This window comes from Ipomoea nil, unplaced genomic scaffold (assembly GCF_001879475.1).
Source record: "Ipomoea nil cultivar Tokyo-kokei standard unplaced genomic scaffold, Asagao_1.1 scaffold1834, whole genome shotgun sequence".
Lineage (NCBI taxonomy): Eukaryota > Viridiplantae > Streptophyta > Magnoliopsida > Solanales > Convolvulaceae > Ipomoea > Ipomoea nil.
Genome location: NW_017618262.1, coordinates 1,052,299 through 1,196,477, shown reverse-complemented (window position 1 = coordinate 1,196,477; position 144,179 = coordinate 1,052,299). Strand labels below are relative to the sequence as shown.

General features: G+C 34.5%; 8 protein-coding genes and 1 long non-coding RNA gene across 17 annotated transcripts; 5 read left to right on the top strand and 4 right to left on the bottom strand.

Annotated features, from left to right (window-relative positions):
* The first annotated feature begins 25,270 nt into the window (after positions 1–25,270).
* Positions 25,271–26,329, top strand: LOC109192824. The gene is made up of 2 exons (XM_019343526.1): positions 25,271–25,414; positions 25,469–26,329. The coding sequence occupies exons 1-2, from the start codon at positions 25,271–25,273 to the stop codon at positions 26,327–26,329; spliced, it is 1,005 nt and encodes a 334-aa protein (XP_019199071.1).
* Positions 26,330–47,707: 21,378 nt separating this feature from the next.
* Positions 47,708–51,585, top strand: LOC109193159 (E3 ubiquitin-protein ligase RHF2A-like). Of its 3 annotated transcripts, none has more exons than XM_019344004.1 (9): positions 47,708–48,047; positions 48,536–48,667; positions 48,751–48,797; positions 49,230–49,292; positions 49,401–49,509; positions 49,612–49,991; positions 50,575–50,682; positions 50,772–51,112; positions 51,288–51,585. In XM_019344004.1, exons 2-8 carry the CDS (start codon positions 48,536–48,538, stop codon positions 51,064–51,066), a joined length of 1,134 nt encoding a protein of 377 aa, XP_019199549.1. In that variant the 5' UTR covers positions 47,708–48,047; the 3' UTR covers positions 51,067–51,112; positions 51,288–51,585. The 3 variants fall into 3 exon arrangements, with proteins under 3 accessions (XP_019199549.1, XP_019199548.1, XP_019199550.1); XM_019344003.1 differs by having other exon boundaries at positions 48,519–48,667; XM_019344005.1 differs by having other exon boundaries at positions 48,519–48,667; positions 51,268–51,585.
* An 84-nt stretch (positions 51,586–51,669) lies between these two features.
* LOC109193161 lies at positions 51,670–51,895 on the top strand. The gene is made up of 2 exons (XR_002056213.1): positions 51,670–51,774; positions 51,806–51,895. It is a non-coding gene; the product is annotated as an uncharacterized LOC109193161 (long non-coding RNA).
* Positions 51,776–53,161, bottom strand: LOC109193160 (DNA-directed RNA polymerase II subunit 4). The gene is made up of 3 exons (XM_019344006.1): positions 53,054–53,161; positions 52,486–52,594; positions 51,776–52,167 (listed from the first exon to the last, which is right to left on the bottom strand). The coding sequence occupies exons 1-3, from the start codon at positions 53,100–53,102 to the stop codon at positions 51,909–51,911; spliced, it is 417 nt and encodes a 138-aa protein (XP_019199551.1). The 5' UTR covers positions 53,103–53,161; the 3' UTR covers positions 51,776–51,908.
* Positions 53,162–85,773: 32,612 nt separating this feature from the next.
* Positions 85,774–92,594, top strand: LOC109193108 (putative axial regulator YABBY 2). 3 transcript variants are annotated; one of them, XM_019343927.1, is made up of 6 exons: positions 85,774–86,248; positions 87,904–88,026; positions 89,131–89,263; positions 90,686–90,734; positions 91,242–91,317; positions 92,384–92,594. In XM_019343927.1, exons 1-6 carry the CDS (start codon positions 86,162–86,164, stop codon positions 92,495–92,497), a joined length of 582 nt encoding a protein of 193 aa, XP_019199472.1. In that variant the 5' UTR covers positions 85,774–86,161; the 3' UTR covers positions 92,498–92,594. The 3 variants fall into 3 exon arrangements, with proteins under 3 accessions (XP_019199472.1, XP_019199473.1, XP_019199474.1); XM_019343928.1 differs by having other exon boundaries at positions 85,775–86,248; positions 89,140–89,263; positions 92,384–92,593; XM_019343929.1 differs by lacking the exon at positions 85,774–86,248 and adding an exon at positions 87,490–87,581.
* A 9,966-nt stretch (positions 92,595–102,560) lies between these two features.
* On the bottom strand, positions 102,561–113,063 carry LOC109193106 (ubiquitin carboxyl-terminal hydrolase 8). 4 transcript variants are annotated; one of them, XM_019343923.1, is made up of 13 exons: positions 112,776–113,063; positions 111,801–112,043; positions 111,086–111,227; positions 108,503–108,562; positions 108,322–108,423; positions 107,557–107,853; positions 107,269–107,409; positions 106,919–107,089; positions 106,399–106,656; positions 106,137–106,282; positions 104,293–104,844; positions 103,447–103,720; positions 102,561–103,157 (listed from the first exon to the last, which is right to left on the bottom strand). In XM_019343923.1, exons 1-13 carry the CDS (start codon positions 112,871–112,873, stop codon positions 103,005–103,007), a joined length of 2,637 nt encoding a protein of 878 aa, XP_019199468.1. In that variant the 5' UTR covers positions 112,874–113,063; the 3' UTR covers positions 102,561–103,004. The 4 variants fall into 4 exon arrangements, with proteins under 4 accessions (XP_019199468.1, XP_019199471.1, XP_019199470.1 ...); XM_019343924.1 differs by lacking the exon at positions 102,561–103,157 and adding an exon at positions 103,890–103,941 and having other exon boundaries at positions 103,617–103,720; XM_019343926.1 differs by lacking the exons at positions 111,086–111,227; positions 111,801–112,043; positions 112,776–113,063 and adding exons at positions 110,372–110,468; positions 110,529–111,079.
* An 8,176-nt stretch (positions 113,064–121,239) lies between these two features.
* LOC109192754 (GATA zinc finger domain-containing protein 10) lies at positions 121,240–125,997 on the bottom strand. Its single transcript, XM_019343455.1, has 3 exons — positions 125,680–125,997; positions 122,752–122,999; positions 121,240–121,766 (listed from the first exon to the last, which is right to left on the bottom strand). The coding sequence occupies exons 1-3, from the start codon at positions 125,867–125,869 to the stop codon at positions 121,407–121,409; spliced, it is 798 nt and encodes a 265-aa protein (XP_019199000.1). The 5' UTR covers positions 125,870–125,997; the 3' UTR covers positions 121,240–121,406.
* A 7,272-nt stretch (positions 125,998–133,269) lies between these two features.
* LOC109193105 (outer envelope protein 61) lies at positions 133,270–138,559 on the bottom strand. Of its 2 annotated transcripts, XM_019343921.1 has the most exons (12): positions 138,452–138,559; positions 138,064–138,197; positions 137,581–137,811; positions 137,278–137,334; positions 137,047–137,175; positions 136,826–136,903; positions 136,651–136,721; positions 136,354–136,403; positions 135,980–136,193; positions 134,989–135,553; positions 134,539–134,682; positions 133,277–133,760 (listed from the first exon to the last, which is right to left on the bottom strand). In XM_019343921.1, the coding sequence occupies exons 2-12, from the start codon at positions 138,157–138,159 to the stop codon at positions 133,614–133,616; spliced, it is 1,782 nt and encodes a 593-aa protein (XP_019199466.1). In that variant the 5' UTR covers positions 138,160–138,197; positions 138,452–138,559; the 3' UTR covers positions 133,277–133,613. The 2 variants fall into 2 exon arrangements, with proteins under 2 accessions (XP_019199467.1, XP_019199466.1); XM_019343922.1 differs by having other exon boundaries at positions 133,270–133,760; positions 138,064–138,559.
* Positions 138,560–141,681: 3,122 nt separating this feature from the next.
* On the top strand, positions 141,682–143,502 carry LOC109192744 (probable carboxylesterase 15). The gene is made up of 2 exons (XM_019343446.1): positions 141,682–142,543; positions 143,074–143,502. Exons 1-2 carry the CDS (start codon positions 141,846–141,848, stop codon positions 143,378–143,380), a joined length of 1,005 nt encoding a protein of 334 aa, XP_019198991.1. The 5' UTR covers positions 141,682–141,845; the 3' UTR covers positions 143,381–143,502.
* The last annotated feature ends 677 nt before the right edge of the window (positions 143,503–144,179 follow it).

Sequence of the window (144,179 nt, the reverse complement as noted above, 5' to 3'; positions counted from 1 at the left end):
GGTTACATTTAACTAAGTGTAAATTCTGTTTTAAGCAGTTTAACTTTTAGTTTTAAGTTTTGTGACAGAAATGACATAATGTGAAATTTGCACTATATTGAATGCGCACAATTAAGCAAGTAATATTCATAGTATAGTAATTAATAAACTAATTATATTAAAAACCTGTAACTACAAGAATAATAGTTTCAATGTTTTATCTTCATATTTTAATCGAAAGACTTGAACTGAAAGACATCATATATTGGAATGGTATACTTTGTATTCACAAAAATTATATATATCTTTGAAAAGTATATCAAATAATACAAGTTAGTAAGGTAAAGTAATCGGTTTAAAATATAAGAATTAAAGTGTCGTTTTGTATTGTGTAAAGATGTCTTAGTAGTGTTTTAATTAGTATTATTTGTGCGTATTATAGTTTATGTTACTTAAAAAATTGTTGTAATTATATACGGAGTACTATGTAAGTTTAAGTTTGATTGAATATATTTATCTTTCTATTAGTTACTATATTTTTATTTATTAATTTAAGTAATTTTAAATTTGACAGCTAAGAAATTTATCAGAAGAATATATTATATATAGCATTGTTAAGTATATTATCACATCCAAGAAAATATCTGGATTTCAAGTTCCTAGAAACTGAGGGGGAATATTGGAATAACTTTGCACGCTTATTATTGGATCTGACAATTCAATTATTATTTCTTCAGAGAAATGTATAGTATATAATGCTTTGAAATATTTAAAAAAAAAATGAATTCAATAAAATACTGTGACCTATATTTTTCCTTGAAATTTGGGCATAAAGGATTTGTTGCCTTGCTATCTTGTTTCAATCCTTAACTGTTGTATCTTCTTTACTGTTTTTTTTTTTTTTTTTTTTTTTTTTTTTACTATCTCTGTTATCTATTTATAATTATTTTGTCAACCTATTAAGTATAAAAAGTCAATTTCTCACAAGAAAAAGTAACTAGGTGCTACTAGACCATAAGGTCTTAACTCCTTTACTATTATTACGTATTGAAAATGTGAGTTAATTTTGATCAATTTAGAAACTAATTAAGATTAGTTATAATTTATCTAATAATTAACTTTGTAGCAACAAATATATTTTGATTAAATTGACAATTATGAGAGTTATGAATTTTAAATTTAATTTTTAAACGTCATGATTGCTAATAATTAATTCTTTAATTTCTATAAATACCTTGTTCTATACATGTAAAAGAACTTTTTGACACTTCAATTCTTTTCTCTTTTTTTTTTTTTTTTCTTCTTATTCTCAAAATTTTATTCCAACACTTCATGCAAAATTTGAAGTATTCTTCTTTATTCTACTTTACCAAGAATATATTTGAGTACTCAAATATTTACGTCCAGGATCGTCCCTGGGCAAGTCTGCCCAGGGCCGGCATTTTGGGGCCCCTTATTTAAAAAAAATAAAATAGTATATATATATATATATATATATATATATATATATATATATATATATATATATATATATATATCAACGATTCCTCATTCCAGCGAATTAGCGATCATCATTAATTCAAACAAAGCTAAGCCGATAAACTTATTAACCTAACTAACCTAAGTCCCTAATCTAGCGACTAGCGTACGAATTACGACGACGGACAGACGAGACTACATATTTACAGAATTACAGAGACTACAGATTTATATGAGAGATCAGAGATTACAGATTTACAGTTTACACCTAGGTATTTGTCTATTTGAACTAATAATTATGATTTACATTACTTAATAATTCTGATTTCAGAATAATATATTCAAGAATTTGTTTCTTGATTAATTATTTATTTCTAGAGTTTCTAAATAAATTTTTATTTTTCTTAGGATTTTATGTCTTCTAGAAACTATATATCTGGGTTTGAGAAGCGTAAAAAGAAAAGAAGAATTGAGCAACTAACTCAATCTCAAAAGAGAGCTGTTGAAAAATTCATTAAAAAAAAAAACTCAATTAGATGAGCAAAAAGATGATGCCAAAGAAAAATTGTTAGATGCAAATCTTCCTATAGAAGATCAATAATTCAAGATGATTGTGAGATTGGAAAAAATCTAAATGATAGTGTGCACAGCGATGATAGGTATCACTGTGAATGAAAATAATAAGAATGTAGATAGTTGTTTAGATGATGTTGGTCACGGTGATAAACTAAATGATTCGCTTTCACATATATGATCTAAGAAATTGAGATGCCCTTGATTCTAAATTAATAGATATTCTTGTGAAAGATTGTCCTAAAAGAAATTTATCAATAAATAAAAGTCTTAAAAGATAAATTCTCTACAAGATTTTGATCAGCATTTTACATAAGATAAATTCTCTATAATATTTTCATAAGCAGTTTACAAAATATTTATATTTTGAATTTTTGCCATAACTTTTTGAACAACTATTATTTATATATAAAAATTACTTGAAAAAAGGGGCCCAAATTAAGATATTGCACAGGACCCCAATTTTGATTGGAATGGCCCTGTTTACATCGTAGTCCATTATATTAGAAAATCGACCCTCAATTCTTCTTGTACCTTCAGAAGGAAGCGAATTGATTTTAAAGAAATTATGTCTTTGATTATACGATAACTAAATTTTTGAGAATAATTTTTTGAAGAAAACTTCTCTTATCTCTAATTGTTTGTTGAAATTAATGGTTCATATTATTTTAATTTAATATTTTTTATTATTTTTTTCTACTTTACCCTCTATTATATCATTTACTTTTTCTAAATACCCCTGCATTCCGTCAGTGTAAACTTTAGTAACGGAATATTCCCTTAACTATATATTATTCTTAACTTACTCATTGATTTTCATAAGGAAGATATTAGGTTCGAACCCTATCTCAATCAAAATTAACATAATTGTTAAACATATACTATTAATATGTTGGAGTGTATTAAAAAATACAATATAACAGTCAATGTGATTGCTCACTCTATGGTCATAGTTTCTTACTCGTATACGGGTCGGGAGGTGTGAGACGCAGGTATCCCTCATTGTATTCGTGATTTGATTTTGCAGTAATATAATAGTTCGCTTTTGATGGTTGTTTTCAAAAAAAATAATATAAAATTTAACATGAACTTTGGTCAATTAATTAGAATCACATATTGGGCATTGATGAAAAGGTACACCAAATTTACAATGGTCCTGATTGGTAAAATAATTAGCCTATAGGACAATTTTGACTTATTTGACCACTATTAGTTGTTTGACTTGGTTTAAACATCAATATAAGTGTTTGGTTAACTAGCTTTTTGTACTCCAAAATGTTAAAATACAAAAAGCTACTTGTTGGTTTTCACAACCTCGATGCTGCTCGGCAGGCCAACACTACCGAATAATGAATAGGAATGTTTATGCGAGATAGTGAAAATAAAGATATGACAATGGAGAGAGAATAATGCGATATTATTTTTCTAGGGTTTGGCCTTTAAAGGTGCCGACCTCTTACACGATGATCTCAGGGGAATATTTATATATACATAGATGTAGGTTTCATACATGGTAAGTAGGGCCGGTGTGCAACCGAGCCTAAAGGGGGATAGGGCTGACGTGCTGTCAACTTAATAGAAGGCAGTTTTTTAAATAACCGCCTTCTATTATATTTTGTTATACTACGGCACATAATAGACGTCGGTTTTCTAAATAACCGCCTTCTATTATATACTATGGCACATAATAGACGACGGTCTTTAAATAATCGCCTTCTATTATATACTACGACACTTAATAGACGACGGTCTTTAAATAACCGCCGTCTATTATATACGGCGTCACTTAATAGACGGTGGTTGTTAAATAATCGCCTTCTAATATATATTAACGTCACTTAATAGACGGCGGTTTTAAATAACCGCCTTCTAATATATATTTACGCCACTTAATAGACGGCGATTTTAAATAACCGCCGTCTAATATATATTTACGTTAATTAATAGACGGCGGTTCTTAAATAACCGCCGTCTAATATATATTTACGTTACCTAATAGACGGCGGTTGTAAATAACCGCCTTCTAATATATATTTACGTCACTTAATAGACGACGGTTTTAAATAACCGCCTTCTAATATATATTTACGCCACTTAATAGATGGCGATTTTAAATAACCGCCGTCTAATATATATTTACGTCAATTAATAGACTGCGGTTCTTAAATAACCGCCGTCTAATATATATTTACGTCACTTAATAGACGGTGGTTGTAAATAACCGACTTCTAATATATATTTACGTCACTTAATAGACGGCGGTTTTAAATAACCGCCTTCTAATATATATTTACGCCACTTAATAGACGGCGGTTCTTAAATAACCGCCGTCTAATATATATTTACGTCACTTAATAGACGGCTGTTGTAAATAACCGCCTTCTAATATATATTTATGTTACTTAATAGACGGCAGTTTTAAATAACCGCCTTCTAATATATATTTACGTCACTTAATAGACGGCGGTTCTTAAATAACCGCCGTCTAATTTATATTTACGTCAGTTAATAAACGGCTGTTGTAAATAACCGCCTTCTAATATATATTTATGTCACTTAATAGACGGCGGTTTTAAATAACCGCCTTCTAATATATATTTACGCCACTTAATAGACGGCGGTTTTAAATAACCGCCTTCTAATATATATTTACGTCAATTAATAGACGGCGGTTCTTAAATAACCGCCGTCTAATTTATATTTACGTCACTTAATAGACGGCGGTTGTAAATAACCGACTTCTAATATATATTTACGTCACTTAATAGACGGCGGTTTTAAATAATCGCCTTCTAATATATATTTACGTCACTTAATAGATGGCGGTTCTTAAATAACCGCCTTCTAATATATATTTACGTCACTTAATAGACGGCGGTCGCCGTGTAAAGGTGTGATACTCCATTTTTTTTGGGCATTGTACGAGGACCGTATGTGCATACGACTAATTTTATTAAATTTTCCTAAATCAATATTATTCATTAAGCTTAATAGTTTCTTAATCCAAGAAAACCTAGTATTTTCTAATTATATACATGTGCACGTATATTATGTTCCTACATAACATAATTAACCATCTCCCTTGTGGTATGATGGTATCCGATATGGCCTTTTAAAAAGGCAGGCTCGGGATCGATTCCCATCCCAAGCGTGGATTGGAATATTGTTGATAAAAATGATCTTGGGCCCTACACTGCACCCTAAGCTCGGGGCCTTGAGCCCTCTTGAACCTTGACCATAACTCGGATTGTGTCGAAACCTACCAAGCGACCCCAGGAGCCATCCAATCCCCTGAACCGCCCTCTTGAACCTTGACCATAACTCGGATTGTGTCGAAACCTACCAAGCGACCCCAGGAGCCATCCAATCCCCTGAACCTTGACCATAACTCGGATTGTGGTGCGCTGAGACGTGTCGGAACCTACCAGGAGCCATCCAATCGTAACGAGAGTCCCTAGAGATTTCAAAAAAGGATTGTGGTGCGACCCTGCCTCTGTGGAGGCGTCTGATGGAGGCGGTTCTCATATTGAACCGCTGTCTATACATAGACGGCGGTTCCTCAAGAAAAGCGCCGTCTATACATATAATTGTTGAGATTAGACGGCGGTTAGCAACCGCCGTGTTTTAGAAGTATACACGGCGGTTCAAATAACCGTCGTAGAAAATTTTTATTTACAAAGGCGCTCACTTACACGGCACTTCAAGAACCGCCGTGTATTTATAAAAATAACCGCCGTGGTAAGTGTCTTTTGTAGTAGTGACTATTAGTTGTTTGACTTGGTTTAAACATCAATATAAGTGTTTGGTTAACTAGCTTTTTGTACTCCAAAATGTTAAAATACAAAAAGCTACTTGTTGGTTTTCACAACCTCGATGGCTGCTCGACAGGCCAACACTACCGAATAATGAAATAGGAATGTTTATGCGAGATAGTGAAAATAAAGATAAAGACAATGGAGAGAGAATAATGCGATATTATTTTTCTAGGGTTTGGCCTTTAAAGGTGCCGACCTCTTACACGATGATCTCAGGGGAATATTTATATATACATAGATGTAGGTTTCATACATGGTAAGTAGGGCCGGTGTGCAACCGAGCCTAAAGGGGGATAGGGCTGACGTAAGGGCTGACGTGCTGTCAACTTACTGCCTTTTTCCGCATGAACTAATTAAGGAAGCTGCCTAATGAGCGAAGATCACTTCCGTAGAATCCGCTGAACGCGTTTCTGGTGTGTGTCCGGTCGGGAATGGTCCTAGCTATAGAGCTTGGTCGTTTAACTGGGTCCCAGAAATGCATACGATCAGGGATTCACCGCCCGCGCGGCCTGGTCGCCCGCTCGAACCCCATGGGTGTCCAGTCGGGGACACGCCGGCCGCGTGACTGGTCGCCCAACCGTAGTGCATCCGAGAGCCTGCCAGGGGACGTGCCGGCTAGAGGGCTGGGCGCTTTAAGAGTGCTTGACAGCCATTGTGAGGCGCCTCGCATCGTGGCTGAGGGTTCCCTAGCGATCCTGCCTGTGTTAAGTAATGAGCCATCTCTTGGTCTGGCTGCCCTGTCCGACCTCTAACCCAGACAGCTGATTTGGGGTATCTATCACTACTCAAAACAACTTTTTCAATTAGCTTTTTGAGAAAAGAAATTATATCAAACAGCTATCAGCTAACAACTAATTTACCAAACACCTTTCTACAATCAGCTAATGTTATCAACTAGTTATACCCTCTAATTAACCTTATCAGCTAACAGCTAACAACTATCAGCTAACGACCATTTACCAAACATGGCCAATATATATTTTCAACACAGATGAGAAATTATGCCTATTATCATTGTCTTTTTGGGGAAGGGGATTTGGTTCTGTTTGTTGAAGGTGCACTACGCCAAGGCACTAAAATTGCAGTGAAGCACATTAGGGAACTAGACCAAATCAAGAATTCATTTCTGGCGAAAGTGGCAACAAGAGGAAGCATAGATCATGTCAATTATTAGAGTTTGGTGTTGCAAAAACTATGCTTAAAGTATTATCCAATGAGGGTGACTGATTCCCTCTAAAATTGTTATTGCACCAGTTAATCCAACATTTCTGTCACATGTCATAATTATACATTCTTAAAATATTTACTTTTATAAAAAATTTAATAATCTTACATTGATATACGCCAAGATACCAAATTATACTTCGATAAATTCTGAAATACTAATTTAAAAATACACATTGAGCATTAAATTATTCACGTTATAAATGTGCACCGCACCGTGCACGTTTACATATGGACGACAGCAAGAAGCCCGGAAAAGAGATCGACGGACAGAGAATGAACTTTATTTTTATTTTTATTCCGATGCAGTGAATTGAACCATTTGGATTGCAGCTAAAAATGGACAAACGTGTTAACGCATCTTTTATAGACACCATTATAATATATAATATAATGGTCATGCATGCATTTTTAATAAGCACAAAGGATGATATGATGTAACAATTCGATGTTTTTGCATGAAACAATACATTAATTAATTGTTAGTATGCATTTATTTATGTCCGATATATAGGATGTGGGGTAACGATGAATGAATTATGGTGTATGCGTCACCATGCAAAGCACAAACAACACTTGTTCATTAAGGAAAAATTCCCACTTTTGGGTGTTTATTATGTTAAGGCAAAATGGCACAGAGAGAGAGAGAGACTGTGGAGAAAAGGTGGGAAAAGAAAGGCTGGGAAAAAGAGAAGATATTCTCTCCCGACATTGATTTGTTATTAAATAGGAGAAGGAGCCTGTACCATCCCACCTACATATATATTCCCTATTATATACTATTTTTTATTTTTATTGCCATATTATCCTTACTCAATTTTATTTTTAACCAACTAATTAACAATATTATTAATTACTTTTTTTGCTAAAAAAATAATATATTATTATAATGTATATATAGAGAGACACGAACAGGTGTGAAGTTGTGCACTAATTACTTAATTAGAAAGTATAGTATGAGCTTTAAAAATGCACCACTTAAAATGTAAACATGCACCCTATAATATTTCAATGTGTAACTCAAAAATTCAAAAAGAAAATTTCAAAAATTATAAGGGGTGTTTGGTTTAAGCTAAGGTATATAAGATAACCATGTTATATTTGTTTGGAAATATAAGATTTTCATGTTTGTTTCAGATTACATATGTAATTTTTCTGAGGAATATAACTTAACTTCCATATAAGATTTTTAGCTATTTGAAGGGGATGTGAGATACTCTTTCTTTTCTGAGGTATTCTCACATCCCCATGTATTTTGACTAATTTTGTCATTTTATCTTATTGATTTTTCTCCTCCATCAAGACATACAATATTTTTTTAAGCTCAATCTTTTAGTTAATTATTTTTAAATCGTTTAATTAGTCTTATATTTTAACATTGGCTTATTTATTAATTTTATTTTAAAATTTATTAGAAAATACATTAAAATATCTTAAGGGTAGTAAAGTAAAATAATCATTATAACACCCAAAAAAAAAAAAAAAACTCTTTAACCAAACATGTTTATATTACATAAATTCAGCTTTAATCAAACAGAGGAATATAATATTTCCAACAATCTAATATTCCCTAAGATAAGCTAACAATCCGTGAATAAACACCCTCTAAAAATATACAACAAAAAATTTTTTAAAGTGCATTTAGAGATTTTGCCCAGCTCCGTATTTATTTTACAAAAATTATTGACATGTGTACATTCTTCGCTAATCGGACGACAATGCAAACTAATGTATATAGATTTTTTTTTTTTTTTTCAATAAAGATGAATACAAATCAAACCATCAAGCAAAGTGTGGTTGTATCAACCAACAAGTCAATACTATCAACTTATAGAATGAGCTTAAACTTAGGGCCGGATTCATAATGGGGGTAGTTGCCCCCTCTCCCCCACCCCATATCCATATATAGTACTATTGTGTGTGTGTGTATGTGTGTGTGTGTGTGTGTATGTGTGTGTGTGTGTGTGTATATATATATATATATATATATATATGTTTAGATATAAATAAAATATACAAATACAAGTAATCAAAAGATGAGTTTAGTAATATGGTAAGTTATGCCTAAAGTGTAGTGTAGGAAAGGTGAAAGGGTCATTACTTTCCCAATTTACAAGGTGAATTATATTATAGTTCATTAGGGCCTAGCTCTGTTGGTCCGCATCCCCAGCAACTCTTGAGCAGGGGACCTTACAACAATTAGGACAATGGTGGATTATGATTCATGAGTAAGTCTAATTTTGAGCGCTTAGAATTAGTTTAATATAAGATGAGAAACTTAATGTATAAAAAAGTAAAATGCATGGAAAACAATATTGTGTTAATGCAAATACAAGATAGTATAGCTAGCTGAGGAAAGCGAAAGGCCGGGAAAATGCATGGGGGAATATATATAATTATATATTATATATATGCGAGGAAGAATTGAAAGGTTTTGTTTGATCCTTCCCTATCTTTTCAGTTCCCTTTATTCAGCACAACTACTAGATAGCAGAGCACAATGCGAGACAGACAAACACGATGCCACGTACTCATGTTATTTGTTTTAATTAGTGCAATGGCTACTTGATGAGGAAGGAAAGGGCTGTGCGGGCTTAATTTTGTAAGAATTTTATTACATGTATTTCCAAATTCTATTCCCTCAATTTTATTCTTTAACGTATCAGGCAATAATATGTTGTTTACATAATGTATATATAGATTTAAAAAGAAAATGTAAGAGTAGAATTTGATAATAGAACTTGAGAGTCCACTTAATAATTTTTTTTGTGTCGTACTTATTTTGTCTTTTGCTCCTCTTGTCGTGGTATGTACGACGTGAGTGGTCCTTCTCTCCTGTGGTTTAATCATACCTGAATCGGTTCTTTGGCACTTGGATGCATGGGTCGCCATCGACCAGGCAGGCCCTAGCGGTGCCTATGCAAGCTCATTTCGCCTTTTGCTATAATGGTAGCCAGCCTAGCGTGGCTTAGTTAGCTTGATTGCACAAATTAAAACATCATTATCCCATCCCAATAACCATGCATATCTTTTTTGTATTTTCCCCAAGCGCAGCTAAGATCCATGACTCCAGGGGTCGCGTTGGATGATGAGGCCGGAGATCACATGGCCTGATGGCCATAGATTTGTCACCCTAAATTCAATTATAGGATGTTTGGCAATTGGCTGTTAGCTGATAACGTATTAACAGCGGATTGATTTAGTTACCTGATAGTTTAATTATATTAGTTGGTTTGACCAGTTAATATTATGCAAATGCTTTTGGTAAATTAATTGTTTACTCGTAGCTGATTACATGTAAAATGACTTAGGTATATTGTGCCTTTTGTTGTTAATAAGAAAAAGGGTCAAATAGGCCATTGAACTTTACCTGAAAATTCAATTAGGCTCTCAAACTTTTTAAAGTTGCAATTAGGTACATAAACATGTCAATTTAGTTCATCAAGACCCAATTACCTATTAGTGACCTGTAATACCAGGTCATTGAAATTTTGACAGTTGTCCAACAATAAAAAATCGACGAGGGAGACAATCACGTCGCCGAAGAAGGCATGACCATCTCCAGCGGCGTGAGATGACCATCTCCAAGAGACGGAGAAGGCGACCAAACAGTCGCCATCTCTAATCGATGGAGAAGGCGCTGGTCAATCGTCTTCTCCAGTCAATTGGAAATGGCGACTGGTTAGTCACCATCGCTGTGACGGATAAGGCGACTAAACTGGTTGCCTTATCCGTCCCTGGGAAATGGTGACCAATTTGGTCGCCATCTCCAATTGCCGGAGATGGTCACGCCTTCTCCGGCGATGCCTTGGTCTCCATCGTTGATTTTATTGCCGGATAACTGTTGAAATTTCAGTGACCTGGTATTATATGTCATTAACAAGAAATTAGGCCTTGATGAACTAAATTGACATGTTTATGTACCTAGCTAATTGCAACTTTAAAAAGATTGAGGGCCTAATTGGGTTTTCAAATAAAGTTCGAGGGTCTATTTGACCATTTTACCTATTAATTATTTATTGTTTTTTGTTTTTTATTAAAACTATCAAATTATAAAGAAATACCCCATAGTGAATAATAATTCAATATTAAAATATAATTGTAAAAAAAATTCAATGCATGCGCATGGTGGCTAATGCATTGGCAACAATTCTCTTGGGCAAGGGTAAGCAGGCATCCCAAATCGCTGTATTTCGTGCTCTCCATATGTGATAAAGAATTGCAGCTGCAAATATAATCTCATTAGTGTCTAGAACATTTAAGATTGCACTAAACCACTCATGAAAAATATTTGTCACAATATTGTGGAGTGGAATGTTAGATAGTGCCCATATGGTATTAGCATAACCACACGATACTAAAGCATGTAATGTATCTTCTTGTACAACTCCACACATGGCACAAGTAGGATCCACATCCACTCTCTTTATAAGCAAATTATTTGTGGTGGGGAGGATGTCATTTATAGCTCTCCATAAAAATGTCTTCTATTTTGGGGGTATTTTCAATCTCCATAAAGTAAGCCATTTATCAAAAGCTCCATCATTACTACTCGTATAATTTCCTACAATACGCTTGTAGCCATCCTTAACTAAGTAGGTTCCCTTAAGATCCCCATGCCACTACCAATCATCATCATATTCCGGAGATACTGGTATTTTTAGAATACGGGGTATGTCACTTGGCTGGAAAATATCTGAGAGAATGTAGTAGTCCCAAGTTCCAGTCCCCGGATCAATCAATCCGCTTACTTTAGCTCGTGCTAACTGGGGTGGCATCTCAGTGTGGATAAAGGGGTCTAAATCATCCTGGAGCCATGGGTGCTCCCAAATCAGCGTTGAATTTCCAGTCCCAATACGCCGCCTTACACCGCCACAGACTAGTTCCTTAGCTGCCATAATGCTACGCCAGCAGAAACTGAGATTATTCCCCAATTCTGCTTCATAAAAGTTATGTTTAGGATAATATCTGGCCTGATAAACACGAGAGACCAGTGAATTAGTATTCGTTAGCATCTGTCATGCCTGCTTTCCTAACATTGCCAGATTAAATGCTCTTAGGTCCTTAAAACCCAATCCCCCATACTTCTTTGGGACACACAACTTGTCCCATGCCTTCCAATGAATTCCCCGGTCAGTTCCTGTTCCCCACCAATATCTATTCATTGTCCGTTCAATAGCCGTGCAGACAGAAATAGGCAATAAAATGACCCCTATCGAAAAGGTAGGCATTGCTTGAGCCACACTTTTCAACAGGATTTCTTTACCAGCTTGTGAAAGTAACTTTTTGCTCTAGGACCCAATCCTCTGCCTTATCTTATCCTCAATATATGCAAATGCTGCTCTCTTATTTCTCCCCACAAATGAGGGTATGCCCAGATATTTCCCAAAATTAGGTTCCTGAGCTACCTGTAATATTTGTGCCACCTCATTCCTGTCTTCTGTAGATGTATTCCTGCTATAGCATATACTGGACTTATGGTAATTGACCACTTGCCCAGAGAAAGCCTCATATGCTGACAAACAATTCTTAACCTGCGTGGCCTCATGCTTGTTAGCCTTAAAAAATAAAAGACTATCATCTGCAAAAAACAAATGAGAGATTGGGGGTGCACCCCTAGCAACCCTGCACCCATGAATCAAGCCACCCCTCTGCGCCTACTGCAACAACATAAACAATCCTTCCGCACAGATAATAAACAGATAAGGCGATAGGGGATCCCCTGTCTTAGGCCACGTGTGGGTGTCAGGTAACCAGTCGGCGCTCCATTAATAAAAAAAACTATAGGATACAGAAGAAACACACAACATAATAAGCTTAATCCATGTTTCATGAAAACTCAGAGTGACAAGCATTCCTTGTAAAAAAAGGCCACTCCATACGGTCATATGCCTTGGCCATATCCAACTTAAGAGTTCCCCAGCCAACTACTCCACACTGCTTCCTATTCAAATAATGCCCCACCTCCGCAGCTATGAAAATATTGTCTGTAATTAGCCTATCAGGCATGAAGGCACTCTATGAGTCCGATATAATATCTCCCATCATTAGCTTCATTCTGTTTGTAATCATTTTTTCCATAATCCTATATACCACATTACTCAAAGCTATAGGCCTAAAATCTGTAACCAGTTCAGGCATACTTTTCTTCGGGATTAATACAATATCCGTATCATTTAAACCAGGGGGAAAAGAGCATGAATTCAAACAATTTAGTATAAAATCTGAAACATCCCCTCCTACCACATCCCAGAAATGCTGATAAAAACCCGGATTCATTCCATCAGGGCCTGAAGCCTTATCAGGAAACATTGCAAATAGGACACTCTTTACTTCATCAATCACAAAAGGCCTCAACAAGATCTCATTCTAAGCCTGGGTGACTCTAGGTGTTATTGTCTGAAATAGCGATTCCCCTGGGGCAGGATTTCCAGAGCAAAAAATCTTATCAAAATAATCAATTATAACACCCGTCATGGCATTTCCTTCCACCCACTCCCCATCATCATTCATAAGACGAGATAGAGTATTTTTCTTTCTACGGTGAGAGGCATACCTGTGATAAAACGTCGTGTTGGCATCGGCATTCTTGAGCCAGTGCTGCTTGGCTCTTTGCTTCCAGTATGCATCTTCCTGGGCCTCCATACCAGTCAGCAACCCTTCTAGGCGTTGGAATTCGGTCAGAGAGACCGGATCCGTACGTCCTCGTAAACGTAGCTGCTCCTTTTTAAGAGTCAGGATGCGGTCACCAAACTTATGAAACCGATCCCCCCCCCCCCCCCCCCCCCAATCTCAAGAGGCGATCGCCACAATGTAGAATACACTCCTGCAGGCCCCTATCTCTCTCATGCTCCCATGACTACTCCACCACCTTCCTACATCCCTCATCATATAACCAAGCCATTTCAAACCGAAAACCCCTTTTCCCCGGCCTGCCACGCTGTTCACGAATTCACAGAAATAAAATAGAATGATCCGACTTTCTTGTCAGTATATTCGTCACGGAGGCCCCCTGCACAATACCACACCAGCTCTGCGAGGCCAGAACCTTATCCAATCTCTCCTCAATCCAGTTAGTTGTTCCCTTACCTTTTTCCCATGTAAACTGTTACCCATTCATCGGTAACTGAGACAAACCACATTGCTCTATAACCTCCCCAAAACCACGTAGGAGATTATGAAGATGTGGATTCCCCCCCCCCCCCCCCCCCCCCCCCCCCCCTTCTCATGCTGATATAGGAGCTCATTAAAATCACCAATCATAACCCATGGTAGGTCAGACCGTGATGCTAGTGTTTTAATCAACTCCCATGCCTCGTACCGCCTATGACGCTCCAGGAACCCGTAGTAGCACATCATACGCCAATTGGGGAAACCAGCCATACTTACCTCCACATCAATATGATTCTTCGAATAACTCAGAAGCCTTGCCGTATTATTCTTCCTCCATAGCAAAGCTAAACCACCACTCAAACCATCATTATCCACATAAAACAGACCATCAAAACCAAGGCTGACACGGACACGCTCAGCATGACTCCTGCCAACCTTAGTTTCCATAAGAAATACAAAGTCAGGCTTCTTACGTGACACCAAGTCACTCACTTCGCGAACTTTTCGTGGATTGCCCAAGCCACGACAGTTCCAACTCAAGGTACTCATGAGGATGGGCGGGCCTGGCAACCAGAACCCGCCATGAACAAGTTTTTTGAAACCTCAGCCATTGCAACATCCCCACCATCAACACCCTCCAACCCATCACCACCATCCCCTTCCCGCCTCCTCTTCGTAGCCGCCAGAATAATCGGCTCGGGCCCCTGCCGGCCAGAAGCTAACCCCGCGGCATTACCGCCGGTCAGCCCTCTTGGCAGTACAGCAGCCACGGTCGCCACCGATTCTATTGGTTTCCCCTCCTTATCCAACAGCCACGGTGCACCCACCTTTCGTGGCCCCCTCCTTTGCCCTGCACGCAGTTCATCCGTATAGGGGTACTGGCTTAACGGCATATTTGCCTCTCGGGCTTTCAAACAAAACTTATGCAGGTGTCCAAGCATTCCACAAAAAAAAACAAAAGTTATGCAGCCTCTCATATTTAAAACTTACCCAGCAAGTCGTCTTATCTCGTTTTAAAAACTTCATTCGCCGCTTTAGCAGTTTCATCACAGGGATCGAAACCCTAATTCGGTAGAACGTTTTCCACGGTGCATATGCAAACCTGTCATCAATCTTTACAAAAGTGCCCAGAAAATTTCCAACCTGCTCCAAAATTACATCCGAGGTATATCCAAGTGGTAGCGCATGCACCTATACCTACATGTCAACAGTATCGAGCGTGATGGTAACCGGTATTGCACCATCCCGAACTTGCTTACAAACTAGGGTATGGTTCTCAAAAGACCACGGTCCACCATCAAGAACATATTGCATGTCGGTCTCATGATAAAACACAAACAAAAATAGTCCTGGCTGAATCTCCGTTACCTGAACCCCCATGACCGGTTGCCATACCGAAGCCATAACCTGGCTCATGAACTCAACTTTGATTATCTTCGTTGTCAAGAACCGCCCGACCAGCCTCCACTTCGCCCGTACCTCCGCCGTAACCTGGGCGTCATCCTGCCCCACCGGTGCGAACACGTCCTCCTCCTCCGCGAGGGCCATGTCCGCCCACCGGTCGGACAACCGTTCCACCACACCTGCTGCCGTTACTGCCTCCATGCACGTCCTGGAATAGAGTCCGACCGTCGTCGTAGGGAAATAGCCGGAGATCGTCAAAGAAACCTCGGCAAACCAAGGAGGGGAAAAATGAAACCCTAGCCTAGTCTAGAGAGAAAAAGAGCAGTAGGTATCACATCTAATAATACTTAGGGTGTGTTTGGTTGGTGGGTTTTGCCCATAGGAATGAGAATGAAAGTGACTGTTGTTGTTTGGTTAATAGGTTTTTAGAACACTACTATGGGTTTCGAATACCTCATCAATTGAAAAATTCATACCCAAATACAATAAGGGTTTCATTCCCTTATTCATTCTTAACCACTACTATTAGTAATCATTCCCATTCCACCCTACTACCAAACATGTTAAATACTTCAACCAAAACCCATTACCATTACCAAGTATTTGATACTCATTCCGATTCCGATTCCTATGTGCGAACAAAACACACCCTTAGTTTTTTCTCTATTTTTAAATATAGGTGTTTGCTTGGTTTAAAAAAGAAAAAGAAAAAAAAAACTTCTCACAAAAGTTTGCAAGGAGCCAATGTTTCCTTAAAAATCTTCTACCAATCATGTTTTTTTGTCTATCATCGATCAATGAAATTTTGACAATCAAGCCATCTGTTGTAATTTGGCCTATCAACAAGCTCAGTTCTCGCGTGATGTTTGCACGGTACTGCTTCGTGATTGTATGTATATGAGTATATGTATAAAGAGAGAAAAAGGAGAAGAAGGAGAACACCAAATGTTGGGCACAACAACCATCTCATTTCATTAGCCTTCACTATCAATTTATAGGAATCCATACAACCTTTCATATCCTTAATCATAAACAATGTAATAAGTGGAAGGCAAATGAAGAGACTCAAGATTAATGGCCATAATGAAATATTTATAACACCATCCAAATTTTTAAATATTTGTTGCTGGTCAGTAATAATGATAAATTTTTTTTCAAATTCTCAAAATAATTAAAAGGTTTGTTGGGAACTTGATTCTAAGGGATCATTTACTTCAATTTTCTGTTTTTCCTTTTTCAAATTTTTAATTTTCATTCACCATTTCTTTAATTTTCTGATTTTATTTTTTAAATTTAATTTTTAAATAAAAAATTCAATACACCAATAAAAACCTCATACTAAATAAATTATTATCGATTACACAACAAAATACGCAATAATAACATGTATGAAAATACAACAGTGAAACTATTTTTTAAATAATAAGCGTCTAATTTTACAAATAAAGATCATACTTTATAGAGGCATAAGAAATCCATATTCGAATTTATAGTTGCATCTAAAAATAGATGTAGTAAGAATTTGGAAGAGTAATTTTAGTAAACAAGTTTTTCATTCTCCATGTTTTATTTTTCCAAAAATCCTCTAATTTTTCATGGTAAACAACGCCTAAGTTTTTAATGAATTTCTGGTAGTTAAAAATTCATAAGTTTTTTTAGCCATGCATAAATATAAATAGCACCCAAAATTTTAATCAACTTACGGTTTTCGTCTTTCGTGGAAAATAAGATATTAAAATCACTATTTAATGTTACCCAAAAACAATCACTATTTAATAATAATTTAATTAGAAACTAAAATTATATAACGACCAATAGTGTAACATAATGAAAAACTCCACTATTAAATAGCGGTTCTACCCAGCACTTTGTGCTCAGATGACACTTTTATGATTTTCTTTGAGGGAATGTCACAAAATCGAACCCCGATAATAGGGTATTGATTCTTTGTATTGCAGTAGTTAGAGACAATATAGAACAAACACTACCTTATAATAGAGTAACATAGTTACTTATAATAGAGTTAAAATTATATATAGGTCCTGTTCAGTAACATAATTAGCTTATCAGTCAATATTTGCTAAAATTTAAAAAACGACTCAAAGTAGTCTTTTCGATCAGTAACTTTTTGAAAAAGTCATTTTGCATGTAATTAGCTATAAGCTAACCGCTAATTCACCCAACATCTTTTTGATAATCAGCTAATGCTATCAACTACTCAAACTCACTAACAACTATTTACCAAACACCCGTAGTTTCACATTTAATTTCGAGCTGGTTAGGATTGATTGATATGAAGGAAAAAAAGTGAAAAAACGTGAACCAGACAAAACATGTTAGTAAGATAACACGGAAAAAGTGCGTGCGACGACGGAATGAATTCTTGTCTAGCCGGCCATGTGAATAATAATATATTAAGATCTCAAACTTTATCCTCAAAGCGTACTGTAGATTTGCTATCCAGGAAAAAAGCAGCAAATTAAAGCTACTACGTAGCTTAATATACCTTAGCTTCAATTCTTGTTTCAATTTTATATCATCCATCAATAATATATAATGGATTCTATCTATCTATCAACTCATACATGATTGTTAGCTTTCCAAAATGAGATGCAGTTTAAATTTAATTTAATTTATTTTGCATTTTATAAAGGCGAATTGAAGGCTACTGGTGTGAATATAATGCTATTTGTGGAACAACATTTGTGTACCAATAGAAATTCAACCAAATATTAAAAAGCATATATTCAAGGCCAGGGCACTGGAATATCATTTTCCTTCATGCGATAGATGCCTTTAATTTCCCCCCATTATATCATACATCATACATACATGAGACTGACCTGGAGTAAAGGATAAGGGTGAATCCAGAGTTATTAAGGTATGTATGTAATTGATGTGAGCTGAGTCATCACTATATATATATGGTCGAAATTTGAGTTCGATTCAAGCACAATTAGCTCTGTTTGGCAGAGCTTATTTAGGAGTTTATAGCTTATATTAAGCTATTAATAAGCTATAAACTCTGTTTGGTAATGTACTAATGTTCCTAAAATAAGATCCTAGCTTAAAATAAAAGCTTATTTTGGAACGCTACCTAGGTAGCGTTTCAAAATAAGTTCCTAGCTTCCTAAATTTTTTTTTTAATCTTTTATCCTTATTATTTTTAAAAAATGGCATAATTTATCATTCCCAATTAAAACCATTTTCTCTTCTCCTTTATCTGCAACTTTCACGCCAATTATTATTATTATTATTATTATTATTATTATTATTATTATTATTATTATTATTATTATTATATTATTATTATTATTATTATTATTATTTATATTATTATTATTATTATTATTATATTATTATTATTATTATTATTTATATTATTATTATTATTATTATTATTATTATTATTATTATTATTATTATATTATTATTATTATTATTATTATATTATTATTATTATTATTATTATTATTATTATTATTATTATTATTATTATTATTATTATTATTATTATTATTATTATTATTATTATTATTATTATTAGATTTACAACAATATTGCTACTTCATTATGAGATGCTAGATCATGATTATGCTAATAGTTTTATTTCAAAATATTCATTTTTTAAAGACAAAATGTTAAATTCTAATATGTAAACTAGGCCTGTGCATCGGACGGGTTCGGTCGGATCGGATTTCTTAACCCCTAATCCGATCGGATTTCGGTTTTGCAATTCTACATCCAAACCGTTTATTTCATACATTATAACCGTTGGTTTTTTTAATGTTCGGATTCGGTCGGATATGTTCGGATTTCGGTTTAATTTCGGTTTGACAAAAATATTTAAAAATTAAAAAATATACTACAAATTACAATTTACAAAAGCAACAAAATATACATCCAGCAAAATGCAAATTACAAGTAACTTAAAGCTAATATAAACCATATAAGCTAAATAGCTAATTAGCTAATTAAGTCACCACAAATAAAAAATACAAACAGAAATTACATAATACAGTTCACAGTTCAGTAGTTCACATTTCACAATTTTGAAATTACAACTTTAAACTTCGAACATTAAGCAAAATTGCAAAAGTAGTAAAGCACCATTCAGTCACTCATGATTCACTAGTCACCACAGTCTTCATTAGTCTATAATTCCTCATCTTCACTGCAGTCTGCAAATAGGCTCAGATTGCTAATTTTTCAAATCAAGATAGGATTGGGGGCAAATTGCTACTTGAGTTTTGGAACAAAATCCAAAACTCATGAGCACATACCAACCCAAAATCCTTTGATTCAGACAAAGGTGGAAGCATCATCATAGCCAAAGGAAAATAACCATTGGGAAAGGGACTAAGGAGAGTGATATACCAGATCAGATTACCATAACACCTTCACTGAATCAAGGCAAAAGGCTAAGGTCTATCGAACTGATAATCTGATAGTAATATACCTGTTTTTTCTCAAAGATTGAAAGGGTCAATGATTCAAGCGCAATACAAATCAATTGATGCCAAGCCATTGTCAGCAATTCAACATTGAATCACAAAAACATATGACCATATATCCAACATTACCAACATATAGGCTTCCACAGTATAAATATTCATGCATTTTAAGCACAAAAATGACAGAATCACAAATCAGAAGATATTTTCATCACTTTTTTGTGATCAACAATTCATATGGTCATATAACCCATATTATCCAATACTTTCAAAAAATGAACACTCAGTGAATTAAGAAATCCGATCCGTCTGAACCCATCCGATGCACAGAACTACATAAGCTTCCACAGTAATGGAGTATATATATTCATGCATTTCAAGCACATAATCACAAAATCAAAAGATATTCTCATCATTTTTTGTGATCAACAAATCATATGGCCACATTTTAAGCAAAGAGATCACAAATTTCAGATTATATTTTCATCATTTTGTGATCAACATTTCATATGACAGTAAAGTCATATATCCATAAATCACAAATATTAGATACATAGTGATGTCAAGATGCATGTATCCATAAATCACAAAGTAGGGCAAAATCTACAAAATTCAGTTCCAAATATCACAATAAAATCAATAAATCAAAACTATAAAATTAGGGTTTGCTTTTCTCACAATATTTCTCGAGAGAACAAGGGCTTCAAGCCTTCAACAGTCACACTCGCTACGAGCTACGGGGCTAGAGCTTCCACTAGTACCACCGGATCAACAGAACCAGGATTGTGAGACTGAGAGACTAACAAACTCACAAAAGAGAGAACGGGTGGGTCGAGTCGTCGAGAGAGAAGACTCAGAAGAGAACTTAGATGCTCACTGGGTCACTCTCTCAGAACTTGGAGAAATCGAAGAAGTAGGCCTGTGTATCGGACGAGATCAGATTGCAAGAGTCTCAAAGAGAGAACAGAGAAGAGACTAGAGAGCAGAGAAGAAAACACAGAGAGAGAATTATTGGAGAAGCAGAGAGTCGCAACTGCGCTCGACCTCCAAAGCTGAAACAATGGGATATGATTAACACACACACACACACACACACACACACACACACACACACACACACACACACACACACACACACACACACACACACACACACACACACACACACACACACACACACACACACACACACACACACACATATATATATATATATATATATATATATATATATATATATATATATATATATATATATATATATATATATATATATATATATATATATATATATATACAAAGGCAAACCCTAATGCCCTATCTTCTTTCGGATATTTCGGACGGATCGGGTGTAAGTATATACACCCCTACCCGAAATAAATAAACCGACAACAAAAACAAATTCGGTCGGTTTCAGACATTCGGATATGGATCGGGTCGGAGCTGCTTTACACGGTTCTCGGGTCGGACGGAAATTTCGGGTGGGTCGGGTCTTGCACAGGCCTAATGTAAACAAACTAATTTAAATTTTATGAAGATGTCCTTTATAGTCTTTTCACATTTATAAGCTTATCAAAAAGCTAATTTTACTAAACACTTTCAATCATAACAACTAGTTTAACAGTTCTTCAGTTTTCAACTCCGAGCTTATAGCTTTTCAGTTTTCAGCTTCTAACTTATAGCTTTTCAGCTAGATTTGCCAAACAGAACCTTAGTCTTAATTTTTAATTAGAGTTTAGGGATCTATTTAACCCTTTTCTCTAATAATAATAATAATAATAATAATAATAATAATAATAATAACTCAATTAGGCATGTGAGCTGCTTGAATTGAGTACAACGATGTTCAAATTTCACTCAATTTGGTACTAGAATTACTAGAGTTTGAACTGCGTTGAATTGACAGCGAGTAACTTAACTCGCTTACGTCCTTAATTGAAATGATTCATTATTTTCTTCTCTAATAAATTTTAAGTCAAGTATAGGAATTTATGCATTTTATTTAATTTCGTTCTATGGCTGTTAATCAATGTCTAAATAAAGTACAACTAGAGATTCTATTCAAATTGAGACGATTCATTATTTTTTTCTCTAATAAAAATTTATGTTTAGTATATAAATTATCAGGAGATTAAAGAAGCTAAATAGTCAAGGCACCGGTCAATGCCACTTGGCACCATCTCATTGTATCTTTTCTGACAGATTAGTTAGATTAGTTGTTGTTTTCCGTTAAGCTTCTTCCCTCGCTTTCTCTTGTACAAAAGGGACTCCCTTGGATCCTTCTTGAATATACAGAAATTCCCTCTTCTTCCCTGATCTGTTTCTTCTTCTCTTTTCTCCTCTGAGTTTTGTCACATGGTATCAGAGCAACACTGTTAGGAATAAATTGTAATAGATTTTGATAAGCCATATTGTAATTCGTAGATCCCCAATTTTATTTTATTAGACTAGTCGAGTCTTAGACCAAGAAAGGGAAAAATAAATTCATTAGTTGAAGAAATGGATGAAGAAGATATCAAGCCAAAAATCAAGAATTTGTCAAGAGAAAATGGCAAACAGAAGAGGAAGATGTATGCGTATGAAATTTGAGAAAATCCCTCAAGAAATCCCGAAGAAGAAAGAACGTGACTAGAAGTTTGCATGAAGCTATCTTGAAGATCAAGCATCTATGGAAAGAAAGGAGTACACCAAGTGGAACAAGAAAATAACTAATAGGCTGTACGGACAAGATGGTAGAAGCTTGAAATATTATGTGCAAGGTCATAGGTTCGAATGTCACATCCCACATATTTTAAAGAAGCCAAGTTAAAATTCCATCTGATCAAGTAAGAGGCGATGGTTTGGCCGAAGGGATACAATTTGCAAGTCTATGGGATGAGATTTCAAGGGATGCAATTTGCAAAGTCAAAGGGAATGAGATTTCCAAATTGACTAAGGGATGAAGTTTACAAGTGAAGGGATGCAATCCCAAGTCTATGGGATGAGATTTCAAGGGATGCAATTTGCAAAGTCAAAGGGAATGAGATTTCCAAATTGACTAAGGGATGAAGTTTACAAGTGAAGGGATGCAGTTTCTCAAATTGGTATCCCAAACAAATTGGAACCCCGAAATTGAAATAGGGATGCAATTTCATCAGAAGAATTGAAGATCAAATTGGTACAGGGAAATCAATTTGAAGGGATGAGATTTACAAGGCTTCAATTCAATTGGAAATATAGATTGCAAGGGATGAGATTGCAATTCCAAATCAAGTAAGGGATGAGATTGCAATTCCAAATCAAGTAAGGGATCTCAATTGACAAATCTAATTCCAAATCAAGTAAGGGATCTCAATTGACAAATCTAATTCCAAATCAAGTAAGGGATGAGAATTCAATTGACAAATCTAGCAAGGGATAGAGATTTCATTTCCCAAATTTCACAAGGGAAGAGATTTCCAAGTCAATTGAAGAGATGAAGTCTGGAAGCAGTATACAGACCCAGATACACGAAAAACAGAGGCGTGATAAAAAATACTAGTCTAACTAGTAAGGGATTATATTGGAGAATATATTTTGAAGATAAAAATCCCAAGAGGCGTGATCTACACCAGATGGAGATTCATGGGACGCTATTTTTGCTGAAACCTCAAGCTCAATTTGAAATATCTGACAAGATCTGCAACGTTATCTTATCTTCTGACAAAAGGCTATACAGCTAAGCAAAATTCGAAAATGAGACCGTTTCTTTCCAACGGATGGATTCTCATTACCAGCTATAAATAGATGAAGATTGAAGCTGAGGAAGGCAGAAGCAAGAAAAGCGAAATACAAAGAAGCAAGAATACAGAGCTAAACAGAGCATACAAAATTCAAAGAAAGCTTTCCATCTCAAGAGCTTAAATTGATATATCTTTTGTGAGATAAACACTCAGAGTGAAACAGAGCTTAGAAAAGAAATATCCAAGAGTGTTAAAATCTTCATCAACTTCAAGAGACTCAGCGCACCATTGAAGATCATCTACAGAGTCTCAAAGTTGGAAGCAAGGCAAAACTTGTTTTGGAGCAAAACAAGGGAAAGGAGGAAAGTAACATGGAGTTGTGAAATCCTGGATTGTCACACGGAGCTGTGAGATCCGAAGCAGTAGTGTCGGAGGACATTGGGCGTGATTGGTGTGGGCTTGGTGATCAAAGCCCCAGATCACGGAAGATACGTTTCTACCGGATCGTAGAAGACGGGGGGAAAGTAGCACGGAGTTGTGAAATCCTGGGAAAGTAACGCGGCGACGTGAAACCCGAAGCAGCAGTGTCGGAGGCACTGGGCGTGATTAGTGTGGGCTTGGTGATCAAAGCACTAGATCACGGAATTCATTGTATCTTGGAACCAAGAAGTGGTGGATATAGTGAATTAGCTCTTGGAGAAAAGAGCAAGTGGAGTAGGAGGATTACATCACCTCGCGAACCACTATAAATTGCCTTGTGTTCTTTACTGCTTTCTTTACTTACTGCTCTTGCTTGCTTCTCACGTCAATAATCTTGACACGATCTACACACACACCGTATCGTTTATTTAATTCCGCTGTGAACCGGACTCTAACAATCTAGTTAAGAGTCTTGGTTTATCTCTGGCTTACCTTTTGTTATATTGTGCGAAAAAGTTTGAAAGTCTATTCACCCCCCCCCCCCCCTCTAGACTTTCACCTTACCTCTTTTGGGACCAACATTGTGCAATGATATCTTGTGTCAATATGTTTTGACCTGTAGTGGAACGTGGAGTTCTTTGCAAGATGAACTGCACTCTGACTATCACAATAGAGCACATACTTGTCTTGAACAAACCCGAGCTCCTGAATAAACTTCTTCATCCATAGCATTTCTTTACTAGCCTCAACAGATGCTATGAACTCAGCTTCAGTGGTAGACAAAGCAACGCACTTTTGCAATCTTGATTGCCATGAAACTGCTCCCCCTGCATAGGTAATCAGATAGCCTGAAGTGGACTTCCTCGTATCAACGTCTCCAGCCATATCTGAATTAGTGTATCCGGTGAGAATAGGTTTCCATGTACCAAAACACAAACTCAGACTTGAAGTACCCCGAAGATATCTTAGAATCAGTGTATCCGGTGAGAATAGGTTTCCCTTTACCAAAACACAAACTCAGACTTGAAGTACCCCGAAGATATCTTAGATATCTTAGAACACACACAGAGGAGCCTCGATTTCGCACATTCGAATTGAAAAGACGACCATGGATGCTTGGCCCCCAATCGGCAGTCGTCCAATTCCGACTAACGGTGTATCAGGGAATCCAGCAAATACTCAGACAAATGGGAATGCAACAGCTCCGGCAGGCACTTCCTCTACTCCGGCGATGAGTTCGGCCAACACAGGGGTAACTTTCGATCCCCAATCCCACTCAAATCCCTATTTTCTGCACATAAATTAGAACCCTGCATTAGAACTAGTTTCATTCCCCATGGATGGTTCAAATTACCATCCATGGGCTAGAGCCATGACTATGGCGCTATCTTGCAAGAACAAGATAAGAGCTATCATGAAGCCTTCCACAGATGATGTAGAGAAATATCTGGCTTGGGAAAGGTGTAACAACATGGTGGTTTCCTGGTTAGTGCGCACATTGTCCCCAACAATTGGGAGAAGTGTCCTTTGGATTGACACTGCCTCTGGGATTTGGGATGATTTAAAGAGGAGATTCAATAAGCAAGATTTATTCAGGATAGCAGAAATCAAGTGTCAAATCTACAGAACTAAACAAGAAGACAATTCCTTAAATGAATACTTCACTAGGCAGAAATTCTTATGGGATGAATTGAGTATTCTCAGACCTCAGATGAACTGCGCTTGTAGTATTAGATGTCAGTGTGGCAAGAAGATTGATGAGATGAATGAGCAATCTGAGAAAGACAAATTGTCCATCTTCTTGATAGGGCTACATGAAAGGTACACAGGAGCAAGAAATCAAATAATGCTCATGAGGCCTTTACCAGATGTGAATGAGGCATACTCCATGATTGCACAGCATGAAAGGCAATTTGAGATGGCTGTTGGCTTTGAGAGTCAATTACATCAGACAGGAGAAAATAACACTGCGGGAAATGTGTTTATGGCCAGAACAGATGGTAACTTTCAACAAGGGTACAAGAAGCCTTATTCAAATGGGAAGAGACCTATATGTACATATTGTGGATACACAGGTCACACACAAGACAAGTGTTACAAAAAACATGGTTATCCTCCTGGTTGGAAACCAAAATCAAGAAGTCAAGGTGCAGTGAATCAGACTTAAGGTCCACCAACAGTGCAACAGTCCAACACTGGTGGTACTTTCACCCAGGATGACTTCAGAAATTTCATGGAGTTTATGCAGATGAAGAAGTCAGCTAGCAATGCCTCAGGAAAAGACTGCTTGATGAGTTCACCTATTGAACAGCCTTTACAAGCCCTAGCAAACACAGTGTCAGCAGACTTTATAAGTGAAGGTACCATTCCTTCCATAAACTCTGTTAGTTGTGGTAAGTTTGGTTGGATTGTGGGCAGTGGTGCTACCCATCACATTGTTTGTGATTTGAAGTTGTTAGGCACTCAAGAAAGGGTTCACAATCTTCATGTGAAATTGCCAAATGGCCAACAGGCAGCCATCACCTATACTGGCTCAGTACATTTGTCTGATGATTTTATCTTGAATAATGCTCTATATGTGCCTGGTTTTCACTACAATCTAATCTCAGTAGGAGCCCTCATCAAGAAATCAAGCTATGTTATGAAATTCTATTCTAATCAGTGTGTTATACAGGCTGCAGCTCATGGCAAGGTGATTGGAAAAGCTAAGCTGCACAATGGACTATATCACCTAGTATCTCCTGATGTAGCTATTATATGCAATTCAGTTTCTGTTAATGACAAATGTAATTTGTGGCATGCTAGACTGGGGCATGCCTCATATTCCAAAATACAGTTCTTGAAAGAATTGGAACCTACTATTCAGATCAATAAAGAGTTGCTTTGTGATTCTTGTCATTTTGCTAAACAAAAAAGATCTCCTTTTCAATCTAGTTTCTCTATTGCAGCTAATTGCTTTGATTTATTACACATGGATATATGGGGACCCTATAAAACAGCAACAATACATGGTCATCACTATTTCCTTACCATATTGGATGATCACAGCAGGGCAGTCTGGATATATCTGATGAAAGTAAAATCTGAAGTCAGGAGCTTGGTTAGAAATTTTTGCAGTCTAGTTGAAAATCAGTTTGGAACAACTATAAAGTGCATAAGGTCAGACAATGGGCTTGAGTTTAATATGATTGACTTTTTTAGTCAGAAGGGCATTGTACATCAGACTTCCTGTATCCATACACCTCAGCAGAACAGCAGGGTTGAGAGAAAGCATGGCCACTTGTTATCAATTGCCAGATCCCTCAGATTTCAAGCCAATCTTCTAGAATTGTTTTGGGGTGAGTGTGTTTTACATGCAGCTTACTTGATTAATAGGCTTCCCTCTACTGCTATTAATAATCAAATTCCAAACCAAGTACTGACTAAAAGGATCCCTCAGTATCATCATTTGAAATTTTTTGGATGTCTAACTTTTGCCACCACAGTAGGTCCTAAATCCAAGTTAGATGCTAGAGCCAGGAAATGTATTTTTCTTGGGTATGGCAGCAACACAAAGGGGTATAAGGTGTATGATATTTCATCAAAGGAATTGTTCATGTCCAGAGATGTTATCATGTATGAACAGGTTTTTCCTTTCCAACAGAACAATAATCAGGAAAAGAGGTCTAATCAAATGATTCTCCCCACAATGACTAGTACTCCTGTTGATGATTCTAATGAGGATTCTGAAATTCCTCAACATCAAGCCATCAGTATCAATGAGCAGGCCTGTGGTTCTTCCCTACATCAGGCCCTTGATCAGCCACCAGATGAAACAAATGCCCAGAATCAAACTAGTGGTCATTCTGACCAAGCTGATTGCAGTTTACCATGTGAAAGCCTTGAGCAGCCACCTGCTATGCCAAAGGGCCATCCCCAACAGGCCATCAGAAGGTCCACAAGACAGAAACACACTCCATCCTACCTACAAAATTATGTTTGCCAAAGTTCAACTGAGATAACTAGTCCTCACTCCTTGAATAAGGTCCTGGACTACAGCAGATTGGGAACAGACTTTCAAACTTTTGTCATGAATATCACTCACCATTCTGAACCTAAATCTTATCAGGAACCAGCTCAGCATGAATGTTGGAAGAAAGCTATGGAAGAGGAGATTAAAGCCTTAGAGCAGAATGGTACCTGGGAACTAGTTGATCTTCCTCCTTTCAAGAAACCTATTGGATGTAGGTGGGTGTACAAGATTAAACACAAAGCTGATGGCACCATTGAAAGGTACAAGGCAAGGCTTGTAGCAAAAGGATACAATCAAGTTCTTGGAGTTGATTATCTTGACACTTTCAGCCCAGTGGCCAAAGTGACCACCATAAGAACACTTATACCAGTTGCAGCAGCCAAAAGTTGGCACTTGCATCAAATGGATGTCAATAATGCATTCCTCCATGGTGATTTGGATGAGGAAGTTTACATGCAATTACCTCCTGGACTTTCAGGAAAAGGGAATGGTGAGGTATGCAAACTAAAAAAATCCCTATATGGATTAAAACAAGCTAGTAGGCAGTGGAACACCAAGCTTAGTCTTGCATTACAAAGCATGGGATTTAGACAGTCTATTCCTGACAATTCTCTGTTTACCAAAGGTGAAGGAGACTCATTTGTGGCTTTATTAGTATATGTGGATGATATACTTGTTGCCAGTGCAGATTTGGGGATAATACAAGACATCAAAAACCAGCTCAATTCTAGTTTCAAAATAAAGGACTTAGGTCCCTTGAAGTATTTTCTAGGCCTGGAAGTTGCCAGGCAGAATAAAGGAATGGCTATTTGTCAAAGGAAATATGCCCTTGAGTTGCTTAAGGATACAGGTTTCACAGACTGCAAACCTGTACATAGCCCTACAGTACCATCACACAAACTCAGCAAATTGGGTGGAAAGCCTATTGAAGACAACACTCAATATAGAAAAATAGTTGGGAAGCTCCTATATTTGACTATCACTAGACCTGACATTTGTTTTGCAACACAACAACTCTCTCAAATCCTTGATTGCCCCACTGATCTCCATATGCAAGCTGCTCACAGGGTACTTAGATACATCAAGGGTGCTCCTGGCCAAGGATTGTTCTTTCCAGCTGAATCTGATTTAAAGATGAAAGCTTTCTCTGACTCAGACTGGGGAGCTTGCATTGACACAAGAAGGTCTGTGACTGGTTACTGCATTTTCATAGGAAATGCCTTAGTCTCATGGAAATCAAAAAAGCAGGTGACTATATCCAAGTCCTCATCAGAAGCTGAATATAGAGCACTGGCAGCTACAACATGTGAAGTCCAGTGGCTATCCTATTTGCTAACCGAGTTGGGAGTTGATCATAATGGTCCTACTGCTGTTTATTGTGACAGTAAATCAGCTATCGCGATTGCAGAGAATCCAGTGTTTCATGAGCGAACTAAACACATTGAGCTCGATTGCCATTTGGTAAGGGAGAAGCTCAGTAAAGGTGTAATAAAATTGTTTCATGTTGGATCTGAACAACAGCTTGCTGACACCTTCACCAAGACACATTGCCCCAGCTCCTTCCACAGTTATATCTCCAAGCTTGGACTGTTCAATTTGTACACTCCAGCTTGCGGGGGGATATCAGGAGATTAAAGAAGCTAAATAGTCAAGGCACCGGTCAATGCCACTTGGCACCATCTCATTGTATCTCTTCTGACAGATTAGTTAGATTAGTTGTTGTTTTCCGTTAAGCTTCTGTTAAGCTTATTCCCTCGCTTTCTCTTGTACAAAAGGGACTCCCTTGGATCCTTCTTGAATATACAGAAATTCCCTCTTCTTCCCTGATCTGTTTCTTCTTCTCTTTTCTCCTCTGAGTTTTGTCACATAAATTGAATTAATTCCAATGGAGATTCTGTTTTATGGCCAGAAACTCAATGGCCAAAGCTGAGTTTGCTATAAACGCGGCTTCTTAATTCTTCTTCTTCTTCTGAGCTTTCGCTATCAAATCCATGGTCGAACTATTACCAGTACCAGCAATAGCAAAAAAGTTGGGTTGTTCTTGAGCTTTACGAGTTAATTTCATTTTTTGTCCTAGATTTACAGGTGGCAGTCTACTTTGAGTCTTTTTTTTTTTTAATTTTTTATCAAAACATTCACTTTTAGTCCTGATATTATTGTGACATGACAATTTTTTGTCCTCTATCAACAAAACAGTTTAAATGTCGTTAAATACAAGGACATTTTGGTCTTCAATTATGAATTCTTTTAAAAAAATAAACATAAAAAATATATTAGTATAGATCAACCTACTTTTTATATAAAAGATCTAAATTTTCTTATATTTAACGACATTTCAACGATTTTGTTGACAGAGGAGTGAGAGGATAAAAAATAGTCATGTTACAATAATACTAGGACCAAATAAGGATGTTCTAAAAAAAAAAAAAAAAAAAAAAAAAAGACTACAAATGGACTATCACCTATAACCAAAAATAGAATTAACTCTTGTAAATAACAACTAAAGATTTTATTATATTAACATGCGTACACTAAGATTCTTTATCTTATATATGTAATTAAAATTCACAAAGATGATACACATTTCGATTGAGACAAAGTAATGTGAACAAGATCAAGATGCCTCAAGTTTAAAGTTTAAACCTTCATCACATACATGATACATATACATTACATGAGTGTAAGCTTATGTCAAGATTAAACGCTCACGATTATCTTAAATGATATAATTAGTAGTGAATGCATAACTTTATTTCTTTATACTTGTGTAAACTTGACTTTTCAGGCCTCCGTCCAAAAATGTATTAAAGTATTTTTTTTTTAGTGGTGTTGTTAGACTTAAATATTTAGTAAATAAATAACCAATCGTTATATAGTGGACCCTGTTCCTAAATGACGTAGTTTTGAATTTTAATTTTTATGGCAACTGTTTGTTGTTCAATCCACTGCACATTACATATTTTTTTATATACTGTAAAACATGTGTATGTGTCTTTTGTTATGTGTTTCTGTGTCTCATGTTATGCAATTATCTAACTTAAGCGTATGGAGTCTTTACCTGAAATAAAGTAAATATAACATGCGTTTTTGTGTCTTATGATATGCATTTTGGTGTCTTGTGTTATGCGTTTTTGTGTCTTATATATGTTATGCAATTCTGTACCTTAAGAATATTAATTCTGTACTTGAACTAAAGTAAATATAAAACATGTGTATGTGTCTTGTGTTACGTATGTTTCTCTCTCATGTTATTTAATTTTATACCTTAATAACATCTTTTTTATTCAGGATCCACAATGTTATGTGGACCCTGGTCCATAATATAAATTGCCATAAATAACTTGTTACTGTATAATTTTTTATATTTCTCAATACCAAGATTACAGTAATATAGAAAATCTTGTAGCAAATAGATGAGAATCTTGTTTGTCAAGTCACGAAGAATTTCTTTATCAATAGGGAAGGTGACCTTTCCTCACTCTCAATTGATGAATAAAAATAGAACACGTTAAATGAGTTTTCTCCGCTCAAAAGACTTGTAATTTTAAAGAGTCACATATATTAATCCATCAATAATCCATTACATAAACTATAATAAATTTGCATTCAAAAAAACTATAATAAATTTTGTACTAAAAAAACTCTAATAAATTTTAATTTATAACTAATAATAAATTTAATATTATAAAAAACTAAATTAAAAACAACCTCAATCAAACAATGTTAACAGAACCTGATATATATAAGTCATGTTTGGTAAATGACCGTTAGATATATGATAGTTGTTAGCTGTTAGATGATTGTGCTAATTAGAAGGTATAACTAGTTGATAACATTAGCTGATTGTAGAAATGTGTTTGGTAAATTAGCTGTTAGCTGATAGTTGTTTGATATAATTTATTTTTTCAAAAAGTTAATTGAAAAAGTTGTTTTGATGAGCTTTTTGAATTTTAACATTTTGGAGTTACAAAAAGCTAATTATCCAAACACTTATATTGATTTTTTAACCAAGTTAAACAACTAATAATGATCAAATAAACCAAAATTGACCTATAGGCGGACTATTTTACCAAACGGGGCCATAAAGTTAAAAGGAGAGAATATTTATCATTTTTATTATCATTTTCTTTTTTATAATTTCACAACTTCTTGTCTCGTAGGCATTTATTCAATCACACATCACATTATATTTGACTAGTAACAAATATTCATGTTATAACTCAATCCCTATACCCCTACCTATTTGTAGGCATTTGCCTAATCAACGTATCGTGCTCCCATTGGCTCTTTTTAAGGGATGGTATTTAATTATAGCAAAATATTATATCTACTGTCATTTTCTACTCCCAATTTTTACTCCCACATACAGAATCTTAATGTAGACACTTATATTGGGACCCACGTAAAAAAAAAGTAACCTATCAGTGTCCGACTGTCCGCCATCAAAAAGTATGATTTGAGATCTATGTAGTAGAATTATATTATATTTTTTTGTGTCTAAATATTGGAAGCCATTGCAAAACCATCAATATTGGAAGAAGTTTATATGTACTAACGTACGGAAAAAAGATATCATGCTATAAGTATATACGATTATATATATATACTCCGTATCATATATGCCTATGATGTCTGGTGCCTGACTTTTAATTTGGTCTTCCAGACATGCACAACCCAGTAGTACATATGAGTATGATCTTGTTGATCACTTAAATTGAGATGCTTTCACATGCACCCCTCAATTTTATGTTAATGACACCTCAACCTCTTCATATTTTCTTCATTATACCTAGGGCCCTTGAGTTGTTGTTTTCTATCTCACTTAGTCCTCAAGTTTTTAAGGGAAATAGAAACCAAAAAGAAAGTTTTTTTTTTTTCTTGTAGTGTTGAAGCCTTTATGGGTGTTTGGGGTATAAGTATAATTTTAATTTTTACTTAAAAAAAAAAAAAAAAAAAGTGGGTATCGTATTTTTCCATTTTTTCTTTTAGATTTATTAGTTAATTAAAAAGAAAAATAAAAGTGACAATTTTTGTCTCTAAATTATATTAAAATAATATTTTTGTCGCTCAATTTCATCATCATATTTCATCTCTCAATTGTCTACAAATTAACTTTTTCATCCTTCAAATGTTGCAAAGTGGTTTTTTATTTCAAAATTTTGATAAGGTTGGACGACTAACAAAAAATCACTTCCCTTTCAAAAAAAACAAAAAAAACAAAAAAAAAAAAAAAAACAAAACAAAAAACAAAACAAAATATCGTATAATCGTCTACTGAAATGTTAATGCAATTTCTAAGGTAATTACATGAGTGTTAAAAAGTATTACTCAATATTTTTTTTTTTTTACAATTTAAGGACTGAAAATGCTTTTTTTTTTCTTCTTTTTTTAAAAAAATCGTATAATCATCTACTAAAATGTTAATGCAATTTCTAACTTTTTTAAAAAATTAATGTACCACTTTCATTGTTAATGTTTCTAAGAGAGTTGAGAAATTGTTCTTATTCATTGGAGTTATAATTAATTTTTATTTTTTTTAGGGCAATAGTAGTAATGATCTTTTAGATGTACAAAATCAAGAAGGAACATCATGGTGATTGGTGTGTGTATTGACACATTACTTTCGTTGGATTCAAAAGTGTGCCTAACAATAATGGAATCTTTATCCGACAAAAACTTAAGGGTATGATGAAAAGAGTAAAGATTTGTAGGAATACTTCAATCTAGCTACCATTACGCTAGGTAGGTTTATGTCCAAACCGTTACTTTTTTTCTTTCTTTTTTTTTTCCCTGAAAATATCAATTTTGAGATTTTCTTATCAAAATGTTTAAAACATTTTATTGAATTGAATGAGATCAAATTTATATTTTACATGATCAATTTTAACTATATATATAATTAGGTTCAAATTAAATACGGTTGGTGGGCCCAGGTACGGTTAAATCTGAGTCATTGATCTTGCTTAAATCAACGTCTAGGATTACCAAAATAAATAAATAAATAAATAACGTGGTGACAATTTGGTAATTTTTGCATCTATGTCAAATTTAAGGTGCGTGAGTTTTGTACTTAAGGTGTGTAGGATTTGTGCTTAAGGTGCGTGGGTTGTGTGCTTAATGTGCGTAGTTTTTGAAACTTAAGGTGCGTGGGTTTCCTTCTTAAGGTGCGTGAGTTTTGTGCTTAAGTTGCATGGGTTTTGTGCTTAATGTGAGTAGTTGTTGAAACTTAAGGTGCGTTGTTTTCCTTCTTAAGGTGCGTGATTTGTATGTTTAAGGTGCGTCAGTTGTGTGAAACTTAAGGTGAGTCATTTTAAAACCTTAGGTGCGTGGTTTGTGTTCTTAAGGTGCTTTGTTGTGTGCTTAAGGTGCATGGTTTGTATACTTAAGGTGAGTGGTTTGTGTTCTTAAGGTGCTTTGTTTGTGTGCTTAAGGTGCGTTGTTTGTATACTTAAGGTGCGTCAACCGCACAACCGCACGGGAAGTCATCCCCGCACTTGAATCCTTCCACACACACACACACACACACACACACACACACACACACACATATATATATATATATATATATATATATATATATATATATATATATATATATATATATATATATATATATATATATATATATATATATATATATATATATATATATATATATATATATATATATATAAAGCGAAGGAGGTCTCCAGGTAAAACATGCGGTTTAATCATAGCCATTGATCTTACTTAAATCAACCATCCAAAATGAACACTGATTAAAAAATGCGGTGACATTATGATAATTTTGCGTACTGTTGAAAGCTTAAGGTGCGTTATTGTTGAAACTTAATTAAGGTGCGTATTTTCAAAGCTTAAGGTGCGCCATTTTAACACTTAAGGTGTGTATTTTCAAAGCTTAAGGTGCGTCATTTTAACACTTAAGGTGCATCATTTTAACATTTAAGGTGCGTCATTTTAACACTTAAAGCATTCTCATCGGTTGATTTTTTCCACAATTATTGTTTTGTAACAATATATAAATACAATAAAATAACTACTTCAGCAATAAATAAATAAAAAAATTATTGTTAAATATTCTATGTCATTTTACCAATTTGAGAATCACAGGGATAACTTTAGCCTTAGTTAGTTGCAACTATCACCACCTTAGCTTGATCTCATCAAATCTTGTACTACGTATGACACAAGGGGGAACATACAAGACTTTTATGTGATGATGTGGGTTAAGATTTTTATGTAGTATGTAGTTACTTATATCTCATCAAATCTATCCGTGACGATGGGTTTTTATTTGCTGCCTTTATGGCATACATTTACCATCTCACCATTTTATTGTGCCTTAATTTGCCCCCGCCCCTTACCTACTTTGTGTTCCCTTCAACTAGTAATCGTTGTAACATTCATCATTATGTGGTGCTACCTTAACTTCCATGCATTAATTTTTTTTATTTTTTATTTTATGCCTTATATGCATACTATAATACTCTCTTAATTTCAATGACGCACAATCAAATCAAGTCTCACATAAAAATTGAATATCAACTATTTGGTCCGATCTTAAGTTGTTTGGATGGATGTGATTTGAAGATCGAGGCAACATTTACATCCTATATTATACCTTGTAATAAAATTCTTATACTACAACACACACTATAAGTTATAAAGAATTTATTTAGCCCTAGAAGTGGTGATTGAGTGGTCCAAATGATATTCTCATACATAAAGGTTACAAGTACAGTTCTTGTCCATACTCTCTCGGTTGAACCTGTCGCATAAGATTTTCTTAGTACAATTTACTTCTCTTGTATGGTTTGCAAATTATTATACAGGAGCAAAGTTTTTCCACATTCTCAGGTAGTGAAATCTAATAGTTGGTAAGTGAATTGCTAGCAACTACAAGATGGATCACTAATACAAGTTCATTTTTAACATACTATAGATTTATTGACTTGCAATACATTAAAAATAAACATGTAATACACTAAAAATAAACTTATAACGAACTTATTAAATGAACATGTAGTATACTAAAAATTAATATGTATCATGGTCATCTATGCAAAGTAGACATCGGAGTACACAATATAATTTGCATGTAAGAGGTGCACCATATTAAACAATTCTAAATAACGGACTTTCCTATGAATAAGGGTCAAATTTTTTATTGCATTTTTAGTAAAATATGGATCAGATTAGTCTTACAGTGATAAGAATACTAAATAATGTTTGCAAAAAACTGGCAATTTACTTAGTAATTTAAACAAACAAACAAATCTAGTAATATAATATGATAAATTTAGGAAGGAAGTGTAGCAATACAAGGAAAAATATTTGCAGTTTTCTTTTAATAAATAAATGTAATAGAAATCAATTTCAAAATATCTTTCAAAAAAATTTCACACTTATGGCAATTAACTATATGGTCTTGGGCTTGATGAAGCCATTTAAGTCAATCCATATACCATAGACCCAATTGTTATGCACTTATGCCGTGGAACCGTGTCCACCTTATAAGGTGAACACGTTCTATGTTCATAATTACTATTCTATGTTCATAATTATAAAATTCTATGTTCATAATTTTTGAACTTCATATTCACAATTATTGAACTCTATATTCACAATTACAGAACTCTATGTTCATAATTATAGAACTCTATGTTCATAATTATAGTCATAATTTTTGAACTCTATATTCACAATTATGAACAGTTTTGGAGGTGGACACGGTTCCACAACATAATTTGCCCCATAGACTAGGGTTCACAGTGCACTCCGGATCATGGTGTATGCAGGGGCGAACCCAGCATGGGAGCAGCTGCCCCCACTCACCACACCCCCCACCCCATATATAACCCTTGTATGTATATATGTATATATAGTACAAGTTTTAGTATAAGTATAATAAAATAGATAAAAATTAATAAAAGATGACTAAATCAGGTGGCAAGGCGTGTGTTTTATCTTTGTAAGTGGCTTGAGTTTGAATCCTCAGCCTTTGCAGATTTACTCCCTATTACTTATGTGACAAAGTGTGCATGTTATATTTTTTTTATGACTTTTAAATATTTCGTATTAATTAATTGTGAGATTTACACACATTTATATATATAACATTCTTTTATATATTAATAATGAGATGTGTTTTTTTTTATTTGAATTATTTTATCAAATTAATTATGTTTCATATTTTGTTATGAATATTTTTTATAAAGTTTTGATATGTTTTATTTTTTGTCCACATCCAACAATATTTATGGCTATACTTTTAAGTGTTTTATTTTTTACCAAACTATCTCTTTTGTTTTAATGCGTTTCGCCCCCACTGAAAAAAATTTCTGGGTCCGCCACTGGGTGTATGTGTATGTGTTTTATGTTGTGAATTTTTGTTTCTTGTGTTATGAAATTCTCTGAACCTTAAGAGTATTAAACTATTAATTCTCTACCTGAAACAAATTAGTAGTTTTGTTTTATGTTATGAATTCGTGTCTTGTTTTATGAAATTTTGTACCTATGAACACAAATTTTGTACCTAAATCAGATTTGAAAAATAAGTAAATATACAATATGCGTATGTATCTTGTGTTGTGATTTTTGTATTTTGTGTTATAAAATTCTGTACCTTACGAGTATGAATTTTGAGCCTCATCGTTTTGATTCAGGATCCACAATATTATGTGGATCTTGGTCTATGATATAAATTGCCCATTTAAGTAGCCTGATAAACAAAGCATTGGGCCTTGATAAAAGGTTGTTTAGAAATTGGAGTTGGGCTCTCTAGTATATGAGCTATCCATTTCGTTGACGTCATACGCAAAAAGTCGTGGCTGGAAGGTCATGGTGATAGAGGCCTATAGAATGTGTCTTGTTTGGTGGATTATCTATTATTTTCACGAGTTAATGGGCAAATTATTTTTTAGATTTGGGTCCACCTTGCATGTCTAAAGATACATAATTTATATATTAAATGTTCACAATTTACTTTTTAAAAATTTATAATTTGTGATGATTATGTATTGTATTGTATTCACAAATTTTTAAAACTTAGGAACATAATTTATATTTTAGAAGTTCATAATTCGATACTAAAAATACACAATTTAGGACCAGGGTCCACTTGCAAGGTGGACTCTGGTCCATGGTATAACAACTAGCAAATTATGTTGTGCATCCGTGTGTACCATGCATGGTGCACACGGATGCAAAAACGGCGTAGTTTTGCTTCAATAAAAAAAAATATTATTTTCAATTGCCGTCAGTTACGTAAATATATGTTCATAATTTTATAATTTCACATTCTGGATTTATAGTTATGAAATTATGGATGTGTAGTTATGCAATTCTGGATTTATAGTTATAAAGTTATGAATGTGTAATTATGCATGCAATTCTGAATGTATAGTCATGAAGTTATAATTTCACATTCTGAATGTATAGTTATGAAGTTATGGATGTGTAGTTATGCAATTCTGAATGTATAATTATGAAGTTATGGATGTGTAGTTATGCAATTCTGCATTTATAGTTATGAAGTTATGGATGTGTAGTTATGTAATTCTGGATTTATAGTTATGAAGTTATGGATGTGTAGCTATGCAATTCTGGATGTATAGTTATGAAGTTATGGATGTGTAGTTATGCAATTCTGAATTTTTTTTTAATTTTTTTTAAAGTCGGACATCAAAACGACGTCGTTTTTGCAACCTTGCAAGGTGGACTCATGGCCAAAAAGACACAGTTTGCGTGTGTGAAAATAACAGTGCCGTTAATATCACCGTTTCCTCAGTCAATGACTTTTTTTAAAGAAAAGTATTGAAAACAACTTAGCGAGTGAATATTCAGTTCTGTAATTGTGAATATAGAGTTATGAAATTGTGAATATAGAGTTCTGCAATTGTAAATATTGAGTTTTGTAATTTTGTATATTGAGATCTAAAATTGTGAATATAGAGTTCTAAAATTGTGAATATAGAGTTAAAAAATTGTGAATATAGAGTTCTGCAATTCTAAATATTGAGTTCTGTAATTTTGTATATTGAGATCTAAAATTGTGAATATAGAGTTTTAAAATTGTGAATATAAATGAACGAATTATGAAGACAAACGGCAAGGAAGGAAGCAATTTTTTTTTTTTTTAAAAAATTCAGACAGAGTCGTTTTGAAGCAAAACGATATCGTTTTGGACCCAGGTTCATAACATAATTTGCCGCAAATTATGCTGTGGAAATGTGTTCACCATGCGCATGGTGAACACAAGGGTAGAACCATAATTTCTATGTTGTAGATTCATAATTTTGTTTTTCATTTGTTGTTAACGACGTTTCTCTCTTCGCAATCGCATTATTTTGTCCTCGCAGTATAGAGATTATGAACCTACAGTATAGAAATTATGAATCTAGAAATTATGAATCTACAGTATAAATGTTATGAATCCACAGTATAGAAATTATGAATCTACAACTTAGAAATTATGGATTTATCCCGTGTTCACCAAGCGCACGGTGAACTCGGTTCCACAGCATAACTATTGATAATTTGCCCATTTAGTTGTGTTTTATTGATCAATTTTTTTTTTTTTTTTTGAAAGCCACCAATGAAGGTGATTATATTAGAGATAGGCTGCAATAAAATCTGGTGGGATAGTATCCCAGTACATCGTATGAGTCTGTGTAAAAGCATGCGACGCTAATGAGTGTGCCATAAGATTTTCTAATCTAGGAATGTAAATAACAGAACATAAATTTAAAGATGACAAAATAGTCCTGCATCCATCAATGATATAGCCAATATATGTTCGCATCCGTGTGGCTTGTGATGTCAAGTGGTGTTGTAGATTACGACAATCCGTATGTAACTGTACCACGAGCAATCCCTTATCCTTCAACCATGATAATGCTTCCTTACATGCCAACGCTTCTGCCATTAATGGGGACAGGCAATGAGGTAACCGCATATTGAAGCATGCCATAAACTCTCCCTCGCTTGAGTGAATACGGCGGTCCCCCCCAGATCCCCACCAATACTTATTCATTGCTCTTTGAATTGCTTGGCATACTGCCTCAGGGAGCAAGAAAACACTCATAGAAAAGGTAGGCATTGACTGTGCTACACTTTTCAAAAGGACCTCTTTTCCTGCATGGGACAACAGCCTTTTATTCCATGTGCCTATCCTCTGTTTTATCTTGTCCTCAATATACGAGAACACCGCCCTCTTTCCCCGCCCAACAAACGAAGGTAGGCCCAAATATTTGCCAAAATTACTTGCTTTCGAAACACCCAAAAGCTGCGCCACTTGATCCCTGCAATCCTCCGTTGTATTTTTACTGAAACACACACTGGATTTATGGTAATTTACTACCTGTCCGGATAAGGCCTCATATTCCATCAAGCACCGTTTCACCTCCCCGGCTTCCTCAATATTTGCTTTAAAGAAAAGCAGGCTGTCATCTGCAAAGAACAAATGAGATATTGGCGGTGCTCCCCTGGCTACTCTGCATCCATGTATCATGCCTCGTTGTTGTGCCTGCTGCAATAGCATAGATAATCCTTCTGCACATATTATAAATAAATATGGTGACAGAGGATCCCCTGCCTCAATCCCCTGGTTGGTATCACCTGACCCGCTGGGAGGCCATTTATCAAAAATTCATAAGAGATCGTAGTGACACAATTCATTATCAAATCAATCCACTTTTCATTAAATCCCAGGGCTATTAACATCTTTCGCAGAAAAATCCACTCCATCCGATCATACGCCTTAGCCATATCCAATTTTAAGGCCCCCCATCCCGCCACACCGCACTGCTTTCTATTCAAATAATGGCCCACCTCTGCAGCTATTAATATATTGTCCGTTATTAGTCTATCCGGTATGAAGGCACTCTGGGAATCAGAAATTAAACCTTCCATTAAAGGTTTCATTCTATTTGCTATCACTTTCGCCATCACCCTGTACACCACATTACTCAATGCAATTGGCCGTAGATCAGTTACATATTCAGGCAAGCTCTTTTTCGGAATTAGCACCACATTCGTACTATTAATTTCCTTGGGGAAGGATCCATTATCCAAACAATTAACAATAAAGGCAGAAACATCACCCCCCACCACATCCCAGAAGTTTTGATAGAAGCCCGGATTCATTCCATCCGGTCCCGGGGATTTATCAGGGAACATATCAAATAATGCATTCTTTACCTCCTCACAAGTAAAGGGGGAATTTAAAGTCTCATTCTGTGCCTGTGTCACTCTGGGTTGTATCATATCAAACAAGGTACTAGTTACATCTCGGGCATTTCCCGAACTGAAAACCCCATTGAAATAGTCCATAACAGTTTGATTCATTGCATTCCCCTCCACCCACACCCCAGCAGCAGTTTTTATTCTATTCAAAGCATTTTTCTTTCTACGGTCAGAAGCATACCTGTGAAAGAAACTGGTGTTCGCATCCGCCCCTTGCAGCCAATGTTGCTTTGCCCTTTGTTTCCAGAATGCATCATCCATCGCCTCCACTCTGCACAACTCAGTCTCTAGACGACGAAATTCAGCCAATGAAGCTAAATCCCGCCTTCCCCTCAACCGGTCCTGCTCCTTCTGCAATCGTTTAATTTGGGCCCAAAACTTATGAAAGCGGTCTCCTCCCCAGGCAGTCAATCTCCTCCCACACAACTGGAGACAATCTTGTAATCCCATTGCTCTCCCCTCCCCCCATGCTCTCTCCACCACCTCCCTACACCCCTCATCATGTAACCAAGACATTTCAAACCTGAAACACCTCAGTCCCCGCCCCATACCCCTTATATCATCTCGGATTCCCAGATATAAAGCCGAATGGTCAGACCTGCGCGTCAGCATATTCAATACACTGGCCTGCACATTCAAACTCCTCCAAGACTCAGTTACCAGCACCTTATCCAGCCTTTCCTCCAACCAGTCCTCCGTCCCTTCCCTCTTCTTCCATGTATACGGATACCCTTGCATGGGCATCTGCGCCAGTCCACAATCATCTATGGTTTCCCCAAAGTCGCGTAGGAGACCATTCGGGTGTGGGTTTCCCCCACGTTTCTCACTCTGGAACAGTAAATCATTGAAATCACCTATCACAACCCACGGTAGCTGTGATCGGTTCGCCAAGGTTCGTAACAAATCCCATGCCTCTTGCCGTCTAGTACGCTCTGGATAGCCGTAATATCCAGTCATGCGCCATGCTGCACTCCCTGGTACAGTTACTTCAACATCTACATAATTCCTTGAGTAGGTAAGCAACTTTGCCATGTTATTTTTTCTCCATAACAAAGCCAATCCTCCACTCAAACCATTACTGTCCACATAGAACAAGCCTTCATACCCTATTCTTACTCGGAGCCTCTCCGCATGACTCCGCCTCACCTTCGTCTCCATCAGAAATACAAAATCTGGCTTCTTTTTGGACACCCAGTCCACTATCTGCTGAACTGTTCGTGGATTGCCCAAGCCACGACAGTTCCAACTGAGGGTATTCATGAGGATGGGCGGGGCTGCGATCCAGCTCCCGCCACAAACAAGTTTTTTGATAGATCCGTCATAGCCACATCTCCATCCTCCCCTCCAACCCGCCTCCCCTCCTCCACTCCATACTCCTCCCTACGCCTCTTAGCAACCGCTTCCATCACTAAACCCGCCCCCTCACCCTCACCATTCGGATTTCCCGAACCAATCCCCCCGGACTGTCCCACGGCGTGTCCCTCATCCCGGGGCATCTGCTCCTCCACCTGCGTCAACCAATATTCCCCAACCGCCCTCGGCCCTCTCTTTATCCCCGCCCGAAGATCTGCGGAATATGGATATTCTTCTACCGGTAAAATTGAATCCCTAGCCATTCGACAAAACTTGTACAAATGACCAAGTTTTCCACAGTAATAGCAAAAGTTGTGCAGACGCTCATACTTGAAAGTCACCCAGCATGTAGACTTATCCCTTTTAACAAAATTCAGCCTTCGTTTCAACGGCTTGTCTACCGGTATTGCAACACGGATCCGGTAGAAAACTTTCCAGGGTGCACCTGAAAACCTGTCATCTCCTTTTACAAAAGTACCAAGATAATTACCTATCTGTTCCAGGATCTTGTCAGACGTATATCCCATTGGAAAACCATGAACCTGTATCCACATCCGTACCGTATCCAACTTCACATCATCGGGAAACCCCCCATCCACAAGTTGATCACATACCAATGTCGCATTCTCGAATGCCCACGGTCCATCATTCAGAACTCTTTGTAAATCAGTAACATGGTGAAAAGTGAATAAAAACAACCGGGGCTTTATCTCCGAAACCTGCATACCCGCAACCGGCTGCTAAGCCGCCGCCATCACCTGTCTCATATACTCAACCTTCACAAGCTTATGCGTCAGGAACCTCCCCAACAACAACCACCGCTCCGCCTTCTCCCCCGCAACCACCTCATCCGCATCCAACACAGGCGCAAAGGGTGCGGCCTCCTCCTCCTCAATCGCTAAATCCGCCCATCTTGCCGTGATAGCTGCCACAGCCCCGCCTGCATGTTGCTCCTCCATCACACTGCCGAACAGCACGTCCTTCCCAGAAGCTTGATCAAGAACCGGTAAGAATCACCGGAGTGGATTACCGATTGAAACGTGGAAGCCTTGGAAACCCTAGGAGTGGAACTTTGAACTATCGCCCAATTTATTTAATTTGTTAAATGTGTCATTTTCGTTTATTAGTTTTTTTTTTTTTTTAATTTTATCGTGTACAGACTATAATAATAATAATTTTTTTTTTTTTTACTATTCATATCCATTTCCGCATGATCACCTTATAAATAGTATAATATTTTCCAGATTCTGTTGGATAATTGTGATTTTTTTAAAAACAAAATAATTGTCATAGAAAATTTTGTTTGACCTTGTGACTTCTGAACCTCCAACAAATCAAATTCTATTGGTAGTTTGGTACTCTATCAGATTTTCTATCAAGAACAACTCAAAGTCAGGCTGAACTTTTTTGAATGGATTAACGAATTAATTAGAAATGCAAAATAAATTCTAGATAAATAATGAAGTTTACTAATATATGTGTAACCTTTCAAAAAAATTATATATATGTGTAAACTATATAAAAAAAAATAGTACTTATTATTTATTTAAATGATTAAACTTCAAAATTATAATAATTATGAGCAAATACCAATTTTGGTCCCACGAGTATTAGCAAAATGACAGTTTTGGTCCACATGTTTAATTCCTACCAATTTTCATCCACAACTATTATTTTAATACCAATTTTCATCCACAACTATTATTTTATGCCAAAATTCATCACACTGGTCGCCCCTTCGTTTAAGACATGCCGAAATATGAAATTATTAAGGGTAGTTTCGTGCTTTTCAAATTAGGATCCCTATTTGAGCATGAATAAAAGGGATTTAAGCCATAAGATCTATCCCAATTCGCAGTTTTCCTCCTCAAATTAAGGTAGGATGAGGAGATTTATTTATGCTCATATTGGAATCTTAAGTTGAAAATGACGAAATTGTCCTTAAAATTTTTAGATTTTTGGATGTCTTAAATAGATGAGTGACCGACGTGATGAATTTTGGTACTAAAATAATAGTCGTGGATTAAAATTGGTACTAAAACAATAATCGTGGATGAAAATTGGTAGAAATTAAACATGTGGACTAAAACCGTCATTTTGTTAATACTCGTGGGACCAAAATTGGTATTTGCTCTAATAATTATATTAAAAGTCGACTTACTAATTACTCTAAATTTTTAGGAATTGTCATTAGAACGCTGATGGCTACTTTCTCAACCTACTGAAGTACAAAGAGTCAATACCACACATCCATGGCCTCTCATTTGGGAGAACCACTTCATGCCACTAGACCATAAGGTTATTGACATCGGTTTGAGATTGATTACTACTTCATGCCACTAGACCATAAGGTTATTGACATCGGTTTCTTTTTTTTTTTTTTTTTTGGGGTGAATGTATCACCTTTCTCTGCAGCTTGTATATATTTATCTTTTTCCCCATCATTTTTTTTAAAGAATTGAAACATCACAACTTGGCTACAAGGTAAAACCACCAATTTTGAATAGAAATTTCAAAAAGCTAATGTTGCAAACACATTGGCCGTGTTTGGTAAAAAATTGGCCTATAGGCTAATTTTGGTTTATTTGACCACTATTAATTGTTTGATTTAGTTAAAATATCAATAGAAATGTTTGGTTAATTAGCTTTTTGCAACTCCAAAAGGCTAAAATTCAAAAAGTTACTCCAAGCAACTTTTTCAATTAGCTTTTTGAGAAAAGAAATTATACTAAACAGCTATCAACTAACAGCTAATTTACCAAACACTTTTCTACAATTATCTAATGTTATCAACTATTTATACCCTTTAATTAACACAATCAGCTAACAGTCATTTTACCAAACAGGACCATTACCAATTGTTGCATTGAGTGAAGAATTGTGCAAAATTAATTACTAAACCCACATCAGTCTAATGCCATTAACACAACAAATGCATCTCATGAAAAGACAAATATATACCAATTGAAATTTTAAATATCACTCACTTTCATGTGATTTCAATAAACATCTCTTGATCAGAAATTCGAAAGCTAATCAAGTTCATGAGTTTCTACGACCTCAGTTCTCAATTTAATACTCTATCCTACTTTTCACACAATATATTTCAATAAAAAATTCACCTCGTTCAAGAACACTTTACTAATTAAATGAACAAAAAAATACATTCAAAGGAACAACAAAGATGCAAATAAGTGAGTAGATACATTAGATAATGTAAAGAAAACCCTAGATTTGATTTGAAAGCAATAAAAGAGATTAGAGAGTTTTGAGAAAACATACTTGTTTGATGTTGGACTACTAATTATTGCTCAAAAAGATAGGGACGAGAGTGTTAGCAAGTCTTCGAGCCGGCGTTCTATGTTGAGAGACCAAAGAAGAAGAAGATACGCGATGTGAGGGAGAGGGGGCAAATAAATCAAACATCAATTTTATGTTAGAAAAAGAGAATGATAATTTCATCTCAAGGGTCTTTTTTTTTTTTTTTTTTTTTTTTTTCCTTCCTAAAAAAAGGCAAAATTAAAAATATTAGGGGGATGCATGAGATCCTAATTATGTGAAAATGAGGGAATTGCAATTCAAATGTAATTTCCTCCAACCAAACGAAAGAATTTGATTACCTTCGAAATAATGTGGGAGTGCAATTTTAATTCCCTCCAACTAAATGAGCTATTAGAGGGCGTTTGGTAGCTATGAACATTTAAACTTTTCAGTGATTTAAAATGCGATGAAATCATTTTCACATTTGGTGCGGCTAAGGAAAGTCACAGGTAAGTTTCTTTTTATTTGGTGACTAAAAATCTACAAAATTTATTCTATTATTTAACTGTTTCGTATATTAAAATCTCTTATAAATATAAAAATATCGTTCGCACTTTCCCACCCTTACAAAGGATAGTAAGTAGTAACACTACTTGTCGAAGAAATTTGCATCCATGTACATATAATTACATTGTGATTTATGGTTATTCTTTTATCTCAAGTCTCAACATGGGTAGATGCATATATTTTTGTTACCAAATAAATTGAAATCTATTTGTTACATGTTAACAATGGGGTAGGTAGGTGTTGTAAAGTTCAGGTTCTATTTGAAATCCATATAACTATAGCATGTTCTTCTATTTGGAATGTCTTAAAAAATATTGAGTTAATTCCAGCAATGGTCCTTCGACTATATTGATTTTCTAAAATTAGTCCCCGATTTTTAATTTGGACATTTTACATCTCTTGAATTTCAACTTCTTTCCAATTGCGGTCCTTTCGTCAGATTAAGGTAAAGTGGACTTTAAATGAAATGGTAAAGTAGTCATTTCATATGCTTAATGTATAATTATTTGTATTTCTCTTTTGTATGCGCGGCTTCGGACATCAGATTCACTTAATTGCTTAATCCTTAATGGAATTTTGTTCTTCGAGTGGATTTTGGGATTAAGCAATTAAGTGAATCTGATGTCCGAAATCGCGCATACAAGAGAGAAATACAAAGAATTATACATTAGGCATATGAAATGACTACTTTACCCTTTCATTTAAAGTCCAATTTACCGTAATCTGACGAAAGGACCTCAATTGGAAAGAATTTGAAAGTTAAGGGACGTAAAGTGTCCAAATTAAAAGTCGAGGACTAATTTTGGAAAATCAATATAGTCGGAGGACCAATGCTGGAATTAACTCAAAAATATTTAAACCAAGTAAACATATATTAATTATTAATTTCTTGGAAGCTACTGACTCTAGTACATTATAGTATCTGTTTCTCCATTAATGTTCAATCTCATGACCTCCTATATAGAAAAGTCACCACATGTCATCTGAGCACAAAGTGCTTGACAATTTCTCAAGTGATTTAATTGATGAAAAATTTTAATTTTTTTATATTGAAAATAAAGGAAGGAATAAAAGTAAAAAAAGGAAAGTGGGAGAATATCAATAATTGAATTGGGCACGTGTAGCGAGTGCACCGAGAGGAAGACCCAGCTATGGTGTTCCTTCCCTCCCTCCATTCCTCCTTTGTTGCAACAAAAGCTGTGTGCTTTCAGTCATCGCCACCGCCAAAAAAGTAAAAGATCCAATAAAGTTCAAAGAAACCCTCAAAAACAACAAAAAGACAACTCCATATACTCTTCCCAATTATCAGTTTCTCATTCTTCCTTCTTTTTTTTTTACCCCTTTAACTCCCTTCTCTCCCATTCTCAATCTTGCTCTCTCTACCCTAAACGTTTTTCTGATCGTCCTCTCCTTTCTCGTGGCTTTTGATCTTCACTATTAGATAAAGGTAAGTTTCTGGGTATTTGTTTCTGAGACTCTTGATGTGGGTTTCATTTTCTGAGTTTGGATTGGCTTGATTCAGTAGCAATTTTTATTTGATTTTTGGGTTTAAAGTACATTAATTTAGTGCCATCTATGGGTTTTGATTCTGGGCTTTTGTGTTCTGAATTTAGAATATCTTCATTCATTGGCAACATTTAGTTTAGTAAGAATTGTTAATTTTGAATGCTATGGCTTTCTGTTGCATTTTGATTCTCGATTATTGGCTTATATTGTGGTTGATTGGTGAAAAGCATAGCTTTTTGTTATGGATTTGTGATGCAAGGTTGAATTTTTATATTTAGGAAGTAATCTCATACATTGGATGCTTCTATAGGAAATTAATGTTATTTAGTTTCATTTCATATCTTTACTTTGAACTATGATTGCCAATTTAAAAACCCTTGATGCCAGTATGATTCCAATTTTAATTTTGAAGGTTTAAGTTTCTGATAGATGGAGGGAGGAAAGGTTTCTGAGAACCATTTGACTTCAGCCGCAGCGTTTGTGGAAGGTGGAGTTCAGGATGCTTGTGATGATGCTTGCAGCATATGCCTTGAAGCGTTTCCTGACAACGATCCATCATCTGTATGTATTAATTTTCTCGTTGTAGGCTATTGTGGATTGAAATTGGTCCGTTCTCATTAGCGATGGTGCCTTTCTACCTGCAGGTTACGGTTTGCAAGCATGAATTTCACCTGCAGTGCATCCTTGAATGGTATGATTTATTTATGCCCTAGAACTAGATTGTCTTGTTTCTTGGTTTTTTATACTTGTATAGTAGCATATTTCCTTTACAAGTAGTGTGTTGATGCACAAAAAAACATATTTTTATTGCATTTTCTATAGGAGCACCGTTTTATGTCTGTGTACCACTCACGCCAAAAGCTATAGCTAGACATGGCCCCTTTACCGGCCCTGCCCAACAATTCCCTCTCCCAGCACCGACCAATTGTAATTGGTATTGAACCTGTGACCTGGCTCTGATACCACTTGTTAGGATCAAACGCTTATCTCTCATGCCAAAAGCTATAGCTAGTAGCAAATGCGCAACTTATTTCCTTACTTATAAACCTAACCAAGAGTATAATTTCATCACACCTGCCTTAAACTCATAGAGTTTTGAGTGGTTTACAATTTTGTTTTGCAGGGGCCAGAGAAGCTCACAGTGCCCTATGTGTTGGCAGTCTCTTAGTTTGAAAGACCCCAACAGGTTTCTCTTCTGTTTCTAAGACCATTCACTTTTTTTTTTTTTAATCTAAAAAGTATGAAATTTATTCTTGGTTCTTCCTTTGATATGCTGACTATGTTATGCTTCCAGCCAGGAACTGTTTGATGCAGTAGAACATGAGAGGAATATCAGGATGAACCCGCCAAGAAACACCACAATTTTTCGTCACCCAACCTTGGGGGATTTTGAATTGCAGCATGTTTGTACTATTATTATTATTCTATTTGCATTTCGAGACGTTTCTGCTTCCACAATATTTCCTATATTGATCGACAATCATTTGGCATATTCCCTGTTGCAGTTACCAGTTAGCTCGACTGATTCTGAGCTGGAAGAGCGCATTATTCAACACTTAGCTGCTGCTGCCGCTATGGGCAGGGCACGGCACCTTGCTAGGAGAGGAGGTCAGAGGGGTAGGGCATCGTCTCAAGGGCATCCTCATTTTCTCGTGTTTTCAACAAATCCAAATCCATCTCCTACGCTCCCTGCCTTCTCTACCCAGAGGACTGGAGGTGAACCCGCATCTCCAGTCCCGGTTAGTGGCTCTACTCCTCCAGTTGTGGTTGGTGAAGGCTCGGGGCAATTCGTTGCACTACCGTCTTCTGCCCAAATGGATTCTATCTCTGGAGCGGGATTAAGTGCTGGTGTTGGTCAACTTGGAACTTCATCAAATAATAACCGGTATCTTTGATTAATATTAGTCCCTTTGTCTCATTTTACTTGTCATGTTTACTATTCACTGATCAAACCAACTCTTTTTTGGGGGCTTATTTTCTTTAGTATTTTTTAAATTATTTTTAAATTTGATTTGTTGTGTTTAATAGTACTTTTAATTTAGTTTCTAAATATATCAAATTTATAATGACAGAGGTCGGGAGTTCGAACCCCCTCTCGTATGGAAAAACCAATCTGGCCAGCACTTTGCCCCTTAATTGGGCCCGGTTCGGTGCGAATGGGGATTAGTCTGAGTATGGTATGGGCTTAAAGGTGCCTCTTACAGTTAGGGCCTGCTCAGGACAAAAAAAATTTATACTAATACTAAACTTAATATTATGAAAAATTGAATTAACAATAGCTTTAGTCAAGCCTCGTTAATCGAACCAGACACATAAAATGGGACAGAGGAGTAATAGACAAGTTATTAGTTGGGTTAGAAAATTGATCCTCATTCTCTTGTTGCTTGCTTGTGTCTTTGTGCAGTTACGCATAGTTCATTCTGTTTCTTGAGCTTATTGTTTGAATTTATTTTATTTGACCTTTATAGGGGGTCTCCTTCTCAGTCTTCTCCTCACAATCAAAATAGAGCTGGACCGTCTGATTTTCAGTCTTTCTCAGAATCTATAAAATCACGACTTAGTGCAATGTCAATGAGGTATCTATCCAGCTACACAAAGCATTTTATGTTAGCTTCCGTTTTCATGATTTCCTAGTTGCGAAAATTGACACTTGTTTCCTTTTAAGATACAAAGAGTCCATCACCAAGAGCACGAGAGGTTGGAAGGAGAGATTTTTCTCTCGAAATAATAATTCTATGCAAGATCATGATGGTTCAGAAGCTCGGAATGAGGTCAGTTCAGATCTTGCCACTAGGGAGACTGGTAGGACTCCGGTTTCTCCTTTATCAAATAGGTCGGAGGATGATTTACCGCATTTGCTACCAGATCGCTCTGAGCAGCGAATCTCGGAGATCGATGGTAACCGTTCGTTGAGTGAGGGTAACAGTCAAACTCCTTGCGCTACGAGCTCTTCCCACTGAATTTTGATCGAGTGGTGTATCAAAGTTACGACCTTTTCTCTTAAAGGTAATTGGCCGTTTTGGTAGTTCTCTAGATTTTACTTGCTTTCCCTCTTTTGTTATCAGACCCTCCCGATAACTATATATGATGGAAACTCTAGCTGGTTTTCGTTTCTGTCTTTATTTCAAAAAGTGCAACGCCAATGATCGTTTTGTCATCAGATTGTTTCTTTGGTTTTCAGATGGATTAGCGCTGTGAAAAAAACGCGTTGGCAGTATTTTCCTTCCATCTGGCGTTGCTGATTGTAGCTTCCAAAGTCGATATATGAGGATGGAGCTCTTCATATGCTTTGGACCAGTATATATAACAATGAATTTAGATATGTAATTTGCTCCATATGTTTAAATTTATATATCAATGTATCTTATTTTCTTCTGATTCAAATGGTCTCTTCTGAATGGATGGATGGATCCTTCAAACTCTGAATTAGACACAATTGCTTCATTAATCTGTACCCCTTTTTCTGTGTTACACATTAATCAAATCCAATTGCATTATATTCATTGCCTGTTTATTACTTATTTTTATATCGATTAATAGACAGGATCAAATGCTGATGCGCACAAGAAATTTGTCCACTTTGAACATAATCTTACACTTCTGTTACCGAGTTCAAATCTTAATTTTTTCTCCTAAATACTACTTACTGAACCAGTTAGCTTGATAAGGTACTAAGAACATAAAATAAAATTCATAAAGCTAATTCTAATAAAATACTGTGAAACCTTACACAATGAACATTTAAAATGAGAGGTACAGTCTAAAATATGGCAAACCAACTGAAAAAAATGGAGAAGGTGCTCTACTCAAATTTCTTTATCAATGAGAGGTCATTTAGCATCTTCTCAATTGCCTCATCGTCCAGTGCACGCCCTCTGTTCTTAATGGATGGGACCATGGCAATCGCTTCCTCAACGGTTTCTGGGCAAAGGTTTCCCAGAACACAAAGCTCGAATTCAGCAAGCTTATATCTACTCAGGATTTCTCGAACTTGTCTCACAGCATCAGGGTTCTTGTACCGGCTGAAACGCTTCACGTATTGAAGTGACTTCTCAAACACTCTGAAACAGAAAAGCAAGCCATTACGAAACAATTAGGATATATATACACAAACAACATATTTTTGTTAAGCCCAATAAAATAGGAGAAAAACTAAAGATGCTTCATATGTTTCTTTTTTATTTTTCAATGTAGGACTCTTAACACTCCCCTTGGAATGGACAACCAGGGTGAACACAAAGTGGACCAAACAAGCTCTAATACCATGTTATAATCTAAGATTGGGTAACTGGACTATTTCTCTCATATTTTTCTCATATTTTTCAATATTGTACTCCTAACATTTATCAATAGCCACTGAATATGATAACAGCACTTACTGGGAAACTTGATTTGTTGGATCCTCAGACATCTGCTGAATCTGCTCATACTTGTGTTCAAGAATCAAAGAAACCTCACAGTTCATCAGACACTTCGCCTTGAGAAATTCTAAAACCACGGAAACAGATACAAACATATCAAAACAAATTCAAACGACAACCCTATATGCTTAAGAACATAAACTCCAGAAATCAATCCTACCAAACTACTATTCGCTACAGTGATTTCCCTACAAGTTTTCTTTAATTTTGAGAAATTAGAATTGAATTTAAATATTTTCAGGCATACATCAAAACAAAAGAACCAACTACTCCAATTCGAAAAAGAGAAACTACAGGGAGCAACCTGCAACCCTTCACAGTAATAGCAAAATCTACGAGAGTTTTATGCTTAAATTCATAAATAAACAATACTAAAACTTTTAATCCTTAAACTTCAGAATCGTTCATTTTTTGAAGAGAAAAATCGAATCTTTAACAATCAGTGTCCATAGATCTCGACTCAGAAGAAAACCGAAAAGAGAAAATATAACAAAAACAATTAATTAATCTTAGGGTATGTACAAACCATCTCCGATTTTAAGCTCCGCAGCGTTCTCCTCCTCTTCTACTGACATTGTGGCGAGAAAAAGCGTTATATAAACCGCGGCGTTCTCCTCTTATGTTTCGCACTATCTGCGAACATGGAGTAATGGAGTATATATAAACCTGAATGCTCTTTCTTCTAAGTCAATTGGGAATGGGAATTTACACTATTTTCCTTATTTTTATTATATTTTTAAATTGACGGGGCATTGAGTTGGGCTTGTGGGAATTAGTTTGGCGGTTTGGGTTTATTTAGGCTGAGTGTGTTTTGGGTTTTCGTCTTTAATTGGGCTAAGTAAATGCCCACAAATACATAATACAATTGTTAAGACCAGATCTATCTTACATTAGCCAAAACAACGTCGTTTTGTATCTTTTTTTTTTTTTTTTTTTTTTTAATATTCCTTTTCCCGTTTCTAACTTCTAAAATAAAAATCCATGTTTCATATATACAGAATTGTATAGTAAAAAACACATAAACTCTTAACATAATACATATAATCTAATATAATACATAATACACATAAACTCTTAACATAATACACATAAACACAAGTGTTAAAAAAAAAAAAAAAAACTGTAACGGACGGAACGGTGTCCATCACGTCAACTCCCCACCAACTTATAAAAATGACATCGTTTTGGAAATTGTGCGCCCTGGTGCACGATATAACGATTGCTTACATTGTGGATCCTCTTCTAAAAATTATGTGTTTGCAGTTAACATATTTTGTAATTGCAGTTAATAGTTTATGTGCCTGTAAATAAATTGAAGTCACATAATATGTTAACCACAGACACATAACATTGTAACTACATACACATAATATGTTAACTGAAGGTACATAATATTTTAACAATATATATATGTTTGCAATTAATAAATTATGTGTCTATAGTTACCATGTTATTTGTCTGTGGTTAAGAATATGTTAACGGCAGACACATAATCTAAAGATTATTTTAAACTCGGGTCCACAATGCAAAGTAGACATTGATCAATGGTATAATTTACCGACATAATAGACAAATTATATCGTGGACTTGGGTCCATGTTAGATTATAATCCATGTACATAAAAATAATACTATAAGTTTATAAAAAAATCAGGTTAAAAAAAAAATACTACAGGTTCATAAAAATAGTACAAATTAATCAATTATCACTTAAATATATTATTATTTATTTATTTTTGTTTAAATAAACGTGATATATAAAAAAATATCTTGTTGAAATCTTTTAAAGATCATCTATATTGATCTATTTTTCAATATATTATTTTAATAATTGTGTGATGAATTTACAGTAGTTATTTTATGAACCCACGGACTATAATAATGACTTTATGAACCTAACTAAAGTATTAATTTGATAAATCTACAATAGTTATTTAATAAATTTGTAGTAATGACTTTATAAATATGTATTAATAACTTTATTAACCTATAGTAGTGACTTTATATAAATGCAAGGGTAACTTTATAAATGTATGGTGGTAACTTTATAAATATGCAATGGTGTTTTTTATGAACATACAGTAGTGACTTGATATATTTGCAGTTGTGTCTTTGTAAATTTATAGTAGTGTAGTGATTTATGAACCTATTGTAATAATTTTATGTACATGTAGATTCGTGTTCATATTGCTATATGCACATTAATCCATGATTTAACTACTATATCTAGGCTGGTTTCAAAAAAAAAAAAACTTCTATATCTAGAGCTTTGTTTGACAGAGCTTATTTAGGAGCTTATAACTTATTTTAAACTACTAATAAACTATAAGCTTTGTTTGATAATATTTCCAAAATAAGCGAATAGTTTTTAATTTTTTTTTCCATCTTTATCCTTATTATTTTAAATAATGACATCATTTATCCCTCTCAATTAAAACCCTTTTTGGCCTTTTCTTTTCTCCTATTATTTTTATTCATCATCGTTCCGCGACTCTTTCACCCCAAGCATCCTCATTCATCTTCATTCGAACAACTGTTTAGAAACCTCGTAATCCTTGGTATGGTTTTTCCTTATATTTTTTGTTGTTGGTATATATGTTCTTTAGGTGCGTTTGTATGTGAGACAAAAATTTGTCTATGGTTTTTTTCTTTTACTTTGTATGTTAGTCGTAGGGAAGTGAAAATATTTATGTGTATTATGTTAGGCGATTTTGTTTTCAAATTCGGTGTCTTGCCCGCTCCTATTTTAGGTCATTGATGGTTGCTTGTATGACTCTGAATTTTTATTTAAAAATATTTTTTTTTTGCTTGAATTGGTTGTTAATTGATTCCTATGCCATATCTTTGCCAAGCTTCAAAATAGAATAGAATTGTGAAGCAAGTAAAGTTAGTTGTTAGTGAAGCGTATGCATGTGAAGTTTGATGGCATCAATTCTTGAACAACATGAGCTTCCATCTTGATTCTTGAATACCCTTTTCACTCATGCTTTGTTTTGTATGGTTTTCTTGTTAGTTTTGGTTGGCCAATCATATTCTTTATATGTTAAAAAAAAAAACTACTTTTCAAATATAGTTGCATGTATTTTGCTTGTTTTCGAACTGGCTATGCACTAATGCACATGGACACAAACTTTGTTCCTTGCATTAGTATTTCACCCTGTAAATATATATTAATCATCAAGTGTATTTAGCAATTGGGTGAGCAATATTTAAGTCATATTTTCCTAAATCAAAAGCTTTTGAAACACACAAAAATTAACTTTGTTCAATTCTCAATTAACTAATTAGTTAAAGAAATTTTTTATATATTGAAGATGTAGTTTTTAGTCTTTTTACATTTATCAGCTTATCAAAAGCTAATTTTACCAAATACTTTAAAGCATAATCAGCTAGTTTAACAGCTCTTCAGTTTTCAGCTTTTAACTTATAGCTTTTCAGTTAGGTTTGCCAAACATAACATTATGCAAGTTATAAATTAAATATGTGATTGTGACTACTCATTTGAAATGGTAACAGATGTGTCATCACACTATATAATAGTTGGCATTATTATTATTATTATTATTATTATTATTATTATTATTATTATTATTTGTAGCTTTTTATTGATTGGGGTTAGGAGGCTGACTTCGAAATGAAAATAACCGCCACAGGAGATGCCCTTATTTAATTTATTTTTTTTTTTTTTTTGGGGTTGTGGATTGTCAATCCCTAAAAATCACTCCACCTAACAAATCATTGGTGAAGTCGGTGGAATCATTCTCCACATGCTTCATCACCCACATAAATATGTAAACGAGTCTGATGGGTTGGGGTTCAGCCTTGGAAGAATGTAAATGAGTCTGATTAAATTTGACTTATCTCACTCTTAATCATTAAGTTATGAAATTATTAAAATAAAAGTTCAGCTTACAAGTTAGATTCGCCACACTTTATTGCTTTGAATTCGGTAAATCAATTTTAAGACATTTCAAAATTTATTTTATAACGAGTTTATTTATTTATTTTGCTTAAAGGCAAGTATAACAAGATAATAATACCATTATAACAATTCATTAAGGGTTGGTTTGGAAACTCGAAATCTAGTATTTGGATACTCAAGAAAAATGAAGTTCAAGCAAAATATTCATTCTGTGCAACAAAAAAATGACTCAATTTAACAAAAATGTCTTCCTATTTTTTTTAATCGAAAATATTTTCTCGATTCTTTAATTTCTATTTCTCTTCTCCCTCTTCTTTTTTAATTTAGTTTCTAGATTATTATTATTACCACCAGCACCACCTCGACCACCTCGACCACCACCACACCATCACACAACCACCACCAACACCACCCGTCCACCACCACTACAACGAACACCAACACCACCATACCACTGCTTATTATTATTATTATTATTATTATTATTATTATAACAAATAATATCTTAATTTTAAAGAAAATAAACCAAACAGAAAATGCAATTTCTTAACTTGCAGCCAAACAAAAAAAAAAGATTTGTTTTTTTTTTTTTTTTGACATTTAAGCTAAAGACCAGAAAATTAAAATATTTTCTAGAAATTGAGTCATTTGAAAATTATTTTTAGAAAAATATTTTTCAGGTTTCTAAACAGACCCTTAATCAACGAATACCACAATACAACTAGTAAACTTGTAACTGAATGACAAACGTTTCTAATTTTAAACTCGTAACCCCAACTAAGCTAAGATGGCTAATTTTAAACTTGTAACCACAATGTCACGAGTTCAAATCACAACTTTTTATTATTATTATTATTTTTTATTTAAGCTGGTCAACTATAAGCAACCTAAGCTGATTCACCTCTTTGTGGTCCTTTGCCAGTTAGGATCACAAAGCAAACCCCGCCCTTAGATAGTGACTGTCGTAGGTTTCGCTCTTCACCCCAAAATAAGTTTGATTTTCAAGTCTTCAATCTCCTCATATGGATCCTGGCAAAAATAATACCAAAACACAAACACAAATCACTCGATTCAAGATCTATATATCGGTGATAAAAACACTAAACCCTTTAGTAAGTGACTATATACTCACCATTTCAAATACATACGCGTAATCCATCAGCTAGTGATTGAATTATAAGAAGACTTTTATGGTTTAGGAATTGAATGAAAGTTGTATGTGGTGTGAATTGAATATAATTGGGCAAAGAGACAAAAGGTAGTGGTGTCCAAATTTCACTACCCATTAAAAGGAGATGATGGTAGAAAACTGCAATGATGATACATAACATTATATTGTTTGATACATAGTGCACAAAGTGTGTGTCCATACAAATTCAGCTCTTATTACCTTTCGCACTCACAATTGATGCACTCACGCCACCAAATTTCAACGTGCCCGCTAGCTGCTACCGCCTCTCATACAATATATAATGGAAACATCAATTCAGAGCCCTCACCTATCATGTACTATCTGCCCGCATTTTTTAGGCAATAAAATTAACTCTCTTTTTGTTTTCGTTTAGTTGCAGTGTACCACCATCTACCCTTCTTAGTCCTTATTATATTGTGAATCATGATTTACCCTCCAAACTAGTATTTACCACTGCACTACCTTCTTTTTTTTTTTTTTCAAAATCGAGGAAAAAGAATCTAAAAAACTTAAGATCATTCGCACCCGCAAATTATCCTGTGGACCTGGGTCCACCTTGCAAGGTGGACCCGTGTCCATATATTCACAATTTATCTTTAAAAAAATTTACAATTTGTATACTATGTATGAGCGGAAGCGGTAACCGTATTGATCTCCAGCCACAGTTGATGTTCTTGTTGTGTTGTCTCTTGAACGGTAGATCGTTAGCCATATTTTGCCTCATACTTGACTCAGAACCCTAGATGGTGTATTGGTGTCTTCTGAGTAGTATGAGTACCGTAACTGAATGTGCTATCTAAAAATAATAATGTATCCCATCAATCCAGGTTTATATTAGGCCCAGAGTTTGGTTGACTAACAACTTCTAGCAGTTATTCAGTCTAACAAGACCACTTAATAAGTCTAGGCAACTTGCACCCAATCGTTATGCTATGGACCCGTGTCCAGCATGCATTGTGGACACGGTAACGGTGCCGTTAGTGGCACCGTTATCTTCCACCATTTTTTAAAAAATTTCAGACCGCTTTGTTATAGGAGCATATGTTCATAATTTTATTACTATATGTTCATAATTGTAAGTTCATAATGTCAGAGCTCTGTCTATAACTGTACATTCATAATTGCATACTGTACATTCATAATTCCGTTCAATAACTGTAAATTCATAATTTTCGAAGCTCCATGTTCACAATTTTAGAGCTCTATGTTCATAATTTTATCACTATATGTTCATAATGTCAGAGCTCTGTGTTCATAATTCCATAACTGTGCATTCATAATGCCACAAACGAATAACGCAGGACAAAATCAATTTTTTTTAAAAAAACTGGAATGCCGCGTTTTCCCTGAAAACGACGTCGTTTTGTACTCATTGTGGACACGAGTCCACAACATAATTTGCGACTTGCACCACTTAATTAAGACCCTAATATATAATATATAATATATATTATTAGAAAAAATCTTACACTACGAACACACAATGTTAACATATATGTAATTGATTACCTTGTTTTGTACTCATAAGTTTCTATCGAATACGGCCGTCAACCAATATTAATATATTAGGATTTGGTGGCCCTGTATTGTATTCACAAATTCTCTTCTATAATTGTTATGTACACAATTTATATTCTAAAAGTTCACAATTCCAATACTAAAAATACACAATTTATACACCGTTTAGAACCCTTGCAAGGTGGACCCTAGTGAATGGTATAACAACTCTTGCCCCCTTATCGGCCACACGGTAGTACAGTACCCATATCATCATCTCTTAACATTGGATGAAGACTCACCGGAAAGCTCAATATAATCTCAAACCATTGGCCTGGTAACTTTGACTAAACTCTGATGTTTAAATGCTACTCTCTTTGTCTTGAGTGTAAAATACTTGGTATATAAAAAGATGGGAAAATTGTACTTTTCGTCCATAAGTTAGAGGGTAATTGCAGAATTTGTCCTTACTTGTTGATTGTGCTCATTTCTTGTCCCTATGCTATAACTGACATTACAAATGTTATCATTTTTTCTAACAAAACATTATATACGAAATTTGTAACGTTAGTTATTGCTTATGAATGATAAGTGAGCACAATATGTTAGAAAAATGACAAAATTTGCAACATTAGTTATAACTTATGGATGAGAAGTGAGCAACATCAACAAACTAAGTAGGGACGAATCATACAATTATTCTATAACTTAGGGATGAAAAATGTAATTTAAGAAATACAAGTTTAGTCAACTAAGGGTGTGTTTGGAAATTCGAAAAATGATTTCTGGAAATCATTTTTCGGATTTTCAGTATTTGGGAGAGGGTGGAAAATTGAAGTTAACGAAAAATGATTTCCGGTCAAAGGAAAAATAGCTTGGTTTTTATGGAAAATGACTTCCCCCCTTTTTTGGGGGAAAGTCATTTTTTCGATCCAACTGCTTATTCTTCCTGGCTTCTTCCGTGAATGCTTCATCGGATTTCTTCTACCAACCTCCGCTTTCTACCTTGACTGGTTTTCGACGAAATCAGACAAGTTTCAGTCAGAAACCAATACAAACCAGACTGGTTTCGTCGGAAACTAGTAGAAACTAGATTGGTTTTCACCGGAAACCAGACTGGACGAAAACCCGTTGGAAACCAATCTAGTTTCTATTGGTTTCTAAAGATAACCAGTCTAGTTTATACTGGTTTCCGTCGGAAACCAATAAAAAGCATTACTTTTTTTTTTATTAATATTTTGTTTGTTATTTGGAAAAATAGCTGGGCAAAACATAGTTGTTGTCAAATCTTTTTTAATCATCAACAATTAAAATTTTAATTATTCAATTCTGCTTATTTTCTAGAAAACGAATTAAACACACGAAGACAGTTTTCTGAAACGCTACCAAACACGAGAAATGAAAATATTTTCTGGAAAATGACTCATTTTTCTAGAAAATATTTTCCAAAAAGTCATTTTCCTGATTTCTCAAGGCACTTGATGACCTGCCAGGCGATCTTAGTCAGGAGTGCTGCATTCATATCACTAGCTTTCCGAATTCCAAACCCACCCTTATCCCGGGAGGAGTAGATTTCGTCCGAGTAGACTAGATGAACACTCTTCTTATCTTTTGTATCACCCCAAAGGAAGTTCCTACAGATCCTGTCAACCCCTTTACAGACTCCCGCCAGAATAGCCATGACTTGCATAGAGTAGACCAGGATAGTGGCTAAAGAGGCTTGAACCAGAACGCACCAACCAGCTAGAATAAGCAATTTTGCTTTCCAGTTGGCAAGTCTCTTGCGCATGTTGTCAAGAATATAGCTAAAGGTGTCATTATATTAGTAACTTTTTTCTAAAGAATCCGGATCCCCAAATATTTCCCAAGTTGGGTAGTCACCGGGATCTTGGTCACATCTCCAATGGACTTTCTTAACCTCCAATTAATGTTCAGGGAACAAAAAACAGAGGATTTATTGAGATTAACTTGCAAAACTAACTTACTAGAGAAGTCTTCCAGACAATACATACTTTGTTTAATTCGTCAGCAAAGAATAGGTGGGAAATATCACTACATCCCCCTGAGATCTTGATCGGTTTCCACTCGCCTTGCGTAACCGCCTCTTGAATCATCCAAGATAACCTTTCCAAGCGAGGATGAAGAGATACGGAGCTAGGAGGTCCCCTTGTCTGAGTCCTCTCCTAGGCTGGATAGGAGGAGGTTTTTTCCCATTCCAGAAGATAGTGATCTTACTTTCTTGGATGGCAAACATAATCAGCCTCACAATCCGCGCTGGGAACCCGAAGAACATGAGAGTGTCTTCAAGAAAACCCCAATCAAGGCTATCATAGGCTTTGTGAAGATCTAGCTTAAGAAGCATCAAACCCTTCCTCTCCTCCTTTCGCATCATAGTGTGCACAATTTCTTGAGAGAGGGTCACATTATCAAGGGTGGACCTCCCTGGGAGAAAGCTGTTCTGAAACGGTCCAATGATTTTCTTCATAATAGGTCTCATCTTGTTCACTAGCACATTGGACACCACTTAGTAGATGACCGGGAGGGTGATCGGCTTAAATTCACTCGCGTTCTCCGGTCTCTCCATTTTGGGAATGAGAGTGATGTAGACCTCAAGAAGTTGCCTCGAGACCCTCCATGTCGTCATGAGTCATGACCATATTAACTAGGTTCGTGATGGGGCTTGAGACAACTCCCAGAAATTTTGATAGAAGGTAGCTTGAATCCCATCCGGCCCTAGACTCTCGAATCTTTTCATTCCAAACACGGCTTTCCTCACTTACTAATAAATTTAAAAAAACGATATATATTCATATATGTATACAGGCCGGAATGTGTTTAGAGATACAAACTTAAGACTTTATCAATGTCGCAAAAATACAAATATTAGTACAATATAAAAAAACCAAATAAAAAATACAAAAAATCAAAACGCCAATATGTGGAAGACGTAAAATTAGAGTGCAGATTGGTACAGATGGAGGTGCTGAGTGGTCCAAATTGGTTGGGAAATTTGTAAACAGTCCATTTGGTTACTACAGTATTGTACACGTACGAGGCGGCCCCTTTTCCATGTACGTTAGTTTTGTTTGTTACATAGAAAACACGAGGAATGTTTTTGAAATTCTGCAAATATATATAAAGCACCCCCATGCCTTATTCTTTTCAAAACTACTGTATAATCAACACTTTATCTATACGTTTTCGTATAACTATGCCGCCTAATAACGTTATTGCTCAGTATATGCATGTATATATTCCTGAATTTTACGTCACAATTTAAATATTCTATTTATTTATTAATCGCATTATATCTCTAAAGATCTTCTCCTTTAATTTATTCCTATTAGATATTCTGCATATATGAAAATGTCACTTCACTTTATTATTATTATTATTATTATTATTATTATTATTATTATTATTATTATTATTATTATTATTATTATTATTATTTCATGTTCATTGGTCATTTAGACATAAATGAAGGATTAATGGTGAATTTCATTACAAATTATCAAATATTTATTTTTCCTAATTCTTAAAATATTAGTAAATGTTAGAACTATAAATGGTGTGTTACCATTTAAAGTTTAAGGTATATAACATTACACCTGCACGGTCTTAGCTCAATGGTTTAGTGGATAGTATTTGGAACAAGAGATCAAGGTTCAAACCTCGGCGGCGACAGTGTGAGAATTATGTCTAAAGTGGACGGATTCCTTGTGCGTACTGGCATTTGGCCCTGTCTAGTGTAAGGGGGTCCCTTAGGGTTGAGTATTCAACTTTGGGACAAGGTATATAACATTACTTAAGAATGTGATTATTATTATTATTATTATTATTTTCAAAGGATGTGATTACTTTGTTAATTTTATATTACTTCCACCGCCACGTAAGATATGGAGGTGACGTATTAATCATCCTCTTAGGCATTCTTACATTTTCAATATTTCAATTTTTTTTCTTTATTATCAACTAACCCTTATATACACTAATAAATAAAATAACAACAATAATAATATATTTATACATATAAAAGAATAACACACATTAATGCATGTATATAATATTTATTGTATTGAGGTAATTTAACTAAATTATATAGCATAGCCTAGCCAATAATGACCTTGTGGCTTAGTGGCATAAAGTGACTCTTCTAAATGAGAGGTCATGGATTTGATCCCTAGTGGGGGTGGTGTGTTTCAGTAGGTTGAGAAAGTAATTATGAATAGATATGAAGCATGAATCACACTTTCCAAATTATATTCCAAGGCGGGTAAAACACACTTTCCAAATTAAATTATTCTCAACTAATCACTCAGTTTATTACTATTTTGATTTACACCCCTGCACATGAGAAAAAAACCTTTAAAAAACGCAATTCAAACTCGTTAAAAAGTCAAAATGTATACATATTAGTGGTATTTCAAAAAAAAAAAAAATATACATATTAGTGGAAAGTGGAAACGTAAGTCATCTACTATTCCAATGTGGGACAATTCAAATATTATTTTAAAATCTTTCAAAACTTTCGTTTTCCCAACTTTATGGGTACACTTATCCGTTTTTAATGTATAATATATCACATTAATTTTCCCAATTAAGAGAATCTAAATTCACACTGACATGATACCGAAGAAGGAGATGTCTGAGACAGTTGCAGATCTAAGGCCGATAGCATTGAGTAATGTCATTTACAGAATTATGGCCAAAATAATAGCGAATAGAATGAAAACACTGATGGGAGGATTGATATCAAAATCCCAGAGTGCTTTTATCCCGGGAAGGCTAATCACTGACAACATCCTGGTGGCAGTAGAGGTGGGGCATTATCTGAATAGAAAGCAATGTGGTATAGTGGGATGGAGTGCATTGAAGTTAGATTTGTCAATGGCCTATGATAGAATGGAGTGGAGCTTTCTAGAAAGGATGCTGACTGTTATGAGTGTTAGTGAGAAGTGGATAAAGCTCATTATGATGTGTGTAACGACTATTAATTATACTGTAATGGTTAATGGTATAGCAGGGGCACGTAAAACCAACCAGGGGACTCAGGCAGGGAGACCCGCTCTCTCCGTATTTATTTATCATTTGTGCAGAGGCTCTCTCGATGATATTACAGTATGAACAGTTGGCAGGTTCAATACATGGATGCAGAGTTGCAAGAGGGGCGCCGCCTGTATCACACCTATTTTTTGCGGATGATAGTCTCCTATTTTTTAAAGCAAATATTCAGGAGGCAGGAGTTATGAGGCAGTGCCTTGCAAGGTATGAAAAATTGTCAGGCCAGGTGGTGAATTATAATAAATCTAATATATGTTTTAGCAGAAATACCCAGGAGGCTGACAGGGCACAGGTAGCTAATTGTCTGGGGGTCGTGCAAGCACCCAATTTTGGGAAATATTTGGGCCTACCATCTTTTGTAGAGAGAAATAAGAGAGCTGTTTTTTCGTGGAGGAAAAAAATCAGGCAACGAATTGGTTCGTGGAGTAAAAAGTTACTCTCTCAGGCTGGTAAAGAAGTATTATTGAAAAGTGTAGCCCAATCTATGCCTACCTTTTCGATGAGTGTTTTTTTTGTTACCTGAGACAGTTTGTCAGTCAATTGAGCGAACTATGAATAAATATTGGTGGGGCAGTGGAAGAGAAAGGGGAATACATTGGAAGGCATGGGACAGGCTGTGCATACCAAAAAAGTATGGTGGTATGGGTTTTAAAGAGCTGAGGGCTTTTAACCTAGCAATGTTGGGTAAAAAGGCATGGCGATTTTTAACAGACCCAGAAACACTCGTAGCTAAAATCTATAAGGCAAGGTATTACCCCACAACCAGTTTTACAGATGCAACTATTGGTAATTGCCCAAGTTACTGTTGGAGAAGTATAATGGCAGCCCATGCAATGGTAGTCTCAGGGGTGCGAAGGAGGATTGGGAATGGACAGACAACTTTAATATGGGGGCACCCGTGGTTACGGGATAATCCTAGCCCATTGATTCAAACAGAAATGCCACAGCAATTGAGAGAGGCACGAGTTGCAGGACTAATTGATTTACAGACTCAAACCTGTGATCCGCATATTTTGTCTGATTTATTTAATCCTGAAGATGTAGAGCGAATAAATATGATCCCTGTTAGTCCTGAGTATGAGGACTCATGGTATTGGATGAGTGACCCAAAGGGGATATATACAGTAAAAAATGCCTATAGGCATATTGTGGGTGATTATGAGAATAATCCAGCGAATTTTGATAAGTGGGTTGCAATGTGGAAAATAAAAGTCCCCCTAAATGGAAAACTTTTTTGTGGAGAGCCATATGTAACATTTTGCCAACAACCCTTAACTTGATATTTAAAAGGGTGGAGGTGGACCCAACTTGCCCTATGTGTGGTTTAGATCATGAAGATGTGTTGCATGCTTTAGTGCTCTGTGAATATTCTAGACTTGTTTGGAATATAACACAATTGCCTATTATTAATATTGTTGCAGACTCGTTTACATCATGGCTAAAAGGGGCTATGGCGGCCCTGACGGAGGAACAGACCCGGTTAATGATAGCAGTATTATATTATATTTGGAGAACCCGGAATTCAGCTGTCTGGAAGGGATCAATGATGCGGCCTACCCAATTGGTCAGAGCAGCCACCGTAGCACTGCAGGCGTACGACGCTGCCCATGTCTGCCGAACCGAGCCGGCACTGGCGACGGACCACTTGAACGGTCCAGGGGAGGGTGGTCTACGATGTTATGTGGACGTGGGTTTCCGGCACGACACGGGCGAGGCTACTTACGGCATGATTATTATAGCACCAGATGGCTCGTTTGTGGCAGCAAGGAATGGCAAGTTACCGATTTGTTTTTCACCACTTATGGCGGAGGCCCATGCATACAAGGAGGCTTTGTCCTGGCTACTTGAGCGGGACAACATATCAGTAAGTTTACTCACGGATTGCATGGAATTGGCTGTGATAATCAGGCACCATCACACGCCGATCCATTCGTACGTTGGGGTCACAGTTGACCAGTGCAGAACGTTTATGTCGTTGTTTAATCGTATTACTTTGGATTACATCTCTAGGCAGGTTAATTTACATGCGCATACTTTAGCTACGTTAGCATTTACTCAGGATCAAGCTATGTACTGAAATGCTATCCCACCTGATGCTATTTCGGCTTTGATTCATTAATACAATCGCAAGATTGACCTTCAAAAGAAAAATTCACACTGACAAAACCCAATTGGAAGTGGAGCAACTCAAAACAAATTTTCAAAATGGCCAATTAAGTGTTATTTTCTTTTTGCTAATTTGCAAATATTCTAATATGATAGTAGAGCCCACTTTACTCATGATATTGATTGACACCTTGAAAATTTTCTATATATACATGCATGCATAATAATTTTTAGTTTATTGTACTATTAAAAAATTGAAAATTTGACTTATAAGTAGTCAATTTGAGACACAATTTTGAGTAAGCTCCATTAAATATTTTAATCAAATTAAGAAATGAATTTTATATGGTTAAGTACTTAATTAAAATTAGGCTCCATTAAATATTTTAATCAAATTAAGAAATGAATTTTGTATAGTTAAATACTTAATTAAAATTACTAATAGGTGAATGAGAAATTAATTTCAAAATGTAATCATATTGTTACAAAAATGTTTTATCCACATTAATAATATATGAATGTGGCTGTGAAATATAAACTAGAGTTAATTTCATCAGAGATCCTTTGTCTTTGATAACAATTCCAAATTTAGTCCCAGACTATCATTTTTGTCAAGGTTGCAAAAAACGTTAGGCGCTCCCTAGGCACCAAGGGAGCTCCTAGGCGCCTATTTATTTTTTATTTTTTAATTAATTATTTATTTTTTAAAAAAATAAATTAAAATTAAAAATTGTAAAATTCACTAATAAAACATAAGATTCCTCTAGTTTTTTTCTTACAAATTTTTACATAAGTGGTTGTAAAATCGTTTTGAATATTGTTAAAACCATCCAAATACATTAAAAAATTACAGTTAAGAACAAAAGAAGCATTTTTTGAACAAAAGAAATTAGAATCGAGTCAAAATTTATGTCTTACCGAACTTTCTACACTTAAAAAAAAAAAAAAAAAAAAAAAACTAAAAAACTAAAAAACGCTGGTTCGGCCAGCCGGTTAGGCGCCCGGTTCGGCCGATTAATCGCCGCCTAGCCGCCCGGCCTCGGAGGAGGCCGATTCTGGCCGAATCATTCGCGGCCGGGCGGCGCCTAGGCGTGATTTTTGTAACATTGATTTTTGTCATTTAACATCCTAGACTATTATTTTTTGGACACTTTTAGTCCATCTCATGACTTTTCTTATTTTTAATAAGGGCATTTTTGTCTCTTCATATTTTCCTTTTGTTATTTTTCCAGTTTCAAGTGGTTTAATTGGTTTATGACTTTACTAAAAATCGGTTGAAAATATGGTTACTAAAAATCAGAGGTTACCTAAAATTCTAAACCAATTGAAACCATAAAAATAACAAAAGAAAAATATGAAAAGACAAAAATGCCCTTACTAAAAATAGGAAAATTCACGAAAATGACTAAAAGTGTCCAAAAAATAATAGTCTAGGATGTTAAATGGCAAAAACAATAGTCTGAGACTAAATTTGGAATTGCCACCAAAGACCAGGAACCTCTAGTAAAATTAAGTCTATAAATTAGCTAGCTAGCTAGTATATAAATATTTGAACTTTTTTTTTTTTTTTATAATGTAAATTGTATTATTGAAGTTAAAAAAAAAGTGAGCTCCACCTTGACTCTTAGAAACATATTTAATACTCTTTTTGTTTAAAATTTATATATCGAGTTCATTTAATGAGATCTGACTCAAATTATTTATAATTAATTTTTTTTTGTAATATTTAGTTTAATACATATTTAGAAATTATATAAAAAAAATATTATCACATCAAACACAAAAAGAAATCAAATTTAAAAATTATAAGAAAATATTAATAAAAATAAGTTAAGAAAAAAGTGAATTTAACTAGAGGGAAAGTCACAGGATCAAATCCCGGTGATGGGGTATTGACTCATTGAACTATAACAGATAGAGAAAGTATAAAAAATATACTACCTTATAACAAAATCAATAATACTCAAATAAGACAAGTAAACCGAGATAATGAAAATAACATTTTGTTGTATTAATAATTACCCTATATATAAAAGTCATTGGCAACATGGTATGTATATAATGCCATTAATTTTCATGGAAAATTTGGGATGACACTACACACTGATGCTGTCAAAAAATGGAGTAACATGTCACATGTGAATGCTGTCATATCGCTACAATTCTTTTGCATGTACGCTGTCATGTCCATACATTTTTTTTCCTTAAAAAATTATTCATTTTTTTTTCTTGTATGTATCACTTCACACTACACATCTGACGTTTTATGGGACAAACGTAAGTTTATCACTCCCCTTTTTGTTTTCAAAGTCAATCATCTCAGACTACAATGAACTTTTGGACTATGCCCACTATACCACTACTGCACTGATAATGTTTCACTAACAACTAATTAACTTTTTTTTTTTTAATAATATATATCAGATTTAAACGACATTAACTTTTATGTTTAATTATATGATCCCAAAACAAGGATTATCTCTTTATTTATTTATTATTTTTCACGACAAAAAGTGCATGTTCCAATTAAGAGTTGACTATGTTTAACTTTCCAGCAATATTTCAGCCTTCTATTTAACTTGAACAGTAGTAGATGTTGGGGAACATAGGATATGAATCATGTGCAATAATAAAAGTAGACATGTTCACACAATAATATTAACTTCAACTAATATATAGTCTTATATATCCAAATGGTTTTTTTTTTTTCTTTCTTTTTGATTGGAGTATACACACAATATATGATGCATGTGCAATAATAAAAGTAGACATGTTGACACAATAATATTAACTTCAACTAGTGTTGTAGTATCAAAGAGATGATGGTTCGAATGAATTGTTTTTTCTTTTTTTGATTGAAGTAAAGAAAAAACAAAATGCAAACACACATACACAAAATATAGAAATATTTATTATCCATTTAATTGTTTTAAGACAATGATATTAAAATAAAATGAAGTAAAGAGCCAATTTAATTAACCTTACCATACTAATTAGGAGGGGAGTGTAGCATCATTTTAAGGGAAAAAAATTTAGCTACCTTAAAAAACTGGGTCGAGTTTGAGGGGAGTAGGGGGGGGGGGGGGGGGGGGGGGGGGGGGGGAATAAGGGGGTTGAATAGACTTATAGGCAATTTATAACTTGTTAACAATTTTGTAGGAAATTCTTTTTGAGGTTGATTATGTGAGTCCATTTCTCAACAAGACCTTTTAAAGTTATGTTGAAATTTTAATTGGAAAATATTAAAAAAAAAAAAAAAACATTAAGATAAGACATTTGCAATGAACAATTATCTTAGCACACACTAATAAATAGATTTGTAAAAACTTATTTTTTAAATGAATAAAACTAAATATGAATATAAAATACAATAAAGTAAAGTGAGTGAGAGAGTGAGAGAGCGAGATTTATACTGGTTCAAGGATGATGTAATATAATTACTCTACTCTACTCTTCTCGTTTGTCTACTAGGGGAAAAATTCACTATTAACTTTGTCTTCGACAAATTACAAATGAACCAAACTTGTATTTTGATTACCAAGCTAAGTCTGCCACAAGTTTGTTAGGTGTTTCATTAGACTTCGATCACATAGTTTGCGATTCTTCCTTTTATGCTTACTGTAGAGATTACAACACGTATTCAACCAATGTTGATAAAATCGCCAACTATAAATAGCCTCTAAGTATTACAAGATGATGCTTGAAGTTTTAAGAGTTTTTGAGTATTTTGGGGTGATCTTTGAAAAGTTTGCTGAAAGTTTCTCTAAGTGCAAGTTTTGATATCTTGTATGTCTTGTATTGTGTCTCTTTTAACATTCTTCACTCTTATTTATACTTGGATTCAAATTTATCCGTTGGAGAAAGACAAATTTAAAATATGTCACTTGTAATATTTTAATTCACATTGTTATGACATTCTTCACTCCTATTTATATTTGAATGTTGACTTGATTTGTTTGTCTTTTTATATACTTTGCAAAATTTTGTCTTTCTTATACACCAAGTTTGGTAAACCTTCCACCAATTGTTTGTGTGATATAATAATTTGTTTATGGGCTTGATATTTAAATGATTTAGCCTTATATGACATTCCCAACATGCACTATTTGTACCTTTGGTAATTAGACAATATTTAATTTTCAGTCCCCATATTATTTTATTTTTTTTGGGTCTTTGACAATTAGTGACCTTAGAAACCCAAATCTACCTAGATTCTTCTTCTTCTTTTTTTTTTTTTTTTTTAGTCCAAGAGTAGGTGAACTATATCCATTGAATGTATTATATTCATAAGGAATCCTTGAATACCTTTTATGTGCATAACTATTTAATTTTGAAAATCATTTTAGTTAGTTGCATTCTTTTGCAATTGGGAATTTGATTGTTGTTTGAACCTTTGAAAGGCAGAAAACCTATACTTATTCCATTGTTTTGCATAAATCGAACAATAAGAATTTGTGAGGAAATAATCCCATATTCCAATTCTTGGAAACCTTCCCTTATTCCTTTGGGTTCTTGCACTAAACCTCTTGGGATAGTTTCTCTGTTGTTTGTTGCCTTGTTATCTCACAACTTTTGTCTTACTTTTCCGAACAGAGTTTTGAGTAGTAAGTCGGGGTTTATAGTCTTATTATATCCCAATCCTGGTCCCACTGTGCTTCTTGACTTGATACAAACTTTACCAATGGAATTCCTTTATTGATTAAGCATTTGGTCAATTTTTCATGGGGTTAAGAGCTTGTGGAGTTATTGCCAATTCCAATTTTGTCTTCGAGTGATTTATGCATATTTATGATTTTATCTATTATTTTCGATGAATGAGTAAATAATGTTATAACCTCACACAAGTTGTGTTCTCTAACTTCTATTGATTTTCATTCTTCTCTTAATTGAACATTATATTTCAAAGAGTGTATCTTGCAAATTCTTAATAGATTTATGAAGGAGAGTATTTTGGATGAGTGTTGTCTGATAGGGTATCTTCACATCGGATATCGTTCTCGAAGGACTGGCGATAGAAGTTAAGCTTTTTGTCTCTCAAGCACAAGGTAATAACCCTTCAATTGGAAATCTAACCCAAAACAAAGGTTTGGATGATGCAATAGCGAAAACAATTAACAAATGAATGAGATAACAACAAAAGAGAAAAACATAGGGGATTAAGAACTTGGATTAGAACAAGAAAACAAAATCGAATAATTGGGAATAAGGGAAAAAGTCAATTGATTAGATAATTTATGTCATATTGACTAGGAGGAAGCCTTTCTCAAAGGCATTCCACACTCTTAGAACACTTAAAGGACATTCCCATTACTCATAAGTGGCTAAGAAAGGTTTCATCAAACACTTGGTGCCCTAGACATCACATACCCCGTTTTTCTCAAGGTGAAGCATGGTCTATCGACCCCTTGAGCCAAGATTAGGTTGTCACCTTCTAATCAAGACTCAATCATGTTGCTCAACATCATCCAAATCAATTAAGTCTCATCTCCCCTACTCAACCAATTCAAGATCATACCTCAAAAGTCCTAATCTACATCCCTATCTCCCTCCTAAGAGATCTACTGACACATATTCAAGATAGAAAAATGACAAGAAATTAAAGATCAAAAGCACAACCCATAACTATCAGAAGATAATAGATCAAAACAATCAAAGCAACAAGTAGAATTGACAGAAATGAAATAGAGATGAACTTATCTATATTGAGATGAAAGTAGAAATCTTCAATCCTTGATCCGAAGTAGAAATTAAAACTGAATCTAAGTAATTATTATAATTTGAAATTGAAATTGACAAGAAACTGAATCTAAAAGTACTGGAAATTAAAAAAGGTGAAAATTACTCTAAATGTAGTCTAAAGAATCCCATAAGGAAAAGTAAAAAGCTGCTCCTAAAATTCTAATAACTCCTCCCTTTTATACTTCTCAGATATGCTTGCATTACAATGTCTGTTACGACTTACGAGTGTAACGTGCCTCGTAACAACAAGAGTGAGTTGTGGATGCCTTCCATTATGAACTTGAGTTATGCTTGTATTGTTACTCGCAGTAGCAGAACTGGCTCGTGGACGCCTCCTATTACAAACCACGTTACAAGCGTGACACTGTTCGTAATAGTATAATTGACTTTCTAATGTTCCTTGTTATGAACCCTTGTTACAAGCATAACACTGCTCATAACAGTAGAGGTAGCCTTTCTGATCTTCAGCGTTACCAGTCTTGTTACGAGCGTAACACAACTCATAACAATAGAGATTTGGCTTCCATCATATTTCTACCCCATTTTGTCTAAATACGCTCTTTATGCCATATCCTCTTCCCATCCCTCTAACACGTCTGGGATGCTCATCAGTACCTAGGGTAATATGCAATATATCTTGTCTTCCCAACTCAACGAATTCTCCTTGAACCATGATATCAAAAAACAAAGGTGAAAAGTGCATCTCTTGTTGACACAGTGTAACAATAAGACCATTTTTCAATTCATCTAATTTGTCTGGATTAATAACTTTTCCACATATAGCATTGAAAAAGAAACAAAGCTTTATAATAGTATATATATCTCAACTTTTTAGACAATATACCTCTAATAGACACTGGCAATAGTTGTTGATAACTTCTAAATGCTAATTGGGATTAATTAAGGAATTAATCCTAGCCTTCCTTGGTAACTTCTTCCTAAAATCCTAAAATTTCATAGTCGAAGGACTAGAAATTGACTAGTCTTCTTGGTGTACCTTGTGCCTTGTGTGTAGTACCTCAATCCCTTATTCATCCAAACCTTAGTAAGGGTAACTTGGTCTTTTCATTAGTGAGAGGTGCTCATGTTTCCCTAGCAAGCTAGACCTCTTGTCTTCATTCCATGCTAGCCAAAGTTCTAAAAACTCTCCAACCTCTCTCTAAAAGAATCCTAACTTTCTCTCCAAGTCAAAAAGGGAACTTCCAAGCTTTTCATAGTCTTCCACCAAGATTCCAACTTTCCAACACTACAAGGCTAGGAATGGTAAGATCTATCTTTCCCTACCTTTTCCTTACAAGATTCCTCCATCTTTTCTCTAAATCTTTCTTCTACCTTGTGGGTTTTGGGAGTTTGTAGAAGATCTAGTGGTGGGTGAAGTTCTAGGTTGATCTAGAGGAGCTTTCGTCTTGCTTTGAGGTTGAAGAAGGTGTTCTTGGTCTACAAGAGGTAACCTATGCTACACAAAACCTATTTTCACTTGATAAGAATGATTATTGGCTTCTATGTGATATTCTTGATGTGTTTGAGTGATTGATGCATGATCTTGTGATAATGCATTTTTAGAGTTTGTATTTAGGGTTCTTAAATGCTTTCATTTGAGCTATTCATAGGTTCAAGTCATATCTTTTTTGTATGGAATATTTGGGGTCATTTGGACTTGAACTTAGCCTTGTAGAAGAAAAACTGCGAATGCTGATTTTTGGGTGCAGGACGTACCCCGCGGGTGGAACCATGGGTGGGGGCCTACCCGTGGCCCCACCCACGGGAAACATGTTTGGTGACTGCGGGAAATTGTTCCCCGTGGTCCTTTCCTTTTTGATACTTGATGTTTTGGCCTCCCGTTATTGAATTGTTGAGCTTTTGTGAGTTTTCTTGATGTTTCGTATGTCTAGAACGATGTGTTAAGAATCCATGTTAGGATTTGGCGTCTTGAATCATGCTAAGGGTCCAACCTTGTGATTCGTTGGGCTATTATGAGTCTTGAAGGTTCGTTGGAACCATTTTGGTTTACCCGTTTGATATGCATGCTAGTCTTGGTGTCATTGATGCTAGTATGTGTTGTTTGTCCCTTTCTATTGAGGATTGGCAACTCGTGTTGCCAATCATGTTGGTATTGGATTGAGGTCCGTTGTTGTTGAGTATCGTTTCATGTCCTTTATTGAAACCCCTTGATTGAATCCCTTGATGTGATCCCGTGTGTATGATCATTCCTTGATTAAGCTATTGTTGAGCTTATCCTTGTTGTACACACTTTGTGTGGAATCTAGGTGTTGTTGTATCTCTAGATTCCGTATGTATTGACTCTTGTTGAGATGATGGATTGATGTGATGAGATGATTGAGCTGGTAAAGTGGACAGTGTGGGGACTTATGTGTGATTGCATCCGGTAGTGGCTGGTTTAAAGCTCCGGATTGCCGTTTGGTTACTTGTGACTTGTGGGCAACATGGGAAACTCATTCCAGTTGCCAGAGATAGTAGCTAACCCGTTGAGCTTGGAATCTCAATAGGGGGTGTATACACTTAAAGTTGCTAGCTCTGTTTCCATTGGGCTGCGGTCCTTGTCATTGCGATGACACTATGCATGTGATCCGAGTCGTTGCGATGACTACGTGATACATGATTGTTGATGTAGAGCCCTCCACACTGATCCACTATGCATCGAGCCGTGGTGCTGACTCCACGGTATATGACTTGGTGTGATGGTGTCCTATGTGGACTTGGAACTCGTTATGGTGTGAATCTGGCCTTCCATTGCTTAAGAGCATGTCTATTGTGAATCCTTCGTTGTGTGTCGTATGTTGTACCTTGTTGTTGAGCTTGTTGCTTGTAGTTCTATCGTCTTGTTGAGTATGTTGGTCTTTGACCTTTGTTGTGAGTGATTGATGAGTCTATTGATGTTTCCTCTACCGGCTTTAAAATGATATATACTATATTCCCAATTTCAAATGCTTTTGATTATATCTATGTATATTATGATACTTAACATGTGTTGATGGGTTACCAGCAATATTCGCTGACCGTGTGTTATTCCCATGTATTACAAGTTTTGAGTAGATGCCGAGCGCGCTAGATGTGGACGCTAGATAGAGTAGCTCCCATGTTTAGACGTTTACTTTTTGTTGGCATGTGTGCCTAGATTAGTGGCCTGTGTGCCTAGACTTGTAGTATCTGTTCATATACTTTCTCAACCTACTGAAACACAAAGAGCTAATAACACCTCAACTGAAGCTCGAACTCACAACTTTCCAAATGAAAGTCCAACCCGGATACCATTGGACCACATAGTCCTGGTATGTTGTTTGCTCTTAATTTTCTCATATTACAACACTTTTTGCAAGGACAAAAGAACCTCTCATTATTCAGAAGAGACATTTTGTAAAGTCTAAAATTTGTCTAACTTCGTCTTCATATTCCTTACTAATTCGAGAATCATTCATCCAACTTTTATCCATCACAAGTCAATCTAACATAATATTAACCATATATAATTAAACTTTTGTTAACACTAGCTAATTCAACAAATATCTAAATAATAATAATATAATAAACAAAACTAATTTATTGGAGAACGGCGGTGACAGCGGTGGTTCTCAGACATCGATGGTAGTGGTATTCTCGGATGACGGTTAGGCAGTGGTGCCAGCGGTAGCTGCGGAGAGAAGAAAAAGAAGATGTGGAGAATGGCGGTCGGTGGGAGAGCAGTGAGGTTTTTTGGAAGACGAGAGATTTTTGAGGTGGAGAATGGTGGTCATTCCGTAGGCTTGGAGTCTTTGGGGCGCTAAGAAAATGGAAATTAAAAAATTAGGGCTACAATGTCGGTTATTACATAAAACCGACGTTGTAATATATATATATATATATTTTTTATTCATGAATAGATACAGCGTCAGTTTTATCAAAAAAACCAATGTTGTATATGTTGTTGTTTATTTTTATATTTTTATTAAAACAAAATATGACGTCGTTATATATAAATATTTTTTTTTATTTACTAAAAATTCTGTACTATACGACATCAGTTTTATAGAAAACCGACATCGTATATATAGGGATTAAAAAATAAAAAAAACAATAACAATATGACGTCGATTTTGGAAAAAACCAACATCGTATATCACCTATTTAAAAAAAAAAAATGAGTAGTACATACATCGTCGGTTGTTTAATTAATCGTCGTCGTAAGTGTTCTTTTTATTCATTGTTTTTTAGTTTTGCTATACGATGTCGGTTATTTGGAATAACTGACGTTAAAGGTTTATTTAAAAATATTATAAATCTTCTTTTATTTTTTACGTCAGTTTATCTAAAGACTAAAACTACAATTTATTTCAAAAGTTATGATGGTATATTGCAATAACAATAACTGAGGCACTAAAATGATTATCAAGAAATAATCGAGTGACTGAAAATGTAATTTGTTTCTTTAATTTTTTTATACTCCATAATTAATAAATTTAGAATATGATGTAAATTTCAAATATTTAAAAACAAAATTAGAAACTCTATTCAATACACAAAATCAAATTTAAAAATTATAAGAAAATATTTAAAAATTAAGTAAACAAAAAATGTTAAATTCTACTTTAAATAGTAAATAAGATAGTAAAATATGATAGTAAGAATATTTATCTTGCTTATTTATTAAAAGTTAAGAAAATGCTAGTTAAGCTAAGATTTAGAAGCTGATTAACTTTATCATAAATTAATCATCAAATGTTAAAATTCCGAGTAATTTTTTTCATCCGTAAAACACTATGCTTAAAATTTAGGGGTGTCCTTGTTACAATTTGGTTTTTACCCAAAAACCCTAAGATGATTTTCCTGGTTCATTTTTGTCACCTAGTCCATTAAATGTCAATGAACACACATACACGACATCACTCCAATGCAAACCTGTGGAATTCAAGATGGCCTCCCTCTCATTCTGTGTTGTTAGTTTCAGAGTAATAAGGGGAGAAGGGGGTGGGGGGTGGGGGAGGGGGGGGGGTGGCTTCTCTCTCATTAAACATTCCAAGCATTAATAACTCGCCCCCCTCGTCCGCTAGCTACCTCTTTGGTTTTTAGACTTTGGATGATTTCTGCCCACTCATTCCTCCAATCATCCCACCCCCCACCAAAACCTCCATTTCTCTTTGGTCCCCCACTGTTAGTTGTATATATATATTATAAATGTGTGTGTATTCATTTTGGTACAACGATGTATTGCATTGGTCAATTTAATTGACATTTGAGTTAGAAATTAATTTGATTATATTGTAAGTAATAATTTATTGAGTGATTGAATAATGATGGATTCAACAGTTTTCAAAATAATAATAATAATAATAATAATAATAATAATAATAATAATAATAATAATGGATTCAACATTTATGTTGTAATGCCCTTTAATATATAAGTAATAGAAGAAAATCACAAATCAAATCTATACTCATAAATTAATCCAATCTAGCGAGATAGAGTAGCATCACGCCTTTAGAGAAATAATCAAGTATATGAAACTCAAGAAATGAGGATTCATGATAAGTCACATCAACCTGTACAAAAATTTACTTTCCTATTGAGATGTTTGATTGAACAAGACTATTATGTTAAATAGTTAAAATTTAATTATCTTTTTGGTAGGATCTATTAAGAAATTAATAATTTGATAGTACGCTATTGGGCGGAGGCTTGGAGTGTCATAACAATATATATATATATATATATATATATATATATATATATATATATATATATAGAGAGAGAGAGAGAGAGAGAGAGAGTTGAGTTCAAATGAGGACAAGTATATTATAGAGGACTGTGATGACAGATGTATTGTGTGCCATTAGCCTGTATGTCGTGTGCATTGCCGAATGTAGTCGTGTGCCACAGTTTGTATGTCGCATGCATAGATTTGTTAATTAATAGAGCTTGGGTTCAAAACCTGATGTTTACATGTATTTTTGTGTGCCATTATGTATTAAATTGTGTGCCTGCTATTAATTTGTTGTGTGCCTATTATTTGTCCGCACAGTCCTCTATATATTGTTGTCCCCATTTGAACTCAACCCTATATATATATATATATATATATATATATATATATATATATATATATATATATATATATATATATATATATATATGAGCAATTGAGAACACACTCTCAGGAAAAAATTGAGAACCAGCCTCAGTCTTACATCTATAAAAATCATAAAGATCATATCAAATTTAAAAAAAAAAAAAAAAAAAAAAACGGTAGCATTTTCGTAATTATCGTTAACTTCACTTTGCAAACTTGAACAATTAAATACGCATTATGTTTCTTTAAAAAAATAATAATATGCATTTTGTAACAACTAAATATGCAAACTTGAATAAATTTTAAAAAATCAATAAAAAAGCTAAATTTTTTAAATCTAAACATTAAATGCTAGACTCTAAACAGTAAAAAGTGATCCCTTAAACCAAATAAAACAAAAAGCTCAGTCATAAAATATAAAATTTAAACCCTAAGTGCAATGCATTTTTGCATTTTGCAAGTACAATCTTTTAATACTAAATGTGCAAACCTAGAAAATTTTGAGAAATGCATATCTTAGTGTTCAAGTTTGCATATAGTGAAGCTGGTGATAATTATGAAAATGTCACCGCCTTTTTTAAATTTGATCTTATTCGTCCGATTTTTCCAGATGGAACACTGAGTTTGGTTCTTAATTTTCTATTAAAGACTTGTTCTCATAAATATGATCCAATACACACACACGTATGCGTGTGTGTGTAAAGTGATAGTCAGCAGGGCCGGATTTTAGGCTGTGCAAGCTGGGCTACCGCACAGGGCCCCCAATTTTAGAGGGGCCCCAAATTTTAGAGGCCCAATATTTAATATTTACCTAGCTAGTTTAGAAATAAAAATTAAAAGTTTACAATTAATCTTAAAAGGTTCTATGAAGAGATGGTTGAAATATGTATTTATTGTCTTTTAACTTAGAGGTCAAAGGTTCGAAACTCGTATATGTTAGTTTTAAAAATCATGATTTTGGAGGGCCTCAGTTATTTACCAGAACAGGGCGACAAAAATCTAAAATCCGGCCCTGATAGTCAGATAACTAAGTTTGGAATTAACTCTAAAAATAATAAAGAGAATAAATCTAAAAGAATAGGATTGTGTGTGTTCCCTATCCCTACCCCCAACTCCACCAGGATTATATTACAATGTAATTCTCATCCCGATCTCTATTCCATGAATTTGTCATCATTTTCCTTTCTCGTCGAGCTAGTTCGGAGACAGTGACCATTTCTAGCTGCGCTTTCACTATTAACAATTGCTTTTGGTGTAACGATAAGTGTTTACGATCAAACAATTGGTATCAGAATGAGATCGCAAAACTCAGTTGAGCTTAGCCAACAATTATGAAAATAAATAAATTAAATTTGAAATTAAATAGAGTTAAATTCAACTCAAATTAGACCATTTATGGCCCTTCACACCATATGTATTATTCACTACTATATATGCATGTGGCAAAGAAGATTTATAGGGCGTATGGCTTAATAATTTTCTATGTTTTGAGTATTTGTATTTATTCTTGGAATTTATTCTTTTATATTTGAATTTGATTAGCATAATCAAATCACGTTTAAAAATTGTGTGACAATATAATGAATATATATTTAATCTGAACCCTTCCCACGTGATGTGACGAAATCTTAACGAGAAAATCTATTCTTCCCAACATTTCGTTTCATCACTTGCAATTAAGGGCGGCCTCACAAGTCACAACCAAATTATTTCGACAATTAATGATGTTTTCTTTCTCTCCCTCTCTCTCTCTCTCTCTTTACCCTAACATTATATATGTACATATGACATTGACATCCCTTCATAAAAAATAAAAATAAAAATAAAAATACACCAAAAAGCAGTAAAATTTTTTCAAAGGGGAGTGAATAAAAATAATAATCCAAAGAAAATGACGTGCAGTGGTATTGGAGGGAATTAAAGATTGATTATGAATTATTGAGAGTTGTACATACTAAGTTTATTATATTACTAGTTTTTTCACGCGCATTGCGCGAATAAGATAATGTCAATGATTATTTTTAAATAAGTACTTCAAAGTATATCAATGCAAGATTATATAGTAGATGTTCATGCATAGGTAATTGATTATCGAATTTGTATATTTAAATCAGTAATTCAAAGTATATAAATGCAAGATAATATATAAGAGATTGATTATAATTGTTACTAAAATAAATTTTAGTAACTTTGTAATAATACTAGTCTAAATATTTAGTCTTATAACGATAGTCTAAATACATATTATTTTTTGTTTAAATTTCTCTAAGTCTTCTTAATTCTCTTTTGGGTAGCATTGTCATTGTCTTCATCTTCAATACTTGTCATTTTCTTTTTTATTGGCAGTGTGTCATATGCAATTAGGTTACTGGTGGTAGCATAGAAGGCAACGTCATGCAATGAGATTATGGTGTAAAAAGTTTTAGATTTGTCTTGCTGTGTATATGATTGAGATCTTAGTTGTACTATGAACTCTTTATCTTGCAAGCGCATGTTGATATTATTGGCAGCGTTAGTTTTTTCCCCTACATGTTTCATGTGTTGTGAGATGTGTATCGTAGATTATCGTGTGAATGTATTGAACAAAATATTAATATTTATTATATTTGAATAAAATACTTAGTAAATAAATATATAACATATTTTGTATTATAACTTTCATATTTAATTACAAGATAGTTTAAAAATAAGACAATGGACAATATAGTGAATATAATTAATTAATGAATTTGAAGGTAAAGAATATTTGAATTGTAGAAAATAAAGATAATATAATTAATGAAATTATATCTCTTTTTAAATTTTTTTATAATGAATATTTTTTTTTTTAATATAGTCTTAGACATCTAATTCTAAATTAATTAAGTCATATGTATTATTTTTGGTTGTAGCTACTAATTTATTGAATTTAATAAGAGTAATAAAGTGGGGTACTTACTTTTCATCCACAACAATGAAGTCATTGATTTTTTTTTCAGTCATTGTTAGACAAATTGTTTTCGGAGTTTGTCAATGACAATTGCTACAATTGTTGTCAATAGATGATGATAATAAATAATACGCAATATATGGTTACAATAGATATTGTTATAATTTGGGAGAAGATATTGTTATAATGATATAGTAAAAATTAACTTACAAATTTTTTTACAAGTTTTCATGTATTGATTAAATTTTGAGAATGATGTGTAAACTTGTTCCAATTGGAGCCAGTGGGATGTCAGCATTGTCAATTTTTTGGAAAATGATTCTATAATTTTAGAGCCCATGTGTAGTTGTATTCTTATCAACAACTTTAATTTGTAGTTAGGTCGCGCAGGTCTGATAATGATGTAAGAACAATTTTATTCGATAAAAAAAAAAACAGTACAAGATTTGTAAAGTAATGTACAATTGTACCATTATAGAAATACATACAAAAGATATTAATACCATAATGGCCTAAATCATTCCAATAATGCAAAAGCATAATTGAAATATTGAGTCTTGTTGTAAATAATCAAAAGAAGATAATTAAATGTAAAATAATAATAATAAAGAAAAACTTAACCTGGCCAAAGGTATCCCTCCAGCCAAAAGACTAATCCCCATCCCTATTGTCAACATAATAAGTGGTAGGAGATCAGACTAGCCAAATGGTTTACTCCATTCACATGAGTTGGGATCAAACTTTCAACCTCATGTTTAAGGGGCAAGGTGTTAAACCACCACACCAATCATGTTAGTTGATTTTCAAGGTTCCTGATTTTTAATAGTTGATGCTCAACTTTGAATGTTATGTATTTAGTGGGACTAATTATTTGACCAAAGTTATGTTAGATTTTATATTGTATTTGTTTAATACAATTTTACATATTCGTAGTTAGGTCACGCATGTCTGATAATGATGTAAGAATAATTTTATCCGATAAAAAAATAATAGTACAATATTTGTAAGCTAATGTACAATTGTATCATTATATAAATATATACAAAAAAATATTAATACCATAATGACTTAAATCAGTCAAATAATGCAAAAACATAATTGAAATATTGAGTCTTGTTCTAAATAGAAGATTAATTAAACGAAAAAAACAAAAACAAAAAAAAAAACTTAACCTAAATTTTTTTTTTAATGCAAGAAAATGATTTTCAATGTTCTTGATTTATAATCTTTGATGCTTCACTTAGAATGCTACGTATTTTGTCGGGCTAATTATTTGACCAAATTTTATGTTAAATTTTATATTGTATTTTTTAAATACAATTTAACATATTCGTAGTATATGTTTAACAATTATGCCAACTCCAATTATGATGAGATTCGAACCTAAGACCTTTCTTATAGAAATTAATGAGTAAGTTAAAGAATAATAAATAGTTAACGAAATATTCTGTTATTAAAGTTTATACTAACGGAATGCAATGTTATTTAAAATAATAAAATACTATAATAAATGGCTTAATTTTATTGGCTCTTATTAGATTTGTAGATAATGTGCTATTGGGATATTATGCTGACACTTTAAGAAAAAAAAAAATCATTACATTAGGAGTAAATATTATGAGGAAAAAAAAAAGTCAAATAAGTTAACACACACATAAGTAGGTTCAAATTAAATAAGAACCACTCAGGTAAAAAAGTGTAGATTGATCTAAGCCGTTTATCAGGATCAATCAATAGTTGAGAGTTTTAGTAAAAAAAAGAATACGAGGTCAATTTTATAATTATTACAAATTTTCAAGTTTGTATTATTTATACAACTGACACCATTTCTTATCCTCTTATTTTTAGCAACCATTGATCAATCTACTCAAATGGAGGGATAAGATCAATCATCATTTAGGCGGAGAGATAAATTTCTTATATTTATAAAAGACTTTTAATTTGACGCCAAAAAGAATAAATACGTAATTAAATTAATTTGGTAAATTTTTCGTCACCCGGGAAAAGAATCCTACCTCCCTATGTGGGATTTACTTTCCTTATCATGAAATATGATTACATTGATCCGAACTTTCCTAAGCCAAAAATTACACCAAACGTGAGAATAATTTTCCATCTTTTAAATTCTCAAGAAAGTTTGAACTTTCTTGGCTGCGAAACGCCCTCTTAGGTGGAAAAGGAATTGCAATTCCATGAGAGATGAATAATGTGGAATAAAGCAGTAATTTAAATTTCAGTGTTTAGTTTGCATGAATAGAATTACTAAGAATTTCAATTTCAATATTTAGTAGTATACATGAGAATTGAAAGGAAATAAGAAGTATAAAGTCCAAAATGCCCATACTTATTATTTTTTTGAGAAAACAATATTTGAATTGAGATTGGTCTACTGATTGATGTTCTGTGTTGAGAGTTGAAGAAGAAGACACACTATAATCGAAAGAAATGTCAAACATCAATTTTATGTTAAAAAATGAGAATAGTAATTTTGTCACAAAGTTATTTTTTTCTTCCTAAAATTAATAGAATTGAAATACCAAGAGGGGCATGAGATTCTAATTCTATGAAAATGAGAGAATTTCAATTTCACAGAATTGCAATTTCTTCCAACCAAACGTAAGAATTTACTTACTTTTGACATTATGTAAAAATTAAATGGGAATGGAATTATAATTATCTCCAACCAAACGCCTAGTTAAGATTATAATCCTCATAATCATATATCTAGAAGTGGGGGAAAAGAAAGTTCATTTATGAACAAGTATGCACGATACTATAAATGAACAAAAATCATGCTTGTTCAGGTAATAAACAAATTTGTTCATTTTTATTAAAAAAAAAAACAAAAACAAAAACAAAACAAAACAAATTTGTTCATAATGAATATAAACTAATCAAACGACCCTCTATTCGAGATTTACCCTTTTTAATCATTTCTGAGGATTTTCGATCATCAAAAGTGATCAAAAATCTAAAAAAATTTGCTACAAAAATGTTGTCATTCTAATAATTTTGAAAATTCAAAAAAATAAAAATAAAAATTATAGCTACTTCTAACCAATCATCAAAAGTGATTTATAACACTTATTGTCCACTAATAAAGTTCGTCAAAAATTTGATCAATTAGGTTATTAAACGTGTCCCATTGAGTCACCGTGATTTACATCCTCCCACATGCTCTGTCGGGTCGGAGTGTGGGGGCCCTTAGGGTTGGAGATTCAGCCTTGGGGTAAGGTTATCAAATGTGTTCACAAATTGAGTTCTAACCACTAATAGTTAAAAATAAAAAATATGATTGGGACGCTTGATTCAATCTTCTGAGTTTTTGTTTTTTTTTTTTTTTCTCAATAGACCTCTATTATAATGTAGTATTTGTTCACACTAAGGTTCAAATCTGAAACTTCCCATTTAAAGGGTCACAATTATACCACTCAACCACATGCCTTTTGGCAAAGTTAATTCATGAAATTTTGTGATAGACATTAAGTGTTACTAATTCCACCTAACTTACGAAAAAAAATTAGGTATATATACCATACTAAAGAATAATTATGTAATTAACTATGAGATCCATATTTAAAAGAGTGTATTAAGATGGGAAAAGATCTTTACCCTTCTTCTTCACACCATCAAATGTGGGGTTCCATTCGATCCCCAAACCCCATATATACCAAGGACACCCACAACCCCACTTTTTTTTGTTTCTCACTCTCTCTGATCTTTCCATATTTTTCCTTTTCCTTTTCCTTTTTTATTTGTTGTTTTTTTGAACAAAATGAGGTAAGGATTTTTCATTTCTCAATTAACCTTGTGGTTTCACCGTGTACAATTTTACATTTCTAAGCAAGTTGTACGTCAACACTGATACAAAACAAAAGTTTACGCACTTCACTTCCCACAATCACCCCCCTTTGTAAAAAATACAAAAAATCACATGAAGAATAGGGTCTGACATGTGGTCTGATTGCTTGACTTACAATTTATCTCCACAGCATGCAGCTCTAGGGGTCGGTCCAATGAATTTAGCATTAGTCCAACAAAGATGAGATCACCTAAATTTTTTTTTAAAAAAATACCCAAACACTCACAAGAAGTAATTAACAAGCGAACCGTTAATATAATTATAAAGTTAGAAGACAAATGCCATTAAAAAGTTTTGGCCAAAGTTCTCAAAATCAAGCGTTTACTATTACCCAAAAGTAATAACAAGTAAAGAAGCCGATGAAAAAACAGAGGCAATGACGCGCTCGACTGGGCGCCATTGTGCACAAAACTCGTAGCTGTGCGACTGTACCTCATCTTTCTCTGTGCCGTGGGACCCACAAAAAACCCGTCCTTTACAGAAGGAGCTCATATTTTCTTTCTCCTCTCTTTCTCTCCTCCAGATCAGCTATGCTATTCTCAAAAGTGTGCAGAATGCACTAATGTAATGCTTTTAATAGTCAGTATCATGTTTCAATGGTGAAATGTTATTAGTTTCTCATTTTCAAGTCACTGCTCCGCAAAAGTCTGTTCGCAGTAAGAGTTAAACTCTATAAACATGATCGGCACCCAGACCGAACTCCCCAGATTAGTTTGGTGGGGAATATGAGATGTTATACACAAAAAGAATACGTACATAGGCCAGTATACTGCCATTATTTCCCCCACCATCAATACGGTATTGCCGACCAGACCAGAGCAGTCCCATCTCATCCATCCATATATTTGATCCCCTCATCATCATCTTTTCTGTAGACCTTCTCTCTCTCTCTCTCCCTCTCTCTCTATACATACATCCCATATATTTATAATTACTATTATCTCTCCATCTTATTTAAATTTGCTTTGCCTTCATTGTTACCCTACTACTATTTCATGATTTCCCTTTAGTTTTTGTCATCGAGCTGAGCTAGCTCGCTAGCTATAATTTGCTGCACTGCAAAAGCTTCTGGATTTGGATATAATAATCTTTCCCTTTTGCTTTGTTTCCATATATTTAGCGAAAGCACAGCAGCTCCTCCTCCGCCTCCGCCGCTGCCACCACCACCTCCTCCGATCCGCAATTTCCGGAACCTATATATACACTATATATTTTTATAATAAAAAAGAAAAAGAAAAAAAGAACACAAGATACCCTTCAATGGATATCTCTTCTTCATCCTCCTCCTCCACCACCTCAGAACGGGTTTGTTACGTTCACTGCAATTTCTGCACCACCATTCTTGCGGTATACTTCTTTGATTCTCCCTTCTTGCTTCTAGCTATATATATTCATCATCCAAACATATATATATAAGCAGCTGTTATATATATAAGAAACCATGCATATATACATATGGGTGGATGGTACTGTACTAGATCATCTACTCATGATTTTGAACCAGATTTCTTCTTCTTCTTCTTCTTTGTCTGTTAGAAATTGTCCTCAAGAAAAAGGGTTTTCTTGGAACCACACAATTTTCTGCAAATTTGTTTGCAAGTGAAGTACTTGTTCATCAATCGTAGGGTTGGGACGTGTTGATTTAGTTGAATTGTGTGATATTTTATGCGAATTCTGTGAATTATTGGTTTCTTCTTCCAAATCAAAATTGGGAGTTAATTCATGTGAGAAAAAGGGTAAAGGGTGGTTTGGTTTAATTTAATTTAATTTAATTTAAATTCCAGTTGTGAGGAATTTCTTGTTTTGCAGCTAATGAGCTCCCAATTCAAAAAGCTCAATGTGAAAGGGAAAGGAAATCGCGATCCAATAACATGAAAACCCCATGAATCTTTAGGACAATTGCATCAAATTGATTAGTCATACAAGAACTAGCTTCAAGCTAGCAGGGATATGATATATGTATATATACATCTTGGTTTGGATTTATAATTAGGGTTTTTAAAAAAAAAAATTCTTGATCAAATGGGTGGAGAAGAGGAGTTTCTTTGTGCACTTCATAAAAGTGTAGACTCAAGTGTATCTTAAGGGAATTAATTTAATTAATTAAGCAATTTTTAAAAAAAATTTCTGATATTTTCGTACTTGTGATCTGCAACGTATTACAAATAATTGTACTAATTTTGATGCCATTCCACTGCACTATATGGTGGATGGGTGGTGGGTATTTCTGTTCACGCCATTAAATTCCATTTCTGATTTCTACACCCATTCCAAATGTTTCTGTATAACAAAGTCTTCATCTTCCTCAAAAAAAAAAAAAACAAAAAAAAAAACAAAACAAAGTCTTCATCTTTCTTTCTTTCTTTCTTTCATTTAAAATGGGTATATATACTTTATTTTACATATAATAAAATAATTTTGGATTCTTGAAAAAAGGAATGATCTTAGAGACTGCATAAAGAAAGAGCTGGATTATATTTTTAGTTTAGAAAAAATTAATTATATTATATTATATTATAAATAGAGTCGTCATGTCATTTTCGTTTGGCCCTTTCCCCTATCTCTGATCTTTCTGTAGTGAGTAGTGACTGAATCACTGAACAAGATTCAGAGATAAAGTCAGGAGGAGAGCACCGAAAGGGTTGGGGGGGGAGAAACAGAAAAGGAAAGAGAGATATTGGTGAGATTAGAGGCTCCCCTCTCTTTAAAGGGATAATAATCCTTGGTTTTTGCACTCACAAAAACACTCAATTTTCAAAACCATTAATATATACCTCACACTATATATATAATGCCTTTCTTCAATTCTTCCTTCTCTGATCTGATCTGTATAGAGTACATTCAGTGAATGTTTTTTGTTTTTTTTTTTGTTTTTATTCTGGTTCTTGCCATATACATGTGTATTTGTTTGTTTCCAGAATGAATAAATTTGAGAAAATTGAGGTTTGAGAATTATGGATGGTGACACAAAGGTTTTATTTGTTGCATATTATTTTTTTTAGGTTAGTGTTCCATGCAGCAGCATGTTCACCATTGTGACAGTCAGATGTGGGCACTGTGCTAATTTGCTTTCTGTTAATATGGGATCTTTGCTTCAGCCTCTCCCTCTTCATCAAGATATCCAGGTAATTTACACTTTCATGTTATATAAAATCAAGAAATTAACTTTTTTTTTTTCTTTAAGAACTTTTTGAATGGTCAAAAAATAAAAAGGAGATGCATATAAACATTAAAGTTTCTGACTACAATATATATACACACACATATATATGTATGTGTGTATGTGTGTGTGTGTATTATAGATCTGCAGTAAATATCATAATGTGAATTATCTGCACCAATGCTTTTACTGGCCTCCCATTTCATGTCCTTTTATGTTACAGAAGTTCTCATTATATTTTTATGAATCTGAAAACTTTTCTCTCCAAAAAAAAAAAAAAAAAAAAAAAAAAAATTCTGAGAACTTTAATTTAATTTATTATCTTCATAAATATATAGTTGCCTAGCTAGCTAGCTAGCTTCTGTTTTATGGAAATTAAAACTTTTTTTAAAAAAAAAAGGTAATTAAGTGATACATAAATAAGGAAATACTTTTTTTTTTTTAAGAAGGAAGAACCAGTAACATTAATCCATATCTGAAAGTAACACATTACAAAGAAAAAGATGGAGGGTCTGAAAACCACTCTAAACAGCCACATATAGAAACGAATTGCTTGGCTAACACATGAGTTGCTCGGTTCGTTGATCATCTAGTAAAAGTTAAATTTACATGAGTAGTGAACCAATCAACACATATAATTATAATCTGATTTTATTGCTCTAATTTTGCAATGGGGTGGTTGAATCTATATAATAGTTATTAATTTATGTTAAAACTATATTATCATATATTATGTATATATATAATGTATATGTTCTCACTGTTTTGACATGTATATAATGCTATAATAAGTAAAAATAAATCACCCTAATTTTTATTGTGTAATGAACATTAAATGTTAAATAATATAACAACTTTACCCTATTGTAAAGGTATTCTAAGATTATTCCATATGGATATGTTGTTGAGGCCATGTTATAACACTGAAGCGTGTGTTCTATCTCAACTAATTAAAAAATTAAGCTGATAGTTGAATTGTGTTTATATATATATTATATGCCGAACAAAGATTAAGAAAAACATTCTATTTTGTGTGTGTTTGTTCTGTGCAATAATGTTTTGTTGTAAGAATGAGCAGAAGCAACAACAGTCCAACAATGAAGATGGCAGCGGATCATCATCGTCTTCTTCAAAATGCAACAAATTTGCTCCCTTTGACTCTCCTGAACATGAACAGCAACCCAGGCTCGCCCCCATTCGCCGTTAGCTCTCTCTCTCTACTTTACTTTAAGCTAGCATACATTTAACGACATTCCTAATTAAAACGATACACAAACTTTCACTGTTGAAAATTATGGATTTTCCGACCACCTGAAAGTAATCTTAATTAAGTCGAAAGCCTTGTTCCGACCACTTTTGGTATCCGGACAACCTTTGTTGCTATTTCCGACCACTTTTGGCATCCGGAAAAACCTTTGTTGTTATTTCCGGCCACTTTTTACTTTCCACTTGATTTAAGATCACTTTCAGGTGGTCGAAAATTCCATAATTTCCAGCAGTGTTTCTGTATGGGTTTGAATGTACTACACGAAGTAGTAAATTTATGTTAGAGTCTATGCGTAACTTGATTTTGAGTTAATTTAAATATAAAATTAATATTGGTGTTGATAAATAAATATAATAGTGAGTGGGATCACAAGATGTTTATAGGTAGGAGTCCAAAAATTGGATGGGTTATGTTCATTTATGATCTGATATGATTGTGACAAATCATAAAATCCAAGTCAGCAATAAGGGCAGGCCATGCCATTTTCTAGAGACATGGAGAGGATTTCTGTACGTCTTCCATTGCTGCATCATATCGCTTTACTCTACCGTCGTCTAGCCACTATTATTGGCATAAATAGGTTTGGATGAGAACTACCGCCATATCCACACTACCCCAAAACCTCCAATGCGGTGGAAATCGAGGACTGATTGGACGATTCGCGATTTATCTCATCCAAAACTCTTGCACTATTGAAAATTATGGAATTTTCGACTATCTGAAAGTGATCTTAAATCAAGTTAATACCAAAAAGTGGTCGAAAATAGCAATAAAGGTTTTTCTGGATACCAAAGTAGTCGGAACAAGGCTTTCGACTTGATTTAAGATCACTTTCAGGTGGTTGAAAATTCCATAATTTTCAGTAGTGTTGGACAGAGGTCCTGAGAGTTTAGGATTAATCTAGTATAAGCTGGGAAACTTAATTTGTTAAAAAAAAATACTACGAAGAATATTCTCTCGCTATGAAAGTATTGGTTCGCAAGAAGAAAATGGAAATGGGTAGCATTTAAAATTTATTAGGTCCAATTTCTTGAGCATTTAATATATAATAGTTTAATTATCAGTTTAGTCTTTTAATTGAAACAAAACATATGTTTTTTGGAGTTTTGAGTTGAATACTAAAATGCATACATGCATGCTTGTATTTTACGAATTATAAACTTAATATTTCATGTGATACTTTAAGTAATCATATCATATATATGCACCTTACAATGGTGTACAAGATTTATAAAGCATGCGGAGTATATGTAAAAAGTAACATTTATTGTATTAAGATACACATAATTTTGTATAAACGATGTACAAGTTTTATGTAGTATTTTTAGAGTAACATAAATAATAATGATGAATGCAGCACCAGAGAAAAGACAACGAGTCCCTTCTGCTTACAACCGATTCATCAAGTAAGTTGGAAAATTATTTAATTTGTTTATGCATGCCTATATAATTATATATGTAACTGTAATTAATATTATTGACCCTGATTGGTAACATAGTTAGCTTATCAATTAATTTTGACTTATTTAACCACTATTAATTGTTTGACTTAGTTAAACAATCAATATGAGTGTTTGATTAATTAGTTTTTTTTGTAACTTATTATCCAAAATACTAAAATTCAAAAAATTTATCAAAGTAGCTTTTTTCGATAAGTTTTTTGAGGAAGTTATTTTACATGTAATCAGCTAATAGCTAATTTACCAAACATTTTTTTACAATCAGTTAATGTTATCAACTAGTCAAACTCACTTACACAATGAGCTAACAACTATTTACCAAAACCCCCATTATCTTTTAGCTAAGTCAAGCTAGGCTGCTGACAAACTAGCACAACATTAGGGTACGTTGTTTTTAATGTATGTACTAAGTATGATGTATGTATTGATCACATGTTGTGTTTGTATGTGTAGGGAGGAGATCCAGAGGATAAAAGCTAGCAATCCAGATATTAGCCACCGGGAAGCTTTCAGTACTGCTGCCAAAAATGTAAGTCATATACTTATCACAACAAATATATGGCAATATTTGGCTTACTAATACATTCATTTTTTGTTAGTATATATATCTGAATACTGCATGAGACTGAAACTCAAAATGTCTTGTTTAGAATTTATATATATATATATATATATATATATATATATATATATATATATATATGTTTGTGTGTGTGCACGTGTAAACGTTGTCAGGTTATAAGTCGTTGGCATAATATATTCATATTTAAATATCTATCGAGTTGACTAGGTAAGGAAACCTTCTTAGACCAAACCAGCAAACGATATACAAAAATCTACCTTTGTTTTCAACTTTACTATTTGTTAGAAATCTAGCTAGAGGTTTTCATAGTGTCAATCTACACCATAAAAATTTCCTAAAAATCTGATGTATTTTCATGATTTAAAAACTAGGGCTTCCATTTGGAAGGTTACGAGTTTGAGCCTCAGTGGAGGCGTTATTGGTTCTTTGTGTTTCAGTCGGTTGAGAAAGTATATGAACAGATACTACAATGTAATAGGGCCAGTAACATTCAAAAAAAAAAAAAAAAAAAAAAAAAAAAAAAAAAAAAAAACTAGGGCTTCATTTAATTGAGCAAAGGTACAATTCAATGATGCTACTTCTAATGTATTTTCTCCATTTCTATAATTCAGAATTATAGAAAAACATTACTATATATTATATTTACAACTTTTAGAGGGTTCTAATTAACTATAACCTAATTAAGCTAGTCTGAAATAATTTGTAATGAACTTTTATTATATTCACATTTCATTGGCATTCCGGTAAAGATGATGAGAAAAACCACTCCCTACCATGGTATTTTTTGTACTCAAAAATTTTATATTAAAATATATCGCAAGCTAAAAAGAATCTTTAGGTATATAAGCATTATGTGATTTCTTTTTAAAGATTTTTTGGGGCAACAATAGAACAGACAACACATGAAACAAATGATACTATTTGGTATCAGTGTGGGTATTACCTTTTGGTTTCTTGGATGTCCTCAACCTCTAGACCTCTCATTTCTTGAATAACTAAAAATTATTTGCAGTGGGCACATTTTCCGCACATCCATTTTGGACTAAACCTGGATAACAACAAGCAAGCCAAGATAGATCATGCAGTTGGAGGTGAAGGGCCTCAGAAATCACTTGGTCTCTACTAAGAAATAACATTTCAAGATCTACCAGCTTATATTACATATATATTATATATATAAATAAAAGGCTCATATATATATATATATATATATATATATATATATATATATATATATATATATATATATATATATATATATATATATATATATATATATATATATATATATATATATATATATATATATATTTCATATATCTCTCTCTATATATATATGTATGTATGTGAAGATTTGAATTGAGTGTCCAAACTAAAGAGTTTGGAATTCCCATATGTCCATCTGATGAGGTATATCTTTGTAATATCCCTTTTCGCAGTGTGATGATGATGATTTTATCCCTTTCTCAGATCAGAGGGCCTTGGATTCATTATTAATTTGTGATTTCTTATATATCATATATATGATTTGAAGCATCAAATATTGTAAGTTGTAACTAGCTACTTATGCTTAATAATCTTCATTTCAATAACATGCACTTGTTATCTCTCTCTTTCTCTCTCTCTCTCCCTCTCTCTCTCTCCATATGCTTTATATATATACACATTCCAATTAATGTTATGGTCGAAAACCCTAAAATTTTTACCACTTTTTAACAATCAGAAATCTCAAGTTTTGTCAAGATTAAGCAATTACCACTACGCTAAAAGTCATAGTTAGTAGAGAATGCGTAACTTTATTTCCTTGTACTTGTATAGCAGTTAGCACCAAGATGCTAGACTTGATTCTCTAATTCGACGTCATTGATTCCCGTAATCTACTCTGATACCAATTGTCAAGATCAAACACTTACCACTACACCAAAAGATATAGTTGCGAAGGCGTAACTTTATTTCTTTATACTTGTGTATCAGTTAGCCCCATATTTCGATAGTAAGATAGTGAATTCGACGCCCAACCAGTTTTCCAATAGTAATATACAAACTAAGTATTTTTATGTTAAGGTATTAATATAAACATAATATTATATTGTGGTATCTAATGTATACCTTATGAAATCCAACATGCATGCATAAAACTTGGAGTGAAATAAGAGGAATGTTAGTGCACTAGAGATTGAAATTAAGGTTGAAAAAATATATATATTATATATTAGAAGGATACCTAGCATTATTGACCTCTTTCTTGAATAGGGTAACATGTCTTTGTACCCCATCTTCAAGGGCATGCACTGAACCACCAACACTAATTCAAGTTAGTTGATACTGATAGATAAGTGTCTATATATACACACACATTTATTGAGCATGTATATACATATGAACTTGATCCAAAAAATCTGATACATATTTTGGTTCCAATGTTTTGCCTCTCGGTTTACATGTTCTTGAGTGATCAGAGAAACCCACAACCACTACCTGACACTGGGTAAACCCTGAATTGTGATCTTAACTGGCAAATGACTACAAGAAAATAAAACAATTTAGATTGCTCATAGCTAACTAACTCAAACCAAAAAGATCAGTCAATTGTTCTGGTTGATGGTCAAACATGTAACCTTGTAATTTGCATGTTGTTACTAAGCCTCTAAATGGGGTTTTAAAAGTTACACTCTTCTAAGCTATTGGTGTAAAGTGGCATAAATTTATCTTCTTTTTTTTCTTTTTTTACTTTTTTCCTTGCACAAGACAAAAGAAAGTTAGATATATATCTAATATATATCTTCCTCTTACTGTTATGCTAAAATATGATTTGATGAGTAGTGGAAGTTAGACAAAAGTTTCTAACAATGCCAACTGTTTGTTTGGTGGCATGGGGTTTATAAAGGATCTAGCAGATATCTTCATATATGTGTAGGCACAGATATAGAACCATATACATACAGACATATACACACACATATATAGGTAGAGAGAGAGAGAGAAGGGGGGGGGGGGGGGGGGGGGTAGAAATTGAGGCAGTGAGTGATTGAGACTAAGGCAGCATGTGAGGAAGGTGGTGTGAAGAGGGCTGGATGATGGCAACAGTTCGAGTGATCATATGTCACATTCAACTACGTAAAGGACATTAAATTAACAAATCGAGAAACTCAGACCTAGAGGACACCGAATTTTATGGTACCTCAATTTTATGAAAAACAAAATTAACTTTTTTTTAAAAATTTATTTTTGTAAAATGAAATAAAAAAAACTACCAACCCGGTGTGTGAATCTGTGAGCTTTAATTGAATGGCATCTCATCTCATTGGGATACCAAACCCCACAACAACTACCATCCACATATATATATAGGAGGGTTCAGGTGAGTAAAAAATGTGAACACATTCACACCGTTCATCTTGAATAATCAAAGGTTAAAATTTTATCATTATTTCAGTGTTTTTTTACTAAAATTTTTCACTATAAATTCTCATACACGGTTGAGATTAGTCATCACTTTTTACAAGATAATCATATTCTTATTTGATCTTGGCCTAAATATATATAGGGTCAGGTTCTCATGTGACCGACAGTGCTTCCCGTGCGGTCGTGCTGTCACACACCATTAGGTACGCATAAATACACCATAAAGTCTTTGAAAATGCACCATTTAATGTGGTGCATTTGTGCATTTTATTCTGGTACATTTTTAAATATTTAATGGTGTAATCCGCATCGACCGCACAAAAAGTCTTGTCCTCATTTGAACTAATATATATATATATATATATATATATATATATATATATATATATATTCCTCATCAGATTCTTTATCAGATCAAGGTTACGTTGGTCACAGTAATTGGGTGCATTCATATCATCATGCACTCACCCCTCCCCCTCCCACTGCACAAACATTCTCCAGTCATCTTTTATTTTTATTCCATTTTCTGCTGACTTTTTTACTATTACTATGTCAAGTGTGTCTTTACTTACTACTTTTTACTATGTCCATTTTCTTTACTTTAAGTTTTACTGCAATTTTTAGATATGTAAGTTTTTGCTATGTAAAATTTGAAATGTAAAATCCATCGTACAGCGTAGCGCTGATTTCTACGTAAATATAAAAAAATAAAATTGTACAATCACTACAAATTATAAATTTTGGCGTGATGATAAGTGTTTTTGCTATTAATACTAAATTAATTAACATAAAAACTCGATCAGTTATAAATTAATTGGTCTAGTTTTTGTTGACCAAATCATCGAATAGTCTTTCATCTGACTAATTATTGATTTTAAAAGATGATTCGTCTATTTTTTTTTACCAAATTAAATAATGTAAACTGTATAACAAAAGTATATATCCATGAAGTCTGCACGGGCTTAGCTCAATTGTTCAGTATGTAGTATTTGGGAGAAGAGACCAATGTTCAAACTTCAATAGCGGTAGTGTGGGGATTATGTTTAAAATGGACAGATTCCTTGTATACACCGATATTTTTCCATGTCTGCTGAGCCATTGAGTTACTGTGATTTACAACCTTCCAAATACTCTGTCGGGCCAGGATGGGAGGTGGGAGGTTTTGGCGTTGGGGATTCAACCTTAGGAAGAAGAAAGTATATACCCATGAAAGTATAAAAGTAGTGTTTTGTTTAATATATAATCAAAGAGGTTTATTTTAGTGGTAGATGAAGAGTTTATATTAGTGCAGAAATATAGAAGATTTATTATAGGGAGTAAATTATATAATATAATAGTGGGTGTGGTAGCTAGGGCAATTGAAATGACAAAACAGTTGAAAAAAAGAGTGTAGGGTAGGAGTAAAAAGCATACAGAATCTGCAATGTCAAATCATGTAGTTGGTATTTTGGAAGTTTGTGAGTGTAAGAGCTCAGCTCAGCTGCTCAACTTGCTACAACTCCCCCAACATACCACTATTATTATACATACTCTCTAATAATAATAATAATAATAATAATAATAATAATAATAATAATAATAAAGTTTAGATTGACAGTTTAACCGCAGATACTTCTTCTATCAAATACAACTAACAGGGCATTTGATTGGAAGGAAAGAATTAGGAGACAAAATTTTATACAAAATTCTTTTAAAATTAGTGCATACAAAATTCTACGTGTTTTTACAAATTTTGAATAGTAATTACAAGTTTTTTTGAATAGTAATTACAAGTTTTTTCCTATCACAAAAAAAAAATAAATAAAATAAAATAAAATAAAATTGTACGTGTTGTAAAACGAGACGTATCTTCAAACAAACACGTATCGTTCCGATTGCAGGAAAACAATAGACATAATAATATAGGCAATGTTAAGAGAAAGACAGAAAATACAGAGAGAATTATCTATCCTTTATTATTCATCATTCAATCCAGTATATACATGATGTACAGGGTTACAATATAACTATAAGTCTATAAAAGATGGAGAGTCATTATCATAATATAATTCCTCGATCTCGTAACGTCCACATATTTATTTACAACACTTTATTTGATTGAGACATGACGTATCCCACAATACTTATTATAAGTGTCAAAAATTTTTAAGTTATATCTATAATAAGAGACATGGATACCAATTGATACAGTACGCATATTATTATTATTATTATTATTATTATTATTATTATTATTATTATTATTATTATTATTATTATTATCATCATTATTATTATTATTATTATTATTTATTATTATTATTATTATTATTATTATTATTATTATTATTAACACCAAAATTAAGTTATAAAACATATGTAAAAGGTATTTTAGTCTTTATAAATAATAAAAAAAAAATTATCCCGTTAATATTTTATTATACTAGTTTGAGGACCCCCCCTTCCCCCATTGTTCTACTAGAAAACTACCCTTATAACGACGGACAAACATTGTGACGAACAAATCCGTCGCAATAGATGACTTTTTGCGACTGAAATAGCGATAAACTTGCGACAAACATATCGCTCTTGTAAACTATTAGATTTAGAGATATTGCGACAATATTTATGAAGATATTGCGATAAACGTACGATGGGATTGAGATGTTGTCGAAAAGTCCAACAAAAATGTCTTAGCGGGAAGTATATTTTTTGCGGGAAAACTTGCGACGCACGATATTCCGTCGTAGTTACTTTGGTGGGAAATTATTTTTCATTGGTATCTTTGCGACATACTAATTCCGTCGCAATTGTTTCGTCGCAATAATTATTTAGTTTAGTAAATTGTGTAGATGAGTAATTACGACAAACATTTCGGCGGACTTGCGACATACATAAATAATAAGCTAATAAAAAATTTGATTTAGAGCTATTGCGATTTGCGACAACATTTGCGATGATATTGCGACAAACATACGACATAATTGAGATGTTGAAAGTTTAACAAATATGTCTTAGCGGGAAAGTTTTTTTGGGCGGAAAAGTTTTTTTGGGCGGGAAAACTTGCGACGTACAATATTTCGTCGCAATTCCTTTGGCGGGAAATTATTTTTTCATTGGTAGCTTTGCGACATACTAGTTTTGTAGCAATTGTTTCGACGCAAGAATATTTTATTTATTAAAACATTTCAATTAACATACATAAATAATATTTTTAATATACTTACAATTTGTGTTATTAATTAGGGAAAATTGTAAAAAAATACCCCTCTATAATATGCCAATTATCAATGGCATTCCTGAATTATGAGTGGTGTAAATGTTACCGTTCAAATATCAAAACGGTACAAATATAGCCCCTCCCGTAATGGACATGTGGTTCCCCGTTAGTGTACACCTTTAAGTCAGGGTAAATATGTAATTTAATTATTTTTTCCTTTTTCTTTTTATATTTTCCCTTTTTCTTTCTCAGCTTCAACAAACAACAGTCCGGCGGCGAGCAGCGATGGAAGTGGACTCGATTGGTGGCGTCCAGTAGCGGCGACAACAGACAAGCTTCGGCGAGACCCTCCCTCGATTTGAAGTACAAGCGATGGACAACGGCAAAGTCCAGCAACGTTCTCTGTTTCCAGCATGAACGACAGCTACGGCGACACCAAGCTCGGACCTTGGTTCGTCTTCTTCCGGCATGAACAAGTCGATTGTACTAATTATATTTCTCCAATGTAAAAATTATTTACATTTAAATTCATCAATTGATTATATTCACTACATTGTCTATTACGGAGTATCTTTTTTGTGCACTATTTTTTAATTAAATATCAAAGTTATAATACAAAATAATGTTATATATTTATTTACCAAGTATTTTATTAATATCATGAAAAAATTTAAAAAATATATAATTAATAAAGCCAATCATATTAACTACTTGAGGGATTTGTTGACAAAGAGAGTTTTCAAATCACCAGTGTTGCAAAAATCGCGCCTAGGCGCCGATTGCCCGACCGCGGATGATTATTCCGGCCTCCTCCGCGGCCAGGCGGCCGCCTAGCCGGCTGAACCGGTCGAACAATTTTCAATTTTTTTTTTTTTTGTTGAAAAGTGTAGAAACTTTGGCAAAGCATAACTTTCGACTCTGTTGTCCGTTTTGGACAATTTTTTTTTCAAATTGCGTATTTTTTTGAGATGTATACAATGCGGTTTGGCCCTCTAATTTCTTCAAAAAGTGCTTCTTTTGCTCTTAATTTTAATTTTTTATGTATTTAGATGGTTTAAACAATATTCAAAACGATTTTACAACTACTTACGTAAATCATTTGTAAGAAAAAACTAGAGGAACCTTATGTTTTACTATTGAATTTTAAAATTTTTAGTTTAAATTTTATTTTTTTATTTTTTTTTAAAATAAAAAATAACAAAATAACAAAAAATTATAAAAATTATAAAAATAAAATAAAATAAATCGGCACCTAGGCGCCGATTACCCTAGGCGCTAGGCGCCCCCTTGGCGCTTAGGGGATGCCTAACGTGTTTTGCAATCTTGCAAATCACACAAAAAATTGAAGTGAAAACTACCTCGCAATGTCATTGTTTGACAATCAGCAGTTAGCGGTTAGCGTTAGCGGATTTGACCAGCGAATTATATCAACGGTTGGTAAAAAGATATTTAAAAAAATTAGCTGTTTAAATTAACATGTAAAATGACCTAAGGGTATACATATATTTAATAATAATAATAATAATAATAATAATAATAATAATAATAATAATAATAATAATAATAATAATTGTTTTAAACAAATAAAAAATAAAAAATATAATTAAGACAATCATATTAACTACTTGGGGGATTTATTGACAAAAAGAGTATTCAAATTACACAACAAATTGAAGTGAGAAACTGCATCGCAATGTCCTTGTTTGGCAATCAGCAGTTAGCTCTTCAATATTCGTATATATTTAATATTTTATGCCCTAATTTTTATTTGCTCTCCCTTATATCCCGTATTTAGTTTCAATCATACCTATATAATTATTTTGTTGACAATTATAATTAATCTTGACTATATTATCTTGCATTTGTAAACTTAGAATTACCTATTTAAATATGCAAATTCAACATTTAATTATCTATACATGAACAATTCTAATATAATCTTACCTTGATATACTTTAAAGTACTTAAAAAAAAAAAAAAAAAAAAAAAAAAAAAAAAAAAAAAAAAAAAACATTGAGTATTATCTCAATCGCACAATGCGCGTAAAAAATTAGTATATATGTTATAATAATGTTAATTCACAAGGTTTCAGTTTGTTTCTCTAATAATAATGGTAATTCACAAGGCTTCAGTTTGTAGGGTTTCATACTTAAATTTTCAAAAACAATCTGCTCTATACTTCTATAGTTACCCCTCCTCTCACCAACCACACACAAAAGGCCTCCCCTGTGGTTAGAAATTAGAAATTAGAAATTAGAAATTAGAACAGGTCCAATAACGGTGTCGTTTCAAAATAAAATTTGGTGTCGTTTCAAAATAAAATTCTGTGTATCTAACATGAAACTGGATAATGTATTACATATTAAGTATATATTATCAAATGAAATTGTAGTTGAATTGAAATAATACTTTAGTTGTGCTGAAATGAAACTACAGTATCTATAAAATGAAACTGAATAATGTGTCTCACATACTGAGTGTATATTATCGATTAAATGAAACTGTAGTTGAATTGAAATGATACTTTAGTTGTGCTGAAATGAAACTATAATATGTATAAAATGAAATTGAATAACATGTCTCACATATTGTGTGTAGTATATTGTCAAATGAAATTGTAGTTATATTAAAATGATACTTTAGTTATGTTGTAATAAAACTACAATATAATGTATATAAAATGAAACTGAATAACAATTTCACATATTTGAGTGTATATTGTCCAATGAACCGTATTGAATTAGAATTATACTTTAGTGGTGTTATAATAAGACTGCAGTGTGTATAAAATGAAACTCAATAACAGGATCTCACATATTGAGTGTATAATGTCAAATGAAATTGTAATTGATGAAACAAAATAATACTTTAGTTGTGACAAAATGAAACTACAATGCATGTTAAATGAAACTGAATACGTCATACAAACAGAAGTAATTAGACGAAACAGGTACGGTGCCGTTTCTTTTAATTAAAAGAAACGTCACCGTTTTGGACCATAGTTAACCGTAAAATTTGCCTCCAGAACTAATAAATAGAAATTTTGAAAATAATGTGGGTGTTGACTGGACAATATAATTTTGAAGTTGATTGATAAAACAACCAAAACAAGAAATATGAGTAACCAAAAACACAAAAAAAAGTATTGCATGATTAATAATGATATGAAATTAGATTTAGCCGACAAGTTGAAAGGATATAGTTAGCTAGCCAGGTTCCCAAACCTAAGGGGTGAACTGAAATACTGGAAAGACGGAATCATGGATAATAGACCAAGAGAGATCGTTCAGAGAACACGGAGCGACATAAGCGGAAGTGTGGATACTGGAAAGTGGTCCTGAACATTGCATTGGGGCCTAATGTACAATCATAATTACAACTCGGAGGGCCCATCTCTAATCTGTATGTATGTTGATTGTATATATGTGCACTACATTAACCCTTAAGCTACACATAAAAGGTGGTCCAATCTAGCTAGGTAATGGAACTCGCCAACTCGGTCAATACAGGTTGGCTCAACTCAGGCCAAAATCAAAATAAAAACGTATAACTTTTATATCACGAGGCTAAGTGTCCGTTTATTAACTGAAAAAAAAATTTCAATAGGAAATCAGAAAATAGAAATATTCCAATCTTAAAGAATTAAAGTCAATTATCCTATGATAGGCGGCTTTCTTAAAGCATCTATACCATAATAACTTAAATGAGAGGGAGTTTTGGGTATGATATTGAATAGTGGAAAGGATGTTATGCATAAGAAACCATACTTTTTTTTGTGGCGGGGAAAACTTGCAACACTATTCTAGGGTTACGTGCACTAGGTAAACCTCACTTTGTGACCCTAGCCGGTAAAGGACCTTAAGGAGGTAAACCAGTTTAGATCACCCATAGCTTACATGCTCAAATCAAGAAGGTCAATAGGTCATTCCCATTGAGAGTCGAACTTAGAATCTTATGATTACCAAACCAACTGTTTAACCATCTTGGGTATAGTTGTCCCAAAGAAGCCATGCTTAGTTTTTTTTAAGTCATTTATACCAGAAGTTGTACAAGTGGGAGTTCTATTATGACCTTGGAAAGGATGCCATGTGGTAGAAGGCATACTTTGTATTTTATACTATTGTGTACATCTAACATTTTTTTACCTTTTAACTAGTGTTATATTTTTCAAAGGGACACTCAAAAATATTATTAGTGAGGTTTAGGGTTTTGTAGTTTGGGACAGAATGGCAGATTATACTTAATTCTCTCCAAACACAACTAAGTGGCAAAACCTGTGGTCCGTATGCAGTAAAGTCAACTGCTTTTCAGGCAGACATGGACAACTCAGTGCTGAAGCTTGTTGCTAGGAAAGGATGGAGTAAAGTTCATCACCTTCCCACAACATAATGCTACTTCAACAATGGCAAATCTTTGGTTCAGTAGGCAATATTTGGAGAAGAGACCAAGATCTAAAACTCGGCAACGACAGTGTGAGAATTATGTTCAAAGTAGACAAACCCTTGTGCGCACCGACATTTGACCATGTCTGCTGAGCAACTGAATTACCGAGATTTACATCCTACCAAATGCATAGTACACCCACTTTCACCAAAGATTTGCAAGAAACATTTAAAACAGTCATAATGAGGAGAGGAATGCACAAGCACAACATTCCAGAAATAATGTTGTAATTAGTACAATTGCTATAAAGAATTTTAGAGAATATTTTACATGTGCACTATGCAATCTATTTCAAGCTACCCTTAGCTTCTTCTTCTTTCCTGTTAGGTAATCAAGCAAAAAACTTGGGTCTTGTATCACAAAGAATTTGTTATAGATGTAAGACTTTTCCCGCGTTGTATCAACCCTTTCGCCTCACCATCCGTCGTTCCCTACTCTCAAGTATTATACGGTTATCCTTATCGCCACACTAACATTTCCGCGATGACCCCAAAATTGCCAACTATATGCCTGCCACCAAAGAACAACACAACAGATGTGATTCTTTACAAGACTTGCGGATAAATGTGAAGCCTTGTTCAGTACCCTAGCACCTAACGATGGTCTTGTTCATCTCTTCTATATCGTTTTCTTCAACTCTTCTATAGAACAGAACATAGGCAGCTGAAGTTTTTATCTTCTCCACGCTGACGGGTGAAACATGGCTGTCGTCAAAGTCATACCATTGTTCACCACCTTGCTACACCAAATGGAAAACAAAAGATTAACAGAAAGATACTAAGAGCACTAGAAAGTAGAAATGAAAGTATAAATACAAACATTATACATAGAGTTCGATATTGTGTCCAAGTATTGGCCTAATCAGGATATGATTATTTTCAAAGTACTCAGGTTAGAGTCCTAGAGATTGAAGCCTTGAACGTATTGGAAAAATTCCTATTTCTTTTCGCCTGGGGGGATCAGTCATGGATGCTATATGAGGAAACAGTAAACTAAATTGAATTATTACATACTACATAATAACTTACACGAACAAATGCAGTGTAGTGCCCTCCTCCCATGCTTCCATAATGATTACTAATTGCATATAGCGTATAGCGGCAAGAAGATTGTCCATCTTTGTGGGCAATATATGAAGACAATTCAAGATCATGGATGGGGAAATCAACAAATGTCTCTAACTTGTTCTTCAGAAAACGGTTATATGAGAATCTCTTCATATGAATGACCATAATCTCCGGCAACCTCCACAGATCCAACTTCTTAGTAGCTTGGCGATGCTCTTTGCAACCAGGACAGTACCTTACGCAATACAACAGAAAACACATTAAAAAGATTTTGTAGGACAATCCTACTAACTAACACAAATGTCTAATAATCCCAGAACATTTCATTAAGCCAATAAAAGCCTGTATAATGCAATGATGTTGATTAAAAAGAAACATTTGCAAAATCAGACTGAAGAAACTACCTTCAAAGATTCTGGAAAGACAACAAAGATCTGTGTGCAAGCTACAACTTAACTGGGGATAGCAGAAGAGAACTTTTCAGTTATAACAAATCAAGACATGAAAACCTTTCCACCCAGCAAAGTTGTTCTTAGTGAGAAAGAAATCAACTTAGTTGCAAAGTAAATTCATTTAATAGTTCAAATTTGATGTTTAAAAACTCAAGTTTAAAGTGCTATATAGTGTTCTAAGGATAACAAGTTTTTGCAGGGTTCGGATTATAAAATAGGTAGTATAACATCAAAAGGAGGAAATTAAATCCTTTCAAGAAAATATCTACCCATTCTAAGATGTGCGATACATTAACGGTAGCACAGTAGGCAACACTTCAAACAAAAAATTATGAAAATTAACTTGTATGCTTACCACATGTCTTCTGGTCCTAGAGGCTCCTCCTTCAAAAATGCCTCAAGACATTTATAAAAAGAGACAGTCTCTTGTGGCCTTTTTGTGAAAAAGCCAGACTTGAAAACTTCTGGTAATGAGCTAAAAGCACTACTATTGTATTGTTCAAGCATTTTATCTGGCCAGCACACAAGCACATTAAGCCGTTCAGGCATGTCTGAGAACTTTAGCGGCTCATTCATTACAAGCGCAGAGCTGGAGGGCATTCCTTTTTCATCAGTTAAAAGAAACTCAAAATCACGGTCCAAGTTTGCATCAATATTTTCAGCATCAGTATTTTCTGAGAGACCAACCAGTCCAGGACTGGTGGCTTCCATTTCAGTAAGTACTTCAGTAGCACTATTTTCAACTTTATCACTTTTCCCAACAAAATCTTCATTGTGAACTATGAACGGAAGAAGTAATCTTAAATACAAGTTGCGGAGATCGCATCCATTTTCAACTCTACAACTTGCAACAAATGGAATACCAAACATCTTCCAACCTGGTGTGAGCTTCCCAGAAATATAATGCCTGAGAAATAAAAAGATGAGAAAAATTATATCATTTGACAAGAAGCCAAGACGCATAAAGGGAACTGTTTCAACCCAAGAAAGCCCAGCTCACAAGAATTTGCATAGGATTCTCATAACAATGAAGGAAAAAGTATTAAGTTACAAATAAAGACGTATGGATAACTAGCAAGCCATTCCACATTAAATGATTAAAGAGAATGTCTCCATTTCGAATTAACAGGTCCCTGCTTAACTAGAAAGTCGAAAACATTTTAGATAGGATATCATCCTTCAACATTAGAACTGAATGTGAGGAAGTGGCAACATCAAAATCTCAAAGTCTCTTTCTCTACATGCTTTCAATCTGTAACATCTCCTTAAATCCTCATTATTTCTATTGATCGTCAGCAAATTATAGTTTTCCATCTCAACTGCACTCTGCTACTATTATGCATAGGTTACATGCTTCTTTGTGCATAACCTCTTAATGAAACCAAGAAGTGAGTAGTATGAAAAGAGAGTAGGGTAAAAGTGTAAAACAGGTGAAAAATTGGAGAAGGGGCATACTTCTGCAAGATCAGAGAGATATAACATTTATGTGAATTGATTCTTAGCAACAAGAAAACATGTTTCCCTGTGGGTGGGTAGAGACTGTAAGCTTCGATGACTAATATCTCTAGCTATCTAACCTTGTCTTTTACAACTCATATTCCACGTCTCCAGCTTCCATCACCAAGAACTCATATTTCTGCGACTTCTTTTCTACTTTTTTGCATTTTTGTCTCCTTTCCCTTCTCTGCATATTTTTCTACCCTCTTACATCTTATTATTGCCATGTGAAACAGTTTGACATGGCTTTCATTGCTGCAAAACATCCGATTTGCTACCATTTTCTCCCCTTTTTTTTTAGGGGTGGGGGAGGGGTAGGTCTCAGCATATCTCTAATTTTTATTTTTACAAAAAAGGTGTGCACTGACATCCAAGAGACCGAGACCTCTCCTTATGCTTCCAAGCAATGCTGACATAATCTCCCAACAAGGCTCGAAGAGCATGAATGTCCTAAGGCAGTTTTGTCTCACTGCATCAAGGGCACGCCAAAAGCCTCCAAATCTAAAGAATATCTATTTGCAAACAGCTTTGCCATTTAATCCTTTCTGGATTAAGCACTGGGAGCAAATACAACCAGCAGAGCTCACAGAGTAATGAAAATATGTTTAAAGATTAACCCCATCCCCAAAAAAACAAAACAAAACAAAACAAAAACCAGAAAACATTGACTATCAAGACTTCAAGAGGCAAGTGAGAGCTTACTCAGTCTGCTGATGAGTAAACACAACCAAGTGGTCTTCTCCACTGCTCTTCAGCAAACGATAAGCAACAAGTCGATCACCATCTCTGATTAAGGATAATGAATCAGCTGATCCCCCAAGATACCGTATGACACGACTATTGTAAACCTGTTGACATTAGATGGTCTATGAGCTCAAAATAACGTAAACTCTGGCAAATTATAACAAGGGAAAAACTCATTAAGGTAATTATTAGTTGCAAAGGAAATGGTGTAGTATAATACCTCAGCCACCAAAAAGGTCTCATCAGCCCCCAAGGAGCATGCAGTGCTCAAACTGCTTATAAGATCACTATACTTCCCATCCTTGGGGACATTAACTGTAACAACAGAAAGCTGGATATCACCATAACTTTTCATAACTGATATAGTCATGGACCGCATCGATGTTGATGGTAGGGGTAGTGATAGATACATGAAGGGATCAAAAGTGATGGAGACCTTCCTGCAAACAGGACAGACTAATTTCGAGCGATATTGACCCTGCAGGAATGTTCATGATGTTTCAATGAACAAGACTGAAAATAAGCTATCAAGAAAGAAGGAAAAAAAAAAAAAAAAAAAAAAATGAAGCAGCAAAATACTCATTATGAAAATTGATAACAGTTGTTTGGGCTTACAAACCCTTAACTTGGGTGGGTATAGGAACTATTTTACTTCAAAATATTTACTCTGGCATGTGCTGACTGCTGAGGCATTAGTAGAAAAGGAGAAATGCAAACAAACCCTTTTGGATGTTTCTCACCTGGCATACGTCAACTATAATGGAATCATTACGAGCCCTATGATTCTTCCAATATTCATCTGCTACTTCTTCATCTGGACGACCATCTCCATCCTTAGCTTCAACATATGGTTTGCACTTCACACGGTTCAAATCTTCATGGAGTCCATCCAACAGGAAAGCAAGCAGCTCCTGTGGAGAAAAATACAATTCTTATCCTCTACATGGATTATAAATACAAATTTACAATTGTTGACGTACATGCACACATTGAGACATAAAACACATGCATGAATATATATACACAACAGAATACTGTTAAAATTTTGACAGAAGTTTAAATCCTGCAAGAAGAAATGACCAACACTAACCTGAGAATCATGTTGACTAAAACCACTGAATTGAGGAGCAAAATGAGAGAGCTTTAATTTGAATGTTCTTGGTGCCACAGGAGTTGCTCCAGGAGCCCATAATTGCTTCAAAAGATCTCCAAATGCTGATGCAATCTCACCCTGCATAGTGGTAGGTAGAGAAACCATTAAAATTAGCTGATGGGAATGTTTTATGCGTGGGAGTTAACAGAGAGGGTTGGGGCAAAGAGAGAGAGAGAAAAATAAAGAATACGAGATAGTATTAGGTCAATTCATATTGCCACATACATTCATACCCAAGGGGTTGTCGTAATTTATTTCCGTTTTGTAATCTCCAAGAAAGTAATCAACAAGCTTTGGTGTGTGTGCAAGACATTGGACAGCACTGTTCATGAAACAGGTGTTCCCTAGGTTTTGCAATCCAGTCAAGCCCAATGTGCCAGTTTCACATGGACTTCGTATGAGACTAGCACTACCATTCATCAGATACGAAGTTCCATTAGAATATTGCACACCAATTTCATTTTTCTTTGCTCTGTTTCTGACAGAATCAGATAAGCCATAGACTTGCAACTCAAGGAGCATCTGTTAAAAGACAAATATTAAGCATAAGATATTTGTCTAGATCATAATACGCCAAAAGGCATCACATAAAACTGGGTGTAGAGACCAAGCAAATCCCTATTGGAATAATAAGCCATGATCAAGAAATAAAACTACTCAAAGAAAATTTTAAAATATAAAAGAAAGGAGAATCTATAGAAAAGTTCATAATGAGTCCAGTAACAATTTAACCATTTTCCAGAATGGAACAAGATGTAAGGTACCTTCATGCATCCAGGACTCTGTTCACATTTTTAGATTAACAAAGTAAACACTTAAACACATTCAATTAAGTCAAAAATATAAATAAATAAAAGCGCACTTGACATTGCATGACAATTAAAATTCTGGACATTGTACTTTCGTGCATTCCAAAATTAAAATTGAATGACAAATAAGCATAACAATTAATGATTCTAGACATTGCATAAAAAATTAATAACCACACACATCTTGCTCCAACTGCCTTGGAGAGTCCTTTAGTAGGTCTTTGTCATTTGACTGATTTGAGAAAAAAGAGGCAGTCTGGCCAGAAAAATCCCATATCCGAATCTGTGGAAGAAGAAAGAAGCCATCAAAAGATAAAACTAGGATATCATGTCAAGTGATAGAATCCCATCAAGGCACTTACCGGATCTGTCTCAAAGATGAAAATCTTACAGGCTCTTTTATAGGACTCCACTGCATTATCCTAAAAAACAAATGAAAAATGGAACTTAATATAGCATGAAAACCATGAAGTAAGGAGGTCGTAAATCATATGATAGAAAGGTTTATGACATTTAAGGTATGCCTGGCTCTTTACTTGTTTCAATATATTTAAGGAGCACTGTGGATAACAATATTGTTAGTTCAAAAATTATATATCAAAATCACTACCCTTTAATAACATTTACTCAAGTGTATGTCGAAAGTCTCCCAACAACTATATATTTGGTGGAATTTTTTGAAAGGCTTAAATAGCTTTATTTGGGAGCCCTGATGATTGATGAACAATTGAACATACTCTCCTACTTGTATTTATCTAGCAAAAGACCCCTCAAGTATATGTCATGAATTAATTCATCTGTACCACGATGAAAATAATGTCTTTAAATCAAATTATTAAATGAAAAAAGAATTGAGGAAACATTTTAAACTTGATTGGTTTAAACATTGGGACAAAAAAGTTGATTGCAGGAATGTTGAGGGCGTGACTTTGGATAGTAATATGCTGTTATTGAAAAAGAGACATGAAAGAAATAGCAAAGTAGTGCATTTTAGGAAAGTTGAAACCATATAGAGAAGGCTCAAAATAGAAACCATGACATTCTAATTGAATGGATGAACATCACTAACAATTTTAAAGTTTTATTGAAGTGATAGCATTATCACTCATTCACTTGATCAAATAGGAAACTACTCATAAGAATCTGAAATCCAAAATAGAAGTTTCAAAATCACCAGATTGAAACGGCATTGAAGATTGTAAAAATTAGTCTTTGCCAATATATGTACAAGTTTGTGCAAAGCCAAAGAACCAACATGAGTTAAGTATTTTTGTCTCTTATGTTTCAAGTGTATTTTAAATACTAGAAAGCATGATAAGTATATATTTCTTCTTCTGATGGATATAGGGCCATTGACAGTTACTAGTCCATGGATGACACAGAGAACCAAAGTGCAGCCATGAAAGGTACAGACAGAGCCCAACAGCAGCAATAAGTCTGTTTTTGTAACTCAATAAGTGACATCAAAAGCCATCTGAATCATCGTAGGAGAAAAGGGATTTCAATATCAAACCTCAAGCATCACTGCTTGATATGATAAATGGAAACTATAGGGCATATTTTCATTTCCTATTTTATATCACTGAATTCGCCTTAATTTGGGAACAAGATAGCAACCTCAAATATCAATGCAGTCACTCCCCTCCAATTACCTCACTGTTCATTGTGGATGAGTTTTGATGGTCCATTCTCTATTGCTTGGCTACCTTTCTAACACTTTTCAGATTGGCATATGGGGACTTAGAAGCAATTTAACTATTTTTCAACTTCTTATCTCATCGTCTCCTACAAGGCTACAACTGAGAAAGTTGTTCTCTCCTGAGTGGTAAAATTTTTAGGCAACATGGAACTCAGATCACAAGTCTTCCTTTATTATTCATTTGCAACAAACTTTTGGTGGAGATTATTTGGAATACTTGTTGGCCTAGTAGAAAATTAGAGATTTACCCCCATTTCAATGATTTATCTATGACAAAATTTCGGAATTTGGCCAATCTGAGGGAGGAACATTTTTTATGCATGTGGCATGCCTAGACTTGTTTGGTATCCCCAGTTAGAGACTTAGAACAACATTTAAGGATATTTAAACACCAAGTTGGGATAGGATGACCTATAATGTGCAAAGCTCAAGAAATTTCATGGCCACTGATATTCATTTGACGAAGCAATTGGAATGCATTATTTTGCATTCATTTAATAATGTAATTTGAAAAGCAAGAATTTTGTCCCACCCAGGGCTTCCAGCACATTATTCACTGCAACAAATTAGTTATGAACATCAAACTTTGAATCATTGCATCCAATTCCTCCATTTTCCTTCCTATGAAACTTCAAGGATGTCAAGCACCTTGCCATAACAAGATGCCTTGAATTGAAAGAACCACCAACCTTATGCTTTTTCAGTACTTGTGATAATCTACGGAAGAATTTCACACAATTGTATTGAACAGTGTCATATTGACAACCCCTCAACTTTGCTCCAATGTTCATCCCCAACAATAAAATCTAATGAATATCAACATCTGCAATGCCTCAAGGGGTATGGATATCTCAAATGCTTCAAATGATGAATATTAGTAAAAGTACAGTTCAGTTTACTAACACAAAGACGTGATACAAATAAATTGCAAAACAAAGTGGCAACGATGTGAAACTTATCATGGTTTATCTTACAAGTAAATGCATAGTGTGAAAAAGTAGTGATCTGTATTAGATCTGGCTATTTGTCCTGTAATGAGCTGTAAATTCAAATTTCACATACAGCATTACTAGGCAACAATGACATGTATCTACCAGATTTTATTACGATATTCCATAGAGAACTGAAGTTAGACAAGGAGGAACTGAAAACATGAAGATCATTTTATTCGTGTACTCAAACCATTTGTAAGTGCATAACTCATGGAAAACAGAGATGGAATAAGACTAGATAAGTGAGTGGCAACCTTTTTGCTTATCCTAACTCCCAAGGAGCTGCCTTCTTGCAAACCAGAAAGTCTCAACTGTAAGGGATAAACATCTGTAATATCATCATCTGAGGTTGAAAAGCTTTTGCTATTCTTTGCTGGAGTTTTAGAACCACTGTGCCTACATACAGGTCAGAATGATGTAATACAAGGTCAAATAACTAGAATCTAGAGATAGTTTCAGAAGCATAGCACTTTCTAGAAAATAAATATCTCAGAACTTGCACCCTAAGTGCAGATGTCTCATTTTAAAGATATGTAAAACAGCAGAATGGAAACTTGAAATCAGGTTACCATCCCACAGTTAAAGGTGTCCTTTCTCTTCACTATAAGAGATCTCCTGGAAGAAAATTAAACTTCTTTAGGGTCAGCAAAATTAAATTTGTTTTAGAGGTTGGGTCCAGTTCCTGTCCCTATTGTTTGGATCTTAAGAGTAATATCACCACCGATGTACCTACTTCTCAAGTAGCCAATTAAGGGTCTGCCAAATCACAGGTTGGGGAGGGGTGGTGGAGTGCTTGTTGAAAACAGAAGAAAACAATAAATGTAGATAACAAAGGTAACTCATGCACAATGGACATCAGATTCAAATTCTATCCACTAACAGCAGAAAGATTCTAATGCAAATACAAGAAAAAAGAATACACAAAGATGAATTTCAGGGGTAACAATGAAGATGTCCCAAGATACTAACCACTTGAGTGCCTGAATCCACATGTCACCAGGGACCAAGGCAAAATCACGACCTGATACCCCAACTTCGCCATTGTCACAGGTCTGCAGTGAAGGATCATCCTCCTTCCTTAAATTAAAAGCAACATCTGAACTGAAAATATTGTTTATTATCTTCATTGGCCCTCCATGAGCAGGTGAGGCTGTGTACAAAGTCCCCTTCTTCCCATCTGCTGATGCTGTGTCTTGTGCCTCTTTCCACCACCTACAATGCACAAACTTTCAAGCTGTGGCCTTTGAGAGTACTTAATTCTAACACTTTGTGATCATTGCTTCCTTGGAGAAGCAGACGGATATGAAAATTGTACTAAGAGTATGATGAGAAAGATGCTCTTTTGCTCCTTCACAACTCTACCTACAAGCCATACTAGAGATGAATACACACAGATACCCCTACTCCCTATATATGTATTTCTCAGAACAAAAATCGGTATCAGAACAATATTCCAACAACAGACATCATCAACTAGATTGTCACACAAGCACAAAAGCACATCCCTAAGCAAACCCACATATCCCATTATTTATACTACTTTTTTAAGAGATAACAACAGAAACCTAATCAATTCCATGGAAGACACTGACGGAAACCAATACCTAATGTTCGAATTCACAGCGACACAAACGAAGAAAAGAAAACGATGTCTCAGAACTAGCCACATTTCGATTAAACAATAAATCAACCCCACGGATCAAAAAGAAAAGTTATTTGCAATTCAAAAATCCAAAGACAAGTCAGATTGCATTCTAATAAATTCAATCTGACAAACATTTCAAATCAAACAAAACGAATATAGAATATAAATAAGATCACCATTCTCTTATTTATCAATCTTTTTCTATTCACAATGTGTTTTGGTTTTTTCTAATTGTGCATAGCAGCTGAAATGCAGATGTGGAATGAGGAATGTGCCGAAGAGAATAGAAATTGGGGTACCTGAAAGGAACGAAGTAGACTTGTTGGTCATCATTCCCATTTGATTCGGGTTGTTGTTGCTGGGTTTGTTCCGAGGAATCCTCGGATGGGTTATCCATTTCTCTGAGTTGTAGAGGGAGAAAGATCCGAGTTGTAGAGAGAGAAAGGGAGTTTCAGAAATGGCGGAAGAGATTTGCAGCAGAAAAAGTTTCAGACCAGTTTGCTGCCCAGGGAGACAGACAGAGAGGGGGAGAGAGAGAGAGAGAGAGAGAGAGAGAGAGAGGCGGATTTGCAGAGAAACAAGTGGAGCCTTTTTCTTAACAAAATTGAAATTACCATTATAGCATAGCATATGTGCATTATTACATATCAATTTTTTATTTTTATTTTTGCAAACACATACCAATTATTTTTTGAATATATATAACCTAAATATAAAAATAATAATATGTTGCATCCGGCTATCTCAGTTAATTCGACTGATCATCCTAAAATCTTGTTTCAAAAATTTTGGAAGACCTTAACCAAAGTGATGAAGATCGAATCTCACTAAGAACGTCTCATCAAATATTATATTGTAACAGAGTCAGTAGTATTCAACCAAAAAAAAAAAAAAATGTCACATCAAAAGTCATAAAAGAATTCTTCTACATATACTCTCAAACTTTACTCTTTAATTTTTACTCTTTATAGGACAGACAATTATAGGTTATTGTTATCATGTGAATTCCAAAAAAAAATATCTACATTACAAATTTAAAAATAAAAGTAAACTTTTGGAGTAGAACTTGAAAGTCCGCATACTAATTTCCATCATAAAAACTCTCTGACTCTTAGGTAGGAATTATGGAAACCTAATGTATCAGAAAGTAATAATAATATATTCAAATTTTTCTTAACTTTTGTGTTTGGCAGTGTTGTACTCCTCGTTTTATTAGAAGTACGAGAAGCTGACACAAAGACATAATATGGGAAGACCCAACCGAATTTTCTAGAGAGGTAATTTTGGATGGAAAATATGCTATTTACATCAACAAACTTATAAAAAAAAATTTTAAAAAAAAGGTTCATTTTTTACCCACCAAAATTTGGGTCAATGCAAATATGTTTTTTAAAATTAAGAAAAGAAAATGCTAATTAAAGGGTCATATTCTTTTTCTCAATTAAGTGAAAATTCGTCATATCGTCTCAAAAACTAAATATAATATTTAAGTAATGTGAAATTACTGAACATAATTTTGTATCAAAGCTCATGACGCCACTTTTGTAAGCATTGCAATCATTTATATTTGTTAAATACATGTAAATTAAGTTGTTAAGAATTTGTGAAATAAGTCAAGTAACATGTAGACTATAATTTGCTTACTTTCTCTTGAAGTTGGTTCTGATATCAAATTGATACGACGAAACAAAGAACTCTAATTTTGGTCTTATAACATGCAATATATATTAATTTATACAGAGTAATAGATTAAATTTGATATGTATATCAACACGTTTTTTCTTAAACTTGACACTCAAACACATAGCCACATGCAGGTGGAGTACAAATATGAAAAAGTGTTTTCCTTTTCTTTCAGATGGAGAAAAATGATTCTCATTTTTGAGTGGTGAGATATGTATACAATAAAATAAGAAAAATACTATGTGTACTTCTACTTTATATTTTTTATTTTTACTTTTATATATAAATTTTGATATAGATATTTATATTGGGATCTACATGAAAAAATAAATTATCAAAATTTACCACATTAGAGAGTAAATTTGAAAAAAGTGAGATTTGGAAATACATCTAGTAGAACTCATAAAATAATTAAGATAACTAGAAGAAATAAAAAAAAAATAAAATGAAGACAGTACAAAAGACACGACAGATCAGATGGGATCAGAAATTCAGAAGGGCATTGCTGACTACTTGTTTCCTGGCCTCTTTTTATTCTTTTTTCTTTTTAAATTATGGCGATTGTTATTAATTAAATGATTATACCAGGATTATGTGGTCCAATAGTATCTGGGTTGAACTTTCATTTGAAAGGTTGTGAGTTCGAGCCTTAGTAGAGGCGTTATTAGCTCTTTGTGTGTGTTTCAGTAGGTTGAGAAACAGATACTACAATGTAATAGAGCTAGTAGCATTCAAAAAAAAAATGATTATACTCGGTATAAAAGAAATTGATATAGGGCATATTTTTAACTTTTCAGTCAATTTTAATTTATTTGACCATTATTAACTATTTGACTTGATTAAATAATTAATATAAGTGTTTAGTTTTTTTGTATGTTACTGACTCTATTACAATGTAGTATATGTTCATATAAGTGTTTGGTTGATTAGTTATTTGTAACAGTTTATTACTCCAAAACACTAAAATTCAAAAAGATGTTTAGAGCAATTTTTTGAGAAAGTCATTTTTTATGTAATCTGCTATCAGCTAACAGCTAATTTACAAAATATCTTTCTATAATTAACTAATATCATCAGCTAGTCAAACACACTGTTGGAAAAATAGCATTAAAATGATATTTTAAGTGGCTATTTTGTGGTACAATTATCAGTGGGGTCCACTTTCGATTTGGGTCGGGTCAAAGTGGATCGAGTTTTTCGTAGTAAGACGAAGAGATTGATATATTGTACGCTCAAAACGGATAATGGGTGAATGAGATATTGATTCTCAAAGTAAACCCATTGAGTTGGAAAAAATGAGCTTTTGTCCCACATTGGTTTGGGAAGAGGATTTGCCCCACTATTTATACAAGAGTCTTTTAGAGGCTTATTGAATGTATAGCATAGAGGCTCTCTCTCGCGCGCGCGGGGTGTAAATCAAATCTCAAAATGAGATCGAAAAAGGCTTGGCTCTCAAGCCTAAACTCGTGTTCGTCGGCCTTGAGAGCGCACGAACCATGACGGCGTGGTGGCCTTAAGGCCGAAACATGATCTTGGCTTGGCCAAACTGCGACCGGTTTGGCCTCCGTCCTCTCGTATCCTGTTGCGATCGTTGGGTTTTACTGTTACGGAATTAATAATGAATTAATTTTAATTTTTTTAATTGTGAATTAAAACTCAACTTATGGCTGCTGTTACAGGAGTTACTGGACAAGTCTTGAATGTCATCATGAATGCTATTGAATACTCCACCTCCTATATAAGAATGTAGTGGGAGCAGCAGATTTTAGTACAAGCACAACAAGAGAGTGACAAGGTAGAAAGAAGAAACACAACACACAGAAAGCACAATTTCTTCTCCAAAACTTTGTTCCTACTCCTTTCTTTGCCTAACTGTGTTCAAGGCTTTGCTCTAGTTCGCCGGGTTTGTTCGTTTGGGTGCTCAAACGTCGAACCTTAGCACGTTTATCCTGGGAAACCTAGGCCACAACGCTCCTAGCACTTTTGGAAGGTGGCAAATAAGGTTTTAAGAAAAACTGAGTGTCTCGCTTGACTCGTGCTAAAAATCCTATACCCAAACACGAGTCATCTCTTCTTCTTTCGATTTGGATTATACTTCTAAGCAAAAATTCTCTCTCTATTTGGTTTGTCGTTGGATTGGATTTATAATCTGAGGATTATTAGTTCCAATTTTTGGTTGATATATATTGGTATATCTTTTTCTTAGATCGATATATATGTATATATAACCTTTGGGTCCGTTTTATATATATTTGTGTGTGTATATATATTTCGGATATATATATCCAATAATATTTTATATATTTTTGTGTGTATATATAAATATTATTTTGAGATATTAAATCAATTTTGGTTCATTATTTCCAACACACACTAACTCAATCAGTTGCTAACAACTATTTACCAAATACCTTTAAACTCCCGAAAGTTTATACTTCTATTTGACTATATTATTAAATATTAAATTTGGATATTGTTAATTGTTTCAAATTCTGTTTACATCAATTTGTGTTTTAGGTGACGTTTGACTTATATTTAAGGAAATTATAAATAATTTTAAATATTTTGCTAAGATCTTGTGGTCTAATAACACTAAGATTGAACTCTGGGAGATTGTAGATTCGAGTCTCAGTGAATGTGAGTTATGAACATACTCTATATTATAATAAAGTCAATAGCATTAAAAAAAAAAAAAAAACACTTTAAAAACTTTTCATCCTTGAGAAAAGAATAAAGTGTAAATTTAAATTACATTGTTTGGTAGAAACGAATAAAATGATAGGGAATTGAGAGGGAAGAAGTGAACAAATACTAAATGCCCTTATATAATATTAATATAATATAATAATAATAATGAGGGTAAAGTGGTAATTACCGTGGAATTGCAATTCCTAGAAGGGGGAGGGGGGCTAGGAATTGCAATTCAATGGTGGAGGGAATTGCAATTTCATGAAATTATAATTCATTCCAACCAAACCATGGAATTGCAATTTCATGGAGTTTGGTAGGTGATGTGAGTCCAATTGTGCACATTTTTAGTATCAATTTTATTGTATTTGTTAGGCTTAAGTTCATGATTTTGGTAATTTATTGGCATAAGCCTTTGTTTTATCATTTAGTTTTGGTTCACACTTGTTTTGAATGTTTTACGGTGTTTATTAGTGTTTTTGAACTATTGTAGGTCAAGGTTAAAAGCAAGAGAAGTTCGAGGACAAACTTCGAGTCAAAATGGACCGAAGAACATGCACTCAGCAAGTTCGACGCGTCGAGCCAGCGACAGCCCAGTCACGATTTTTTGCCCGTTTTCGCGTAGAATTCTTCTATTTCAACCGAGAGTGGTTCCAGCTATAAATTTCCCCCTTCCTCAACCCTAATATTCATCCAGAGATCCTTGAAAACATAGAGGAGAAATCAAGAGTTACGAATCGTCTTTGGAGTAAGAAGAAATCAAGGTTCAATCTTGTACTCTTTTTGATAATTTGTAATTCCTTTATTATATTTGCTATGTATAATTTAGCCATGCTTGGCTAAATTCCTTTAGAGATTCTTGGGTAAAAAGTGTTTATGAACCTATGTGTCTGAGCTCTCAGATTCTTTAATATATTATTATTTGGGTTTTAAACTTGAGTTGGAATTATGTTTATTATTGTTGTTGCTAGTAGTTTAGGGCCCGAATTACTTGCTTCGTAGCTTTGTTTGTGTCATAACGGGAGTTGGGCATAACTTAGGGCACGCACAATTGCACCTTGGAAGATGGTAATTTTGTTAGGGAGTTTAATTCTTGATTATTGCACATCGGGAGATGGTAGTAGTTAGAAATTTATTATGATGCTTGTTCTTGTTTTATTGGATGTTTATATCACGGGAGTGAATATTCACTAGTGTTAGGGACTACGGAAGTAGCTCTATTCCACCTTGCATCCTCACATTTGTTAAACCCAGATTTTAATATTTAAGTGTTCAAGTTTGCATAATGAAGTTGATGATAATTATGAAAATATCACCATATTTTTAAAAAAAATTTGACTAATTCGTTTTTTTTTATAGATGTAAGGCTAAAATTAGTACTTATTTCTCTCCTATGGTACTATTCTTACAAGATCCTACCATATATATATATATATATATATATATATATATATATATATATATATATATATATATATATATATATATATACACACACACATAAAAGAAAAAGTTCAAATACGACGAGACCCTCTCGTGCGGTCGTGTAGCGGTTTCTAGAATACACCAACAGTGTTAACAATATGCAACAATAGTGTAAGAGAAACACACAACAATGAAATACAAAAATACACATCACACCCAAAAAATACACCAAATGCCTCCCTACCACTAAAACTAATAGTGTATTTCCGCACACTGTGTGATGCTTTTAGTCATACCTAACGGTGTGTTGTATGTGATGCGTACCTAACTTGTGTGTATTTTTGTAGTGCGTTTCATAACATTGATGGTCTATATTTTGTTTAACTATTGGTGTGTTCTGAAAACCGCCGCACGACCGCATAGGAGGGTCTCACCGCACCGGAACTCAACTATATATATATATATATATATATATATATATATATATATATATATATATATATATATATATATATATATATATAGAGAGAGAGAGAGAGAGAGAGGGGGGGGGGGGGGGGGGTTACAGTGAGAACACTTGCTTAGGTGAGAACGTGAGAACAAATCGTGTGTATCCATCTAATATTTTTTAATGGTCTAGATTATATTAAGTGTGTGTTAACGGGAATTAAATGTGTGCAAACGCACTTGACGGTAAATATGTTACCGGTAATAATAATATTAGAATAACGTTGTGGGAAAGAGTGACAATAGTTGTATTGCCTTAGTGTCTTAGTATAGGAAGTACAATGTGTCTTTGTCCAGAGTATTGAACGTGTCCCCTCAAGCTGAGAGGAGCATCTACTTATACAAAGGTGCCAACGGTAACAACATGGGACATAAATGGGGAGCCAAGTCTTTAATTCTCTCTCATCAATGGTAGCATCAATGTGGCTTCAATTGCAATAAAGGTGACACCTGTTGGAATTCTGTCCATTAGAGTTTTGCCCGTTGGGTCTCCATGTGGTGCCGGGTCAAATATGGTGCCGGGTCAGATGCCCACTTATGATCCAGGTCGGGTGCCAACCCTATTATCCTGTCAGCACTTAATCGCGTTTGCACACATTTAATTCGCGTTTGTGTATCACTTGGTCACATTATAATATTTGGAAACTGCTTGGATCCTATCAGTGTGGACTTTTTATTTTGCTTTTGGATACATCTGAAAATAATAAAAATAAAATCCGGAACCTCCTATGTTGGAACGTTATGTTGTGCAATCGTGTGCACCATGCAAGGTGCACAGAGTTCCAATTCATAATTTTTATACTATAGATTTATAATTTCTATACTATAGATTCATAATTTCTATACTATAAATTCATAATTTCTAAACCGTAGATTCATAATTTAAATACAATAGATTCATAATTTCTATACTGCAGATTCATAATATCTGTACTGTTGATTCATAATTTCGGTACTGTAAATTCATAATTTCTAAATTGTATAGTTATCAAATTATGAACATATAGTTCTGTGATTTGTGAATATAGAGTTCAACAATTGAGAATATAAACATCGAAAATTATGAACATAGAATTCTGTAATTGTAAATATAGAATTCAATAATTATGAATATGAAGTTCAAAAATTATGAATATATAACTTTATAATTATGAACGTATTGTTCAATAATTATAAACATAGGGAAAAATGGTCAAATAGGCCCTCGAATTTTAGCTTAAAAATCAATTAGGCCCCTAAACTTTTTAAAGGTGCAATTACACCCATCAATAATTCATTTAGGTGCAATGAAGCCCAAAAACAAGTTAATGACCTGCTATCACATGTCATTAGGGTTTAGGCCACCTTCCGGCGATTTTTCCGGCAAAAAAAAAAAGTAACCAGCAACCAACCCAGATTTGTCGAAAATTTCGCCGATCACTTTTTTGCCGGAAATTTCGGCAGTCACTTTTTTTTTTTTTTTTGCCGAGAAATTCGCCGAAAGGTGGCCTGAACCCTAATGACCTGTGATAGCAGGTCATTAATTTATTTTTGGGCTTCATTGCACTTAAATGAATTGTTGATAAGCATAATTGTACCTTTAAAAAGTTTAGGGGCCTAATTGACTTTTAAACTAAATTTCGAGGGCCTATTTGACCCTTTTCCCTAAACATAGTGATGCACATGGTTGCACAACATAACTTGCCCCTCTTATGTTAAGTCAAATCACAAGGCGTATGGTGTTGCCAAGAGCCCAAGACAAAGAAAGAGAGGCTTTCAATCTCATTCCAGCCCCGCTCCCTTAGATTCGGCAAATTATATTGTGCACCGCGATTCATAATGAATCATGCACCGAATTTCTAAAACGACGTCGTTTTGTTGAATAAAAAGAAACAGGCACCCGTTCCGCTCTATTATTCAATTTAATTTTGTCGTTCCACCTTGACCATGGTTCCCCTGTTCCAGACCCCCACTTGGTTCCTACCTAGTTCCAAGTTCACCTAGTCTTTTCTAGACCCTTTGTTCAACAAATTATTCCGACCCATGCTTGGGATGAGATTCGATCCTAAGACCTTCCATATGAAAGTCCAACTCCGGTATCATCGAACCACAAGAGAGATGGTTGTGAAATGTTATTCAGTTTCATTTTATATACACTGCAGTTTCATTTAAATTAAATTACAGTTCCATTTGATAATATAAAAATAATACGTGATGCAATGTCAATTTAGATACATTGTAATATCAGTTTAGATACACTATAATTTTAGTTGAAAATTAATACACCAAATGTGCGCGCTCCCTCCGTTAACTGTAATGGCACGCCGTTTCTTTACTTAAAAAATGGTGCCCTTTTTGGACCGCATGCCACAAAACTTTGTGCACCGTGGTCCACAGTATAATTGCTGCTTAAATTCCTATTTAGTATTAGTATTTACTTACACCAAAAGCAAAAAGCAAGCTGAAATCACATGGGGAGAATTGAAGTGCAAGAAGCTCTGAACCAGGGAAACTACTTAAAAGGTCAAGGTCCACTCCATCACAATCTGGGAAACCAAAATACATGACTGGAGTATGATTCACTATAATTAAGCATTTTTTTAAGGGGCATAATGGACAAAATTTCAGGCACTGCCAACACAGATACATCAGTAGTAGCGCGACCCCGACCCGGGGTCGTAACCACGGCCCCCGGGGTACTGAGCTCTAGGTTCATACCCTTGATCTCTTCCGCTTCCAACAAACCGGTTTCGGTCTCTGTACGAATCATAATTATTGGCATTATAGGCTCGTTGTCGCTCCCCAGGCACGGGAGTTGGTGCAGCGTATCCACGAGGATCAATAGGGCCTCCTGCATTAGTGTTTGGATGGTTATCCAATGCAACCTGTTGGTACTGCTGTCGCCTCGCATGGGATTCCCGGCGAAGAACATCCTCTCTGCGACTCGCATGCCGGGCTCTTAGGGCTACTAGCTGCTCTTGGTACTGAGCATTGATTGCATTTATTCGCTGAAAATAATCATTAACAAATAAGCTTGGCTAACATGTAACAAACAAGATTGGTCTAGTCTCACCCAAAAAAAAAAAAAAAAAAAACACAAGATTGGTCTAGTGTTCCAGGTTGAATTCTATCATTCAGGTCAAGCTAAACCACCCCTACCCCAAGCCACACACACAGAGAAAAAAAAAACGATTTAGCATAGTACTTGTCAAGTATAACATAGAAGTAAGTCTATTTTGACACTTCCATAACACAAACCCTCTTTTGTTAAGTTTCTCAGTTTCTGAACAGTATGATATCTAATCTTTATCCTTCAGTTAAGGCAGATGCATTTCTCTTTCCACCCCAAAAACAATTAAGTTGTAACCATAATGATAATTCCCTATACCATAGGAGTATATAATCATTTAATATTATGGGTGAAGACTACTACTACTTCTAATCATTTAATCTTATGAATGAATTCTCAACTAAACAAAGTACAAACTACCACTACTACTACTAAGCTTCGTTTTTGTTTTTTTTTTTTTAATGAAATAATAAGCTGTTTACTTCCAGGAAAAGGGGGTAATATATAGTGATTACTTTTTTTCTTCTTTTGCTCTTAAGGAGTAATAAGAAAACCTATTAATAAAAAGAAAGGAGTGTATGAAGAGAGGTTAGTTAGTCTGTCTTTTGGGGAAAAAAGTGTGGCAAAGCAACCAAAAGATATCTCCAGAAAGTGGAAGAGAGACACTTGATCTGATTGAAAGTGGTAATTAGAACATGGAATCCAAAAAAACAAAAAAAAAAACAAACAAACAAAGAGAGATAGAAGGGGATGAAACTAGAAACACTGGATGAACCTCATTGAGATGTACGGGGGGGGGGGGGGAGGTGTAGGAAGGAAGGAGGGAGGATCTTATTTATCAATTTTGGTATATAATGACATTTGCAAGTGTATATGATGACATACAAAAGCAGAACTTAAGCCAGAGTTTGAGCCAAACCAACCTCCCTATGCCTAGCATTTTCGGCATCCTCTGCGTCATTTTGTTCCTTGCTCAGCTTCATGATGTCATCGAGGAACTTCTGTTCAAGGCCCTCCAGAGACTGTGGCATGGGATTATCTTCATAACCAATATCCATATCTTCTTCTATTGGCTGAGATCCGTGATCTTTGCCACCTTGGTTCTCTAATGGCATCCTTGGATCTGTCCTCTGGCCCTGATAATAGGATCTTGATGCTTCGGCTCCCTGACCTATAAAACAGTCACAGTTAAACATGAGTGGCCAGCCATTATTAAAAGAACTTAGAATCTCCAATCTTATTGATTGAGCATATACTTCAAATAATGATATAATATTACCATGCTCGGAAACGATGAGACTACTAAACACGAAATAATTGGAACCCATGGTAGACAAACGCTTATATCCAATGAAAGACGTTGACAAACTCTTATTTAACAAAGATTCAGAGCATACAGCAATTAAAGTTGAAGAAAACACAAAATAGGACTGCATGATCCATTGCAAGGGTAGATAAACTTAGTTTACAGTGAAAGTAGAACCCAACACAAACTTCAAGTATACATTAAGTTCAAACACATACCACTAGTTATAACTTTGGATTACAAGAGTTGAATAGTGAGGATTATTATCATCAGCTTCCATGCAAGTAGTTATTTATCTGCAGGCTGCAGCATAAACTGGATGTTGTTGACAATTTAGTAATCGATATGCTTCAAATAATAATTTCCAATATTCCATCATCTTCTAAGGACTAATTACATACCATCTTTCAAAAGTTAGACTGCTAATAAGAGAAAACTTGAAACAAAATTCATCTAGTTACAACTTTAATGTACTGCATAAGAAACAGCTTAAAATGCTTTCTAATCTCATCACCCCAAAAAAAAAAACTACTTTTAGCAGTATTAAGAACCAATGTAAAGTGGAAACATACATATAAATGAGTCTTATTTGTAAGTACTAGAAGTGGTTGTGGTGCTTTATGCCTTTATCACTAGTAGTGTGTTAAGGAAGCTATAAATGAATAACCTTAAGAAGTACAGGGTAATAACTTTTCCATTATCAAAAATGCATTTAGTTGAGAAATTAAAATAAATGAAAGCACATATAACATTATGACATTTGATTATGTAATAGGTTTTCGCTTGCTGTAACTTGTGAAAGAAATAAAACAATCAAGCACAAAATTTGGCAGTTGAAGCATGAAGCCATGAACCAAAACATTATCCGTGATACATTACTAGTTCCATTGATTCTTATCGAAAAAGGTAACTAGCATCACTCATGAAATGGTATTCTACATGGAAATATAGAGGTTTTTCACATGCTGGTGTGTTGATTCTAGGCTTCCACAGAAAAGCGTAGTGCTTCAATTGGACCTTAGATAGTTTAGATGCCATGTGCAACCAAGATGTGATGGCATTATGGGCAGAGGTGCAAGGAGCAATATAAGATACTTGTGTAGTCCTGTTCTTAAATAGTCGGGTACAAGTCGAAAGCATGTATACAGTATACTTCCTTCATAACTCCGCCTCATAGGGGTGTTCATTCGGTTAACCGTTCGGTTAACCGAACCGTTTTAACCGAACCGAATTAACCGAACTTTTTTTTGCTTTAACCGTTAACCGAACCGAAATTTACTCTACCGAATTGACCGAACCGAACTTTTTTTCGGTTAATCGGTCGGTTAACCGATTAACCGAAATTTTTAACCCTAAAATTTAAAATCTATAAAATAATTCCTAAAATAATAATTCTAATTAAAATAAAATACATATCATAATAAATTCATATTATTATGTATTCTATTTGACATTTTGACTATTTTTTATTTTAGTAATTATATATTTAATATTTAATATATTATATATTATATATATATTCTAAAATTCGGTTAACCGTTCGGTTAATTCGGTTAACCGACACTTTCGAACCGAATTAACCGTTAACCGAATTTTAGGAAAACCTTTAACCATTAACCGAACCGAAATATTTCGGTTCGAAAACGGTTAACCGAATTTCGTCGGTTCGGTCGGTTAACCGAAATTTCTCCAAAATTTGCACACCCCTACCGCCTCATGCAATCTGGTTGGGGCAGCATATATAAATTCTATTTCTTCATTCAGCTTTCTTTAAAGCTAAATTGATCATGACTGCTTGTATAAACATATCATTTTTTAACCTCTATTCCACTAAGTGTCAGTTATAACCTTCTCCCAATTATCTCCTATTATTACCACGATCTTGTTACTAATATAAGCACCAACCATCATGTGTTTCATCAAGGATACTAGTGCTTTTTGCAGCCTACTTCATATTATCTATAATATATGAAATCCTTTTCCTTTATTTTTTGGGTTAATCTCAAGAAAAGAAAAAGTTGCAGTCTGTTTGATAATGATCAAGTAACATCGCTTCTCTGCTCAAACCATGAGTTACATAGTTGTCAGTTTACCATTTTCAGAATCAACTTTATAAAAAGGATAAATCTATTGGCATCAACAAGAAGGCATAAATTTAAAAAAATAAAATAAAATAAAATAAAATTGTGAGCAACTAGTTCACTTTTAGTGCCTTGTTTATTTCGATTTTCATAAACAATACTGGCCATATGCACAACTTTCTTTCATCATGTTTTATCTTAATCACATTATTCCAACCACTTGAATAGCTGAAGCATTAGGTTTAATTCAAATTTCTAACCACAATTCTATACTCACTTCACACTAGCGCCATTCAATCCAAGGTTTGGCTTCTTTCTAGTGGCGAAGTGCTGGAATTGAAGTAATTGCACATTAATTCCGAGCTAAAAAACATTTAAAGTAGCTACCACTGGTCTACTGTAAGAATTTCACATAACCGGAGGGAAGAAAAAAGGCAATCGAGAAAATAGAAATGAGAACTTGCCTTCAGAGAACATGTGGGGAGACATAGCGTTGGTGGGCAGTTTGGGGCTCTCTCGTTCCCATCTCCATTGCTGCTGTTGCTGCTGATGTTCTTCAGACCTGGCGTGTTGGGGGTGATGTTGAATCTGGGAATATGCGTTATTGGCGGTGGAATCTCCGGCGCCGCCGTAATGCCCCCCTCCCCGTCTCATCCTCTACACAAGCCTATGCACTTCAACACAAATCTCGTCAGCGATGGATAGAATTTTAATAAAATATACTGCTGCGAACTATGCACCACTTGGAGCCTTGCTACGAGAAGAGGGTTCCAAATGTTCTCGTTTTTTTTTAGTTGTATGGTTAAATACTCAAATTAGTGGGCTTTTTGTCGATTATTACAAGTAATTCTATATGTGCCTCGTTATTAAATTGAGAGATTAATGACTCTATTACAATGTAATATATGTTTATTACTATTATCTCAATTCTTATTATGAATTAAATCTTTAATTTTTTATTTAAAAGAGTCATTAGACCACAAAGTTATTGGCACACGTTTTGATTTATAAACATAAAAAATAAAAAATGGACTATAATTTCTATTTTCCCTTTTTTTTCCTAATAAATTTTAGATAATGGAAATTTTTTTACTTTATGATTTTTCCAATTATTATTATCGATAATTTTGATGATTATAAATGTTGAATATGTAATAAATTCTGTACAAACTTCAATAACGTATTTACTACTTAGAAGTTGTATTGTATTAATATTGTCTTACTGAATTTATTAAAAAGAGTTTTTTTTTTCCACTTTTGGTCCTATGACTTTAATGTCTCCGTCAAATTCACAACTTTCATTCATGACATAAGTAGTACTTTACTTTGATTTTTTTTTTTCCACTTTTCATCCTTTCGGCCATTTGAATTTGAGTAAATATCCAAAATGGTCCCTCGACTATAGCTAAATTCACAAATTGGTCCTCGACTTTCAATTTCAACCAATTAAGTCCTTAACTTTGTAATTTTAACACAATTTGGTCCTCTGTCTATTTGACCGTTTGTTGACTGTGACTTTTGAGGATATATATGTAATTTCATGGTCCATCATCGGTTTTTTAAGGTTCCGGTTGCATTTACAGACCGCACTGTTACATTCGAATCCACCGCCGAAAGCAATCTACCAAATCTGGTCGCCTTTCTTCATCCTCCCTTTGGATTCAATGTAGTTGAGTTCGTACCAGAGCGAAGAAGACAACGTGTTTCAGAACCGGTGAAACGTCATCCTGGAGGCCTTCACGTGCTCCGACGAGAGCTGAAGGTTCTTCTGGAGATCATCAATCACGGTCAACAAACGGTCGAATAGATGGATGATCAAATCATGTCAAAATTGCAAAGTTAAGGACTTAATTGGTTGAAATTGAAAGTTGAGGACCAATTTGTGAATTTAGCTATAGTCGAGGGACCATTTTGGGTAGAATTAATTCCAGCAATGGTCCTTCGACTATTGCGATTTTTCAAAATTGGTCCTCGTCTTTTAATTTGGAAGAAATAGACTCTTGACTATCAGATTTGTTCCAGCAATGGTCCTTCCGTTAAGCTTCAGTTTGGTTGGCGTTAAGTAGAGGGGTACAAGGGTCATTTCCTTTATTGCTTTCTTCTTCATGAGAATCGCTTTCCCGTTGGAGCGCTGTCGCTCATCCGCCATCCGAACAACAACGGATCAGCAGATGAAGCTCTCGCCACGATAGTATCAATGCATCTCTAAACATGCCAACGGCAGGAGCTTCTCGCAAGAGTTGAGTGTTTTGATGGAGTCCTTGATACTCTTAGGACAGTCTGAAAAAAATCTCTCCGTCTTCGAGATATTCTTGAGGGCCTTCGATGTAACTAGTTTTTCGCCCAAGTCCCTCTTGAATTGTCTTCTTTACTACTCCTTCGAATCCTCGACCTTTCAATCAACAAGTTTTCTGGGAACCTGAATTTCTTGCAGTATTTTCCCAACATCGAAAAGCTCTCCCTCTCCGAGAATTTGTTCACGGCCAGAATACCTCAGTCTTTGAAATCATTTTGGAATCTCTGTTTCTTAAACATTTTCGAAAACAGTTTACTAAGAGGTCCTGTGCCGGTGATGAAGCATCGGTTTGAGATCTATCACTATCAGCAGAGCTAGAGTTGAATGACGAAAATAGTACATACAGCAACTCCAAAACGCTATATTTTTGCTGAAAAATCAGCAATGGCCACAAACGCACCAGCTCCAAGACCAGAACCAAGTAGAGCAGAATGGGAAAAACACAAGAGGGCGCGGGAAGGACTCGAGTTTAACAATTTTCAATCCACTGATTAAGAAAGCTGAGGACTTGTCTTTCTTGGAGAAAGAAGATGGATTGGCATCGCTAGAGATGATTGGAAAGGGTGGATGCGGAGAAGTTTACAAAGCTGAGGACTTATTCATAAGCCTGCTATCTTCTTTATAGCTCTGTTATCAATTCATGAAAGCTTTCGACTTTTCGACATCAAAGGAAACTGAACCGACAAAAAACACAGAAACAACTCCATGAGTTTATCTATATATACACTATACTGGAAGTTTCATTGAACCAATGAGGGGAAGAACACAAACCTTGTAAAGATGGAAGGTCATGTCATCTGCTTCGATTATCACATCGCTGGGTAACCAGTAGTGCAAAACTTGAGAAAAAGAAAGAAGAATCAATTGAAAGAAAAATTCAAGCAATAAAGGAAATGACCCTTGTACCCCTCTATTTAACGGCAACCAAACTTATGCTTAACGGAAGGACCATTGCTGGAATAAATCTGATAGTCAAGGGTCTATTTCGTCCAAATTAAAAGACGAGGACCAATTTTGGAAAATAGCAATAATCAGAGGACCATTGCTGGAATTAACTCATTTTGGGTATTTACTCTTTAAATTTTGAACGACAACTTTTAATTGGAATCAATAAATTGCATTTTATATTAGATTTTAGAGAGGTAAATAAGTTTTCCACCATCACTTAAACAATAAACAAAAGAAAAATTAAAGCCAACATCTCATTATCTTCTTTTTACCGTATCTTCTTCCTCTTACTGTAAGCACACATGGACAAAACCTCTACAAACCCTAACTCAAATCAAGCCAAAAATTCTTCTCAATCAGCAATGCCAGGACGAAATCAAGGAAGAAACAAGTATAATATTGTCGTATCTGGCATGACTTCACAAATAGTTGCATCTTCTTCGAACATTACGACATACGGTAAGAACACTGAGTAAATGATAAAAAAAAAAATTGAGTTTTTATAGTTATGGGGGATGGGGGATGTTTGTATGAATTGGGTAGTAGTCTACGAGAGAGGCAAGGGTACCAATTTATCTATTGATTTTGTATGGTTTGTATGAGTTGTATTTGTCGATTTTATTCAATTTATCGTTGTGCATTTAGGTGGGGACCATAATATGAAATACTTTATCTCTTTTTTTATGTAATTGGTATTTGGTAAAACATTGATTTATTTGAAGTGTTTGCCAGTTCTTTTGCATTTATGTGGGAACCATGGTTAGAAAGCTTGTTTGTAGGCTCCATTATACATGATTTCAAAGACTTCATACTTGTCATTTCTTTTTTGGCAAACTTTTCATTTTTTATTTAAGCTTCAACAATTCAACCAGTGTTTAGTTTTCAAGATCAGAGTAATAGTTATGTAATTTAATTTTAGTATCATTCCTGAACATCTAACTAGTTTGTAACTGAAAAAAGGCTTTGCTCTAATTTACTAGGTTATTCCAGTTAATACTTAATGGATAAATTAAGGCAATAAGTAGTATGGACTATTTTATTATGATTTCAAACTTATCAACAACTTGGATCACATGTGATATACTAAATGAATTGTTTTCTTGTTAGATCTAGTGTAAGGATCTCTCACTATGCAAGGTTTAGGGAAGATAAGAAGTGATTATAGAGGTTATTTCTAAGGCTTGAACCTGTGACTTAACGTTAGTCCGTGATCACTTCACATAAATCACCGATATTTTTGTGATCTTTTGATATTGTTAATATTGTGCCTAATTTTATACATTTATTTAAAAATTGAAAAAGAAAGAAGCTAAGAGACATAACGGGCATTCAAATTTCTATATCCCGTTTTTTTTTTTTTTTTTTGTAGAATTAGAGGTATCCTTAAATTATAATCAACATAATTCTCTAAAAATATTTTGGTGTCCTTTGGTTATGTAAAAAACTAAAAGTCCTTTCAGGGGTTATGAAGCATGCAGATGGATTTTGAGACTCATGTAGACCCATTACGTGAAATTGGTGGGGTTAGGGATATTTTATATAATTCATTTGAACCAAACCTTTTTGATGATGCCTCTGTTGTGGATTGAGACAGTGATGGTGAGATATCAGGTAGTTTGTGGACTAATTTTAGGCCAAGTAGTGATATGAATGACCCACATTTCACTCTAGGTATGACATTTGCCTCTAAGAAAGGAGGATTCAATGATGCATTGCAAAACTATGCAATTAAAAATGGTCAAAGATCTTAAGGTTGTGAGGAATGATAAAGAGAGATTCATTGTAGAATGCAAAACTGATGAATGTCCTTTTAGAATAAGTCTTAGAAAAGTGATTAACTCTTTGTCATGGAGAATTTTAAAGATGAAGGAAAATCATGAAGGTTGTTCATGGGCCTTTAATTTGATAATGGGATGTTGAACTCATCTTAGGTAGCTAAGAGATGGTGTACTGAGATCAAATTTCATTCAGATTGAAAGATGCTCAAGTTTAAAGATAAAGTGTGTAATGATGACAAGTTTAATATAAGTGAAAGGCAAACTTATAGGGTGCTAGCCAAAGCAAAAACCATGATTCAAGGAAATGAAGAAGATAACTTTAACAAGATTTGGAATTATGTGTTAGAAATTAATAGAACAAATCCAATGTCCACATGTTCAATTAAGTTGAGTGAACTACAAGAATTGAATGGAGATAGAAGATTTCTAAGGTTCTACATGTGTTGGGACTTGGGATGCATGCAAGAAGGGCTTCAAGTATTGTAGGCCAAATATTGGAGTTGATAACACTCACTTGAAGAATTTAACAGGAGGTGTGTTGTTAATTGCAATTAGAATAGATTCCAATTATAGCATTTTCCCTTTATGTTATGCTATAGTTGAGAAGGGATTTGGAGATTTCATACGATTTTGAGCATGAATTTACTCTAATTTCTAACAAATAAAAGGGTATAATTGCAGCACATCAAGATGTTCTACCAAGAATGGAACACGGATTCCAAGGTAAGTTTATTAAAGATGCATTGTGGATACGCCATGCCAGATACGCCAATATTATACTTGTTTCTTCATTGATTTCGTCCAGGCGTTGCTGATTGAGAAGAATTGTTGGCTTGATTTGAGTTAAGGTTTGTAGATGTTTTGTCCATGTGTGCTTACAGTAAGAGGAAGAAGATACAGTAAGTAAGAAGAATATAATGAGATGTTGGCTTTAATTTTTCTTTTGTTTATTGTTTAAGTGATGGTGAAAGACTTATTTACCCCTCTAAAATCTAAAAGACAATTTATTGATTCCGATTAAAAGTAGTTGCTCAAATGGCCGGAAGGACGAAAAGTGAAAAAAAAAAAACTAAAAAAAAAAAATCAAAGTCAAGCACTACTTATGTCAGGAATGAAAATTGTGAACCTAAGTTGCCGGAGGCACTAAAGTCATAAGATCAAAAGTGAAAGAAACTATTTATTAAAAATAGATAGATAATTCTATCTAAAGATACACATAAATATAAACTTGTCAATAATTACATAGAAAATGTTGAAAGATATCATGAACATTTTTAAAATACTTGTGTTATTAGTATTGTGGTGAGTGGTGACTATTGCAAATTTGTACAATTTTGAAATTGATGGTTTTCTTGAATTAGACACACAACAAAACTAGATATTCAATGACAAAATAGACAATAAATAAGGAAAATGTAAAATAAGACTGTGGACTACATGTGCCTTTTTAGTTTCTTAATTGATATTAGGAAAAATGGTCCTTAAACTATTGCTCAAAAGTCAATTAGCCCTTTCAATTTTTTAAAGGTGTAATTACACCCATGAACCATGCATTTTGATGCAATGAAGTCCAAATACATGTAAATGACCTGCTATCATAGGTCATTACAGATCCGATCACTTTCCGACATATTTTCATGCAAAAAAGTGACCGACGAACGGTCGTTGGTCACAGAGAAGGCGACCATCCTCCACCGGAGAAGGCAACCCAAATCTGGGTTGCCTTCTCCAGTTGAGAAGGCCACCACAATGGTCGCCTTCTCCAGTTGAAAGTGATGCTACATATTTCACTTAAAATTTTCTTCATTATTTTCTCTCATGAAAGGGCATTACCTAATTGGTTACTTTAATGTTTAATTGAAAGTAAGTGGGGTCAGTCAATTAATAACACCCAATATTTATAAACTACATCATTAGGAAAAAATTGGAGGAGAAAATAACATTGCCCTATTTTAAATGAATCAACAATACATTAAGAATAAACTTTCAATATACTAAAAATGAATTTGTATATTAGTGATACACGACGATTGTTGCCCTCCTCTTCAACCCCTTCCAGGTCTAATTTAGACCACTTCTATGCCCCTCGAGCTTCTCTCTCTCTTCTTTTTTTTTTTTTTTTTTTTTTAACATACAAGGTCTTATATTCTCATTATTATAAAATTCATCCAAACTTACCTAAAACTCTTTAATTTTGCCCTAAGTCAGGTTAAGCATTTAGCATATTTATGCGCTTAGTAGGCCGGTCCCAAGAATTCGCTAACACCTTCTTTTGAAGGTTCCAATTGTAGCCCAAAAAAAATATTTATGTGTAAAAAAAAATAATCAGATTGATGAATAGATAATTAGATCGTCATTCTGGTCCAGCCGTCTAGGAGCACCCATCTAAGTGAACCAAAGGAGGTATTTGGTAGAATGGAATTGTAATTCCATTCCTACCAACCTCCATAAAATTTATATTCTATACTTTGGTTGGAGAAAATTGCAATTCCTAGGGTCCGGTTAGGAATTGCAATTACATTCTTGTTATGGGTAAGATAGTAATTCAACAATGAATTACTATTTTACCCTTATTATTATTATATTACTATACAAAGACATTTTAGTCTTATTCACTTCTTCTCTTTCAACTCTCAGTCATTCTATTCATGCCTAAACAATTTAATTTGAATTTTAACAATTACAGCCCCTCCCCCAATTCCCTCTTTCCAACCAAACACCCCGCAAAAGTTATAATATAATGGTAACTCAATTGTTATATATAGGTCAATTTAGTCAAGTCTCACATTCTCCTTTACTGCATGAATTGTACCAATTTTGAGGTGTGCACATAGTGAGAATCTACTTCCATCAACATATCCCCCACTGATTTGGTGGGGGGGAAAAAAAAAAGAATAAGGACTGAGACAGTAAAAACTATTTCTGCAATACTAGGTGTTATAAGAAGAAACTCAGATATGCGTGTAACCGATAGGACTAACCAAAAACCAAATCTTAAGACTCAAAAGAGGGTTGGGATTTTAGTACACTGGTGCGTTTAAAACTAATACATTCAATAACGAAGTAAAATGTTTACAATAGTAAGGTTATTTTCTACAATATCCAGAACAAAGAATTAAACAATTTCATCGAGTCACAGAAGCTACATCAACCAAAAACACAAGACATTAACAATATGCAGTCTCCAAATGCATCATTTAACACATTCCAGAAATACTGACTGAGATCATTTCAGATGGCCTTCAAAATTCCAACCTAGTTTCTGCCAAGACTAACAAGGTGATGATGCACGACAAAGACAGCCTTAAAGAGCCAATTATGTGAGCCTGATGACTGGCACTTCTGCCGGTCTTCAGCTTATTGTAGCATGTCAAAACTAATGGCCTATGAAGCCCAGCCAGTGGAGGAGGATGGCCAAGAGCAACATAAGTATTGCCAAGATCATACCAGGCTTTCCCAAAAGCCAATTTTTCGTCCTTTTGGCACCCTCGACTCCTCTTTGAAATCTATCTACCCATTTCATCTGCATTTTTAGACAAATAAAGACACTAGGAACTTCAGTGGAAGTATCACAGTAACAGCTTATAAAAGATATATTGGTTTGTGAATTACGAGGAAAAAACTAGGCTAGACACAAGTAAGGGTGTCAAAGTGGGCCGAAGCCCGCAGGCCAGCCCTAAACCGCCCCACAGTGGGGCGGGTTAAAGCCTAAAAGGCTAAATTTTTTGGCCTGAGAAAATGCAGGTCACGGGCCAAGCCCACGCGGGTTGGCGGACTACGCAGGCCAACCCACAGGCTTTCAATTCAATATATATACTAAAAAATAATTATTAAAAAACTTTTTGAAGTTGGCCCGCAGGTGGGGGTCAAGGTTGAAGAATTTTAGCCCGCAGGCTTACGGGTCCGCCTGCAAAAACCCGCAAAAATTTCAACCCACAGTGGGACGGGCCAGCCCGCATTGACACTACTAGACACAAGGAATGTGCAGTCTGAAAGAAACATCCCCATAACACACTAATACTAAAGGAGTCCAAGGCAAGGCAAGAATGAGCATTCATCAGGGTGCATATGACAGCACAAGAAAACATAACTCCTATCTACATATAATTATAACCTAGCGGAACCTAGGAGTAATTCATTGACGAAAATGTACTATTGTTGTTCTTAAATAAGAATGATAAAAGGCATGTGATTAATTAACATTACTTTTACTAAATATCTTAGGCCAAGAAAGAAATCATTGGAATAAGAAAAGGGAGATTTCCAATATGATCGATCATATCAGTTTAGCAATAAAGTACCATTTTTTCCAAGTCATCCGGTGATAAAGATGACATGGCCTGCTGAGCTTTTTCTGCATCCTCCTGAGAAAGATTAAGTCCAAATTGTTTGCTCATGTTAGCCATCATATCTGGGCTCATGTTTTTAACCATGGAGGAGAACATCTGCGAAATTTTCAAAAAACAGAATGTCAGATGGTTTAAGACAAGCTACTGTCTGCCCAGTGACAGTAGTTTGTTATGTAACAACATTTGAAAATAAACAAGCAAAAGACAAACCAATGGAGAATGAATTGGAGAGGGTAAAGGAGAATGTAAATAAAAGGATTTTAACCTATATAGTTGTTTCACTCAATACTTTGAAAAAAGATACAAACAATACACTCATTGCAAAGTAAAAAAAGAAATGGTAAAATAAATGAAATTAGCAGCTCTGCATACGAATGGATTCAAGCAATCCACGCTACATACCTGCCGCATAGCTGGATCGTTCATTTGGTTTCTCATTTGTTCTTGCAGATCAGCAGCTGAGCTTGATAAACCAGAGTTAGAACCATTTCTAGAATTTAGAAGTCCCTGGGATGAGCTACTAGTACCAATGTTATCATCCACTTTGAAATTTTCACGAGTCTCTTGAGCTCTCAACTGTTCATTAGAATTGGATGCTGCAGCAGCTCTTGCAGGATTCTTTTCTTTGAAAGAGGGTGCCATTTGAAACATCTTTTGGAGATCATCAGGAGACATCTTACCCATAATATCAGTCGCCATTTTCATCATATCAGGAGTCATATTTGGAGGCACTGAACCAGGACCAAAGCTATCACTAGTTGAGTTTGATGAACCTCTCTTTGTAAATGGGGTTTCTCCTTGGAACGAGGAAGCCATTTGAACCATTCTTTGAAGTTCTTCTGGGGACATCTTGCCAATAATATTGGATGCAGTCTTCACCATATCAGGAGGTATGCCTTCAGCATTTGCACCGCTAAGGGAAGCCCAAGTCTCCGGATCAGCACGAGAAACAAAATTTTGGAAGGATCTATTGTCATACACCAGAAGGAAAAAGACAATGAGGATTAAGCAAAGTTGAAGGCTTAAGGCTAAATGCAAGGAAGACAGCAAGAAATACACACACTTTTAGAAAGAGAAGAGGAAAACCCAAAGGTAAAAAGGGGATAAGGAATTCCAAAATGAAAAATAAATAATATGACCTTTTTTTTTGAAGACTGATATGACCTTATTAAATTTCATTTCTTCACTCATATAACCAATAATAAAACCATAGCAAAAGCAAAATAATTAAGATGAATAAGATGCATAGCCAGTAATGAAGTCAGCTCTAGATAAATTCCATATGTTCATAAAGACATGCTGGATGGAATATGAAAATTGCAACCACATTGTGAATTAGCTAATTGGATTGTTTATGAACTAGTAAATAAACTATCTTATAGAGAGAGTAAACCTGATTGATTCAGGATCATCTTTTAAAGCTTGCAAACACTCAGAACTAGATGAAGGAGGTCCGCCATGTATTGCTTTTTCATGCAAATGCTCTGAACTAGAGGCCTCTTGTTTTGTTCCTTGTGGTTGTAACATAAAACTTTCAGCAGTTGAATTTTCGGGTTTTTTAGATGACCCAGTTGACTCGTCTTCAGTTATTTCTTCAATGACTAATTCTGTTAAGTAAAGTCAAATAATCACTTTCCACAAGTTTAGAAAATAGCAGTTTCAGACAAACATAAGATTGAGTGCTTGAATCAAGGCAATAAAAGAGACAAATAGACCATAATGTTCAATAGCAATATTATGCATGTCTTATATGTAGGAAGCACATACTTCTTGAAGCATGCCCACCGCCTTGTTTTGCCAAACGTTCTTTAACATCCCTGCAACAGTTTTTAAAAAATGCATACTCAAACCTTGATGAGTAAAGGTTGCTTCAAACAAAAAATGTAAGAATAGCCCAAAACTTGATGCAACAAATTTTTTTTGGAAGGGATCAGAAAGGAATAGGGATAGGATGGAATAATTCCATATACATAACAAATATGAAAAAAAAAAAAAAAAAAAAAAAAAAAAAAAAAAAAAAAAAAAAAGAAGTTTCTCTGCAGTATCCACAATAAACTGCAATACCTTAGGACATTTTCGATAGTTTCATCATCAGGTGAAATTTCATGTGCCTTAGTCAAGTCAGACACTGCATCCTGACATATAACCAAAAATTAATAATAATTTTTCAATATGTTAAAACTTAAAAGTGAAAAAGACAAAATGCACCAATGAACACAAAACCTCAGTAAACACTCACTTCTAGATGTCCCAGTTCTTTATAAGCTTGACCCCTCCGGTAAAGAGCTTTAATATTGTTTGCATCATATTCCAAAACCTGCACATTGTAATCAAGGATGCAAATAAAGAAACTATATCCACATTAAGGAGCTTTTCAACTAAAAAGAACACATAAATGAAAAAAAAAAAAAACATCACCAAATACACAGGTACATGAAGGGGAGATGTAATTAGTCATACCTCAGTGCCTTCCATTATGCAGTCATCATACAGTCCAGTCTTTAAGAAACATGACATCAAATTCAAAGAACATGCCATTAACAAATTTCTGCCTTTCGAGGCAGGAATGTCCTTCAAGTTTTTCTTTGCCTGAGAATAACAAGATAAAGAACATGAAATTTTGCTCAAGAATACATTAACATGTGCAAGCAGTGCAAACAAGGAAACTGAAATGCATATCTTTTGACTTACAAGCAAATATTTCTCTGAGGCATCAGTGAAATTTCCCTGGTTGTGAAGATCATTCCCCTGCAATTGTAGACATGAATTCATTAATACTCGGCAATGTAAACATGAAATATTCATAGCATACTCAAAGACACAGTGAAAGCATGGTTAACAAGGAATCAGTTTTTAAAATCAACCAAAGTTGGTACAAAAATATCTGGACTGATAATGCCAGATATAAATCAGAAGATGCTTATAGAATTGGCAATTACAGAGTGGAAAGATGTTATTCACAACTATCAAACTCATTACCAGTGGACAAACTACCTGTTTCTTAAGCATCTGAGCTGCATTTAGTTCATAATTAATCTGTGCATCTAGACGGGAACGCATGGCAGCTAATTCTTCAGGTGATGCATTAGCCATCTTCTCACCAATCTCGGCCATTTCCTCTGGCCGGGTATGCTTCAACTGTTCTGCAGCATTCCTCAGGTCCTCCGGCCTAAAATTTTTCATGCTTTCGGAAGCCATTCTAATCAACTCAGGATTAGACATCATCTGCAGTATCAATAGTTGTTCAAAGATGATCAGGTTCACATGATCAATCAAAGCAACCGCAAATTCCATCTAGTCGCATTACGAGACACGGCACAATATTCAACGTAGATGTTAGTATATATAACCTTAATCACCCAAATCAACTAATAACCTATACAAACCCTATGCTAATTAAGTAAATACACACATAAATAACAATATCCGTAAGAACAACATAAAATTTGGGGAAAAGTGCAGGCAGAAACGGGGAACCTGCTGCTGAATCCGAGCCAACTCAGCGGGCGACATACGACTCATCTGCTCTTGAGCGATTCTGAACATCTCCGGATCCATCATCCCGTTCATCATTTCTTCAGAATATCGAATTTCTCTACCACAATTCGTTACTATTATCACAGAGATAACAAAATTAGATCAAAATGAAACACGCCAAATGAAAAATAGGTAATTCTATCCGGCGAATTTATCAAAAAGGGTTATGAAATCGAATCTGCGTTTCAGAAAGAACGAGACGAAGAAAAGATGTTCGGTATTGTAATTTGTAACCGATCTTGTGGGGAGACGATCCGTTGTAGATAGATGAATGGGGAAATGGAAATTTAGCGATAAAATAGTAGTCGTAATTGGTTGGACCGCCTACCAGAACCGAAGAGAAAAATGGAGATTTTCGAATATATGCTTAGCTTCGTGGAAACACACCGCTGGGTGCTGATCTTTTCTGGCGTTCAACTTTAATGCACGCAGGTAGGTAAAATATTGGTAATAGTGTGTCCAATATGGAGCAAATTAAACCACAATTATGGACTTATGGTGGTAAAAGAATCAAATGTATTCTTGGTGATGAGAACGTAATTGGCAATCCATAATTCAGACAAGTATAAGATGTCCATCCTAACCATAAAAATAAATAAATTAATATAATCAGTACAAGTAATAAGTGTAACTTTTGGGCATGTTTAATGAATTAAACATTATATTATATAAATAAATATATAAAAATTATTGGTCCAATGGCATTTTGCTGCGGAGTGTCTACGCAATATCTTTGATGGATAATGTCTTTCTCATGGAAAAACTCCACCATGCTGAACTCTAGACCAGCGCAAAATTTTGATAGAGGCACCAAATTGTGTGTGTATTAGATTATAGAAGCCCTTAATCAGAACCCTCACTTTAGATTTGTTAGTGGCAGCTACCATGGTATGTTGCTTGCTCCTGGACTTGTAGCCTGGTATCCATCTCGGGGATAACCGTGTTTCTTATAACACTTTTTCACGGTATGTCCCGTCATGCTACAAAAGGTGCATTTGGCTCATTTGATGTTAATGTTGCTCGTGTTCCTCCTTGCATTGTAAACATTGATGGCCGCTATTGTTTCATCTGTTTGTGACTGGGCATTTTGAACTGCATTAGCATGGCTAACTTTCAGAGTGTTGAGACTTAACTTTTACAGATTCAGCTGCCTATTAAGCTTCTCTCCCATCACGAACACCTCGTAGACTTCTAACAATGGATCCATTACAAGAACACCGAATCTCAGGCTACTATACTACTCATTTAAACTTGGGAGAAACCTTATCACCTGATCAACCCCACGATCATCTCTTATTATATCAATAACATCACAAGTGCATCTTGGATCACACACGCATAAGGGAAAGGCCTCAAGTTGTTCATCTCTTCCTAGAGAGTTATACACCTGGTATAGTAATCGTTGACGCTCATGCTCCCTTGTTTCAAGGAGTATATTTCGTTCTACAAAGCAGAGATACGGTGAGGATCACGCTGGGAGAATCTCCTTCTCAGATCTTTTCATACATCCTTCACTTTGTCCATATGCATGATGCTCTGTGCAATTGATGGAATGATCGACTTGAAGATCCCATAAACACACCATCAAATTGCACCTCCTTCATGCAGCGAACTCCGATTGACCTCTAGTCGGCACAGTGATAGTTCCGTCAACTACGCTCCATTTATTCTTGACTTCAAGTGCGATCCTCATATAGAAATGCACCATGATCCATAGTTTCAACTCCTGGTTAAGGGAGGAGTAACAAGGAGTCAAGGATAGCGCATGGATTGTCATTGATGCTGAGATGTAAAGGATTTTCCAGATCCTCTGGACCTTGATTCCTTTGTGTGAACAAGTTCCGCTGCGGAGCTATTACTGGAGTGGTGTGAGCAGGAGAACACGTGATTGCGCGATGCTGGACGCATTCCTTGACTCGTATCGTCGACATTGGAGACGGCAACGGCGTAGGTGCTTCGTCGTGGCTATGATACCATGACAAAGTAGCTACTGGAGGGAGCGTTATGTTGTGCAACCGTGTGCGCCATGCATGGTGCACACGGTTGTAAAAACAACGTCGTTTTGACGTCCGAATTATTAAAAAAACAAATCAGAATTGCATAACTACACATTCATAACTTCATAACTATACACCCAGGATTACATAACTACACATCCATAACTTCATAACTATAAATCCAGAATTGCATAACTACACATCCATAACTCCATAACTATACATTCAGAATTACATGCATAACTACATATCCATAACTTCATAACTATACATTCAGAATTGCATAACTACACATTCATAACTTCATAACTATACATTCAGAATTGCATAACTACACATCCATAACTTCATAACTATAAATTCAGAATGTGAAATTATAACTTCATAACTATACATTCAGAATTGCATGCATAATTACACATCCATAACTTCATAACTATAAATCCAGAATTGCATAACTACACATCCATAATTTAATAACTATAAATCCAGAATGTGAAATTATAAAATTATGAACATATATTTACATAATTAACGGCAATCGAAAATGTTTTTTTTTATTTAAGTAAAACGATGCCGTTTTTGCATCTGTATGCACCATGCACAGTATAATTTGGAGAGTTATAGAAATCATATTTGTTCATTACAGGTGGAAGAAGCTAATTGAATTACAGAGAGGGCAATGACCAACTTATACACCAGGTGGTTAGAACGTAAAAGAGAAGGGAAAATACAAAATACCCTTAGCTTGTATTAGCTTTATTTTTACGCTCTAACAGTAGATGTAGATTATTATTATTTTTGTGGTAAGATTATTATTATTATGGGAGAAGAGAAGATTATTATTATTATCAATGTTGCAAAAATCGCGTCTAGGCGTCGGGCGCCATTGCGCCGCCGCGAGGAACGGCCTCCGCGGCCGGACGGATCGGCGGTTCGACGGTTTTTTTTTTTTTTTTTTTTTTTTTTTTTTTTTTTTTTTTTTGAAAATGTCAGAAAAGTTTCGGAAGGCATAACTTTTGACTCGGTTGTCCGATTTGGATAATTTTTTTTTTTCAAATCGCGTATTTTTTCGAGATCTATCCACCGCAAACCGCCAAAGGCGGTTTTGGTCCACTAATTTCTCAAAAAAATGCTTCTTTAGCTCTTAATTTTAGTTTTTTTTTAATGTATTTAGATGGTTTAAACAATTTTTTGAACACTTTTACAACCACTTTCGTAAATAATTTCTAAGAAATAACTATAGAAACCTTATGTTTTATTACTAAATTTTAAAAATTTTAAATTTTAAATTTTATTTTTAATTAAAAATAAATAAATAAAATAAAAATAAAAATAAAAAATCGGCGTCTAGGGGGCGCCTAGCGTGTTTTGCAACATTGATTATTATTATTATTATTATTATTATTATTATTATTATTATTATTATTATTATTATTATTATTATTATTATTATTATTATTATTATTATTATTATTTTGTTGTATATATATATATGGATAGATATAGATAGATAGATGCGTCACATATTAAGGAGGCCTCTTGCTAATAATTGAAGTATGGTCGCTATCACTTTGGCCCCCATCCTTGTTATGTTTTTGTCCTACTCATACAAAGCCACCTCCTTTTAACTTTTTCTGTGTTCTTTAATTTCCAGCTTCTTCTATAACTTTTCTCAATTCCGATCCTCTCAAGCGTGATACACTGAGGGAGAGAGAGAGAGAGATGTCAGATGCCATGGCTGCTTCTGCCTCCATTGCCGCCGCTGATCCACCGCATGAGGTGGAGAATTGCAGAGGTGTTCTTTGGGTGTACAGTGATGGGTCCATAGTGAGGTCCAGCAAGCCAAGCTTTGACGTGCCGGTGAACGACGACGGTTCCGTTGTTTGGAAAGATGTTACCTTTGACGCCGTACACGACCTTCAGCTCCGGCTGTATAAGCCGGCGGTGATGCCGTCTCCGTCGAAGCTCCCGATCTTCTACTATATCCACGGTGGCGGTTTCTGCATCAACTCGCGGACATGGCCCAGCTGCCATAACTACTGTCTGAAGCTTGCTTCCGAGATCCCCGCCGTGATCGTCGCCCCGGACTACCGGTTGGCGCCGGAGAACAGGCTGCCGGCGGCCATCGAGGACGGCTTCGCATCCGTGAAGTGGCTCCAAGCCCAAGCCACGTCAGAGGAGGCGGATACGTGGCTCACGGAAGCCGCTGACTTCGACAGAGTCTTTATCTCCGGCGACTCCGCCGGTGGGAATATTGCTCATCATTTGGCTGTTCAACTCAGGGCCGGTTCACCCGAGCTGTCTCCGGTTCGGGTCAGGGGTTATGTTCTTCTAGCCCCCTTCTTCGGTGGCACTGTGAGGACAAAGTTTGAAATGGAAGGTCCAAAAGAGGCTTTCCTAAATTTGGAGCTTATAGACAGGTCAGATCAAAGTATCTCCCTGCGGGCTGGGCCTGGCCCGGCCCGCACCAACATCGTACCCGTACTCTCCCGACCTCCTCTCTTACTAAGTTCCGTTAAGGACTGCTTGCACAGACGCTCTTATGTTATTTGTGCCCTAACATACTCAAGTCGGGACCTACCTACTGACTTGGTTCGAGTAGCAAAATGCAAGACTTTTAGGAATATCAGAGCACGTGACCAAGTCCCATTATGCCCCGATCTGAGTCCATGCATGTGTTTCAAGTGCGATGCATGCCCCGAGACCTGAACTTGTTCCCTCTGCTTGACTATAAATACCACATTTTTGACTATTTTTATAAGTTGATTATTGGTTCGGGAATCTCTGACCTATTGTCAAGTATTTCGAGCTCTAGAACTTAAATCAATAAGTAAACTAGGCAAAAGATCTGAACCGAGAACAGACCCTAGAATCGTACTTGTGGTTGATACCGTCGGTATATACTACGTGAATAACAAATTGTTGATATATGTTTTGGGTTTTTTGGTAGGTTTTGGAGGCTGTCAATACCAGCAGGGGCGACGACAGATGATCCAATAGTGAACCCATTTGGACCGGATAGCCCAAGTTTGGAAGAGGTGAAAGTAGACCCAATTTTGGTGGTGACAGGGGGAGGTGATCTGCTGAGAGATAGAGGCGAAGATTATGCAAAGAGATTGAAGAGCTTTGGGAAGAAGATTGAGTATGTAGAGTTTGAAGGACAACAACATGGGTTTTTCACTATCAACCCCAATTCTCAACCTGCCAAGGAGTTGATGCTTATCATCAAACGCTTTATTGCAGAGAATTCTGCATAAGACCATAATGTTTCTTCATAGTTTCTGTCAAAATAAAATGATCTATATAAAATCCAATAATTTCATTGTCAGATATGCTTTAATGCATATTTGTTGTGAAACATGACCATTGTGTGTTTTGATTAATTAAAGTGAAAATTACACTTTTCATCTCTAAGTTATATAATACTTAAAAGATTCGTCTGTACATTATTACAAAAAAATGTTTTTAAAGTCGATTATTTGTAAGTTGCAACGTGGATTATATTGTGTAGTAGATATTATCTTAGTAGTAAATAAATCATACGAAGTGGATTACAATATATGTCATTTTTTTTATAGTTAACGAAATGATGTTAATTATTTATGAAAATCTAACGTCGTATCATTTTTAAAAAATTATTAAAGAGATACGACATCAATTTTGTAAGAAATTCGATGTCGTATCTTTATTAATTTTTTAATGACGAAATATATATGATATTGACTTTTTTTAATAGGAAAGTGACATTGTATATCTTTATTAAATTTTTTAAAAATAATATATCGCGTTGGTTTTTCTTTAAAATCAACATCGTATTTAAAAAAAAAAAAATGATATTACATCAATTTTTTCTTTTAAAAAAATCAATACAGTATCTCCTTATTTAAAAAAAAAATAATAATTTATAATTTCTACCAAAAAAAATCAATACAAATGTATCAAATCACAACATATACAAAACCTTTTCATAAAGTCAACGTTTTCCACTTCCTGATAGTCATCAATTTCAGCATGCCTAAGAGCAACTCCAATCAACCCGTCAAAATTAAACACCAA

Bases quoted from the DNA above. Each gene is read 5' to 3' on its own strand.
- LOC109192824 (XM_019343526.1), top strand. From the start codon at position 25,271: ATGGATGCTTGGCCCCCAATCGGCAGTCGTCCAATTCCGACTAACGGT. The intron at 25,415-25,468 runs GTAACTTTCGAT...CACATAAATTAG, and splicing joins TGAGTTCGGCCAACACAGGG to AACCCTGCATTAGAACTAGT.
- LOC109193159 (XM_019344004.1), top strand. From the start codon at position 48,536: ATGGAGGGAGGAAAGGTTTCTGAGAACCATTTGACTTCAGCCGCAGCG. The intron at 49,293-49,400 runs GTTTCTCTTCTG...TTATGCTTCCAG, and splicing joins AGTTTGAAAGACCCCAACAG to CCAGGAACTGTTTGATGCAG. The intron at 49,992-50,574 runs GTATCTTTGATT...TGACCTTTATAG, and splicing joins ACTTCATCAAATAATAACCG to GGGGTCTCCTTCTCAGTCTT.
- LOC109193160 (XM_019344006.1), bottom strand. From the start codon at position 53,102: ATGTCAGTAGAAGAGGAGGAGAACGCTGCGGAGCTTAAAATCGGAGAT. The intron at 52,595-53,053 runs GTTTGTACATAC...CCGTGGTTTTAG, and splicing joins GGAGCTTAAAATCGGAGATG to AATTTCTCAAGGCGAAGTGT. The intron at 52,168-52,485 runs GTAAGTGCTGTT...TTTCTGTTTCAG, and splicing joins CCAACAAATCAAGTTTCCCA to AGTGTTTGAGAAGTCACTTC.
- LOC109193108 (XM_019343927.1), top strand. From the start codon at position 86,162: ATGGATATCTCTTCTTCATCCTCCTCCTCCACCACCTCAGAACGGGTT. The intron at 88,027-89,130 runs GTAATTTACACT...TTTTGTTGTAAG, and splicing joins CTCTTCATCAAGATATCCAG to AATGAGCAGAAGCAACAACA. The intron at 90,735-91,241 runs GTAAGTTGGAAA...TTGTATGTGTAG, and splicing joins GCTTACAACCGATTCATCAA to GGAGGAGATCCAGAGGATAA.
- LOC109193106 (XM_019343923.1), bottom strand. From the start codon at position 112,873: ATGGATAACCCATCCGAGGATTCCTCGGAACAAACCCAGCAACAACAA. The intron at 111,228-111,800 runs GTTAGTATCTTG...ACCTGTATGTAG, and splicing joins TGGATTCAGGCACTCAAGTG to GCACAGTGGTTCTAAAACTC. The intron at 107,854-108,321 runs GTGTGTGGTTAT...GTCTTTTAACAG, and splicing joins CAAGGCAGTTGGAGCAAGAT to ATGCTCCTTGAGTTGCAAGT.
- LOC109192754 (XM_019343455.1), bottom strand. From the start codon at position 125,869: ATGAGACGGGGAGGGGGGCATTACGGCGGCGCCGGAGATTCCACCGCC. The intron at 123,000-125,679 runs GCAAGTTCTCAT...ACTGTTTTATAG, and splicing joins TCCCCACATGTTCTCTGAAG to GTCAGGGAGCCGAAGCATCA. The intron at 121,767-122,751 runs GTTGGTTTGGCT...GATTATTTTCAG, and splicing joins AAAATGCTAGGCATAGGGAG to CGAATAAATGCAATCAATGC.
- LOC109193105 (XM_019343922.1), bottom strand. From the start codon at position 138,159: ATGATGAACGGGATGATGGATCCGGAGATGTTCAGAATCGCTCAAGAG. The intron at 137,176-137,277 runs GTAAGTCAAAAG...TGTTATTCTCAG, and splicing joins CCTCAGAGAAATATTTGCTT to GCAAAGAAAAACTTGAAGGA. The intron at 136,722-136,825 runs GTGAGTGTTTAC...GTTATATGTCAG, and splicing joins AAGAACTGGGACATCTAGAA to GATGCAGTGTCTGACTTGAC.
- LOC109192744 (XM_019343446.1), top strand. From the start codon at position 141,846: ATGTCAGATGCCATGGCTGCTTCTGCCTCCATTGCCGCCGCTGATCCA. The intron at 142,544-143,073 runs GTCAGATCAAAG...GTTTTTTGGTAG, and splicing joins AATTTGGAGCTTATAGACAG to GTTTTGGAGGCTGTCAATAC.